The sequence below is a fragment of the Phaenicophaeus curvirostris genome, chromosome 8 (genome assembly GCF_032191515.1).
Source record: "Phaenicophaeus curvirostris isolate KB17595 chromosome 8, BPBGC_Pcur_1.0, whole genome shotgun sequence".
Taxonomy (NCBI): Eukaryota; Metazoa; Chordata; class Aves; order Cuculiformes; family Cuculidae; genus Phaenicophaeus; species Phaenicophaeus curvirostris.
In genome coordinates this window covers 9,736,633-9,880,811 of record NC_091399.1, presented here as the reverse complement: position 1 = coordinate 9,880,811, position 144,179 = coordinate 9,736,633, and positions in this window count along the sequence as shown.

Sequence of the window (144,179 nt, the reverse complement as noted above, 5' to 3'; positions counted from 1 at the left end):
CTGCAGATTCCCTCCTAACAGCAAGCTTTAGGATAGGGTACTGAATTGTAACTTACTTTCGCCTAATAATGCGATTGTGGCAAAGAGAGTATCTCCCGCAGGGAAGCTGTTACCATCAAATGTTTGCCCTCGTTATATTACCCTCTGGAAGCGCTTTCACTGAAAGCTGCAGATTGCCTCCTAACAGCAAGCTTTAGGATAGGGTACTGAATTGTAACTTACTTTCGCCTAATAATGCGATTTTGGCAAAGAGAGTATCTCCCGCAGGGAAGCTGCTACATTCAAATGTTTGCCCTCATTACACTCCCCTCTGGAAGTGCTTTCACTGCAAACTGCAGATTCCCTCCTAACAGCAAGCTTTAGGATAGGGTACTGAATTGTAACTTACTTTCGCCTAATAATGCGATTTTGGCAAAGAGAGTATCTCCCGCAGGGAAGCTGTTACCATCAAATGTTTGCACTCGTTAGACTACCCTCTGGAAGCGCTTTCACTGCAAGCTGCAGATTCCCTCCTAACAGCAAGCATTAGGATAGTGTACTGAATTGTAACTTACTTTCGCCTAATAATGCGATTTTGGCAAAGAGAGTATCTCCCGCAGGGAAGCTGCTACCATCAAATGTTTGCCCTCACTAGACTCCCCTCTGGAAGCGCTTTCACTGCAAGCTGCAGATTCCTTCCTAACAGCAAGCTGTAGGACAGTGTACTGAATTGTAAATTAACTACGTCTCATAAGGCGATATTGGCAAAGAGAATATCTCCCGCAGGGAAGCTGCTACCATCAAATGTTTGCCCTCATTAGACTCCCCTCTGGAAGCGCTTTCACTGCAAGCGGCAGATTCCCTCCTAACAGCAAGCTTTAGGATAGGGTACTGAATTGTTACTTACTTTCGCCTAATAATGTGATTTTGGCAAAGAGAGTATCTCCCGCAGGGAAGCTGCTACCACCAAATGTTTGCCCTCATTAGACTCACCTCTGGAAGCGCTTTCACTGCAAGCTGCAGATTCCCTCCTAACAGCAAGCTTTAGGATAGGGTACTGAATTGTAACTTAACTGCGGCTAATAAGGCGATTTTGGCAAAGAGAGAATCTCCCGCAGGGAAGCTGTTACCATCAAATGTTTGCCCTCATTAGACTCCCGTCTGGAAGCGCTTTCACTGCAAGCTGCAGATTCCCTCCTAACAGCAAGCTTTAGGATAGGGTACTGAATTGTAACTTACTTTCGCCTAATAATGCGATTGTGGCAAAGAGAGTATCTCCCGCAGGGAAGCTGTTACCATCAAATGTTTGCCCTCGTTATATTACCCTCTGGAAGCGCTTTCACTGCAAGCTGCAGATTGCCTCCTAACAGCAAGCTTTAGGATAGGGTACTGAATTGTAACTTACTTTCGCCTAATAATGCGATTTTGGCAAAGAGAGTATCTCCCGCAGGGAAGCTGCTACATTCAAATGTTTGCCCTCATTACACTCCCCTCTGGAAGTGCTTTCACTGCAAACTGCAGATTCCCTCCTAACAGCAAGCTTTAGGATAGGGTACTGAATTGTAACTTACTTTCGCCTAATAATGCGATTTTGGCAAAGAGACTATCTCCCGCAGGGAAGCTGTTACCATCAAATGTTTGCACTCGTTAGACTACCCTCTGGAAGCGCTTTCACTGCAAGCTGCAGATTCCCTCCTAACAGCAAGCATTAGGATAGTGTACTGAATTGTAACTTACTTTCGCCTAATAATGCGATTTTGGCAAAGAGAGTATCTCCCGCAGGGAAGGTGCTACCATCAAATGTTTGCCCTCATTAGACTCCCCTCTGGAAGCGCTTTCACTGCAAGCTGCAGATTCCCTCCTAACAGCAAGCTTTAGGATAGGGTACTGAATTGTAACTTACTTTCGCCTAATAATGCGATTTTGGCAAAGAGAGAATCTCCCGCAGGGAAGCTGCTACCATCAAATATTTGCCCTCCTTAGACTCCCCTCTGGAAGCGCTTTCACTGCAAGCTGCAGATTCCCTCCTAACAGCAAGCTTTAGGATAGGGTACTGAATTGTAACTTACTTTCGCCTAATAATGCGATTTTGGCAAAAAGAGTATTACCCGCAGGGAAGCTGCTACCATCAAATGTTTGCCCTCATTAGACTCCCCTCTGGAAGCGCTTTCACTGCAAGCTGCAGATTCCCTCCTAACAGCAAGCTTTAGGATAGTGTACTGAATTGTATCTTAACTGCGGATAATAAGGCGATTTTGGCAAAGAGAATATCTCCCGCAGGGAAGCTGCTACCATCAAATGTTTGCCCTCATTAGACTCCCCTCTGGAAGCGCTTTCACTGCAAGCTGCAGATTCCCTCCTAACAGCAAGCTTTAGGATAGGGTACTGAATTGTAACTTACTTTCGCCTAATAATGCGATTTTGGCAAAGAGAGTATCTCCTGCAGGGAAGCTGCTAACATCAAATCTTTCCCTCATTAGACTCCCCTCTGGAAGCGCTTTCACTGCAAGCTGCAGATTCCCTCCTAACAGCAAGCTTTAGGATAGGGTACTGAATTGTAACTTACTTTCGCCTAATAATGCGATTTTGGCAAAGAGAGTATCTCCCGCAGGGAAGCTGTTACCATCAAATGTTTGCCCTCGTTAGACTACCCTCTGGAAGCGCTTTCACTGCAAGCTGCAGATTCCCTCCTAACAGCAAGCTTTAGGATAGTGTACTGAATTGTAACTTACTTTCGCCTAATAATGTGATTTTGGCAAAGAGATTATCTCCCGCAGGGAAGCTGCTACATTCAAATGTTTGCCCTCATTAGACTCCCCTCTGGAAGTGCTTTCACTGCAAGCTGCAGATTCCCTCCTAACAGCAAGCTTTAGGATAGGGTACTGAATTGTAACTTACTTTCGCCTAATAATGCGATTTTGGCAAAGAGACTATCTCCCGCAGGGAAGCTGTTACCATCAAATGTTTGCCCTCGTTAGACTCCCCTCTGGAAGTGCTTTCACTGCAAGCTGCAGATTCCCTCCTAACAGCAAGCTTTAGGATAGGGTACTGAATTGTAACTTACTTTCGCCTAATAATGCGATTTTGGCAAAGAGAGTATCTCCCGCAGGGAAGCTGCTACATTCAAATGTTTGCCCTCATTACACTCCCCTCTGGAAGTGCTTTCACTGCAAACTGCAGATTCCCTCCTAACAGCAAGCTTTAGGATAGGGTACTGAATTGTAACTTACTTTCGCCTAATAATGCGATTTTGGCAAAGAGAGTATCTCCCGCAGGGAAGCTGTTACCATCAAATGTTTGCACTCGTTAGACTACCCTCTGGAAGCGCTTTCACTGCAAGCTGCAGATTCCCTCCTAACAGCAAGCATTAGGATAGTGTACTGAATTGTAACTTACTTTCGCCTAATAATGCGATTTTGGCAAAGAGAGTATCTCCCGCAGGGAAGCTGCTACCATCAAATGTTTGCCCTCATTAGACTCCCCTCTGGAAGTGCTTTCACTGCAAGCTGCAGATTCCCTCCTAACAGCAAGCTTTAGGATAGGGTACTGAATTGTAACTTACTTTCGCCTAATAATGCGATTTTGGCAAAGAGAGTATCTCCCGCAGGGAAGCTGCTACATTCAAATGTTTGCCCTCATTAGACTCCCCTCTGGAAGTGCTTTCACTGCAAGCTGCAGATTCCCTCCTAACAGCAAGCTTTAGGATAGGGTACTGAATTGTAACTTACTTTCGCCTAATAATGCGATTTTGGAAAAGAGAGTATCTCCCGCAGGGAAGCTGCTACCATCAAATGCTTGCCCTCATTAGACTCCCCTCTGGAAGCGATTTCACTGCAAGCTGCCGATTCCCTCCTAACAGCAAGCTTTAGGATAGGGTACTGAATTGTATCTCAACTGCGGCTAATAAGGCGATTTTGGCAAAGAGAGTATCTCCCGCAGGGAAGCTGCTACCATCAAATGTTTGCCCTCATTAGACTCCCCTCTGGAAGCGCTTTCACTGCAAGCTGCAGATTCCCTCCTAACAGCAAGCTTTAGGATAGGGTACTGAATTGTAACTTACTTTCGCCTAATAATGCGATTTTGGCAAAGAGACTATCTCCCGCAGGGAAGCTGCTACCATCAAATGTTTGCCCTCATTAGACTCCCCTCTGGAAGCGCTTTCACTGCAAGCTGCCGATTCTCTCCTAACAGCAAGCTTTAGGATAGGGTACTGAATTGTAACTTACTTTCGCCGAATAATGCGATTATGGAAAAGAGACTATCTCCCGCAGGGAAGCTGCTACCATCAAATGTTTGCCCTCATTAGACTCCCCTCTGGAAGCGCTTTCACTGCAAGCTGCAGATTCCCTCCTAACAGCAAGCTTTAGGATAGGGTACTAAATTGTAACTTAACTGCGGCTAATAAGGCGATTTTGGCAAAGAGAATATCTCACGCAGGGAAGCTGCTACCATCAAATGCTTGCCCTCATTAGACTCCCCTCTGGAAGCGCTTTCACTGCAAGCTGCAGATTCCCTCCTAACAGCAAGCTTTAGGATAGGGTACTGAATTGTAACTTACTTTCGCCTAATAATGCGATTTTGGCAAGGAGAGTATCTCCCGCAGGGAAGCTGCTACCATAAAATGTTTGCCCTCATTAGACTCCCCTCTGGAAGCGCTTTCACTGCAAGCTGCAGATTCCCTCCTAACAGCAAGCTTTAGGATAGGGTACTGAATTGTAACTTACTTTCGCCTAATAATGCGATTTTGGCAAAGAGACTATCTCCCGCAGGGAAGCTGCTACCATCAAATGTTTGCCCTCATTAAACTCCCCTCTGGAAGCGCTTTCACTGCAAGCTGCAGATTCCCTCCTAACAGCAAGCTTTAGGATAGGGTACTGAATTGTAACTTACTTTCGCCTAATAATGCGATTTTGGCAAAGAGAGTATCTCCCGCAGGGAAGCTGCTACCATCAAATCTTTGCCCTCCTTAGACTCCCCTCTGGAAGCGCTTTCACTGCAAGCTGCAGATTCCCTCCTAACTGCAAGCTTTAGGATAGCGTACTGAATTGTAACTTAACTGCGGTTAATAATGTGATTTTGGCAAAGAGAGTATCTCCCGCAGGGAAGCTGCTACCATCAAATATTTGCCCTCATTAGACTCCCCTCTGGAAGCGCTTTCACTGCAAGCTGCAGATTCCCTCCTAACAGCAAGCTTTAGGATAGGGTACTGAATTGTAACTTACTTTCGCCTAATAATGCGATTGTGGCAAAGAGAGTATCTCCCGCAGGGAAGCTGCTACCATCAAATGTTTGCCCTCATTAGACTCCCCTCTGGAAGCGCTTTCACTGCAAGCTGCAGATTGCCTCCTAACAGCAAGCTTTAGGATAGGGTACTGAATTGTAACTTACTTTCGCCTAATAATGCGATTTTGGCAAAGAGATTATCTCCCGCAGGGAAGCTGCTACATTCAAATGTTTGCCCTCATTAGACTCCCCTCTGGAAGTGCTTTCACTGCAAACTGCAGATTCCCTCCTAACAGCAAGCTTTAGGATAGGGTACTGAATTGTAACTTACTTTCGCCTAATAATGCGATTTTGGCAAAGAGAGTATCTCCCGCAGGGAAGCTGTTACCATCAAATATTTGCCCTCGTTAGACTACCCTCTGGAAGCGCTTTCACTGCAAGCTGCAGATTCCCTCCTAACAGCAAGCTTTAGGATAGGGTACTGAATTGTAACTTACTTTCGCCTAATAATGCGATTTTGGCAAAGAGAGTATCTCCCGCAGGGAAGCTGCTACCATCAAATGCTTGCCCTCATTAGACTCCCCTCTGGAAGCGCTTTCACTGCAAGCTGCAGATTCCCTCCTAACAGCAAGCTTTAGGATAGGGTACTGAATTGTAACTTACTTTCGCCTAATAATGCGATTTTGGCAAAGAGAGTATCTCCCGCAGGGAAGCTGCTACCATCAAATGCTTGCCCTCATTAGACTCCCCTCTGGAAGCGCTTTCACTGCAAGCTGCCGATTCTCTCCTAACAGCAAGCTTTAGGATAGGGTACTGAATTGTATCTCAACTGCGGCTAATAAGGCGATTTTGGCAAAGAGAGTATCTCCCGCAGGGAAGCTGCTACCATCAAATGTTTGCCCTCATTAGACTCCCCTCTGGAAGCGCTTTCACTGCAAGCTGCAGATTCCCTCCTAACAGCAAGCTTTAGGATAGGGTACTGAATTGTAACTTACTTTCGCCTAATAATGCGATTTTGGCAAAGAGAGAATCTCCCGCAGGGAAGCTGCTACCATCAAATATTTGCCCTCCTTAGACTCCCCTCTGGAAGCGCTTTCACTGCAAGCTGCAGATTCCCTCCTAACAGCAAGCTTTAGGATAGGGTACTGAATTGTAACTTACTTTTGCCTAATAATGCGATTTTGGCAAAGAGAGAATCTCCCGCAGGGAAGCTGCTACCATCAAATGTTTGCCCTCATTAGACTCCCCTCTGGAAGCGCTTTCACTGCAAGCTGCAGATTCCCTCCTAACAGCAAGCTTTAGGACAGTGTACTGAATTGTAACTTAACTGCGGATAATAAGGCGATTTTGGCAAAGAGAATATCTCCCGCCGGGAAGCTGCTACCATCAAATGCTTGCCCTCATTAGACTCCCCTCTGGAAGCGCTTTCACAGCAAGCTGCAGATTCCCTCCTAACAGCAAGCTTTAGGATAGGGTACTGAATTGTAACTTACTTTCGCCTAATAATGCGATTTTGGCAAAGAGAGTATCTCCCGCAGGGAAGCTGCTACCATCAAATGTTTGCCCTCATTAGACTCCCCTCTGGAAGCGCTTTCACTGCAAGCTGCAGATTCCCTCCTAACAGCAAGCTTTAGGATAGGGTACTGAATTGTAACTTAACTGCGGCTAATAAGGCGATTTTGGCAAAGAGAGTATCTCCCGCAGGGAAGCTGCTACCATCAAATGTTTGCCCTCATTAAACTCCCCTCTGGAAGCGCTTTCACTGCAAGCTGCAGATTCCCTCCTAACAGCAAGCTTTAGGATAGGGTACTGAATTGTAACTTACTTTCGCATAATAATGCGATTTTGGAAAAGAGACTATCTCCCGCAGGGAAGCTGCTACCATCAAATATTTGCCCTCATTAGACTCCCCTCTGGAAGCGCTTTCACTGCAAGCTGCAGATTCCCTCCTAACAGCAAGCTTTAGGATAGGGTACTGAATTGTAACTTACTTTCGCCTAATAATGCGATTTTAGCAAAGAGAGTATCTCCCACAGGGAAGCTGCTACCATCAAATGTTTGCCCTCATTAGACTCCACTCTGGAAGCGCTTTCACTGCAAGCTGCAGATTCCCTCCTAAGAGCAAGCTGTAGGACAGTGTACTGGTTTGTAACTTAACTGCGGCTAATAAGGCGATTTTGGCAAAGAGAGTATCTCCCGCAGGGAAGCTGCTACCATCAAATGCTTGCCCTCATTACACTCCCCTCTGGAAGCGCTTTCACTGCAAGCTGCAGATTCCCTCCTAACAGCAAGCTTTAGGATAGGGTACTGAATTGTAACTTACTTTCGCCTACTAATGCGATTTTGGCAAAGAGATTATCTCCTGCAGGGAAGCTGCTACATTCAAATGTTTGCCCTCATTAGACTGCCCTCTGGAAGTGCTTTCACTGCAAGCTGCAGATTCCCTCCTAACAGCAAGCTTTAGGATAGGGTACTGAATTGTAACTTACTTTCGCCTAATAATGCGATTTTGGAAAAGAGACTATCTCCCGCAGGGAAGCTGCTACCATCAAATGTTTGCCCTCATTAGACTCCCCTCTGGAAGCGCTTTCACTGCAAGCTGCAGATTCCCTCCTAACAGCAAGCTTTAGGATAGGGTACTAAATTGTAACTTAACTGCGGCTAATAAGGCGATTTTGGCAAGAGAATATCTCACGCAGGGAAGCTGCTACCATCAAATGCTTGCCCTCATTAGACTCCCCTCTGGAAGCGCTTTCACTGCAAGCTGCAGATTTCCCTCCTAACAGCAAGCTTTAGGATAGGGTACTGAATTGTAACTTACTTTCGCCTAATAATGCGATTTTGGCAAGGAGAGTATCTCCCGCAGGGAAGCTGCTACCATAAAATGTTTGCCCTCATTAGACTCCCTCTGGAAGCGCTTTCACTGCAAGCTGCAGATTCCCTCCTAACAGCAAGCTTTAGGATAGGGTACTGAATTGTAACTTACTTTCGCCTAATAATGCGATTTTGGCAAAGAGACTATCTCACCGCAGGGAAGCTGCTACCATCAAATGTTTGCCCTCATTAAACTCCCCTCTGGAAGCGCTTTCACTGCAAGCTGCAGATTCCCTCCTAACAGCAAGCTTTAGGATAGGGTACTGAATTGTAACTTACTTTCGCCTAATAATGCGATTTTGGCAAAGAGAGTATCTCCCGCAGGGAAGCTGCTACCATCAATCTTTGCCTCCCTTAGACTCCCCTCTGGAAGCGCTTTCACTGCAAGCTGCAGATTCCCTCCTAACTGCAAGCTTTAGGATAGCGTACTGAATTGTAACTTAACTGCGGTTAATAATGTGATTTTGGCAAAGAGAGTATCTCCCGCAGGAAGCTGCTACCATCAAATATTTGCCCTCATTAGACTCCCCTCTGGAAGCGCTTTCACTGCAAGCTGCAGATTCCCTCCTAACAGCAAGATCTTTAGGATAGGGTACTGAATTGTAACTTACTTTCGCCTAATAATGCGATTGTGGCAAAGAGAGTATCTCCCGCAGGGAAGCTGCTACATCAAATGTTTGCCCTCATTAGACTCCCCTCTGGAAGCGCTTTCACTGCAAGCTGCAGCATTGCCTCCTAACAGCAAGCTTTAGGATAGGGTACTGAATTGTAACTTACTTTCGCCTAATAATGCGATTTTGGCAAAGAGATTATCTCCCGCAGGGAAGCTGCTACATTCAAAGTGTTTGCCCTCATTAGACTCCCCTCTGGAAGTGCTTTCACTGCAAACTGCAGATTCCCCTCCTAACAGCAAGCTTTAGGATAGGGTACTGAATTGTAACTTACTTTCGCCTAATAATGCGATTTTGGCAAAGAGAGTATCTCCCGCAGGGAAGCTGTTACCATCAAATATTTGCCCTCGTTAGACTACCCTCTGGAAGCGCTTTCACTGCAAGCTGCAGATTCCCTCCTAACCAAGCTTTAGGATAGGGTACTGAATTGTAACTTACTTTCGCCTAATAATGCGATTTTGGCAAAGAGAGTATCTCCCGCAGGGAAGCTGCTACCATCAAATGCTTGCCCTCATTAGACTCCCCTCTGGAAGCGCTTTCACTGCAAGCTGCAGATTCCCTCCTAACAGCAAGCTTTAGGATAGGGTACTGAATTGTAACTTACTTTCGCCTAATAATGCGATTTTTGAAAAGAGACTATCTCCCGCAGGAAGCTGCTACCATCTAATGTTTGCCCTCATTAGACTCCCCTCTGGAAGCGCTTTCACTGCAAGCTGCAGATTCCCTCCTAACAGCAAGCTTTAGGATAGGGTACTGAATTGTAACTTACTTTCGCCTAATAATGCAATTTTGGCAAAGAGAGTATCTCCCGCACGGAAGCTGTTACCATCAAATGCTTGCCCTCATTAGACTCCCCTCTGGAAGCGCTTTCACTGCAAGCTGCAGATTCCCTCCTAACAGCAAGCTTTAGGATAGGGTACTGAATTGTAACTTAACTGCGACGAATAAGGCGATTTTGGCAAAGAGAGTATCTCCCGCAGGGAAGCTGCTACCATCAAATGTTTGCCCTCGTTAGACTCCCCTCTGGAAGCGCTTTCACTGCAAGCTGCAGATTCCCTCCTAACAGCAGGATTTAGGATAGGGTACAGAATTGTAACTTACTTTTGCCTAATAATGGAATTTTGGCAAAGAGAGTTTATCCTGCAGGGAAGCTGCTACCATCAAATGTTTGCCCTCCTTAGACTCCCCTCTGGAAGCGCTTTCACTGCAAGCTGCAGATTGACTCCTAACAGGAAGCTGTACGACAGTGTACTGAATTGTAACTTAACTGCGTCTAATAAGGCGATTTTGGCAAAGAGAATATCTCCCGCAGGGAAGCTGCTACCATCAAATGTTTGCCCTCGTTAGACTCCCCTCTGGAAGCGCTTTCACTGCAAGCTGCAGATTCCCTCCTAACAGCAAGCTTTAGGATAGGGTACTGAATTGTATCTTACTTTCGCCTAATAATGCGATTTTGGAAAAGAGACTATCTCCCGCAGGGTAGCTGCTACCATCAAATGTTTGCCCTCGTTAGACTCCCCTCTGGAAGCGCTTTCACTGCAAGCTGCAGATTCCCTCCTAACAGCAAGCTTTAGGATAGGGTACTGAATTGTAACTTACTTTCGCCTAATAATGCGATTTTGGCAAAGAGAGTATCTCCCGCAGGGAAGCTGTTACCATCAAATGTTTGCCCTCATTAGACTCCCCTCTGGAAGCGCTTTCACTGCAAGCTGCAGATTCCCTCCTAACAGCAAGCTTTAGGATAGTGTACTGAATTGTATCTTAACTGCGGCTAATAAGGCGATTTTGGCAAAGAGAGTATCTCCCGCAGGGAAGCTGCTACCATCAAATGTTTGCCCTCATTAGACTCCCCTCTGGAAGCGCTTTCACTGCAAGCTGCAGATTCCCTCCTAACAGCAAGCTTTAGGATAGGGTACTGAATTGTAACTTACTTTAGCCTAATAATGCGATATTGGCAAAGAGAGAATCTCCCGCAGGGAAGCTGCTACCATCAAATGTTTGCCCTCATTAGACTCCCCTCTGGAAGCGCTTTCACTGCAAGCTGCAGATTCCCTCCTAACAGCAAGCTTTAGGATAGGGTACTGAATTGTAACTTACTTTCGCCTAATAATGCGATTTTGGCAAAGAGAGTATCTCCCGCAGGGAAGCTGCTACCATCAAATGTTTGCCCTCATTAGACTCCCCTCTGGAAGCGCTTTCACTGCAAGCTGCAGATTCCCTCCTAACAGCAAGCTTTAGGATAGGGTACTGAATTGTAACTTACTTTCGCCTAATAATGCGATTTTGACAAAGAGAGTATATCCCGCAGGGAAGCTGCTACCATCAAATGTTTGCCCTCATTAGACTCCCCTCTGGAAACGCTTTCACTGCAAGCTGCAGATTCTCTCCTAACAGCAAGCTTTAGGATAGGGTACTGAATTGTAACTTACTTTCGCCTAATAATGCGATTTTGGCAAAGAGAGTATCTCCCGCAGGGAAGCTGCTACCATAAAATGTTTCCCCTCATTAGACTCCCCTCTGGAAGCGCTTTCACTGCAAGCTGCAGATTCCCTCCTAACAGCAAGCTTTAGGATAGGGTACTGAATTGTAACTTACTTTCGCATAATAATGCGATTTTGACAAAGAGAGTATCTCCCGCAGGGAAGCTGCTACCATCAAATATTTGCCCTCATTAGACTCCCCTCTGGAAGCGCTTTCACTGCAAGCTGCAGATTCCCTCCTAACAGCAAGCTTTATGATAGGGTACTGAATTGTAACTTACTTTCGCCTAATAATGCGATTTTGGCAATGAGAGAATCTCCCGCAGGGAAGCTGCTACCATCAAATGTTTGCCCTCGTTAGACTCCCCTCTGGAAGCGCTTTCACTGCAAGCTGCAGATTCCCTCCTAACAGCAAGCTTTAGGATAGGGTACTGAATTGTAACTTACTTTCGCCTAATAATGCGATTTTGGCAAAGAGACTATCAGCCGCAGGGAAGCTGCTACCATCAAATGTTTGCCCTCCTTAGACTCCCCTCTGGAAGCGCTTTCACTGCAAGCTGCAGATTCCCTCCTAACAGCAAGCTTTAGGATAGGGTACTGAATTGTAACTTACTTTCGCCTAATAATGCGATTTTTGAAAAGAGACTATCTCCCGCAGGAAGCTGCTACCATCTAATGTTTGCCCTCGTTAGACTCCCCTCTGGAAGCGCTTTCACTGCAAGCTGCAGATTCCCTCCTAACAGCAAGCTTTAGGATAGGGTACTGAATTGTAACTTACTTTCGCCTAATAATGCGATTTTGGCAAAGAGAGTATCTCCCGCACGGAAGCTGTTACCATCAAATGCTTGCCCTCATTAGACTCCCCTCTGGAAGCGCTTTCACTGCAAGCTGCAGATTGACTCCTAACAGGAAGCTGTACGACAGTGTACTGAATTGTAACTTAACTGCGTCGAATAAGGCGATATTGGCAAAGAGAATATCTCCCGCAGGGAAGCTGCTACCATCAAATGTTTGCCCTCGTTAGACTCCCCTCTGGAAGCGCTTTCACTGCAAGCTGCAGATTCCCACCTAACAGCAAGCTTTAGGATAGGGTACTGAACTGTAACTTACTTTCGCCTAATAATGCGATTTTGGCAAAGAGAGTATCTCCCGCAGGGAAGCTGCTACCATCAAATGTTTGCCCTCCTTAGACTCCCCTCTGGAAGCGCTTTCACTGCAAGCTGCAGATTCCCTCCTAACAGCAAGCTTTAGGATAGGGTACTGAATTGTAACTTACTTTCGCCTAATAATGCGATTTTGGAAAAGAGACTATCTCCCGCAGGGTAGCTGCTACCATCAAATGTTTGCCCTCGTTAGACTCCCCTCTGGAAGCGCTTTCACTGCAAGCTGCAGATTCCCTCCTAACAGCAAGCTTTAGGATAGGGTACTGAATTGTAACTTACTTTCGCCTAATAATGCGATTTTGGCAAAGAGAGTATCTCCCGCACGGAAGCTGTTACCATCAAATGTTTGCCCTCATTAGACTCCCCTCTGGAAGCGCTTTCACTGCAAGCTGCAGATTCCCTCCTAACAGCAAGCTTTAGGATAGTGTACTGAATTGTAACTTAACTGCGGCTAATAAGGCGATTTTGGCAAAGAGAGTATCTCCCGCAGGGAAGCTGCTACCATCAAATGTTTGCCCTCATTAGACTCCCCTCTGGAAGCGCTTTCACTGCAAGCTGCAGATTCCCTCCTAACAGCAAGCTTTAGGATAGGGTACTGAATTGTAACTTACTTTAGACTAATAATGCGATTTTGGCAAAGAGAGAATCTCCCGCAGGGAAGCTGCTACCATCAAATGTTTGCCCTCCTTAGACTCCCCTCTGGAAGCGCTTTCACTGCAAGCTGTAGATTCCCTCCTAACAGCAAGCTTTAGGATAGGGTACTGAATTGTAACTTACTTTCGCCTAATAATGCGATTTTGGCAAAGAGACTATCTCCCGCAGGGAAGCTGCTACCATCAAATGTTTGCCCTCATTAGACTCCCCTCTGGAAGCGCTTTCACTGCAAGCTGCAGATTCCCTCCTAACAGCAAGCATTAGGATAGTGTACTGAACTGTAACTTACTTTCGCCTAATAATGCGATTTTGGCAAAGAGAGTATCTCCCGCAGGGAAGCTGCTACCATCAAATGTTTGCCCTCATTAGACTCCCCTCTGGAAGTGCTTTCACTGCAAGCTGCAGATTCCCTCCTAACAGCAAGCTTTAGGATAGGGTACTGAATTGTAACTTACTTTCGCCTAATAATGCGATTTTGGCAAAGAGAGTATCTCCCGCAGGGAAGCTGTTACCATCAAATGTTTGCCCTCGTTAGACTACCCTCTGGAAGCGCTTTCACTGCAAGCTGCAGATTCCCTCCTAACAGCAAGCTTTAGGATAGGGTACTGAATTGTAACTTACTTTCGCCTAATAATGCGATTTTGGAAAAGAGAGTATCTCCCGCAGGGAAGCTGCTACCATCAAATGCTTGCCCTCATTAGACTCCCCTCTGGAAGCGCTTTCACTGCAAGCTGCCGATTCCCTCCTAACAGCAAGCTTTAGGATAGGGTACTGAATTGTATCTCAACTGCGGCTAATAAGGCGATTTTGGCAAAGAGACTATCTCCCGCAGGGAAGCTGCTACCATCAAATGTTTGCCCTCATTAGACTCCCCTCTGGAAGCGCTTTCACTGCAAGCTGCAGATTCCCTCCTAACAGCAAGCTTTAGGATAGGGTACTGAATTGTAACTTACTTTCGCCTAATAATGCGATTTTGGCAAAGAGAGAATCTCCCGCAGGGAAGCTGCTACCATCAAATATTTGCCCTCCTTAGACTCCCCTCTGGAAGCGCTTTCACTGCAAGCTGCAGGTTCCCTCCTAACAGCAAGCTTTAGGATAGGGTACTGAATTGTAACTTACTTTCGCCTAATAATGCGATTTTGGCAAAAAGATTATTACCCGCAGGGAAGCTGCTACCATCAAATGTTTGCCCTCATTAGACTCCCCTCTGGAAGCGCTTTCACTGCAAGCTGCAGATTCCCTCCTAACAGCAAGCTTTAGGACAGTGTACTGAATTGTATCTTAACTGCGGATAATAAGGCGATTTTGGCAAAGAGAATATCTCCCGCAGGGAAGCTGCTACCATCAAATGTTTGCCCTCATTAGACTCCCCTCTGGAAGCGCTTTCACTGCAAGCTGCAGATTCCCTCCTAACAGCAAGCTTTAGGATAGGGTACTGAATTGTAACTTACTTTCGCCTAATAATGCGATTTTGGCAAAGAGAGTATCTCCTGCAGGGAAGCTGCTAACATCAAATCTTTCCCTCATTAGACTCCCCTCTGGAAGCGCTTTCACTGCAAGCTGCAGATTCCCTCCTAACAGCAAGCTTTAGGATAGGGTACTGAATTGTAACTTACTTTCGCCTAATAATGCGATTTTGGCAAAGAGATTATCTCCCGCAGGGAAGCTGCTACATTCAAATGTTTGCCCTCATTAGACTCCTCTCTGGAGGTGCTTTCATTGCAAGCTGCAGATTCCCTCCTAACAGCAAGCTTTAGGATAGGGTACTGAATTGTAACTTACTTTCGCCTAATAATGCGATTTTGGCAAAGAGACTATCTCCCGCAGGGAAGCTGTTACCATCAAATGTTTGCCCTCGTTAGACTCCCCTCTGGAAGTGCTTTCACTGCAAGCTGCAGATTCCCTCCTAACAGCAAGCTTTAGGATAGGGTACTGAATTGTAACTTACTTTCGCCTAATAATGCGATTTTGGCAAAGAGACTATCTCCCGCAGGGAAGCTGCTACCATCAAATATTTGCCCTCATTAGACTCCCCTCTGGAAGCGCTTTCACTGCAAGCTGCAGATTCCCTCCTAACAGCAAGCTTTAGGATAGGCTACTGAATTGTAACTTAACTGCGGCTAATAAGGCGATTTTGGCAAAGAGAATATCTCACGCAGGGAAGCTGCTACCATCAAATGCTTGCCCTCATTAGACTCCCCTCTGGAAGCGCTTTCACTGCAAGCTGCAGATTCCCTCCTAACAGCAAGCTTTAGGATAGGGTACTGAATTGTAACTTACTTTCGCCTAATAATGCGATTTTGGCAAAGAGAGTATCTCCCGCAGGGAAGCTGCTACGATCAAATGTTTGCCCTCATTAGACTCCCCTCTGGAAGCGCTTTCACTGCAAGCTGCAGATTCCCTCCTAACAGCAAGCTTTAGGATAGGGTACTGAATTGTAACTTACTTTCGCCTAATAATGCGATTTTGGCAAAGAGAGTATCTCCCGCAGGGAAGCTGCTACCATCAAATGTTTGCCCTCATTAGACTCCCCTCTGGAAGCGCTTTCACTGCAAGCTGCAGATTCCCTCCTAACAGCAAGCTTTAGGATAGGGTACTGAATTGTAACTTACTTTCGCCTAATAATGCGATTTTGGCAAAGAGAGTATCTCCCGCAGGGAAGCTGCTACCATCAAATGTTTGCCCTCCTTAGACTCCCCTCTGGAAGCGCTTTCACTGCAAGCTGCAGATTCCCTCCTAACAGCAAGCTTTAGGATAGGGTACTGAATTGTAACTTACATTCGCCTAATAATGCGATTTTGGCAAAGAGAGTATCTCCCACAGGGAAGCTGCTACCATCAAATGTTTGCCCTCATTAGACTCCCCACTGGAAGCGCTTTCACTGCAAGCTGCAGATTCCCTCCTAACAGCAAACTGTAGGACAGTGTATTGAATTGTAACTTAACTGCGGCTAATAAGGCGATCTTGGCAAAGAGAATATCTCCCGCAGGGAAACTGCTACATTCAAATGCTTGCCCTCATTAGACTCCCCTCTGGAAGCGCTTTCACTGCAAGCTGCAGATTCCCTCCTAACAGTAAGCTTTAGGATAGGGTACTGAATTGTAACTTACTTTCGCCTAATAATGCGATTTTGGCAAAGAGACTATCTCCCGCAGGGAAGCTGCTACCATCAAATATTTGCCCTCATTAGACTCTCCTCTGCAAGCGCTTTCACTGCAAGCTGCAGATTCCCTCCTAACAGCAAGCTTTAGGATAGGGTACTGAATTGTAACTTACTTTCGCCTAATAATGCGATTATGGAAAAGAGACTATCTCCCGCAGGGAAGCTGCTACCATCAAATGTTTGCCCTCATTAGACTCCCCTCTGGAAGCGCTTTCACTGCAAGCTGCAGATTCCCTCCTAACAGCAAGATTTAGGATAGGGTACTGAATTGTAACTTACTTTCGCCTAATAATGCGATTTTGGCAAAGAGAGTATCTCCCCCAGGGAAGCTGCTACCATGAAATGTTTGCCCTCATTAGACTCCCCTCTGGAAGCGCTTTCACTGCAAGCTGCAGATTCCCTCCTAACAGCAAGCTTTAGGATAGGGTACTGAATTGTAACTTACTTTCGCCTAATAATGCGATTTTGGCAAAGAGACTATCTCCCGCAGGGAAGCTGCTACCATCAAATGCTTGCCCTCATTAGACTCCCCTCTGGAAGCGCTTTCACTGCAAGCTGCAGATTCCCTCCTAACAGCAAGCTGTAGGACAGTGTACTGAATTGTAACTTAACTGCGGCTAATAAGGCGATTTTGGCAAAGAGAATATCTCCCGCAGGGAAGCTGCTACCATCAAATGCTTGCCCTCATTAGACTCCCCTCTGGAAGCGCTTTCACTGCAAGCTGCAGATTCCCTCCTAACAGCAAGCTTTAGGATAGGGTACTGAATTGTAACTTACTTTCGCCTAATAATGCGATTTTGGCAAGGAGAGTATCTCCCGCAGGGAAGCTGCTACCATAAAATGTTTGCCCTCATTAGACTCCCCTCTGGAAGCGCTTTCACTGCAAGCTGCAGATTCCCTCCTAACAGCAAGCTTTAGGATAGGGTACTGAATTGTATCTTACTTTCGCCTAATAATGCGATTTTGGCAAAGAGACTATCTCCCGCAGGGAAGCTGCTACCATCAAATGTTTGCCCTCATTAAACTCCCCTCTGGAAGCGCTTTCACTGCAAGCTGCAGATTCCCTCCTAACAGCAAGCTTTAGGATAGGGTACTGAATTGTAACTTACTTTCGCCTAATAATGCGATTTTGGCAAAGAGAGTATCTCCCGCAGGGAAGCTGCTACCATCAAATGTTTGCCCTCATTAGACTCCCCTCTGGAAGCGCTTTCACTGCAAGCTGCAGATTCCCTCCTAACAGCAAGCTTTAGGATAGGGTACTGAATTGTAACTTACTTTCGCCTAATAATGCGATTGTGGCAAAGAGAGTATCTCCCGCAGGGAAGCTGCTACCATCAAATGTTTGCCCTCATTAGACTCCCCTCTGGAAGCGCTTTCACTGCAAGCTGCAGATTGCCTCCTAACAGCAAGCTTTAGGATAGGGTACTGAATTGTAACTTACTTTCGCATAATAATGCGATTTTGGCAAAGAGATTATCTCCCGCAGGGAAGCTGCTACATTCAAATCTTTGCCCTCATTAGACTCCCCTCTGGAAGTGCTTTCACTGCAAACTGCAGATTCCCTCCTAACAGCAAGCTTTAGGATAGGGTACTGAATTGTAACTTACTTTCGCCTAATAATGCGATTTTGGAAAAGAGAGTATCTCCCGCAGGGAAGCTGCTACCATCAAATGCTTGCCCTCATTAGACTCCCCTCTGGAAGCGCTTTCACTGCAAGCTGCCGATTCTCTCCTAACAGCAAGCTTTAGGATAGGGTACTGAATTGTATCTCAACTGCGGCTAATAAGGCGATTTTGGCAAAGAGAATATCTCCCGCAGGGAAGCTGCTACCATCAAATGCTTGCCCTCATTAGACTCCCCTCTGGAAGCGCTTTCACAGCAAGCTGCAGATTCCCTCCTAACAGCAAGCTTTAGGATAGGGTACTGAATTGTAACTTACTTTCGCCTAATAATGCGATTTTGGCAAAGAGAGTATCTCCCGCAGGGAAGCTGCTACCATCAAATGTTTGCCCTCATTAGACTCCCCTCTGGAAGCGCTTTCACTGCAAGCTGCAGATTCCCTCCTAACAGCAAGCTTTAGGATAGGGTACTGAATTGTAACTTACTTTCGCCTAATAATGCGATTTTGGCAAAGAGAGTATCTCCCGCAGGGAAGCTGCTACCATCAAATGTTTGCCCTCATTAAACTCCCCTCTGGAAGCGCTTTCACTGCAAGCTGCAGATTCCCTCCTAACAGCAAGCTTTAGGATAGGGTACTGAATTGTAACTTACTTTCGCATAATAATGCGATTTTGGAAAAGAGACTATCTCCCGCAGGGAAGCTGCTACCATCAAATATTTGCCCTCATTAGACTCCCCTCTGGAAGCGCTTTCACTGCAAGCTGCAGATTCCCTCCTAACAGCAAGCTTTAGGATAGGGTACTGAATTGTAACTTACTTTCGCCTAATAATGCGATTTTAGCAAAGAGAGTATCTCCCACAGGGAAGCTGCTACCATCAAATGTTTGCCCTCATTAGACTCCACTCTGGAAGCGCTTTCACTGCAAGCTGCAGATTCCCTCCTAACAGCAAGCTGTAGGACAGTGTACTGAATTGTAACTTAACTGCGGCTAATAAGGCGATTTTGGCAAAGAGAGTATCTCCCGCAGGGAAGCTGCTACCATCAAATGCTTGCCCTCATTACACTCCCCTCTGGAAGCGCTTTCACTGCAAGCTGCAGATTCCCTCCTAACAGCAAGCTTTAGGATAGGGTACTGAATTGTAACTTACTTTCGCCTACTAATGCGATTTTGGCAAAGAGATTATCTCCTGCAGGGAAGCTGCTACATTCAAATGTTTGCCCTCATTAGACTCCCCTCTGGAAGTGCTTTCACTGCAAGCTGCAGATTCCCTCCTAACAGCAAGCTTTAGGATAGGGTACTGAATTGTAACTTACTTTCGCCTAAAAATGCGATTTTGGCAAAGAGACTATCTCCCGCAGGGAAGCTGCTACCATCAAATGTTTGCCCTCATTAGACTCCCCTCTTGAAGCGCTTTCACTGCAAGCTGCAGATTCCCTCCTAACAGCAAGCTGTAGGACAGTGTACTGAATTGCAGCTTAACTGCGGCTAATAAGGCGATTTTGGCAAAGAGAATATCTCCCGCAGGGAAGCTGCTACCATCAAATGTTTGCCCTCATTAGACTCCCCTCTGGAAGCGCTTTCACTGCAAGCTGCAGATTCCCTCCTAACAGCAAGCTTTAGGATAGGGTACTGAATTGTAACTTACTTTCGCCTAATAATGCGATTTTGGCAAAGAGAGTATCTCCCGCAGGGAAGCTGTTACCATCAAATGTTTGCCCTCGTTAGACTCCCCTCTGGAAGCGCTTTCACTGCAAGCTGCAGATTCCCTCCTAACAGCAAGCTTTAGGATAGGGTACTGAATTGTAACTTACTTTCGCCTAATAATGCGATTTTGGCAAAGAGACTATCTCCCGCAGGGAAGCTGCTACCATCAAATGTTTGCCCTCATTAGACTCCCCTCTGGAAGTGCTTTCACTGCAAACTGCAGATTCCCTCCTAACAGCAAGCTTTAGGATAGGGTACTGAATTGTAACTTACTTTCGCATAATAATGCGATTTTGGCAAAGAGAGTATATCTTGCAGGGAAGCTGCTACCATCAAATGTTTGCCCTCATTAGAATCCCCTCTGGAAGCGCTTTCACTGCAAGCTGCAGATTCCCTCCTAACAGCAAGCTTTAGGATAGGGTACTGAATTGTAACTTACTTTCGCCTAATAATGCGATTTTGGCAAAGAGAGAATCTCCCGCAGGGAAGCTGCTACCATCAAATGTTTGCCGTCGTTAGACTCCCCTCTGGAAGCGCTTTCACTGCAAGCTGCAGATTCCCTCCTAACAGCAAGCTTTAGGATAGGGTACTGAATTGTAACTTACTTTCGCCTAATAATGCGATTTTGGCAAAGAGAGTATCTCCCGCACGGAAGCTGTTACCATCAAATGTTTGCCCTCATTAGACTCCCCTCTGGAAGCGCTTTCACTGCAAGCTGCAGATTCCCTCCTAACAGCAAGCTTTAGGACAGTGTACTGAATTGTATCTTATCTGCGGATAATAAGGCGATTTTGGCAAAGAGAATATCTCCCGCAGGGAAGCTGCTACCATCAAATGTTTGCCCTCATTAGACTCCCCTCTGGAAGCGCTTTCACTGCAAGCTGCAGATTCCCTCCTAACAGCAAGCTTTAGGATAGGGTACTGAATTGTAACTTACTTTCGCCTAATAATGCGATTTTGGCAAAGAGAGTATCTCCCGCAGGGAAGCTGTTACCATCAAATGTTTGCCCTCGTTAGACTACCCTCTGGAAGCGCTTTCACTGCAAGCTGCAGATTCCCTCCTAACAGCAAGCTTTAGGATAGTGTACTGAATTGTAACTTACTTTCGCCTAATAATGTGATTTTGGCAAAGAGATTATCTCCCGCAGGGAAGCTGCTACATTCAAATGTTTGCCCTCATTAGACTCCCCTCTGGAGGTGCTTTCACTGCAAGCTGCAGATTCCCTCCTAACAGCAAGCTTTAGGATAGGGTACTGAATTGTAACTTACTTTCGCCTAATAATGCGATTTTGGCAAAGAGACTATCTCCCGCAGGGAAGCTGTTACCATCAAATGTTTGCCCTCGTTAGACTCCCCTCTGGAAGTGCTTTCACTGCAAGCTGCAGATTCCCTCCTAACAGCAAGCTTTAGGATAGGGTACTGAATTGTAACTTACTTTCGCCTAATAATGCGATTTTGGCAAAGAGACTATCTCCCGCAGGGAAGCTGCTACCATCAAATATTTGCCCTCATTAGACTCCCCTCTGGAAGCGCTTTCACTGCAAGCTGCAGATTCCCTCCTAATAGCAAGCTTTAGGATAGGGTACTGAATTGTAACTTAACTGCGGCTAATAAGGCGATTTTGGCAAAGAGAATATCTCACGCAGGGAAGCTGCTACCATCAAATGTTTGCCCTCGTTAGACTCCCCTCTGGAAGCGCTTTCACTGCAAGCTGCAGATTCCCTCCTAACAGCAAGATTTAGGATAGGGTACAGAATTGTAACTTACTTTCGCCTAATAATGGAATTTTGGCAAAGAGAGTTTATCCTGCAGGGAAGCTGCTACCATCAAATGTTTGCCCTCCTTAGACTCCCCTCTGGAAGCGCTTTCACTGCAAGCTGCAGATTGACTCCTAACAGGAAGCTGTACGACAGTGTACTGAATTGTAACTTAACTGCGTCTATTAAGGCGATTTTGGCAAAGAGAGTATCTCCCGCAGGGAAGGTGCTACCATCAAATGTTTGCCCTCATTAGACTCCCCTCTGGAAGCGCTTTCACTGCAAGCTGCAGATTCCCTCCTAACAGCAAGCTTTAGGATAGGGTACTGAATTGTAACTTAACTGCGGCGAATAATGCGATTTTGGCAAAGAGAGTATCTCCCGCAGGGAAGCTGCTACCATCAAATGTTTGCCCTCGTTAGACTCCCCTCTGGAAATGCTTTCACTGCAAGCTGCAGATTCCCTCCTAACAGCAAGCTTTAGGATAGGGTACTGAATTGTAACTTAACTGCGGCTAATAAGCCGATTTTGGCAAAGAGAGTATCTCCCGCAGGGAAGGTGCTACCATCAAATGTTTGCCCTCATTATACTCCCCTCTGGAAGCGCTTTCACTGCAAGCTGCAGATTCCCTCCTAACAGCAAGCTTTAGGATAGGGTACTGAATTGTAACTTACTTTCGCCTAATAATGCGATTTTGGCAAAGAGAGTATCTCCCGCAGGGAAGCTGCTACCATCAAATGTTTGCCCTCCTTAGACTCCCCTCTGGAAGCGCTTTCACTGCAAGCTTCAGATTCCCTCCTAACAGCAAGCTTTAGGATAGGGTACTGAATTGTATCTTAACTGCGGCGAATAATGCGATTTTGGCAAAGAGAGTATCTCCCGCAGGGAAGCTGCTACCATCAAATGTTTGCCCTCGTTAGACTCCCCTCTGGAAGCGCTTTCACTGCAAGCTGCAGATTCCCTCCTAACAGCAAGCTTTAGGATAGGGTACTGAATTGTAACTTAACTGCGGCTAATAAGCCGATTTTGGCAAAGAGACTATCTCCCGCAGGGAAGCTGCTACCATCAAATGTTTGCCCTCATTAGACTCCCCTCTGGAAGCGCTTTCACTGCAAGCTGCAGAATCCTTCCTAACAGAAACCTTTAGGATAGGGTACTGAATTGTAACTTACTTTCGCCTAATAAAGCGATTTTGGCAAAGAGAGTATCTCCCGCAGGGAAGCTGCTACCATCAAATGTTTGCCCTCATTAGACTCCCCTCTGGAAGCGCTTTCACTGCAAGCTGCAGATTCCCTCCTAACAGCAAGCTTTAGGATAGGGTACTGAATTGTAACTTACTTTCGCCTAATAATGCGATTTTGGCAAAGAGACTATCTCCCGCAGGGAAGCTGCTACCATCAAATGTTTGCCCTCATTAGACTCCCCTCTGGAAGCGCTTTCACTGCAAGCTGCAGATTCCTTCCTAACAGCAAGCTTTAGGATAGGGTACTGAATTGTAACTTACTTTCGCCTAATAATGCGATTTTGGCAAAGAGAGTATCTCCCGCAGGGAAGCTGCTACCATCAAATGTTTGCCCTCATTAGACTCCCCTCTGGAAGCGCTTTCACTGCAAGCTGCAGATTCCTTCCTAACAGCAAGCTTTAGGATAGGGTACTGAATTGTAACTTACTTTCCCCTTAATAATGCGATTTTGGCAAAGAGACTATCTCCCGCAGGGAAGCTGCTACCATCAAATGTTTGCCCTCATTACACTCCCCTCTGGAAGCGCTTTCACTGCAAGCTACAGATTTCTTCCTAACAGCAAGCTTTAGGATAGGGTACTGAATTGTATCTTACTTTCGCCTAATAATGCGATTTTGGCAAAGAGAGTATCTCCCGCAGGGAAGGTGCTACCATCAAATGTTTGCCCTCATTAGACTCCCCTCTGGAAGCGCTTTCACTGCAAGCTGCAGATTCCCTCCTAACAGCAAGCTTTAGGATAGGGTACTGAATTGTATCTTACTTTCGCCTAATAATGCGATTTTGGCAAAGAGATTATCTCCCGCAGGGAAGCTGCTACCATCAAATGTTTGCCCTCGTTAGACTCCCCTCTGGAAGCGCTTTCACTGCAAGCTGCAGATTCCCTCCTAACAGCAAGCTTTAGGATAGGGTACTGAATTGTAACTTACTTTCCCCTTAATAATGCGATTTTGGCAAAGAGAGTATCTCCCGCAGGGAAGGTGCTACCATCAAATGTTTGCCCTCATTAGACTCCCCTCTGGAAGCGCTTTCACTGCAAGCTGCAGATTCCCTCCTAACAGCAAGCTTTAGGATAGGGTACTGAATTGTAACTTAACTGCGGCGAATAATGCGATTTTGGCAAAGAGAGTATCTCCCGCAGGGAAGCTGCTACCATCAAATGTTTGCCCTCGTTAGACTCCCCTCTGGAAATGCTTTCACTGCAAGCTGCAGATTCCCTCCTAACAGCAAGCTTTAGGATAGGGTACTGAATTGTAACTTAACTGCGGCTAATAAGCCGATTTTGGCAAAGAGACTATCTCCCGCAGGGAAGCTGCTACCATCAAATGTTTGCCCTCATTATACTCCCCTCTGGAAGCGCTTTCACTGCAAGCTGCAGATTCCCTCCTAACAGCAAGCTTTAGGATAGGGTACTGAATTGTAACTTACTTTCCCCTTAATAATGCGATTTTGGCAAAGAGAGTATCTCCCGCAGGGAAGGTGCTACCATCAAATGTTTGCCCTCATTAGACTCCCCTCTGGAAGCGCTTTCACTGCAAGCTGCAGATTCCCTCCTAACAGCAAGCTTTAGGATAGGGTACTGAATTGTAACTTACTTTCCCCTTAATAATGCGATTTTGGCAAAGAGACTATCTCCCGCAGGGAAGCTGCTACCATCAAATGTTTGCCCTCATTACACTCCCCTCTGGAAGCGCTTTCACTGCAAGCTACAGATTTCTTCCTAACAGCAAGCTTTAGGATAGGGTACTGAATTGTATCTTACTTTCGCCTAATAATGCGATTTTGGCAAAGAGACTATCTCCCACAGGGAAGCTGCTACCATCAAATATTTGCCCTCGTTAGACTCCCCTCTGGAAGCGCTTTCACTGCAAGCTGCAGATTCCCTCCTAACAGCAAGCTTTAGGATAGGGTACTGAATTGTAACTTACTTTCGCCTAATAATGCGATTTTGGCAAAGAGAGTATCTCCCGCAGGGAAGCTGCTACCATCAAATGTTTGCCCTCATTAGACTCCCCTCTGGAAGCGCTTTCACTGTAAGCTGCAGATTCCCTCCTAACAGCAAGCTTTAGGATAGGGTACTGAATTGTATCTTACTTTCGCCTAATAATGCGATTTTGGCAAAGAGACTATCTCCCGCAGGGAAGCTGCTACCATCAAATATTTGCCCTCGTTAGACTCCCCTCTGCAAGCGCTTTCACTGCAAGCTGCAGATTCCCTCCTAACAGCAAGCTTTAGGATAGGGTACTGAATTGTAATTTACTTTCCCCTTAATAATGCGATTTTGGCAAAGAGAGTATCTCCCGCAGGGAAGGTGCTACCATCAAATGTTTGCCCTCATTAGACTCCCCTCTGGAAGCGCTTTCACTGCAAGCTGCAGATTCCCTCCTAACAGCGAGCTTTAGGATAGGGTACTGAATTGTAACTTAACTGCGGCGAATAATGCGATTTTGGCAAAGAGAGTATCTCCCGCAGGGAAGCTGCTACCATCAAATGTTTGCCCTCGTTAGACTCCCCTCTGGAAATGCTTTCACTGCAAGCTGCAGATTCCCTCCTAACAGCAAGCTTTAGGATAGGGTACTGAATTGTAACTTAACTGCGGCTAATAAGCCGATTTTGGCAAAGAGAGTATCTCCCGCAGGGAAGCTGCTACCATCAAATGTTTGCCCTCATTATACTCCCCTCTGGAAGTGCTTTCACTGCAAGCTGCAGATTCCCTCCTAACAGCAAGCTTTAGGATAGGGTACTGAATTGTAACTTACTTTCCCCTTAATAATGCGATTTTGGCAAAGAGAGTATCTCCCGCAGGGAAGGTGCTACCATCAAATGTTTGCCCTCATTAGACTCCCCTCTGGAAGCGCTTTCACTGCAAGCTGCAGATTCCCTCCTAACAGCAAGCTTTAGGATAGGGTACTGAATTGTAACTTACTTTCGCCTAATAATGCGATTTTGGCAAAGAGAGTATCTCCCGCAGGGAAGCTGCTACCATCAAATGTTTGCCCTCATTACACTCCCCTCTGGAAGCGCTTTCACTGCAAGCTACAGATTTCTTCCTAACAGCAAGCTTTAGGATAGGGTACTGAATTGTATCTTACTTTCGCCTAATAATGCGATTTTGGCAAAGAGACTATCTCCCGCAGGGAAGCTGCTACCATCAAATATTTGCCCTCGTTAGACTCCCCTCTGGAAGCGCTTTCACTGCAAGCTGCAGATTCCCTCCTAACAGCAAGCTTTAGGATAGGGTACTGAATTGTATCTTACTTTCGCCTAATAATGCGACTTTGGCAAAGAGAGTATCTCCCGCAGGGAAGCTGCTACCATCAAATGTTTGCCCTCGTTAGACTCCCCTCTGGAAGCGCTTTCACTGCAAGCTGCAGATTCCCTCCTAACAGCAAGCTTTAGGATAGGGTACTGAATTGTAACTTACTTTCCCCTTAATAATGCGATTTTGGCAAAGAGACTATCTCCCGCAGGGAAGCTGCTACCATCAAATATTTGCCCTCATTAGACTCCCCTCTGGAAGCGCTTTCACTGCAAGCTGCAGATTCCCTCCTCACAGCAAGCTTTAGGATAGGGTACTGAATTGTATCTTACTTTCGCCTAATAATGCGATTTTGGCAAAGAGATTATCTCCCGCAGGGAAGCTGCTACCATCAAATGTTTGCCCTCGTTAGACTCCCCTCTGCAAGCGCTTTCACTGCAAGCTGCAGATTCCCTCCTAACAGCAAGCTTTAGGATAGGGTACTGAATTGTAACTTACTTTCCCCTTAATAATGCGATTTTGGCAAAGAGAGTATCTCCCGCAGGGAAGCTGCTACCATCAAATGTTTGCCCTCATTAGACTCCCCTCTGGAAGCGCTTTCACTGCAAGCTGCAGATTCCCTCCTCACAGCAAGCTTTAGGATAGGGTACTGAATTGTAACTTAACTGGTGCTAATAAGGCGATTATGGCAAAGAGAGTATCTCCCGCAGGGAAGCTGCTACCATCAAATATTTGCCCTCGTTAGACTACCCTCTGGAAGCGCTTTCACTGCAAGCTGCAGATTCCCTCCTAACAGCAAGCTTTAGGATAGGGTACTGAATTGTAACTTACTTTCGCCTAATAATGCGATTTTGGCAAAGAGAGTATCTCCCGCAGGGAAGCTGCTACCATCAAATGTTTGCCCTCATTAGACTCCCCTCTGGAAGCGCTTTCACTGCAAGCTGCAGATTCCCTCCTAACAGCAAGCTTTAGGATAGGGTACTGAATTGTAACTTACTTTCGCCTAATAATGCGATTTTGGCAAAGAGAGAATCTCCCGCAGGGAAGCTGCTACCATCAAATGTTTGCCATCATTAGACTCCCCTCTGGAAGCGCTTTCACTGCAAGCTGCAGATTCCCTCCTAACAGCAAGCTTTAGGATAGGGTACGGAATTGTAATTTAACTGCAGCTAACAAGGCGATTATGGCAAAGAGAGTATCTCCCGCAGGGAAGCTGCTACCATCAGATGTTTGCCCTCATTAGACTCCCCTCTGGAAGCGCTTTCACTGCAAGCTGCAGATTCCCTCCTAACAGCAAGCTTTAGGATAGGGTACTGAATTGTAACTTACTTTCGCCTAATAATGCGATTTTGGCAAAGACAGTATCTCCCGCAGGGAAGCTGCTACCATCAAATGTTTGCCCTCATTACACTCCCCTCTGGAAGCGCTTTCACTGCAAGCTGCATATTCCCTCCTAACAGCAAGCTTTAGGATAGGGTACTGAATTGTAACTTAACTGCGGCTAATAAGGCGATTTTGGCAAAGAGAGTATCTCCCACAGGGAAGCTGCTACCATCAAATGTTTGCCCTCGTTAGACTCCCCTCTGGAAGCGCTTTCACTGCAAGCTGCAGATTCCCTCCTCACAGCAAGCTTTAGGATAGGGTACTGAATTGTAACTTACTTTCGCCTAATAATGCGATTTTGGCAAAAAGAGTATCTCCCGCAGGGAAGCTGCTACCATCAAATGTTTGCCCTCGTTAGACTCCCCTCTGGAAGCGCTTTCACTGCAAGCTGCAGATTCCCTCCTAACAGCAAGCTTTAGGATAGGGTACTGAATTGTAACTTAACTGCGGCGAATAAGGCGATTTTGGCAAAGAGAGTATCTCCCGCAGGGAAGCTGCTACCATCAAATGTTTGCCCTCGTTAGACTCCCCTCTGGAAGCGCTTTCACTGCAAGCTGCAGATTCCCTCCTAACAGCAAGCTTTAGGATAGGGTACTGAATTGTAACTTAACTGCGGAGAATAATGCGATTTTGGCAAAGAGAGTATCTCCCGCAGGGAAGCTGCTACCATCAAATGTTTGCCCTCGTTAGACTCCCCTCTGGAAGCGCTTTCACTGCAAGCTGCAGATTCCCTCCTAACAGCAAGCTTTAGGATAGGGTACTGAATTGTATCTTACTTTCGCCTAATAATGCGATTTTGGCAAAGAGACTATCTCCCGCAGGGAAGCTGCTACCATCAAATGTTTGCCCTCATTAGACTCCCCTCTGGAAGCGCTTTCACTGCAAGCTGCAGATTCCCTCCTAACAGCAAGCTTTAGGATAGGGTACTGAATTCTAACTTAACTGCGGCTAATAAGGCGATTTTGGCAAAGAGAATGTATCCCGCAGGGAAGCTGCTACCATCAAATATTTGCCCTCATTAGTCTCCCCTCTGGAAGTGCTTTCACTGCAAGCTGCAGATTCCCTCCTAACAGCAAGCTTTAGGATAGGGTACTGAATTGTAACTTAACTGCGGCGAATAATGCGATTTTGGCAAAGAGAGTATCTCCCGCAGGGAAGCTGCTACCATCAAATGTTTGCCCTCGTTAGACTCCCCTCTGGAAGCGCTTTCACTGCAAGCTGCAGATTCCCTCCTAACAGCAAGCTTTAGGATAGGGTACTGAATTGTAACTTACTTTCGCCTAATAACGCGATTTTGGCAAAGAGAGTATCTCCCGCAGGGAAGCTGCTACCATCAAATGTTTGCCCTCATTAGACTCCCCTCTGGAAGCGCTTTCACTGCAAGCTGCAGATTCCCTCCTAACAGCAAGCTTTAGGATAGGGTACTGAATTGTAACTTACTTTCGCCTAATAATGCGATTTTGGCAAAGAGAGTATCTCCCGCAGGGAAGCTGCTACCATCAAATGTTTGCCCTCATTACACTCCCCTCTGGAAGCGCTTTCACTGCAAGCTACAGATTTCTTCCTAACAGCAAGCTTTAGGATAGGGTACTGAATTGTATCTTACTTTCGCCTAATAATGCGATTTTGGCAAAGAGAGTATCTCCCGCAGGGAAGCTGCTACCATCAAATATTTGCCCTCGTTAGACTCCCCTCTGGAAGCGCTTTCACTGCAAGCTGCAGATTCCCTCCTAACAGCAAGCTTTAGGATAGGGTACTGAATTGTAACTTACTTTCGCCTAATAATGCGACTTTGGCAAAGAGAGTATCTCCCGCAGGGAAGCTGCTACCATCAAATGTTTGCCCTCGTTAGACTCCCCTCTGGAAGCGCTTTCACTGCAAGCTGCAGATTCCCTCCTAACAGCAAGCTTTAGGATAGGGTACTGAATTGTAACTTACTTTCCCCTTAATAATGCGATTTTGGCAAAGAGACTATCTCCCGCAGGGAAGCTGCTACCATCAAATATTTGCCCTCATTAGACTCCCCTCTGGAAGCGCTTTCACTGCAAGCTGCAGATTCCCTCCTCACAGCAAGCTTTAGGATAGGGTACTGAATTGTATCTTACTTTCGCCTAATAATGCGATTTTGGCAAAGAGATTATCTCCCGCAGGGAAGCTGCTACCATCAAATGTTTGCCCTCGTTAGACTCCCCTCTGCAAGCGCTTTCACTGCAAGCTGCAGATTCCCTCCTAACAGCAAGCTTTAGGATAGGGTACTGAATTGTAACTTACTTTCCCCTTAATAATGCGATTTTGGCAAAGAGAGTATCTCCCGCAGGGAAGCTGCTACCATCAAATGTTTGCCCTCATTAGACTCCCCTCTGGAAGCGCTTTCACTGCAAGCTGCAGATTCCCTCCTCACAGCAAGCTTTAGGATAGGGTACTGAATTGTAACTTAACTGGTGCTAATAAGGCGATTATGGCAAAGAGAGTATCTCCCGCAGGGAAGCTGCTACCATCAAATATTTGCCCTCGTTAGACTCCCCTCTGGAAGCGCTTTCACTGCAAGCTGCAGATTCCCTCCTAACAGCAAGCTTTAGGATAGGGTACTGAATTGTAACTTACTTTCGCCTAATAATGCGATTTTGGCAAAGAGAGTATCTCCCGCAGGGAAGCTGCTACCATCAAATGTTTGCCCTCATTAGACTCCCCTCTGGAAGCGCTTTCACTGCAAGCTGCAGATTCCCTCCTAACAGCAAGCTTTAGGATAGGGTACTGAATTGTAACTTACTTTCGCCTAATAATGCGATTTTGGCAAAGAGAGAATCTCCCGCAGGGAAGCTGCTACCATCAAATGTTTGCCATCATTAGACTCCCCTCTGGAAGCGCTTTCACTGCAAGCTGCAGATTCCCTCCTAACAGCAAGCTTTAGGATAGGGTACGGAATTGTAATTTAACTGCAGCTAACAAGGCGATTATGGCAAAGAGAGTATCTCCCGCAGGGAAGCTGCTACCATCAGATGTTTGCCCTCATTAGACTCCCCTCTGGAAGCGCTTTCACTGCAAGCTGCAGATTCCCTCCTAACAGCAAGCTTTAGGATAGGGTACTGAATTGTAACTTACTTTCGCCTAATAATGCGATTTTGGCAAAGACAGTATCTCCCGCAGGGAAGCTGCTACCATCAAATGTTTGCCCTCATTACACTCCCCTCTGGAAGCGCTTTCACTGCAAGCTGCATATTCCCTCCTAACAGCAAGCTTTAGGATAGGGTACTGAATTGTAACTTAACTGCGGCTAATAAGGCGATTTTGGCAAAGAGAGTATCTCCCACAGGGAAGCTGCTACCATCAAATGTTTGCCCTCGTTAGACTCCCCTCTGGAAGCGCTTTCACTGCAAGCTGCAGATTCCCTCCTCACAGCAAGCTTTAGGATAGGGTACTGAATTGTAACTTACTTTCGCCTAATAATGCGATTTTGGCAAAAAGAGTATCTCCCGCAGGGAAGCTGCTACCATCAAATGTTTGCCCTCGTTAGACTCCCCTCTGGAAGCGCTTTCACTGCAAGCTGCAGATTCCCTCCTAACAGCAAGCTTTAGGATAGGGTACTGAATTGTAACTTAACTGCGGCGAATAAGGCGATTTTGGCAAAGAGAGTATCTCCCGCAGGGAAGCTGCTACCATCAAATGTTTGCCCTCGTTAGACTCCCCTCTGGAAGCGCTTTCACTGCAAGCTGCAGATTCCCTCCTAACAGCAAGCTTTAGGATAGGGTACTGAATTGTAACTTAACTGCGGAGAATAATGCGATTTTGGCAAAGAGAGTATCTCCCGCAGGGAAGCTGCTACCATCAAATGTTTGCCCTCGTTAGACTCCCCTCTGGAAGCGCTTTCACTGCAAGCTGCAGATTCCCTCCTAACAGCAAGCTTTAGGATAGGGTACTGAATTGTATCTTACTTTCGCCTAATAATGCGATTTTGGCAAAGAGACTATCTCCCGCAGGGAAGCTGCTACCATCAAATGTTTGCCCTCATTAGACTCCCCTCTGGAAGCGCTTTCACTGCAAGCTGCAGATTCCCTCCTAACAGCAAGCTTTAGGATAGGGTACTGAATTGTATCTTACTTTCGCCTAATAATGCGATTTTGGCAAAGAGAATATCTCCCGCAGGGAAGCTGCTACCATCAAATGTTTGCCCTCATTAGACTCCCCTCTGGAAGCGCTTTCACTGCAAGCTGCAGATTCCCTCCTAACAGCAAGCTTTAGGATAGTGTACTGAATTCTAACTTAACTGCGGCTAATAAGGCGATTTTGGCAAAGAGAATGTATCCCGCAGGGAAGCTGCTACCATCAAATATTTGCCCTCATTAGTCTCCCCTCTGGAAGTGCTTTCACTGCAAGCTGCAGATTCCCTCCTAACAGCAAGCTTTAGGATAGGGTACTGAATTGTAACTTAACTGCGGCGAATAATGCGATTTTGGCAAAGAGAGTATCTCCCGCAGGGAAGCTGCTACCATCAAATGTTTGCCCTCGTTAGACTCCCCTCTGGAAGCGCTTTCACTGCAAGCTGCAGATTCCCTCCTAACAGCAAGCTTTAGGATAGGGTACTGAATTGTAACTTACTTTCGCCTAATAACGCGATTTTGGCAAAGAGAGTATCTCCCGCAGGGAAGCTGCTACCATCAAATGTTTGCCCTCATTAGACTCCCCTCTGGAAGCGCTTTCACTGCAAGCTGCAGATTCCCTCCTAACAGCAAGCTTTAGGATAGGGTACTGAATTGTAACTTACTTTCGCCTAATAAAGCGATTTTGGCAAAGAGAGTATCTCCCGCAGGGAAGCTGCTACCATCAAATATTTGCCCTCATTAGACTCCCCTCTGGAAGCGCTTTCACTGCAAGCTGCAGATTCCCTCCTAACAGCAAGCTTTAGGATAGGGTACTGAATTGTAACTTAACTGCGGCGAATAAGGCGATTTTTGCAAAGGGAGTATCTCCCGCAGGGAAGCTGCTACCATCAAATATTTGCCCTCATTAGACTCCCCTCTGGAAGCGCTTTCACTGCAAGCTGCAGATTCCCTCCTAACAGCAAGCTTTAGGATAGGGTACTGAATTGTAACTTACTTTCGCCTAATAATGCGATTTTGGCAAAGAGAGTATCTCCCGCAGGGAAGCTTCTACCATCAAATGTTTGCCCTCATTAGACTCCCATCTGGAAGCGCTTTCACTGCAAGCTGCAGATTCCCTCCTAACAGCAAGCTTTAGGATAGGGTACTGAATTGTAACTTACTTTCGCCTAGTAATGCGATTATGGCAAAGAGAGTATCTCCCACAGGGAAGCTGCTACCATCAAATGTTTGCCCTCGTTAGACTCCCCTCTGGAAGCGCTTTCACTGCAAGCTGCAGATTCCTTCCTAACAGCAAGCTTTAGGATAGGGTACTGAATTGTAACTTACTTTCGCCTAATAATGCGATTTTGGCAAAGAGAGTATCTCCCGCAGGGAAGCTGCTACCATCAAATGTTTGCCCTCATTAGACTCCCCTCTGGAAGCGCTTTCACTGCAAGCTGCAGATTCCCTCCTAACAGCAAGCTTTAGGATAGGGTACTGAATTGTAACTTAACTGCAGCTAATAAGGCGATTATGGCAAAGAGAGTATCTCCCGCAGGGAAGCTGCTACCATCAGATGTTTGCCCTCATTAGACTCCCCTCTGGAAGCGCTTTCACTGCAAGCTGCAGATTCCCTCCTAACAGCAAGCTTTAGGATAGGGTACTGAATTGTAAGTTAACTGCGGCTCATAAGGCGATTTTGGCAAAGAGAGTATCTCCCGCAGGGAACCTGCTACCATCAAATGTTTGCCCTCATTAGACTCCCCTCTGGAAGCGCTTTCACTGCAAGCTGCAGATTCCCTCCTAACAGCAAGCTTTAGGATAGGGTACTGAATTGTATCTTAACTGCTGCTAATAAGGCGATTTTGGCAAAGAGACTATCTCCCGCAGGGAAGCTGCTACCATCAAATGTTTGCCCTCGTTATACTCCCCTCTGGAAGCGCTTTCACTGCAAGCTGCAGATTCCCTCCTAACAGCAAGCTTTAGGATAGGGTACTGAATTGTATCTTAACTGCGGCTAATAATGCGATTTTGGCAAAGAGAGTATCTCCCGCAGGGAAGCTGCTACCATCAAATGTTTGCCCTCATTAGACTCCCCTCTGGAAGCGCTTTCACTGCAAGCTGCAGATTCCCTCCTAACAGCAAGCTTTAGGATAGGGTACTGAATTGTAACTTACTTTCGCCTAATAATGCGATTTTGGCAAAGAGAGTATCTCCCGCAGGGAAGCTGCTACCATCAAATGTTTGCCCTCATTAGACTCCCCTCTGGAAGCGCTTTCACTGCAAGCTGCAGATTCCCTCCTAACAGCAAGCTTTAGGATAGGGTACTGAATTGTATCTTACTTTCGCCTAATAATGCGATTTTGGCAAAGAGAATATCTCCCGCAGGGAAGCTGCTACCATCAAATATTTGCCCTCATTAGACTCCCCTCTGGAAGCGCTTTCACTGCAAGCTGCAGATTCCCTCCTAACAGCAAGCTTTAGGATAGGGTACTGAATTGTATCTTACTTTCGCCTAATAATGCGATTTTGGCAAAGAGAGTATCTCCCGCAGGGAAGCTGCTACCATCAAATGTTTGCCCTCATTAGACTCCCCTCTGGAAGCGCTTTCACTGCAAGCTGCAGATTCCCTCCTAACAGCAAGCTTTAGGATAGGGTACTGAATTGTAACTTAACTGCTGCTAATAAGGCGATTTTGGCAAAGAGACTATCTCCCGCAGGGAAGCTGCTACCATCAAATGTTTGCCCTCATTAGACTCCCCTCTGGAAGCGCTTTCACTGCAAGCTGCAGATTCCCTCCTAACAGCAAGCTTTAGGATAGGGTACTGAATTGTATCTTACTTTCGCCTAATAATGCGATTTTGGCAAAGAGAGTATCTCCCGCAGGAAGTTACTACCATCAAATGTTTGCCATCATTAGACTCCGCTCCGGAAGCGCTTTCACTGCAAGCTGCAGATTCCCTCCTAACAGCAAGCTTTAGGATAGGGTACTGAATTGCAACTTACTTTCGCCTAATAATGCGATTTTGGCAAAGAGAGTATATCCCGCTGGGAAGCTGCTACCATCAAATATTTGCCCTCGTTAGACTCCCCTCTGGAAGCGCTTTCACTGCAAGCTGCAGATTCCCTCCTAACAGCAAGCTTTAGGATAGGGTACTGAATTGTAACTTAACTGCAGCGAATAAGGCGATTTTTGCAAAGAGAGTATCTCCCGCAGGGAAGCTGCTACCATCAAATGTTTACCCTCGTTATACTCCCCTCTGGAAGCGCTTTCACTGCAAGCTGCAGCTTCCCTCCTAACAGCAAGCTTTAGGATAGGGTACTGAATTGAACCTTACTTTCGATTAATAATGCGATTTTGGCAAAGAGACTATCTCCCGCAGGGAAGCTGCTACCATCAGATGTTTGCCCTCGTTAGACTCCCCTCTTGAAGCGCTTTCACTGCAAGCTGCAGATTCCCTCCTAACAGCAATTTTTAGGATAGGGTACTGAATTGTAACTTAACTGCAGCTAATAAGGCGATTTTGGCAAAGAGAGTATATCCTGCAGGGAAGCTGCTACCATCAAATATTTGCCCTCATTAGACTCTCCTCTGGAAGCGCTTTCACTGCAAGCTGCAGATTCCCTCCTAACAGCAAGCTTTAGGATAGGGTACCTAATTGTAACTTACTTTCGCCTAATAATGCGATTTTGGCAAAGAGACTATCTCCCGCAGGGAAGCTGCTACCATCAAATGTTTGCCCTCATTAGACTCCCCTCTGGAAGCGCTTTCACTGCAAGCTGCAGATTCCCTCCTAACAGCAAGCTTTAGGATAGGGTACTGAATTGTAACTTACTTTCGCCTAATAATGCGATTTTGGCAAAGAGAGTATCTCCCGCAGGGAAGCTGCTACCATCAAATGTTTGCCCTCATTAGACTCCCCTCTGGAAGCGCTTTCACTGCAAGCTGCAGATTCCCTCCTAACAGCAAGCTTTAGGATAGGTTACTGAATTGTAACTTACTTTCGCCTAATAATGCGACTTTGGCAAAGAGTGTATCTCCCGCAGGGAAGCTGCTACCATCAAATGTTTGCCCTCGTTAGACTCCCCTCTGGAAGCGCATTCACTGCAAGCTGCAGATTCCCTCCTAACAGCAAGCTTTAGGATAGGGTACTGAATTGTAACTTACTTTCGCCTAATAATGCGATTTTGGCAAAGAGAGTATCTCCCGCAGGGAAGCTGCTACCATCAAATCTTTGCCCTCGTTAGACTCCCCTCTGGAAGCGCTTTCACTGCAAGCTGCAGATTCCCTCCTAACAGCAAGCTTTAGGATAGGGTACTGAATTGTAACTTAACTGCTGCTAATAAGGCGATTTTGGCAAAGAGAGTATCTCCCGCAGGGAAGCTGCTACCATCAGATGTTTGCCATCATTAGACGCCCCTCTGGAAGCGCTTTCACTGCAAGCTGCAGATTCCCTCCTAACAGCAAGCTTTAGGATAGGGTACTGAATTGTAACTTACTTTCGCCTAATAATGCGATTTTGGCAAAGAGAGTATCTCCCGCAGGGAAGCTGCTACCATCAAATGTTTGCCCTCGTTAGACTCCCCTCTGGAAGCGCTTTCACTGCAAGCTGCAGATTCCCTCCTAACAGCAAGCTTTAGGATAGGGTACTGAATTGTAACTTACTTTCGCCTAATAATGCGATTGTGGCAAAGAGAGTATCTCCCGCAGGGAAGCTGCTACCATCAAATGTTTGCCCTCATTAGACTCCCGTCTGGAAGCGCTTTCACTGCAAGCTGCAGATTCCCTCCTAACAGCAAGCTTTAGGATAGGGTACTGAATTGTAACTTACTTTCGCCTAATAATGCGATTTTGGCAAAGAGAGTATCTCCCACAGGGAAGCTGCTACCATCAAATGTTTGCCCTCGTTAGACTCCCCTCTGGAAGCGCTTTCACTGCAAGCTGCAGATTCCCTCCTAACAGCAAGCTTTAGGATCGGGTACTGAATTGTAACTTACTTTCGCCTAATAATGCGATTTTCGCAAAGAGAGTATCTCCCGCAGGGAAGCTTCTACCATCAAATGTTTGCCCTCATTAGACTCCCCTCTGGAAGCGCTTTCACTGCAAGCTGCAGATTCCCTCCTAACAGCAAGCTTTAGGATAGGGTACTGAATTGTAACTTACTTTCGCCTAATAATGCGACTTTGGCAAAGAGAGTATCTCCCGCAGGGAAGCTGCTACCATCAAATATTTGCCCTCATTAGACTCCCCTCTGGAAGCGCTTTCACTGCAAGCTGCAGATTCCCTCCTAACAGCAAGCTTTAGGATAGGGTCCTGAATTGTATCTTACTTTCGCCTAATAATGCGACTTTGGCAAAGAGAGTATCTCCCGCAGGGAAGCTGCTACCATCAAATGTTTGCCATCATTAGACTCCCCTCTGGAAGCGCTTTCACTGCAAGCTGCAGATTCCCTCCTAACAGCAAGCTTTAGGATAGGGTACTGAATTGTATCTTACTTTCGCCTAATAATGCGATTTTGGCAAAGAGAATATCTTCCGCAGGGAAGCTGCTACCATCAAATGTTTGCCCTCATTAGACTCCCCTCTGGAAGCGCTTTCACTGCAAGCTGCAGATTCCCTCCTAACAGCAAGCTTTAGGATAGGGTACTGAATTGTAACTTAACTGCGGCTAATAAGGCGATTTTGGCAAAGAGAGTATCTCCCGCAGGGAAGCTGCTACCATCAGATGTTTGCCCTCATTAGACTCCCCTCTGGAAGCGCTTTCACTGCAAGCTGCAGATTCCCTCCTAACAGCAAGCTTTAGGATAGGGTACTGAATTGTAACTTACTTTCGCCTAATAATGCGATTTTGGCAAAGAGAGTATCTCCCGCAGGGAAGCTGCTACCATCAAATGATTGCCCTCGTTACACTCCCCTCTGGAAGCGCTTTCACTGCAAGCTGCAGATTCCCTCCTAACAGCAAGCTTTAGGATAGGGTACTGAATTGTAACTTACTTTCGCCTAATAATGCGATTGTGGCAAAGAGAGTATCTCCCGCAGGGAAGCTGCTACCATCAAATGTTTGCCCTCATTAGACTCCCGTCTGGAAGCGCTTTCACTGCAAGCTGCAGATTCCCTCCTAACAGCAAGCTTTAGGATAGGGTACTGAATTGTAACTTACTTTCGCCTAATAATGCGATTTTGGCAAAGAGAGTATCTCCCACAGGGAAGCTGCTACCATCAAATGTTTGCCCTCGTTAGACTCCCCTCTGGAAGCGCTTTCACTGCAAGCTGCAGATTCCCTCCTAACAGCAAGCTTTAGGATCGGGTACTGAATTGTAACTTACTTTCGCCTAATAATGCGATTTTCGCAAAGAGAGTATCTCCCGCAGGGAAGATTCTACCATCAAATGTTTGCCCTCATTAGACTCCCCTCTGTAAGCGCTTTCACTGCAAGCTGCAGATTCCCTCCTAACAGCAAGCTTTAGGATAGGGTACTGAATTGTAACTTACTTTCGCCTAATAATGCGACTTTGGCAAAGAGAGTATCTCCCGCAGGGAAGCTGCTACCATCAAATATTTGCCCTCATTACACTCCCCTCTGGAAGCGCTTTCACTGCAAGCTGCAGATTCCCTCCTAACAGCAAGCTTTAGGATAGGGTACTGAATTATAACTTAACTGCGGCGAATAATGCGATTTTAGCAAAGAGAATATCTCCCGCAGGGAAGCTGCTACCATCAAATGTTTGCCCTCATTAGACTCCCCTCTGGAAGCGCTTTCACTGCAAGCTGCAGATTCCCTCCTAACAGCAAGCTTTAGGATAGGGTACTGAATTGTAACTTAACTGCGGCTAATAAGGCGATTTTGGCAAAGAGAGTATCTCCCGCAGGGAAGCTGCTACCATCAGATGTTTGCCCTCATTAGACTCCCCTCTGGAAGCGCTTTCACTGCAAGCTGCAGATTCCCTCCTAACAGCAAGCTTTAGGATAGGGTACTGAATTGTAACTTAACTGCGGAGAATAAGGCGATTTTGGCAAAGAGAGTATCTCCCGCAGGGAAGCTGCTACCATCAAATGTTTACCCTCGTTAGACTCCCCTCTGGAATCGCTTTCACTGCAAGCAGCATATTCCCTCCTAACAGCGAGCTTTAGGATAGGGTACTGAATTGTAACTTACTTTCGCCTAATAATGCGATTATGGCAAAGAGAGTATCTCCCGCAGGGAAGCTGCTACCATCAAATGTTTGCCCTCATTAGACTCCCCTCTGGAAGCGCTTTCACTGCAAGCTGCAGATTCCCTCCTAACAGCAAGCTTTAGGATAGGGTACTCAATTGTATCTTACTTTCGCCTAATAATGCGATTTTGGCAAAGAGAGTATCTCCCGCAGGGAAGCTGCTACCATCAAATAATTGCCCTCATTAGACTCCCCTCTGGAAGCGCTTTCACTGCAAGCTGCAGATTCCCTCCTAACAGCAAGCTTTAGGATAGTGTACTGAATTGTAACTTAACTGCGGCTAATAAGGCGATTTTGGCAAAGAGAGTATCTCCCGCAGGGAAGCTGTTACCATCAAATGTTTGCCCTCGTTAGATTCCCCTCTAGAAGCGCTTTCACTGCAAGCTGCAGATTCCCTCCTATCAGCAAGCTTTAGGATAGGGTACTGAATTGTAACTTAACTGCGGCTAATAAGGCGATTTCCGAAAAGAGAGTATATCCTGCAGGGAAGCTGCTACCATCAAATGTTTGCCCTCCTTAGACTCCCCTCTGGAAGCGCTTTCACTGCAAGCTGCAGATTCCCTCCTAACAGCAAGCTTTAGGATAGGGTACTGAATTGTAACTTACTTTCGCCTAATAATGCGATTTTGGCAAAGAGAGTATCTCCCGCAGGGAAGGTGCTACCATCAAATGTTTGCCCTCATTAGACTCCCCTCTGGAAGCGCTTTCACTGCAAGCTGCAGATTCCCTCCTAACAGCAAGCTTTAGCATAGGGTACTGAATTGTAACTTAACTTCGGGGAATAATGCGATTTTGGCAAAGAGAGTATCTCCCGCAGGGAAGCTGCTACCATCAAATGTTTGCCCTCATTAGACTCCCCTCTGGAAGCGCTTTCACTGCAAGCTGCAGATTCCCTCCTAACAGCAAGCTTTAGGATAGGGTACTGAATTGTAACTTACTTTCGCCTAATAAAGCGATTTTGGCAAAGAGAGTATCTCCCGCAGGGAAGGTGCTACCATCAAATGTTTGCCCTCATTAGACTCCCCTCTGTAAGCGCTTTCACTGCAATCTGCAGATTCCCTCCTAACAGCAAGCTTTAGGATAGGGTACAGAATTGTAACTTAACTGCGACGAATAAGGCGATTTTGGCAAAGAGAGTATCTCCCGCAGGGAAGCTGCTACCATCAAATGTTTGCCCTCGTTAGACTCCCCTCTGGAAGCGCTTTCACTGCAAGCTGCAGATTCCCTCCTAACAACAATCTTTAGGATAGGGTACTGAATTGTAACTTACTTTCGCATAATAATGCGATTTTGGCAAAGAGAGTATCTCCCGCAGGGAAGCTTCTACTATCAAATGTTTGCCCTCATTAGACTCCCCTCTGGAAGCGCTTTCACTGCAAGCTGCAGATTCCCTCCTAACAGCAAGCTTTAGGATAGGGTATTGAATTGTAACTTAACTGCGGCTAATAAGGCGATTTTGGCAAAGAGAATGTATCCCGCAGGGAAGCTGCTACCATCAAATATTTGCCCTCATTAGACTCCCCTCTGGAAGCGCTTTCACTGCAAGCTGCAGATTCCCTCCTAACAGCAAGCTTTAGGATAGGGTACTGAATTGTAACTTACTTTCGCCTAGTAATGCGATTTTGGCAAAGAGAGTATCTCCCGCAGGGAAGCTGCTACCATCAAATGTCTGGCCTCATTAGACTCCCCTCTGGAAACGCTTTCACTGCAAGCTGCAGATTCCCTCCTAACAGCAAGCTTTAGGATAGGGTACTGAATTGTAACTTACTTTCGCCTAATAATGCGATTTTGGCAAAGAGAGTATCTCCCGCAGGGAAGCTGCTACCATCAAATGTTTGCCCTCATTAGACTCCCCTCTGGAAGCGCTTTCACTGCAAGCAGCATATTCCCTCCTAACAGCAAGCTTTAGGATAGGGTACTGAATTGTAACTTAACTGCGGCTAATAAGGCGATTTTGGCAAAGAGAATATCTCCCGCAGGGAAGCTGCTACCATCAAATGTTTGCCCTCATTAGACTCCCCTCTGGAAGCGCTTTCACTGCAAGCTGCAGATTCCCTCCTAACAGCAAGCTTTAGGATAGGGTACTGAATTGTAACTTACTTTCGCCTAATAATGAGATTTTGGCAAAGAGAGTATCTCCCGCAGGGAAGCTGCTACCATCAAATATTTGCCCTCCTTAGACTCCCCTCTGGAAGCGCTTTCACTGCAAGCTGCAGATTCCCTCCTAACAGCAAGCTTTAGGATAGGGTACTGAATTGTAACTTAACTGCGACGAATAAGGCGATTTTGGCAAAGAGAGTATCTCCCGCAGGGAAGCTGCTACCATCAAATGTTTGCCCTCGTTAGACTCCCCTCTGGAAGCGCTTTCACTGCAAGCTGCAGATTCCCTCCTAACAACAATCTTTAGGATAGGGTACTGAATTGTAACTTACTTTCGCATAATAATGCGATTTTGGCAAAGAGAGTATCTCCCGCAGGGAAGCTTCTACCATCAAATGTTTGCCCTCATTAGACTCCCCTCTGGAAGCGCTTTCACTGCAAGCTGCAGATTCCCTCCTAACAGCAAGCTTTAGGATAGGGTACTGAATTGTAACTTACTTTCGCCTAATAATGCAATTTTTGCAAAGAGAATATCTCCCGCAGGGATGCTGCTACCATCAAATGTTTGCCCTCATTAGACTCCCCTCTGGAAGCGCTTTCACTGCAAGCTGCAGATTCCCTCCTAACAGCAAGTTTAGGATAGGGTATTGAATTGTAACTTAACTGCGGCTAATAAGGCGATTTTGGCAAAGAGAATGTATCCCGCAGGGAAGCTGCTACCATCAAATATTTGCCCTCATTTGACTCCCCTCTGGAAGCGCTTTCACTGCAAGCTGCAGATTCCCTCCTAACAGCAAGCTTTAGGATAGGGTACTGAATTGTAACTTAACTGCTGCTAATAAGGCGATTATGGCAAAGAGACTATCTCCCGCAGGGAAGCTGCTACCATCAAATGTTTGCCCTCATTAGACTCCCCTCTGGAAGCGCTTTCACTGCAAGCTGCAGATTCCTTCCTAACAGCAAGCTTTAGGATAGGGTACTGAATTGTAACGCACTTTCGCCTAATAATGCTATTTTGGCAAAGAGAGTATCTCCGCAGGGAAGCTGCTACCATCAAATGTTTGCCCTCGTTAGACTCCCCTCTGGAAGCGCTTTCACTGCAAGCTGCAGATTCCCTCCTAACAGCAAGCTTTAGGATAGGGTACTGAATTGTATCTTACTTTCGCCTAATAATGCGATTTTGGCAAAGAGAGTATCTCCCGCAGGGAAGCTACTACCATCAAATGTTTGCCCTCCTTAGACTCCCCTCTGGAAGCGCTTTCACTGCAAGCTGCAGATTCCCTCCTAACAGCAAGCTTTAGGATAGGGTACTGAATTGTAACTTACTTTCGCCTAATAATGCGATTTTGGCAAAGAGAGTATCTCCCGCAGGGAAGCTGCTACCATCAAATGTTTGCCCTCGTTAGACTCCCCTCTGGAAGCGCTTTCACTGCAAGCTCCAGATTCCCTCCTAACAGCAAGCTTTAGGATAGGGTACTGAATTGTATCTTACTTTCGCCTAATAATGCGACTTTGGCAAAGAGAGTATCTCCCGCAGGGAAGCTGCTACCATCAAATGTTTGCCATCATTAGACTCCCCTCTGGAAGCGCTTTCACTGCAAGCTGCAGATTCCCTCCTAACAGCAAGCTTTAGGATAGGGTACTGATTTGTATCTTACTTTCGCCTAATAATGCGATTTTGGCAAAGAGAATATCTCCCGCAGGGATGCTGCTACCATCAAATGTTTGCCCTCATTAGACTCCCCTCTGGAAGCGCTTTCACTGCAAGCTGCAGATTCCCTCCTAACAGCAAGCTTTAGGATAGGGTATTGAATTGTAACTTAACTGCGGCTAATAAGGCGATTTTGGCAAAGAGAATGTATCCCGCAGGGAAGCTGCTACCATCAAATATTTGCCCTCATTAGACTCCCCTCTGGAAGCGCTTTCACTGCAAGCTGCAGATTCCCTCCTAACAGCAAGCTTTAGGATAGGGTACTGAATTGTAACTTACTTTCGCCTAGTAATGCGATTTTGGCAAAGAGAGTATCTCCCGCAGGGAAGCTGCTACCATCAAATGTCTGGCCTCATTAGACTCCCCTCTGGAAACGCTTTCACTGCAAGCTGCAGCTTCCCTCCTAACAGCAAGCTTTAGGATAGGGTACTGAATTGTAACTTAACTGCTGCTAATAAGGCGATTATGGCAAAGAGACTATCTCCCGCAGGGAAGCTGCTACCATCAAATGTTTGCCCTCATTAGACTCCCCTCTGGAAGCGCTTTCACTGAAAGCTGCATATTCCTTCCTAACAGCAAGCTTTAGGATAGGGTACTGAATTGTAACGCACTTTCGCCTAATAATGCTATTTTGGCAAAGAGAGTATCTCCCGCAGGGAAGCTGCTACCATCAAATGTTTGCCCTCGTTAGACTCCCCTCTGGAAGCGCTTTCACTGCAAGCTGCAGATTCCCTCCTAACAGCAAGCTTTAGGATAGGGTACTGAATTGTATCTTACTTTCGCCTAATAATGCGATTATGGCAAAGAGAGTATCTCCCGCAGGGAAGGTGCTACCATCAAATGTTTGCCCTCATTAGACTCCCCTCTGGAAGCGCTTTCACTGCAAGCTGCAGATTCCCTCCTAACAGCAAGCTTTAGCATAGGGTACTGAATTGTAACTTAACTTCGGGGAATAATGCGATTTTGTCAAAGAGAGTATATCCCGCAGGGAAGCTGCTACCATCAAATGTTTGCCCTCATTAGACTCCCCTCTGGAAGCGCTTTCACTGCAAGCTGCAGATTCCCTCCTAACAGCAAGCTTTAGGATAGGGTACTGAATTGTAACTTAACTGCGGCTAATAAGGCGATTTTGGCAAAGAGAGTATCTCCCGCAGGGAAGCTGCTACCATCAAATGTTTGCCCTCGTTAGACTCCCCTCTGGAAGCGCTTTCACTGCAAGCTGCAGATTCCCTCCTAACAGCAAGCTTTAGGATAGGGTACTGAATTGTAACTTACTTTCGCCTAATAATGCGATTTTGGCAAAGAGAGTATCTCCCGCAGGTAAGCTGCTACCATCAAATGTTTGCCCTCATTAGACTCCCCTCTGGAAGCGCTTTCACTGCAAGCAGCATATTCCCTCCTAACAGCAAGCTTTAGGATAGGGTACTGAATTGTAACTTAACTGCGGCTAATAAGGCGATTTTGGCAAAGAGAATATCTCCCGCAGGGAAGCTGCTACCATCGAATGTTTGCCCTCATTAGACTCCCCTCTGGAAGCGCTTTCACTGCAAGCTGCAGATTCCCTCCTAACAGCAAGCTTTAGGATAGGGTACTGAATTGTATCTTACTTTCGCCTAATAATGAGATTTTGGCAAAGAGAGTATCTCCCGCAGGGAAGCTGCTACCATCAAATGTTTGCCCTCATTAGACTCCCCTCTGGAATCGCTTTCACTGCAAGCAGCATATTCCCTCCTAACAGCAAGCTTTAGGATAGGGTACTGAATTGTAACTTAACTGCGGCTAATAAGGCGATTTTGGCAAAGAGAATATCTCCCGCAGGGAAGCTGCTACCATCAAATGTTTGCCCTCATTAGACTCCCCTCTGGAAGCGCTTTCACTGCAAGCTGCAGATTCCCTCCTAACAGCAAGCTTTAGGATAGGGTACTGAATTGTAACGCACTTTCGCCTAATAATGAGATTTTGGCAAAGAGAGTATCTCCCGCAGGGAAGCTGCTACCATCAAATGTTTGCCCTCATTAGACTCCCCTCTGGAATCGCTTTCACTGCAAGCTGCAGATTCCCTCCTAACAGCAAGATTTAGGATAGGGTACTGAATTGTAACTTAACTGCGGCTAATAAGGCGATTTTGGCAAAGAGAGTATCTCCCGCAGGGAAGCTGCTACCATCAAATGTTTGCCCTCGTTAGACTCCCCTCTGGAAGCGCTTTCACTGCAAGCTGCAGATTCCCTCCTAACAGCAAGCTTTAGGATAGGGTACTGAATTGTAACTTACTTTCGCCTAATAATGCGATTTTGGCAAAGAGAGTATCTCCCGCAGGGAAGCTGCTACCATCAAATGTTTGCCCTCATTAGACTCCCCTCTGGAAGCGCTTTCACTGCAAGCTGCAGATTCCCTCCTAACAGCAAGCTTTAGGATAGGGTACTGAATTGTAACTTACTTTCGCCTAATAATGCGATTTTGGCAAAGAGAGTATCTCCCGCAGGGAAGCTGCTACCATCAAATGTTTGCCCTCGTTAGACTCCCCTCTGGAAGCGCTTTCACTGCAAGCTGCAGATTCCCTCCTAACAGCAAGCTTTAGGATAGGGTACTGAATTGTATCTTACTTTCGCCTAATAATGCGACTTTGGCAAAGAGAGTATCTCCCGCAGGGAAGCTGCTACCATCAAATGTTTGCCATCATTAGACTCCCCTCTGGAAGCGCTTTCACTGCAAGCTGCAGATTCCCTCCTAACAGCAAGCTTTAGGATAGGGTACTGAATTGTAACTTACTTTCGCCTAATAATGCGATTTTGGCAAAGAGAGTATCTCCCGCAGGGAAGCTGCTACCATCAAATGTTTGCCCTCGTTAGACTCCCCTCTGGAAGCGCTTTCACTGCAAGCTCCAGATTCCCTCCTAACAGCAAGCTTTAGGATAGGGTACTGAATTGTATCTTACTTTCGCCTAATAATGCGACTTTGGCAAAGAGAGTATCTCCCGCAGGGAAGCTGCTACCATCAAATGTTTGCCATCATTAGACTCCCCTCTGGAAGCGCTTTCACTGCAAGCTGCAGATTCCCTCCTAACAGCAAGCTTTAGGATAGGGTACTGATTTGTATCTTACTTTCGCCTAATAATGCGATTTTGGCAAAGAGAATATCTCCCGCAGGGATGCTGCTACCATCAAATGTTTGCCCTCATTAGACTCCCCTCTGGAAGCGCTTTCACTGCAAGCTGCAGATTCCCTCCTAACAGCAAGCTTTAGGATAGGGTATTGAATTGTAACTTAACTGCGGCTAATAAGGCGATTTTGGCAAAGAGAATGTATCCCGCAGGGAAGCTGCTACCATCAAATATTTGCCCTCATTAGACTCCCCTCTGGAAGCGCTTTCACTGCAAGCTGCAGATTCCCTCCTAACAGCAAGCTTTAGGATAGGGTACTGAATTGTAACTTACTTTCGCCTAGTAATGCGATTTTGGCAAAGAGAGTATCTCCCGCAGGGAAGCTGCTACCATCAAATGTCTGGCCTCATTAGACTCCCCTCTGGAAACGCTTTCACTGCAAGCTGCAGCTTCCCTCCTAACAGCAAGCTTTAGGATAGGGTACTGAATTGTAACTTAACTGCTGCTAATAAGGCGATTATGGCAAAGAGACTATCTCCCGCAGGGAAGCTGCTACCATCAAATGTTTGCCCTCATTAGACTCCCCTCTGGAAGCGCTTTCACTGAAAGCTGCATATTCCTTCCTAACAGCAAGCTTTAGGATAGGGTACTGAATTGTAACGCACTTTCGCCTAATAATGCTATTTTGGCAAAGAGAGTATCTCCCGCAGGGAAGCTGCTACCATCAAATGTTTGCCCTCGTTAGACTCCCCTCTGGAAGCGCTTTCACTGCAAGCTGCAGATTCCCTCCTAACAGCAAGCTTTAGGATAGGGTACTGAATTGTATCTTACTTTCGCCTAATAATGCGATTATGGCAAAGAGAGTATCTCCCGCAGGGAAGGTGCTACCATCAAATGTTTGCCCTCATTAGACTCCCCTCTGGAAGCGCTTTCACTGCAAGCTGCAGATTCCCTCCTAACAGCAAGCTTTAGCATAGGGTACTGAATTGTAACTTAACTTCGGGGAATAATGCGATTTTGTCAAAGAGAGTATATCCCGCAGGGAAGCTGCTACCATCAAATGTTTGCCCTCATTAGACTCCCCTCTGGAAGCGCTTTCACTGCAAGCTGCAGATTCCCTCCTAACAGCAAGCTTTAGGATAGGGTACTGAATTGTAACTTAACTGCGGCTAATAAGGCGATTTTGGCAAAGAGAGTATCTCCCGCAGGGAAGCTGCTACCATCAAATATTTGCCCTCGTTAGACTCCCCTCTGGAAGCGCTTTCACTGCAAGCTGCAGATTCCCTCCTAACAGCAAGCTTTAGGATAGGGTACTGAATTGTAACTTACTTTCGCCTAATAATGCGATTTTGGCAAAGAGAGTATCTCCCGCAGGTAAGCTGCTACCATCAAATGTTTGCCCTCATTAGACTCCCCTCTGGAAGCGCTTTCACTGCAAGCAGCATATTCCCTCCTAACAGCAAGCTTTAGGATAGGGTACTGAATTGTAACTTAACTGCGGCTAATAAGGCGATTTTGGCAAAGAGAATATCTCCCGCAGGGAAGCTGCTACCATCAAATGTTTGCCCTCATTAGACTCCCCTCTGGAAGCGCTTTCACTGCAAGCTGCAGATTCCCTCCTAACAGCAAGCTTTAGGATAGGGTACTGAATTGTAACGCACTTTCGCCTAATAATGAGATTTTGGCAAAGAGAGTATCTCCCGCAGGGAAGCTGCTACCATCAAATGTTTGCCCTCATTAGACTCCCCTCTGGAATCGCTTTCACTGCAAGCTGCAGATTCCCTCCTAACAGCAAGCTTTAGGATAGGGTACTGAATTGTAACTTAACTGCGGCTAATAAGGCGATTTTGGCAAAGAGAGTATCTCCCGCAGGGAAGCTGCTACCATCAAATGTTTGCCCTCGTTAGACTCCCCTCTGGAAGCGCTTTCACTGCAAGCTGCAGATTCCCTCCTAACAGCAAGCTTTAGGATAGGGTACTGAATTGTAACTTACTTTCGCCTAATAATGCGATTTTGGCAAAGAGAGTATCTCCCGCAGGGAAGCTGCTACCATCAAATGTTTGCCCTCATTAGACTCCCCTCTGGAAGCGCTTTCACTGCAAGCAGCATATTCCCTCCTAACAGCAAGCTTTAGGATAGGGTACTGAATTGTAACTTAACTGCGGCTAATAAGGCGATTTTGGCAAAGAGAATATCTCCCGCAGGGAAGCTGCTACCATCAAATGTTTGCCCTCATTAGACTCCCCTCTGGAAGCGCTTTCACTGCAAGCTGCAGATTCCCTCCTAACAGCAAGCTTTAGGATAGGGTACTGAATTGTATCTTACTTTCGCCTAATAATGAGATTTTGGCAAAGAGAGTATCTCCCGCAGGGAAGCTGCTACCATCAAATGTTTGCCCTCATTAGACTCCCCTCTGGAATCGCTTTCACTGCAAGCAGCATATTCCCTCCTAACAGCAAGCTTTAGGATAGGGTACTGAATTGTAACTTAACTGCGGCTAATAAGGCGATTTTGGCAAAGAGAATATCTCCCGCAGGGAAGCTGCTACCATCAAATGTTTGCCCTCATTAGACTCCCCTCTGGAAGCGCTTTCACTGCAAGCTGCAGATTCCCTCCTAACAGCAAGCTTTAGGATAGGGTACTGAATTGTAACGCACTTTCGCCTAATAATGAGATTTTGGCAAAGAGAGTATCTCCCGCAGGGAAGCTGCTACCATCAAATGTTTGCCCTCATTAGACTCCCCTCTGGAATCGCTTTCACTGCAAGCTGCAGATTCCCTCCTAACAGCAAGCTTTAGGATAGGGTACTGAATTGTAACTTACTTTCGCCTAATAAAGCGATTTTGGCAAAGAGAGTATCTCCCGCAGGGAAGCTGCTACCATCAAATATTTGCCCTCATTAGACTCCCCTCTGGAAGCGCTTTCACTGCAAGCTGCAGATTCCCTCCTAACAGCAAGCTTTAGGATAGGGTACTGAATTGTAACTTAACTGCGACGAATAAGGCGATTTTGGCAAAGAGAGTATCTCCCTCAGGGAAGCTGCTACCATCAAATGTTTGCCCTCGTTAGACTCCCCTCTGGAAGCGCTTTCACTGCAAGCTGCAGATTCCCTCCTAACAACAATCTTTAGGATAGGGTACTGAATTGTAACTTACTTTCGCATAATAATGCGATTTTGGCAAAGAGAGTATCTCCCGCAGGGAAGCTTCTACCATCAAATGTTTGCCCTCATTAGACTCCCCTCTGGAAGCGCTTTCACTGCAAGCTGCAGATTCCCTCCTAACAGCAAGCTTTAGGATAGGGTACTGAATTGTAACTTACTTTCGCCTAATAATGCAATTTTGGCAAAGAGAATATCTCCCGCAGGGATGCTGCTACCATCAAATGTTTGCCCTCATTAGACTCCCCTCTGGAAGCGCTTTCACTGCAAGCTGCAGATTCCCTCCTAACAGCAAGTTTAGGATAGGGTATTGAATTGTAACTTAACTGCGGCTAATAAGGCGATTTTGGCAAAGAGAATGTATCCCGCAGGGAAGCTGCTACCATCAAATATTTGCCCTCATTAGACTCCCCTCTGGAAGCGCTTTCACTGCAAGCTGCAGATTCCCTCCTAACAGCAAGCTTTAGGATAGGGTACTGAATTGTAACTTAACTGCTGCTAATAAGGCGATTATGGCAAAGAGACTATCTCCCGCAGGGAAGCTGCTACCATCAAATGTTTGCCCTCATTAGACTCCCCTCTGGAAGCGCTTTCACTGCAAGCTGCAGATTCCTTCCTAACAGCAAGCTTTAGGATAGGGTACTGAATTGTAACGCACTTTCGCCTAATAATGCGATTTTGGCAAAGAGAGTATCTCCGCAGGGAAGCTGCTACCATCAAATGTTTGCCCTCGTTAGACTCCCCTCTGGAAGCGCTTTCACTGCAAGCTGCAGATTCCCTCCTAACAGCAAGCTTTAGGATAGGGTACTGAATTGTATCTTACTTTCGCCTAATAAGGCGATTTTGGCAAAGAGACTATCTCCCGCAGGGAAGCTGCTACCATCAAATGTTTGCCCTCATTAGACTCCCCTCTGGAAGCGCTTTCACTGCAAGCTGCAGATTCCCTCCTAACAGCAAGCTTTAGGATAGGGTACTGAATTGTAACTTACTTTCGCCTAATAATGCGATTTTGGCAAAGAGAGTATCTCCCGCAGGGAAGCTGCTACCATCAAATGTTTGCCCTCGTTAGACTCCCCTCTGGAAGCGCTTTCACTGCAAGCTGCAGATTCCCTCCTAACAGCAAGCTTTAGGATAGGGTACTGAATTGTATCTTACTTTCGCCTAATAATGCGACTTTGGCAAAGAGAGTATCTCCCGCAGGGAAGCTGCTACCATCAAATGTTTGCCATCATCAGACTCCCCTCTGGAAGCGCTTTCACTGCAAGCTGCAGATTCCCTCCTAACAGCAAGCTTTAGGATAGGGTACTGAATTGTATCTTACTTTCGCCTAATAATGCGATTTTGGCAAAGAGAATATCTCCCGCAGGGAAGCTGCTACCATCAAATGTTTGCCCTCATTAGACTCCCCTCTGGAAGCGCTTTCACTGCAAGCTGCAGATTCCCTCCTAACAGCAAGCTTTAGGATAGGGTATTGAATTGTAACTTAACTGCGGCGAAAAAGGCGATTTTTGCAAAGAGAGTATCTCCCGCAGGGAAGCTGCTACCATCAAATGTTTACCCTCGTTAGACTCCCCTCTGGAAGCGCTTTCACTGCAAGCTGCAGCTTCCCTCCTAACAGCAAGCTTTAGGATAGGGTACTGAATTGTAACTTACTTTTGCCTAGTAATGCGATTTTGGCAAAGAGAGTATCTCCCGCAGGGAAGCTGCTACCATCAAATGTTTGCCCTCATTAGACTCCCGTCTGGAAGCGCTTTCACTGCAAGCTGCAGATTCCCTCCTAACAGCAAGCTTTAGGATAGGGTACTGAATTGTAACTTACTTTCGCCTAATAATGCGATTTTGGCAAAGAGAGTATCTCCCACAGGGAAGCTGCTACCATCAAATGTTTGCCCTCGTTAGACTCCCCTCTGGAAGCGCTTTCACTGCAAGCTGCAGATTCCTTCCTAACAGCAATCTTTAGGATAGGGTACTGAATTGTAACGCACTTTCGCCTAATAATGCTATTTTGGCAAAGAGAGTATCTCCGCAGGGAAGCTGCTACCATCAAATGTTTGCCCTCGTTAGAATCCCCTCTGGAAGCGCTTTCACTGCAAGCTGCAGATTCCCTCCTAACAGCAAGCTTTAGGATAGGGTACTGAATTGTATCTTACTTTCGCCTAATAATGCGATTTTGGCAAAGAGAGTATCTCCCGCAGGGAAGCTGCTACCATCAAATGTTTGCCCTCATTAGACTCCCCTCTGGAAGCGCTTTCACTGCAAGCTGCAGATTCCCTCCTAACAGCAAGCTTTAGGATAGGGTACTGAATTGTAACTTACTTTCGCCTAATAATGCGATTTTGGCAAAGAGAGTATCTCCCGCAGGGAAGCTGCTACCATCAAATGTTTGCCCTCGTTAGACTCCCCTCTGGAAGCGCTTTCACTGCAAGCTGCAGATTCCCTCCTAACAGCAAGCTTTAGGATAGGGTACTGAATTGTATCTTACTTTCGCCTAATAATGCGACTTTGGCAAAGAGAGTATCTCCCGCAGGGATGCTGCTACCATCAAATGTTTGCCCTCATTAGACTCCCCTCTGGAAGCGCTTTCACTGCAAGCTGCAGATTCCCTCCTAACAGCAAGCTTTAGGATAGGGTATTGAATTGTAACTTAACTGCGGCTAATAAGGCGATTTTGGCAAAGAGAATGTATCCCGCAGGGAAGCTGCTACCATCAAATGTTTGCCCTCATTAGACTCCCCTCTGGAAGCGCTTTCACTGAAAGCTGCATATTCTTTCCTAACAGCAAGCTTTAGGATAGGGTACTGAATTGTATCTTACATTCGCCTAATAATGCGATTTTGGCAAAGAGAGTATCTCCCGCAGGGAAGCTGCTACCATCAAATGTTTGCCCTCATTAGACTCCCCTCTGGAATCGCTTTCACTGCAAGCAGCATATTCCCTCCTAACAGCAAGCTTTAGGATAGGGTACTGAATTGTAACTTAACTGCGGCTAATAAGGCGATTTTGGCAAAGAGAATATCTCCCGCAGGGAAGCTGCTACCATCAAATGTTTGCCCTCATTAGACTCCCCTCTGGAAGCGCTTTCACTGCAAGCTGCAGATTCCCTCCTAACAGCAAGCTTTAGGATAGGGTACTGAATTGTAACTTACTTTCGCCTAATAATGAGATTTTGGCAAAGAGAGTATCTCCCGCAGGGAAGCTGCTACCATCAAATGTTTGCCCTCATTAGACTCCCCTCTGGAATCGCTTTCACTGCAAGCTGCAGATTCCCTCCTAACAGCAAGCTTTAGGATAGGGTACTGAATTGTAACTTACTTTCGCCTAATAAAGCGATTTTGGAAAAGAGAGTATCTCCCGCAGGGAAGCTGCTACCATCAAATATTTGCCCTCATTAGACTCCCCTCTGGAAGCGCTTTCACTGCAAGCTGCAGATTCCCTCCTAACAGCAAGCTTTAGGATAGGGTACTGAATTGTAACTTAACTGCGACGAATAAGGCGATTTTGGCAAAGAGAGTATCTCCCGCAGGGAAGCTGCTACCATCAAATGTTTGCCCTCATTAGACTCCCCTCTGGAAGCGCTTTCACTGCAAGCTGCAGATTCCCTCCTAATAACAATCTTTAGGATAGGGTACTGAATTGTAACTTACTTTCGCATAATAATGCGATTTTGGCAAAGAGAGTATCTCCCGCAGGGAAGCTTCTACCATCAAATGTTTGCCCTCATTAGACTCCCCTCTGGAAGCGCTTTCACTGCAAGCTGCAGATTCCCTCCTAACAGCAAGCTTTAGGATAGGGTACTGAATTGTAACTTACTTTCGCCTAATAATGCAATTTTGGCAAAGAGAATATCTCCCGCAGGGATGCTGCTACCATCAAATGTTTGCCCTCATTAGACTCCCCTCTGGAAGCGCTTTCACTGCAAGCTGCAGATTCCCTCCTAACAGCAATCTTTAGGATAGGGTACTGAATTGTAACTTACTTTCGCCTAAAAATGCAATTTTGGCAAAGAGAATATCTCCCGCAGGGATGCTGCTACCATCAAATGTTTGCCCTCATTAGACTCCCCTCTGGAATCGCTTTCACTGCAAGCTGCAGATTCCCTCCTAACAGCAAGTTTAGGATAGGATATTGAATTGTAACTTAACTGCGGCTAATAAGGCGATTTTGGCAAAGAGAATGTATCCCGCAGGGAAGCTGCTACCATCAAATATTTGCCCTCATTAGACTCCCCTCTGGAAGCGCTTTCACTGCAAGCTGCAGATTCCCTCCTAACAGCAAGCTTTAGGATAGGGTACTGAATTGTAACTTAACTGCTGCTAATAAGGCGATTATGGCAAAGAGACTATCTCCCGCAGGGAAGCTGCTACCATCAAATGTTTGCCCTCATTAGACTCCCCTCTGGAAGCGCTTTCACTGCAAGCTGCAGATTCCTTCCTAACAGCAAGCTTTAGGATAGGGTACTGAATTTTAACGCACTTTCGCCTAATAATGCGATTTTGGCAAAGAGAGTATCTCCGCAGGGAAGCTGCTACCATCAAATGTTTGCCCTCGTTAGACTCCCCTCTGGAAGCGCTTTCACTGCAAGCTGCAGATTCCCTCCTAACAGCAAGCTTTAGGATAGGGTACTGAATTGTATCTTACTTTCGCCTAATAATGCGATTTTGGCAAAGAGAGTATCTCCCGCAGGGAAGCTACTACCATCAAATGTTTGCCCTCATTAGACTCCCCTCTGGAAGCGCTTTCACTGCAAGCTGCAGATTCCCTCCTAACAGCAAGCTTTAGGATAGGGTACTGAATTGTAACTTAACTGCGACGAATAAGGCGATTTTGGCAAAGAGAGTATCTCCCTCAGGGAAGCTGCTACCATCAAATGTTTGCCCTCGTTAGACTCCCCTCTGGAAGCGCTTTCACTACAAGCTGCAGATTCCCTCCTAACAACAATCTTTAGGATAGGGTACTGAATTGTAACTTACTTTCGCATAATAATGCGATTTTGGCAAAGAGAGTATCTCCCGCAGGGAAGCTTCTACCATCAAATGTTTGCCCTCATTAGACTCCCCTCTGGAAGCGCTTTCACTGCAAGCTGCAGATTCCCTCCTAACAGCAAGCTTTAGGATAGGGTACTGAATTGTAACTTACTTTCGCCTAATAATGCAATTTTGGCAAAGAGAATATCTCCCGCAGGGATGCTGCTACCATCAAATGTTTGCCCTCATTAGACTCCCCTCTGGAAGCGCTTTCACTGCAAGCTGCAGATTCCCTCCTAACAGCAAGTTTAGGATAGGGTATTGAATTGTAACTTAACTGCGGCTAATAAGGCGATTTTGGCAAAGAGAATGTATCCCGCAGGGAAGCTGCTACCATCAAATATTTGCCCTCATTAGTCTCCCCTCTGGAAGTGCTTTCACTGCAAGCTGCAGATTCCCTCCTAACAGCAAGCTTTAGGATAGGGTACTGAATTGTAACTTACTTTCGCCTAATAATGAGATTTTGGCAAAGAGAGTATCTCCCGCAGGGAAGCTGCTACCATCAAATGTTTGCCCTCATTAGACTCCCCTCTGGAATCGCTTTCACTGCAAGCTGCAGATTCCCTCCTAACAGCAAGCTTTAGGATAGGGTACTGAATTGTAACTTACTTTCGCCTAATAAAGCGATTTTGGCAAAGAGAGTATCTCCCGCAGGGAAGCTGCTACCATCAAATATTTGCCCTCATTAGACTCCCCTCTGGAAGCGCTTTCACTGCAAGCTGCAGATTCCCTCCTAACAGCAAGCTTTAGGATAGGGTACTGAATTGTAACTTAACTGCGACGAATAAGGCGATTTTGGCAAAGAGAGTATCTCCCTCAGGGAAGCTGCTACCATCAAATGTTTGCCCTCGTTAGACTCCCCTCTGGAAGCGCTTTCACTGCAAGCTGCAGATTCCCTCCTAACAACAATCTTTAGGATAGGGTACTGAATTGTAACTTACTTTCGCCTAATAATGCGATTTTGGCAAAGAGAGTATCTCCCGCAGGGAAGCTTCTACCATCAAATGTTTGCCCTCATTAGACTCCCCTCTGGAAGCGCTTTCACTGCAAGCTGCAGATTCCCTCCTAACAGCAAGCTTTAGGATAGGGTACTGAATTGTAACTTACTTTCGCCTAATAATGCAATTTTGGCAAAGAGAATATCTCCCGCAGGGATGCTGCTACCATCAAATGTTTGCCCTCATTAGACTCCCCTCTGGAAGCGCTTTCACTGCAAGCTGCAGATTCCCTCCTAACAGCAAGTTTAGGATAGGGTATTGAATTGTAACTTAACTGCGGCTAATAAGGCGATTTTGGCAAAGAGAATGTATCCCGCAGGGAAGCTGCTACCATCAAATATTTGCCCTCATTAGACTCCCCTCTGGAAGCGCTTTCACTGCAAGCTGCAGATTCCCTCCTAACAGCAAGCTTTAGGATAGGGTACTGAATTGTAACTTAACTGCTGCTAATAAGGCGATTATGGCAAAGAGACTATCTCCCGCAGGGAAGCTGCTACCATCAAATGTTTGCCCTCATTAGACTCCCCTCTGGAAGCGCTTTCACTGCAAGCTGCAGATTCCTTCCTAACAGCAAGCTTTAGGATAGGGTACTGAATTGTAACGCACTTTCGCCTAATAATGCGATTTTGGCAAAGAGAGTATCTCCGCAGGGAAGCTGCTACCATCAAATGTTTGCCCTCGTTAGACTCCCCTCTGGAAGCGCTTTCACTGCAAGCTGCAGATTCCCTCCTAACAGCAAGCTTTAGGATAGGGTACTGAATTGTAACTTACTTTCGCCTAATAATGCGATTTTGGCAAAGAGAGTATCTCCCGCAGGGAAGCTGCTACCATCAAATGTTTGCCCTCGTTAGACTCCCCTCTGGAAGCGCTTTCACTGCAAGCTGCAGATTCCCTCCTAACAGCAAGCTTTAGGATAGGGTACTGAATTGTATCTTACTTTCGCCTAATAATGCGACTTTGGCAAAGAGAGTATCTCCCGCAGGGAAGCTGCTACCATCAAATGTTTGCCATCATCAGACTCCCCTCTGGAAGCGCTTTCACTGCAAGCTGCAGATTCCCTCCTAACAGCAAGCTTTAGGATAGGGTACTGAATTGTATCTTACTTTCGCCTAATAATGCGATTTTGGCAAAGAGAATATCTCCCGCAGGGAAGCTGCTACCATCAAATGTTTGCCCTCATTAGACTCCCCTCTGGAAGCGCTTTCACTGCAAGCTGCAGATTCCCTCCTAACAGCAAGCTTTAGGATAGTGTACTGAATTGTAACTTAACTGCGGCGAAAAAGGCGATTTTTGCAAAGAGAGTATCTCCCGCAGGGAAGCTGCTACCATCAAATGTTTACCCTCGTTAGACTCCCCTCTGGAAGCGCTTTCACTGCAAGCTGCAGCTTCCCTCCTAACAGCAAGCTTTAGGATAGGGTACTGAATTGTAACTTACTTTTGCCTAGTAATGCGATTTTGGCAAAGAGAGTATCTCCCGCAGGGAAGCTGCTACCATCAAATGTTTGCCCTCATTAGACTCCCGTCTGGAAGCGCTTTCACTGCAAGCTGCAGATTCCCTCCTAACAGCAAGCTTTAGGATAGGGTACAGAATTGTAACTTACTTTCGCCTAATAATGCGATTTTGGCAAAGAGAGTATCTCCCACAGGGAAGCTGCTACCATCAAATGTTTGCCCTCGTTAGACTCCCCGCTGGAAGCGCTTTCACTGCAAGCTGCAGATTCCTTCCTAACAGCAAGCTTTAGGATAGGGTACTGAATTGTAACGCACTTTCGCCTAATAATGCTATTTTGGCAAAGAGAGTATCTCCGCAGGGAAGCTGCTACCATCAAATGTTTGCCCTCGTTAGACTCCCCTCTGGAAGCGCTTTCACTGCAAGCTGCAGATTCCCTCCTAACAGCAAGCTTTAGGATAGGGTACTGAATTGTATCTTACTTTCGCCTAATAATGCGATTTTGGCAAAGAGAGTATCTCCCGCAGGGAAGCTGCTACCATAAAATGTTTGCCCTCATTAGACTCCCCTCTGGAAGCGCTTTCACTGCAAGCTGCAGATTCCCTCCTAACAGCAAGCTTTAGGATAGGGTACTGAATTGTAACTTACTTTCGCCTAATAATGCGATTTTGGCAAAGAGAGTATCTCCCGCAGGGAAGCTGCTACCATCAAATGTTTGCCCTCGTTAGACTCCCCTCTGGAAGCGCTTTCACTGCAAGCTGCAGATTCCCTCCTAACAGCAAGCTTTAGGATAGGGTACTGAATTGTATCTTACTTTCGCCTAATAATGCGACTTTGGCAAAGAGAGTATCTCCCGCAGGGATGCTGCTACCATCAAATGTTTGCCCTCATTAGACTCCCCTCTGGAAGCGCTTTCACTGCAAGCTGCAGATTCCCTCCTAGCAGCAAGCTTTAGGATAGGGTGTTGAATTGTAACTTAACTGCGGCTAATAAGGCGATTTTGGCAAAGAGAATGTATCCCGCAGGGAAGCTGCTACCATCAAATGTTTGCCCTCATTAGACTCCCCTCTGGAAGCGCTTTCACTGAAAGCTGCATATTCTTTCCTAACAGCAAGCTTTAGGATAGGGTACTGAATTGTATCTTACATTCGCCTAATAATGCGATTTTGGCAAAGAGAGTATCTCCCGCAGGGAAGCTGCTACCATCAAATGTTTGCCCTCGTTAGACTCCCCTCTGGAAGCGCTTTCACTGCAAGCTGCAGATTCCCTCCTAACAGCAAGCTTTAGGATAGGGTACTGAATTGTATCTTACTTTCGCCTAATAATGCGATTTTGGCAAAGAGAGTATCTCCCGCAGGGAAGGTGCTACCATCAAATGTTTGCCCTCATTAGACTCCCCTCTGGAAGCGCTTTCACTGCAAGCTGCAGATTCCCTCCTAACAGCAAGCTTTAGCATAGGGTACTGAATTGTAACTTAACTTCGGGGAATAATGCGATTTTGGCAAAGAGAGTATATCCCGCAGGGAAGCTGCTACCATCAAATGTTTACCCTCGTTAGACTCCCCTCTGGAAGCGCTTTCACTGCAAGCTGCAGCTTCCCTCCTAACAGCAAGCTTTAGGATAGGGTACTGAATTGTAACTTACTTTTGCCTAGTAATGCGATTTTGGCAAAGAGAGTATCTCCCGCAGGGAAGCTGCTACCATCAAATGTTTGCCCACATTAGACTCCCCTCTGGAAGCGCTTTCACTGCAAGCTGCAGATTCCCTCCTAACAGCAAGCTTTAGGATAGGGTACTGAATTGTAACTTACTTTCGCCTAGTAATGCGATTTTGGCAAAGAGAGTATCTCCCGCAGGGAAGCTGCTACCATCAAATATTTGCCCTCATTAGACTCCCCTCTGGAAGCGCTTTCGCTGCAAGCTGCAGATTCCCTCCTAACAGCAAGCTTTAGGATAGGGTACTGAATTGTAACTTAACTGCGACGAATAAGGCGATTTTGGCAAAGAGAGTATCTCCCGCAGGGAAGCTGCTACCATCAAATGTTTGCCCTCGTTAGACTCCCCTCTGGAAGCGCTTTCACTGCAAGCTGCAGATTCCCTCCTAACAACAATCTTTAGGATAGGGTACTGAATTGTAACTACTTTCGCATAATAATGCGATTTTGGCAAAGAGAGTATCTCCCGCAGGGAAGCTTCTACCATCAAATGTTTGCCCTCATTAGACTCCCCTCTGGAAGCGCTTTCACTGCAAGCTGCAGATTCCCTCCTAACAGCAAGCTTTAGGATGGGGTACTGAATTGTAACTTACTTTCGCCTAATAATGCAATTTTGGCAAAGAGAATATCTCCCGCAGGGATGCTGCTACCATCAAATGTTTGCCCTCATTAGACTCCCCTCTGGAAGCGCTTTCACTGCAAGCTGCAGATTCCCTCCTAACAGCAAGTTTAGGATAGGGTATTGAATTGTAACTTAACTGCGGCTAATAAGGCGATTTTGGCAAAGAGAATGTATCCCGCAGGGAAGCTGCTACCATCAAATATTTGCCCTCATTAGACTCCCCTCTGGAAGCGCTTTCACTGCAAGCTGCAGATTCCCTCCTAACAGCAAGCTTTAGGATAGGGTACTGAATTGTAACTTAACTGCTGCTAATAAGGCGATTATGGCAAAGAGACTATCTCCCGCAGGGAAGCTGCTACCATCAAATGTTTGCCCTCATTAGACTCCCCTCTGGAAGCGCTTTCACTGCAAGCTGCAGATTCCTTCCTAACAGCAAGCTTTAGGATAGGGTACTGAATTGTAACGCACTTTCGCCTAATAATGCTATTTTGGCAAAGAGAGTATCTCCCGCAGGGAAGCTGCTACCATCAAATATTTGCCCTCGTTAGACTCCCCTCTGGAAGCGCTTTCACTGCAAGCTGCAGATTCCCTCCTAACAGCAAGCTTTAGGATAGGGTACTGAATTGTATCTTACTTTCGCCTAATAATGCGATTTTGGCAAAGAGAGTATCTCCCGCAGGGAAGCTACTACCATCAAATGTTTGCCCTCATTAGACTCCCCTCTGGAAGCGCTTTCACTGCAAGCTGCAGATTCCCTCCTAACAGCAAGCTTTAGGATAGGGTACTGAATTGTAACTTACTTTCGCCTAATAATGCGATTTTGGCAAAGAGAGTATCTCCCGCAGGGAAGCTGCTACCATCAAATGTTTGCCCTCGTTAGACTCCCCTCTGGAAGCGCTTTCACTGCAAGCTGCAGATTCCCTCCTAACAGCAAGCTTTAGGATAGGGTACTGAATTGTATCTTACTTTCGCCTAATAATGCGACTTTGGCAAAGAGAGTATCTCCCGCAGGGAAGCTGCTACCATCAAATGTTTGCCATCATTAGACTCCCCTCTGGAAGCGCTTTCACTGCAAGCTGCAGATTCCCTCCTAACAGCAAGCTTTAGGATAGGGTATTGAATTGTAACTTAACTGCGGCTAATAAGGCGATTTTGGCAAAGAGAATGTATCCCGCAGGGAAACTGCTACCATCAAATGTTTGCCCTCATTAGACTCCCCTCTGGAAGCGCTTTCACTGCAAGCTGCAGATTCCCTCCTAACAGCAATCTTTAGGATAGGGTACTGAATTGTAACTTAACTGCAGCTAATAAGGCGATTTTGGCAAAGAGAGTATCTCCCGCAGGGAAGCTGCTACCATCAGATGTTTGCCCTCATTAGACTCCCCTCTGGAAACGCTTTCACTGCAAGCTGCAGATTCCCTCCTAACAGCAAGCTTTAGGATAGTGTACTGAATTGTAACTTAACTGCGGCGAAAAAGGCGATTTTTGCAAAGAGAGTATCTCCCGCAGGGAAGCTGCTACCATCAAATGTTTACCCTCGTTAGACTCCCCTCTGGAAGCGCTTTCACTGCAAGCTGCAGATTCCCTCCTAACAGCAAGCTTTAGGATAGGGTACTGAATTGTAACTTACTTTCGCCTAATAATGCGATTTTGGCAAAGAGAGTATCTCCCGCAGGGAAGCTGCTACCATCAAATGTTTGCCCTCATTAGACTCCCGTCTGGAAGCGCTTTCACTGCAAGCTGCAGATTCCCTCCTAACAGCAAGCTTTAGGATAGGGTACTGAATTGTAACTTACTTTCGCCTAATAATGCGATTTTGGCAAAGAGAGTATCTCCCACAGGGAAGCTGCTACCATCAAATGTTTGCCCTCGTTAGACTCCCCTCTGGAAGCGCTTTCACTGCAAGCTGCAGATTCCCTCCTAACAGCAAGCTTTAGGATCGGGTACTGAATTGTAACTTACTTTCGCCTAATAATGCGATTTTGGCAAAGAGAGTATCTCACGCAGGGAAGATTCTACCATCAAATGTTTGCCCTCATTAGACTCCCCTCTGGAAGCGCTTTCACTGCAAGCTGCAGATTCCCTCCTAACAGCAAGCTTTAGGATAGGGTACTGAATTGTAACTTACTTTCGCCTAATAATGCGATTTTGGCAAAGAGAGTATCTCCCGCAGGGAAGCTGCTACCATCAGATGTTTGACCTCATTAGACTCCCCTCTGGAAGCGCTTTCACTGCAAGCTGCAGATTCCCTCCTAACAGCAAGCTTTAGGATAGGGTACCTAATTGTAACTTACTTTCGCCTAATAATGCGATTTTGGCAAAGAGAGTATCTCCCGCAGGGAAGCTGCTACCATCAAATGTTTGCCCTCGTTAGACTCCCCTCTGGAAGCGCTTTCACTGCAAGCTGCAGATTCCCTCCTAACAGCAAGCTGTAGGATAGGGTACTGAATTGTATCTTACTTTCGACTAATAATGCGATTTTGGGAAAGAGAGTATCTCCCGCAGGGAAGCTGCTACCATCAAATGTTTGCCCTCATTAGACTCCCCTCTGGAAGCGCTTTCACTGCAAGCTGCAGATTCCCTCCTAACAGCAAGCTTTAGGATAGGGTACTGAATTGTAACCTACTTTCGCCTAATAATGCGATTTTGGTAAAGAGAGTATCTCCCGCAGGGAAGCTGCTACCATCAAATGTTTGCCCTCATTAGACTCCCCTCTGGAAGCGCTTTCACTGCAAGCTGCAGATTCCCTCCTAACAGCAAGCTTTAGGATAGTGTACTGAATTGTAAGTTAACTGCGGCTCATAAGGCGATTTTGGCAAAGAGAGTATCTCCCGCAGGGAACCTGCTACCATCAAATGTTTGCCCACATTAGACTCCCCTCTGGAAGCGCTTTCACTGCAAGCTGCAGATTCCCTCCTAACAGCAAGCTTTAGGATAGGGTACTGAATTGTAACTTACTTTCGCCTAATAATGCGATTTTGGCAAAGAGAGTATCTCCTACAGGGAAGCTGCTACCATCAAATGTTTGCCCTCATTAGACTCCCCTCTGGAAGCGCTTTCACTGCAAGCTGCAGATTCCCTCCTAACAGCAAGCTTTAGGATAGGGTACTGAATTGTATCTTACTTTCGCCTAATAATGCGATTTTGGCAAAGAGAGTATCTCCCGCAGGGAAGCTGCTACCATCAAATGTTTGCCCTCATTAGACTCCCCTCTGGAAGCGCTTTCACTGCAAGCTGCAGATTCCCTCCTAACAGCAAGCTTTAGGATAGGGTACTGAATTGTAACTTACTTTCGCCTAATAATGCGATTTTGGCAAAGAGAGTATCTCCCGCAGGGAAGCTGCTACCATCAAATGTTTGCCCTCGTTAGACTCCCCTCTGGAAGCGCTTTCACTGCAAGCTGCAGATTCCCTCCTAACAGCAAGCTTTAGGATAGTGTACTGAATTGTAACTTAACTGCGGCTAATAAGGCGATTTTGGCAAAGAGAATGTATCCCGCAGGGAAGCTGCTACCATCAAATATTTGCCCTCATTAGACTCCCCTCTGGAAGCGCTTTCACTGCAAGCTGCAGATTCCCTCCTAACAGCAAGCTTTAGGATAGGGTACTGAATTGTAACTTACTTTCGCGTAGTAATGCGATTTTGGCAAAGAGAGTATCTCCCGCAGGGAAGCTGCTACCATCAAATATTTGCCCTCATTAGACTCCCCTCTGGAAGCGCTTTCACTGAAAGCTGCAGATTCCCTCCTAACAGCAAGCTTTAGGATAGGGTACCTAATTGTAACTTACTTTCGCCTAATAATGCGATTTTGGCAAAGAGACTATCTCCCGCAGGGAAGCTGCTACCATCAAATGTTTGCCCTCATTAGACTCCCCTCTGGAAGCGCTTTCACTGCAAGCTGCAGATTCCCTCCTAACAGCAAGCTTTAGGATAGGGTACTGAATTGTAACTTAACTGCTGCTAATAAGGCGATTTTGGCAAAGAGACTATCTCCAGCAGGGAAGCTGCTACCATCAAATGTTTGCCCTCATTAGACTCCCCTCCCCAAGCGCTTTCACTGCAAGCTGCAGATTCCCTCCTAACAGCAATCTTTAGGATAGGGTACTGAATTGTAACTTAACTGCAGCTAATAAGGCGATTTTGGCAAAGAGACTATCTCCCGCAGGGAAGCTGCTACCATCAAATGTTTGCCCTCGTTATACTCCCCTCTGGAAGCGCTTTCACTGCAAGCTGCAGATTCCCTCCTAACAGCAAGCTTTAGGATAGGGTACTGAATTGTAACTTACTTTCGCCTAATAATGCGATTTTGGCAAAGAGAGTATCTCCCGCAGGGAAGCTGCTACCATCAAATGTTTGCCCTCGTTAGACTCCCCTCTGGAAGCGCTTTCACTGCAAGCTGCAGATTCCCTCCTAACAGCAAGCTTTAGGATAGGGTACTGAATTGTAACTTACTTTCGCCTAATAATGCGATTTTGGCAAAGAGAGTATCTCCCGCAGGGAAGCTGCTACCATCAAATGTTTGCCCTCATTAGACTCCCCTCTGGAAGCGCTTTCACTGCAAGCTGCAGATTCCCTCCTAACAGCAAGCTTTAGGATAGGGTCCTGAATTGTATCTTACTTTCTCCTAATAATGCGACTTTGGCAAAGAGAGTATCTCCCGCAGGGAAGCTGCTACCATCAAATGTTTGCCCTCATTAGACTCCCCTCTGGAAGCTCTTTCACTGCAAGCTGCAGATTCCCTCCTAACAGCAAGCTTTAGGATAGGGTACTGAATTGTATCTTACTTTCGCCTAATAATGCGATTTTGGCAAAGAGAATATCTTCCGCAGGGAAGCTGCTACCATCAAATGTTTGCCCTCATTAGACTCCCCTCTGGAAGCGCTTTCACTGCAAGCTGCAGATTCCCTCCTAACAGCAATCTTTAGGATAGGGTACTGAATTGTAACTTAACTGCTGCTAATAAGGCGATTTTGGCAAAGAGAGTATCTCCCGCAGGGAAGCTGCTACCATCAGATGTTTGCCCTCATTAGACGCCCCTCTGGAAGCGCTTTCACTGCAAGCTGCAGATTCCCTCCTAACAGCAAGCTTTAGGATAGGGTACTGAATTGTAACTTACTTTCGCCTAATAATGCGATTTTGGCAAAGAGAGTATCTCCCGCAGGGAAGCTGCTACCATCAAATGTTTGCCCTCGTTAGACTCCCATCTGGAAGCGCTTTCACTGCAAGCTGCAGATTCCCTCCTAACAGCAAGCTTTAGGATAGGGTACTGAATTGTATCTTACTTTCGACAAATTATGCGATTTTGGCAAAGAGAGTATCTCCCGCAGGGAAGCTGCTACCATCAAATATTTGCCCTCATTAGACTCCCCTCTGGAAGCGCTTTCACTGCAAGCTGCAGATTCCCTCCTAACAGCAAGCTTTAGGATAGTGTACTGAATTGTAACTTAACTGCGGCGAAAAAGGCGATTTTTGCGAAGAGAGTATCTCCCGCAGGGAAGCTGCTACCATCAAATGTTTGCCCTCATTATACTCCCCTCTGGAAGCGCTTTCACTGCAAGCTGCAGCTTCCCTCCTAACAGCAAGCTTTAGGATAGGGTACTGAATTGTAACTTACTTTCGCCTAATAATGCGATTTTGGCAAAGAGAGTATCTCCCGCAGGGAAGCTGCTACCATCAAATGTTTGCCCTCATTAGACTCCCGTCTGGAAGCGCTTTCACTGCAAGCTGCAGATTCCCTCCTAACAGCAAGCTTTAGGATAGGGTACTGAATTGTAACTTACTTTCGCCTAATAATGCGATTTTGGCAAAGAGAGTATCTCCCACAGGGAAGCTGCTACCATCAAATGTTTGCCCTCGTTAGACTCCCCTCTGGAAGCGCTTTCACTGCAAGCTGCAGATTCCCTCCTAACAGCAAGCTTTAGGATCGGGTACTGAATTGTAACTTACTTTCGCCTAATAATGCGATTTTGGCAAAGAGAGTATCTCCTGCAGGGAAGCTGCTACCATCAGATGTTTGACCTCATTAGACTCCCCTCTGGAAGCGCTTTCACTGCAAGCTGCAGATTCCCTCCTAACAGCAAGCTTTAGGATAGGGTACTGAATTGTAACTTAACAGCGGAGAATAAGGCGATTTTTGCAAAGAGAGTATCTCCCGCAGGGATGCTGCTACCATCAAATGTTTGCCCTCGTTAGACTCCCCTCTGGAAGTGCTTTCACTGCAAGCTGCAGATTCCCTCCTAACAGCAAGCTTTAGGATAGTGTACTGAATTGTAACTTACTTTCGCCTAATAATGCGATTTTGGCAAAGAGAGTATCTCCCGCAGGGAAGCTGCTACCATCAAATGTTTGCCCTCATTAGACTCCCCTCTGGAAGCGCTTTCACTGCAAGCTGCAGCTTCCCTCCTAACAGCAAGCTTTAGGATAGTGTACTGAATTGTAACTTACTTTCGCCTAATAATGCGATTTTGGCAAAGAGAGTATCTCCCGCAGGGAAGCTGCTACCATCAAATGTTTGCCCTCGTTAGACTCCCCTCTGGAAGCGCTTTCACTGCAAGCTGCAGATTCCCTCCTAACAGCAAGCTTTAGGATAGGGTACTGAATTGTAACTTACTTTCGCCTAATAATGCGATTTTGCCAAAGAGAGTATCTCCCACAGGGAAGCTGCTACCATCAAATGTTTGCCCTCATTAGACTCCCCTCTGGAAGCGCTTTCACTGCAAGCTGCAGATTCCCTCCTAACAGCAAGCTTTAGGATAGGGTACTGAATTGTAACTTACTTTCGCCTAATAATGCGATTTTGGCAAAGAGAGTATCTCCCGCAGGGAAGCGGCTACCATCAAATGTTTGCCCTCATTAGACTCCCCTCTGGAAGTGCTTTCACTGCAAGCTGCACATTCCCTCCTAACAGCAAGCTTTAGGATAGGGTACTGAATTGTAACTTACTTTCTCCTAATAAAGCGATTTTGGCAAAGAGAGTATCTCCCGCAGGGAAGCTGCTACCATCAAATATTTGCCCTCATTAGACTCCCCTATGGAAGCGCTTTCACTGCAACTGCAGATTCCCTCCTAACAGCAAGCTTTAGGATAGGGTACTGAATTGTAACTTACTTTGGCCTAGTAATGCGATTTTGGCAAAGAGAGTATCTCCCGCAGGGAAGCTGCTACCATCAAATGTTTGCCCTCGTTAGACTCACCTCTGGAAGCGCTTTCACTGCAAGGTGCAGATTCCCTCCTAACAGCAAGCTTTAGGATAGGGTACTGAATTGAACCTTACTTTCGATTAATAATGCGATTTTGGCAAAGAGACTATCTCCCGCAGGGAAGCTGCTACCATCAAATCTTTGCCCTCGTTAGACTCCCCTCTGGAAGCGCTTTCACTGCAAGCTGCAGATTTCTTCCTAACAGAAAGCTTTAGGATAGGGTACTGAATTGTAACTTACTTTCGCCTAATAATGCGATTTTGGCAAAGAGACTATCTCCCGCAGGGAAGCTGCTACCATCAAATATTTTCCCTCCTTATACTCCCCTCTGGAAGCGCTTTCACTGCAAGCTGCAGATTCCCTCCTAACAGCAAGCTTTAGGATAGGGTACTGAATTGTAACTTACTTTCGCCTAATAATGTGTCTATGGCAAAGAGAATATCTCCCGCAGGGAAGCTGCTACCATCAAATGTTTGCCCTCATTAGACTCCCCTCTGGAAGCGCTTTCACTGCAAGCTGCAGATTCCCTCCTAACAGCAATCTTTAGGATAGGGTACTGAATTGTAACTTAACTGCAGCTAATAAGGCGATTTTGGCAAAGAGACTATCTCCCGCAGGGAAGCTGCTACCATCAAATGTTTGCCCTCATTACACTCCCCTCTGGAAGCGCTTTCACTGCAAGCTGCAGATTCCCTCCTAACAGCAAGCTTTAGGATAGGGTACTGAATTGTAACTTAACTGCGGCTAATAAGGCGATTTTGGCAAAGAGAGTATCTCCCGCAGGGAAGCTGCTACCATCAAATGTTTGCCCTCATTAGACTCCCCTCTGGAAGCGCTTTCACTGCAAGCTGCAGATTCCCTCCTAACAGCAAGCTTTAGGATAGGGTACTGAATTGTATCTTACTGTCGCCTAATAAGGCGATTTTGGCAAAGAGAGTATCTCCCGCAGGGAAGCTGCTACCATCAAATATTTGCCCTCATTAGACTCCCCTCTGGAAGCGCTTTCACTGCAAGCTGCAGATTCCCTCCTAACAGCAAGCTTTAGGATAGGGTACTGAATTGTAACTTAACTGCGGCTAATAAGGCGATTATGGCAAAGAGAGTATCTCCCGCAGGGAAGCTGCTACCATCAAATGTTTGCCCTCGTTAGACTCCCCTCTGGAAGCGCTTTCACTGCAAGGTGCAGATTCCCTCCTAACAGCAAGCTTTAGGATAGGGTACTGAATTGTAACTTACTTTCGCCTAATAATGCGATTTTGGCAAAGAGAGTATCTCCCGCAGGGAAGATTCTACAATCAAATGTTTGCCCTCATTACACTCCCCTCTGGAAGCTCTTTCTCTGCAAGCTGCAGATTCCCTCCTAACAGCAAGCTTTAGGATAGGGTACTGAATTGTAACTTAACTGCGGATAATAAGGCGATTTTGGCAAAGAGAGTATCTCCCGCAGGGAAGCTGCTACCATCAAATGTTTGCCCTCATTAGACTCCCCTCTGGAAGCGCTTTCACTGCAAGCTGCAGATTCCCTCCTAACAGCAAGCTTTAGGATAGGGTACTCAATTGTATCTTACTTTCGCCTAATAATGCGATTTTGGCAAAGAGAGTATCTCCCGCAAGGAAGCTGCTACCATCAAATAATTGCCCTCATTAGACTCCCCTCTGGAAGCGCTTTCACTGCAAGCTGCAGATTCCCTCCTAACAGCAAGCTTTAGGATAGTGTACTGAATTGTAACTTAACTGCGGCTAATAAGGCGATTTTGGGAAAGAGAGTATCTCCCGCAGGGAAGCTGCTACCATCAAATGTTTGCCCTCGTTAGACTCCCCTCTGGAAGCGCTTTCACTGCAAGCTGCAGATTCCCTTCTAACAGCAAGCTTTAGGATAGGGTACTGAATTGTAACTTACTTTCGCCTAATAATGCGATTTTGGCAAAGAGAGTATCTCCCGCAGGGAAGCTGCTACCATCAAATGTTTGCCCTCATTAGATTCCCCTCTAGAAGCGCTTTCACTGCAAGCTGCAGATTCCCTCCTAACAGCAATCTTTAGGATAGGGTACTGAATTGTAACTTAACTGCGGCTAATAAGGCGATTTCGGAAAAGAGAGTATATCCTGCAGGGAAGCTGCTACCATCAAATGTTTGCCCTCCTTAGACTCCCCTCTGGAAGCGCTTTCACTGCAAGCTGCAGATTCCCTCCTAACAGCAAGCTTTAGGATAGGGTACTGAATTGTAACTTACTTTCGCCTAATAATGCGATTTTGGCAAAGAGATTATCTCCCGCAGGGAAGGTGCTACCATCAAATGTTTGCCCTCATTAGACTCCCCTCTGGAAGCGCTTTCACTGCAAGCTGCAGATTCCCTCCTAACAGCAAGCTTTAGCATAGGGTACTGAATTGTAACTTAACTTCGGGGAATAATGCGATTTTGGCAAAGAGAGTATATCCCACAGGGAAGCTGCTACCATCAAATGTTTGCCCTCATTAGACTCCCCTCTGGAAGCGCTTTCACTGCAAGCTGCAGATTCCCTCCTAACAGCAAGCTTTAGCATAGGGTACTGAATTGTAACTTACTTTCGCCTAATAATGCGATTTTGGCAAAGAGAGTATCTCCCGCAGGGAAGCTGCTACCATCAAATGTTTGCCCACATTAGACTCCCCTCTGGAAGCGCTTTCACTGCAAGCTGCAGATTCCCTCCTAACAGCAAGCTTTAGGATAGGGTACTGAATTGTAACTTACTTTCGCCTAATAATGCGATTTTGGCAAAGAGAGTATCTCCCGCAGGGAAGCGGCTACCATCAAATGTTTGCCCTCATTAGACGCCCCTCTGGAAGCGCTTTCACTGCAAGCAGCATATTCCCTCCTAACAGCAAGCTTTAGGATAGGGTACTGAATTGTAACTTAACTGCGGCTAATAAGGCGATTTTGTCAAAGAGAATATCTCCCGCAGGGAAGCTGCTACCATCAAATGTTTGCCCTCATTAGACTCCCCTCTGGAAGCGCTTTCACTGCAAGCTGCAGATTCCCTCCTAACAGCAAGCTTTAGGATAGGGTACAAATTGTAACTTACATTCGCCTAATAATGAGATTTTGGCAAAGAGAGTATCTCCCGCAGGGAAGCTGCTACCATCAAATGTTTGCCCTCATTAGACTCCCCTCTGGAAGCGCTTTCACTGCAAGCTGCAGATTCCCTCCTAACAGCAAGCTTTAGGATAGGGTACTGAATTGTAACTTAACTGCGACGAATAAGGCGATTTTGGCAAAGAGAGTATCTCCCGCAGGGAAGCTGCTACCATCAAATGTTTGCCCTCGTTAGACTCCCCTCTGGAAGCGCTTTCACTGCAAGCTGCAGATTCCCTCCTAACAACAACCTTTAGGATAGGGTACTGAATTGTAACTTACTTTCGCATAATAATGCGATTTTGGCAAAGAGAGTATCTCCCGCAGGGAAGCTGCTACCATCAAATGTTTGCCCTCATTAGACTCCCCTCTGGAAGCGCTTTCACTGCAAGCTGCAGATTCCCTCCTAACAGCAAGCTTTAGGATAGGGTACTGAATTGTATCTTTCGCCTAATAATGCAATTTTGGCAAAGAGAATATCTCCCGCAGGGATGCTGCTACCATCAAATGTTTGCCCTCATTAGACTCCCCTCTGTAAGCGCTTTCACTGCAAGCTGCAGATTCCCTCCTAACAGCAAGCTTTAGGATAGTGTATTGAATTGTAACTTAACTGCGGCTAATAAGGCGATTTTGGCAAAGAGAATGTATCCCGCAGGGAAGCTGCTACCATCAAATATTTGCCCTCATTAGACTCCCCTCTGGAAGCGCTTTCACTGCAAGCTGCAGATTCCCTCCTAACAGCAAGCTTTAGGATAGGGTACTGAATTGTAACTTACTTTCGCCTAGTAATGCGATTTTGGCAAAGAGAGTATCTCCCGCAGGGAAGCTGCTACCATCAAATTTCTGGCCTCATTAGACTCCCCTCTGGAAACGCTTTCACTGCAAGCTGCAGATTCCCTCCTAACAGCAAGCTTTAGGATAGGGTACTGAATTGTAACTTAACTGCTTCTAATAAGGCGATTATGGCAAAGAGACTATCTCCCACAGGGAAGCTGCTACCATCAAATGTTTGCCCTCATTAGACTCCCCTCTGGAAGCGCTTTCACTGAAAGCTGCATATTCCTTCCTAACAGCAAGCTTTAGGATAGGGTACTGAATTGTAACGCACTTTCGCCTAATAATGCTATTTTGGCAAAGAGAGTATCTCCGCAGGGAAGCTGCTACCATCAAATGTTTGCCCTCGTTAGACTCCCCTCTGGAAGCGCTTTCACTGCAAGCTGCAGATTCCCTCCTAACAGCAAGCTTTAGCATAGGGTACTGAATTGTATCTTACTTTCGCCTAATAATGCGATTTTGGCAAAGAGAGTATCTCCCGCAGGGAAGGTGCTACCATCAAATGTTTGCCCTCATTAGACTCCCCTCTGGAAGCGCTTTCACTGCAAGCTGCAGATTCCCTCCTAACAGCAAGCTTTAGGATAGGGTACTGAATTGTAACTTAACTGCGGCTAATAAGGCGATTTTGGCAAAGAGAGTATCTCCCGCAGGGAAGCTGCTACCATCAAATGTTTGCCCACATTAGACTCCCCTCTGGAAGCGCTTTCACTGCAAGCTGCAGATTCCCTCCTAACAGCAAGCTTTAGGATAGGGTACTGAATTGTAACTTACTTTCGCCTAATAATGCGATTTTGGCAAAGAGAGTATCTCCCGCAGGGAAGCTGCTACCATCAAATGTTTGCCCTCATTAGACTCCCCTCTGGAAGCGCTTTCACTGCAAGCAGCATATTCCCTCCTAACAGCAAGCTTTAGGATAGGGTACTGAATTGTAACTTAACTGCGGCTAATAAGGCGATTTTGGCAAAGAGAGTATCTCCCTCAGGGAAGCTGCTACCATCAAATGTTTGCCCTCGTTAGACTCCCCTCTGGAAGCGCTTTCACTGCAAGCTGCAGATTCCCTCCTAACAACAATCTTTAGGATAGGGTACTGAATTGTAACTTACTTTCGCATAATAATGCGATTTTGGCAAAGAGAGTATCTCCCGCAGGGAAGCTTCTACCATCAAATGTTTGCCCTCATTAGACTCCCCTCTGGAAGCGCTTTCACTGAAAGCTGCATATTCCTTCCTAACAGCAAGCTTTAGGATAGGGTACTGAATTGTAAGGCACTTTCGCCTAATAATGCTATTTTGGCAAAGAGAGTATCTCCGCAGGGAAGCTGCTACCATCAAATGTTTGCCCTCGTTAGACTCCCCTCTGGAAGCGCTTTCACTGCAAGCTGCAGATTCCCTCCTAACAGCAAGCTTTAGGATAGGGTACTGAATTGTAACTTACTTTCGCCTAATAATGTGACTATGGCAAAGAGAATATCTCCCGCAGGGAAGCTGCTACCATCAAATGTTTGCCCTCATTAGACTCCCCTCTGGAAGCGCTTTCACTGCAAGCTGCAGATTCCCTCCTAACAGCAATCTTTAGGATAGGGTACTGAATTGTAACTTAACTGCAGCTAATAAGGCGATTTTGGCAAAGAGACTATCTCCCGCAGGGAAGCTGCTACCATCAAATGTTTGCCCTCATTACACTCCCCTCTGGAAGCGCTTTCACTGCAAGCTGCAGATTCCCTCCTAACAGCAAGCTTTAGGATAGGGTACTGAATTGTAACTTAACTGCGGCTAATAAGGCGATTTTGGCAAAGAGAGTATCTCCCGCAGGGAAGCTGCTACCATCAAATGTTTGCCCTCATTAGACTCCCCTCTGGAAGCGCTTTCACTGCAAGCTGCAGATTCCCTCCTAACAGCAAGCTTTAGGATAGGGTACTGAATTGTATCTTACTGTCGCCTAATAAGGCGATTTTGGCAAAGAGAGTATCTCCCGCAGGGAAGCTGCTACCATCAAATATTTGCCCTCATTAGACTCCCCTCTGGAAGCGCTTTCACTGCAAGCTGCAGATTCCCTCCTAACAGCAAGCTTTAGGATAGGGTACTGAATTGTAACTTAACTGCGGCTAATAAGGCGATTATGGCAAAGAGAGTATCTCCCGCAGGGAAGCTGCTACCATCAAATGTTTGCCCTCGTTAGACTCCCCTCTGGAAGCGCTTTCACTGCAAGGTGCAGATTCCCTCCTAACAGCAAGCTTTAGGATAGGGTACTGAATTGTAACTTACTTTCGCCTAATAATGCGATTTTGGCAAAGAGAGTATCTCCCGCAGGGAAGATTCTACAATCAAATGTTTGCCCTCATTACACTCCCCTCTGGAAGCTCTTTCTCTGCAAGCTGCAGATTCCCTCCTAACAGCAAGCTTTAGGATAGGGTACTGAATTGTAACTTAACTGCGGATAATAAGGCGATTTTGGCAAAGAGAGTATCTCCCGCAGGGAAGCTGCTACCATCAAATGTTTGCCCTCATTAGACTCCCCTCTGGAAGCGCTTTCACTGCAAGCTGCAGATTCCCTCCTAACAGCAAGCTTTAGGATAGGGTACTGAATTGTAACTTACTTTCGCCTAATAATGCGATTTTGGCAAAGAGAGTATCTCCCGCAGGGAAGCTGTTACCATCAAATGTTTGCCCTCATTAGATTCCCCTCTAGAAGCGCTTTCACTGCAAGCTGCAGATTCCCTCCTAACAGCAAGCTTTAGGATAGGGTACTGAATTGTAACTTAACTGCGGCTAATAAGGCGATTTCGGAAAAGAGAGTATATCCTGCAGGGAAGCTGCTACCATCAAATGTTTGCCCTCCTTAGACTCCCCTCTGGAAGCGCTTTCACTGCAAGCTGCAGATTCCCTCCTAACAGCAAGCTTTAGGATAGGGTACTGAATTGTAACTTACTTTCGCCTAATAATGCGATTTTGGCAAAGAGAGTATCTCCCGCAGGGAAGGTGCTACCATCAAATGTTTGCCCTCATTAGACTCCCCTCTGGAAGCGCTTTCACTGCAAGCTGCAGATTCCCTCCTAACAGCAAGCTTTAGCATAGTGTACTGAATTGTAACTAAACTTTGGGGAATAATGCGATTTTGGCAAAGAGAGTATATCCCGCAGGGAAGCTGCTACCATCAAATGTTTGCCCTCATTAGACTCCCCTCTGGAAGCGCTTTCACTGCAAGCTGCAGATTCCCTCCTAACAGCAAGCTTTAGGATAGGGTACTGAATTGTAACTTAACTGCGGCTAATAAGGCGATTTTGGCAAAGAGAGTATCTCCCGCAGGGAAGCTGCTACCATCAAATGTTTGCCCACATTAGACTCCCCTCTGGAAGCGCTTTCACTGCAAGCTGCAGATTCCCTCCTAACAGCAAGCTTTAGGATAGGGTACTGAATTGTAACTTACTTTCGCCTAATAATGCGATTTTGGCAAAGAGAGTATCTCCCGCAGGGAAGCTGCTACCATCAAATGTTTGCCCTCATTAGACTCCCCTCTGGAATCGCTTTCACTGCAAGCTGCATATTCCCTCCTAACAGCAAGATTTAGGATAGGGTACTGAATTGTAACTTACTTTCGCCTAATAAAGCGATTTTGGCAAAGAGAGTATCTCCCGCAGGGAAGCTGCTACCATCAAATATTTGCCCTCATTAGACTCCCCTCTGTAAGCGCTTTCACTGCAAGCTGCAGATTCCCTCCTAACAGCAAGCTTTAGGATAGGGTACTGAATTGTAACTTAACTGCGACGAATAAGGCGATTATGGCAAAGAGAGTATCTCCCGCAGGAAAGCTGCTACCATCAAATGTTTGCCCTCGTTAGACTCCCCTCTGGAAGCGCTTTCACTGCAAGCTGCAGATTCCCTCCTAACAACAATCTTTAGGATAGGGTACTGAATTGTAACTTACTTTCGCATAATAATGCGATTTTGGCAAAGAGAGTATCTCCCGCAGGGAAGCTGCTACCATCAAATGTTTGCCCTCATTAGACTCCCCTCTGGAAGCGCTTTCACTGCAAGCTGCAGATTCCCTCCTAACAGCAAGCTTTAGGATAGGGTACTGAATTGTAACTTAACTGCGGCTAATAAGGCGATTTTGGCAAAGAGAGTATCTCCCGCAGGGAAGCTGCTACCATCAAATGTTTGCCCTCATTAGACTCCCCTCTGGAAGCGCTTTCACTGCAAGCTGCAGATTCCCTCCTAACAGCAAGCTTTAGGATAGGGTACTGAATTGTAACTTACTTTCGCCTAATAATGAGATTATGGCAAAGAGAGTATCTCCCGCAGGGAAGCTGCTACCATCAAATGTTTGCCCTCATTAGACTCCCCTCTGGAATCGCTTTCACTGCAAGCTGCAGATTCCCTCCTAACAGCAAGCTTTAGGATAGGGTACTGAATTGTAACTTACTTTCGCCTAATAAAGCGATTTTGGCAAAGAGAGTATCTCCCGCAGGGAAGCTGCTACCATCAAATATTTGCCCTCATTAGACTCCCCTCTGGAAGCGCTTTCACTGCAAGCTGCAGATTCCCTCCTAACAGCAAGCTGTAGGATAGGGTACTGAATTGTAACTTAACTGCGACGAATAAGGCGATTTTGGCAAAGAGAGTATCTCCCTCAGAGAAGCTGCTACCATCAAATGTTTGCCCTCGTTAGACTCCCCTCTGGAAGCGCTTTCACTGCAAGCTGCAGATTCCCTCCTAACAACAATCTTTAGGATAGGGTACTGAATTGTAACTTACTTTCGCATAATAATGCGATTTTGGCAAAGAGAGTATCTCCCGCAGGGAAGCTTCTACCATCAAATGTTTGCCCTCATTAGACTCCCCTCTGGAAGCGCTTTCACTGCAAGCTGCAGATTCCCTCCTAACAGCAAGCTTTAGGATAGGGTACTGAATTGTAACTTACTTTCGCCTAATAATGTGACTATGGCAAAGAGAATATCTCCCGCAGGGAAGCTGCTACCATCAAATGTTTGCCCTCATTAGACTCCCCTCTGGAAGCGCTTTCACTGCAAGCTGCAGATTCCCTCCTAACAGCAATCTTTAGGATAGGGTACTGAATTGTAACTTAACTGCAGCTAATAAGGCGATTTTGGCAAAGAGACTATCTCCCGCAGGGAAGCTGCTACCATCAAATGTTTGCCCTCATTACAATCCCCTCTGGAAGCGCTTTCACTGCAAGCTGCAGATTCCCTCCTAACAGCAAGCTTTAGGATAGGGTACTGAATTGTAACTTAACTGCGGCTAATAAGGCGATTTTGGCAAAGAGAGTATCTCCCGCAGGGAAGGTGCTACCATCAAATGTTTGCCCTCATTAGACTCCCCTCTGGAAGCGCTTTCACTGCAAGCTGCAGATTCCCTCCTAACAGCAAGCTTTAGGATAGGGTACTGAATTGTATCTTACTTTCGCCTAATAAGGCGATTTTGGCAAAGAGAGTATCTCCCGCAGGGAAGCTGCTACCATCAAATATTTGCCCTCATTAGACTCCCCTCTGGAAGCGCTTTCACTGCAAGCTGCAGATTCCCTCCTAACAGCAAGCTTTAGGATAGGGTACTGAATTGTAACTTAACTGCGGCTAATAAGGCGATTATGGCAAAGAGAGTATCTCCCGCAGGGAAGCTGCTACCATCAAATGTTTGCCCTCGTTAGACTCCCCTCTGGAAGCGCTTTCACTGCAAGGTGCAGATTCCCTCCTAACAGCAAGCTTTAGGATAGGGTACTGAATTGTAACTTACTTTCGCCTAATAATGCGATTTTGGCAAAGAGAGTATCTCCCGCAGGGAAGATTCTACAATCAAATAATTGCCCTCATTAGACTCCCCTCTGGAAGCGCTTTCACTGCAAGCTGCAGATTCCCTCCTAACAGCAAGCTTTAGGATAGTGTACTGAATTGTAACTTAACTGCGGCTAATAAGGCGATTTTGGGAAAGAGAGTATCTCCCGCAGGGAAGCTGCTACCATCAAATGTTTGCCCTCGTTAGACTCCCCTCTGGAAGCGCTTTCACTGCAAGCTGCAGATTCCCTTCTAACAGCAAGCTTTAGGATAGGGTACTGAATTGTAACTTACTTTCGCCTAATAATGCGATTTTGGCAAAGAGAGTATCTCCCGCAGGGAAGCTGTTACCATCAAATGTTTGCCCTCATTAGATTCCCCTCTAGAAGCGCTTTCACTGCAAGCTGCAGATTCCCTCCTAACAGCAAGCTTTAGGATAGGGTACTGAATTGTAACTTAACTGCGGCTAGTAAGGCGATTTCGGAAAAGAGAGTATATCCTGCAGGGAAGCTGCTACCATCAAATGTTTGCCCTCCTTAGACTCCCCTCTGGAAGCGCTTTCACTGCAAGCTGCAGATTCCCTCCTAACAGCAAGCTTTAGGATAGGGTACTGAATTGTAACTTACTTTCGCCTAATAATGCGATTTTGGCAAAGAGAGTATCTCCCGCAGGGAAGGTGCTACCATCAAATGTTGGCCCTCATTAGACTCCCCTCTGGAAGCGCTTTCACTGCAAGCTGCAGATTCCCTCCTAACAGCAAGCTTTAGCATAGGGTACTGAATTGTAACTTAACTTCGGGGAATAAAGCGATTTTGGCAAAGAGAGTATCTCCCGCAGGGAAGCTGCTACCATCAAATGTTTGCCCTCGTTAGACTCCCCTCTGGAAGCGCTTTCACTGCAAGCTGCAGATTCCCTCCTAACAACAATCTTTAGGATAGGGTACTGAATTGTAACTTACTTTCGCATAATAATGCGATTTTGGCAAAGAGAGTATCTCCCGCAGGGAAGCTGCTACCATCAAATGTTTGCCCTCATTAGACTCCCCTCTGGAAGCGCTTTCACTGCAAGCTGCAGATTCCCTCCTAACAGCAAGCTTTAGGATAGGGTACTGAATTGTAACTTAACTGCGACGAATAAGGCGATTTTGGCAAAGAGAATATCTCCCGCAGGGAAGCTGCTACCATCAAATGTTTGCCCTCGTTAGACTCCCCTCTGGAAGCGCTTTCACTGCAAGCTGCAGATTCCCTCCTAACAACAATCTTTAGGATAGGGTACTGAATTGTAACTTACTTTCGCATAATAATGCGATTTTGGCAAAGAGAGTATCTCCCGCAGGGAAGCTTCTACCATCAAATGTTTGCCCTCATTAGACTCCCCTCTGGAAGCGCTTTCACTGCAAGCTGCAGATTCCCTCCTAACAGCAAGCTTTAGGATAGGGTACTGAATTGTAACTTACTTTCGCCTAATAATGTGACTATGGCAAAGAGAATATCTCCCGCAGGGAAGCTGCTACCATCAAATGTTTGCCCTCATTAGACTCCCCTCTGGAAGCGCTTTCACTGCAAGCTGCAGATTCCCTCCTAACAGCAATCTTTAGGATAGGGTACTGAATTGTAACTTAACTGCAGCTAATAAGGCGATTTTGGCAAAGAGACTATCTCCTGCAGGGAAGCTGCTACCATCAAATGTTTGCCCTCATTACACTCCCCTCTGGAAGCGCTTTCACTGCAAGCTGCAGATTCCCTCCTAACAGCAAGCTTTAGGATAGGGTACTGAATTGTAACTTAACTGCGGCTAATAAGGCGATTTTGGGAAAGAGAGTATCTCCCGCAGGGAAGCTGCTACCATCAAATGTTTGCCCTCATTAGACTCCCCTCTGGAAGCGCTTTCACTGCAAGCTGCAGATTCCCTCCTAACAGCAAGCTTTAGGATAGGGTACTGAATTGTATCTTACTTTCGCCTAATAAGGCTATTTTGGCAAAGAGAGTATCTCCCGCAGGGAAGCTGCTACCATCAAATATTTGCCCTCATTAGACTCCCCTCTGGAAGCGCTTTCACTGCAAGCTGCAGATTCCCTCCTAACAGCAAGCTTTAGGATAGGGTACTGAATTGTAACTTAACTGCGGCTAATAAGGCGATTATGGCAAAGAGAGTATCTCCCGCAGGGAAGCTGCTACCATCAAATGTTTGCCCTCGTTAGACTCCCCTCTGGAAGCGCTTTCACTGCAAGGTGCAGATTCCCTCCTAACAGCAAGCTTTAGGATAGGGTACTGAATTGTAACTTACTTTCGCCTAATAATGCGATTTTGGCAAAGAGAGTATCTCCCGCAGGGAAGATTCTACAATCAAATGTTTGCCCTCATTACACTCCCCTCTGGAAGCTCTTTCTCTGCAAGCTGCAGATTCCCTCCTAACAGCAAGCTTTAGGATAGTGTACTGAATTGTAACTTAACTGCGGCTAATAAGGCGATTTTGGGAAAGAGAGTATCTCCCGCAGGGAAGCTGCTACCATCAAATGTTTGCCCTCGTTAGACTCCCCTCTGGAAGCGCTTTCACTGCAAGCTGCAGATTCCCTTCTAACAGCAAGCTTTAGGATAGGGTACTGAATTGTAACTTACTTTCGCCTAATAATGCGATTTTGGCAAAGAGAGTATCTCCCGCAGGGAAGCTGTTACCATCAAATGTTTGCCCTCATTAGATTCCCCTCTAGAAGCGCTTTCACTGCAAGCTGCAGATTCCCTCCTAACAGCAAGCTTTAGGATAGGGTACTGAATTGTAACTTAACTGCGGCTAATAAGGCGATTTCGGAAAAGAGAGTATATCCTGCAGGGAAGCTGCTACCATCAAATGTTTGCCCTCCTTAGACTCCCCTCTGGAAGCGCTTTCACTGCAAGCTGCAGATTCCCTCCTAACAGCAAGCTTTAGGATAGGGTACTGAATTGTAACTTACTTTCGCCTAATAATGCGATTTTGGCAAAGAGAGTATCTCCCGCAGGGAAGGTGCTACCATCAAATGTTTGCCCTCATTAGACTCCCCTCTGGAAGCGCTTTCACTGCAAGCTGCAGATTCCCTCCTAACAGCAAGCTTTAGCATAGGGTACTGAATTGTAACTTAACTTCGGGGAATAATGCGATTTTGGCAAAGAGAGTATATCCCGCAGGGAAGCTGCTACCATCAAATGTTTGCCCTCATTAGACTCCCCTCTGGAAGCGCTTTCACTGCAAGCTGCAGATTCCCTCCTAACAGCAAGCTTTAGGATAGGGTACTGAATTGTAACTTAACTGCGGCTAATAAGGCGATTTTGGCAAAGAGAGTATCTCCCGCAGGGAAGCTGCTACCATCAAATGTTTGCCCACATTAGACTCCCCTCTGGAAGCGCTTTCACTGCAAGCTGCAGATTCCCTCCTAACAGCAAGCTTTAGGATAGGGTACTGAATTGTAACTTACTTTCGCCTAATAATGCGATTTTGGCAAAGAGAGTATCTCCCGCAGGGAAGCGGCTACCATCAAATGTTTGCCCTCATTAGACTCCCCTCTGGAAGCGCTTTCACTGCAAGCAGCATATTCCCTCCTAACAGCAAGCTTTAGGATAGGGTACTGAATTGTAACTTAACTGCGGCTAATAAGGCGATTTTGTCAAAGAGAATATCTCCCGCAGGGAAGCTGCTACCATCAAATGTTTGCCCTCATTAGACTCCCCTCTGGAAGCGCTTTCACTGCAAGCTGCAGATTCCCTCCTAACAGCAAGCTTTAGGATAGGGTACTGAATTGTAACTTACTTTCGCCTAATAATGAGATTTTGGCAAAGAGAGTATCTCCCGCAGGGAAGCTGCTACCATCAAATGTTTGCCCTCATTAGACTCCCCTCTGGAATCGCTTTCACTGCAAGCTGCAGATTCCCTCCTAACAGCAAGCTTTAGGATAGGGTACTGAATTGTAACTTACTTTCGCCTAATAAAGCGATTTTGGCAAAGAGAGTATCTCCCGCAGGGAAGCTGCTACCATCAAATATTTGCCCTCATTAGACTCCCCTCTGGAAGCGCTTTCACTGCAAGCTGCAGATTCCCTCCTAACAGCAAGCTTTAGGATAGTGTACTGAATTGTAACTTAACTGCGGCTAATAAGGCGATTTTGGGAAAGAGAGTATCTCCCGCAGGGAAGCTGCTACCATCAAATGTTTGCCCTCGTTAGACTCCCCTCTGGAAGCGCTTTCACTGCAAGCTGCAGATTCCCTTCTAACAGCAAGCTTTAGGATAGGGTACTGAATTGTAACTTAACTGCGGCTAATAAGGCGATTTCGGAAAAGAGAGTATATCCTGCAGGGAAGCTGCTACCATCAAATGTTTGCCCTCCTTAGACTCCCCTCTGGAAGCGCTTTCACTGCAAGCTGCAGATTCCCTCCTAACAGCAAGCTTTAGGATAGGGTACTGAATTGTAACTTACTTTCGCCTAATAATGCGATTTTGGCAAAGAGAGTATCTCCCGCAGGGAAGGTGCTACCATCAAATGTTTGCCCTCATTAGACTCCCCTCTGGAAGCGCTTTCACTGCAAGCTGCAGATTCCCTCCTAACAGCAAGCTTTAGGATAGGGTACTGAATTGTAACTTAACTTCGGGGAATAATGCGATTTTGGCAAAGAGAGTATATCCCGCAGGGAAGCTGCTACCATCAAATGTTTGCCCTCATTAGACTCCCCTCTGGAAGCGCTTTCACTGCAAGCTGCAGATTCCCTCCTAACAGCAAGCTTTAGGATAGGGTACTGAATTGTAACTTAACTGCGGCTAATAAGGCGATTTTGGCAAAGAGAGTATCTCCCGCAGGGAAGCTGCTACCATCAAATGTTTGCCCACATTAGACTCCCCTCTGGAAGCGCTTTCACTGCAAGCTGCAGATTCCCTCCTAACAGCAAGCTTTAGGATAGGGTACTGAATTGTAACTTACTTTCGCCTAATAATGCGATTTTGGCAAAGAGAGTATCTCCCGCAGGGAAGCGGCTACCATCAAATGTTTGCCCTCATTAGACTCCCCTCTGGAAGCGCTTTCACTGCAAGCAGCATATTCCCTCCTAACAGCAAGCTTTAGGATAGGGTACTGAATTGTAACTTAACTGCGGCTAATAAGGCGATTTTGTCAAAGAGAATATCTCCCGCAGGGAAGCTGCTACCATCAAATGTTTGCCCTCATTAGACTCCCCTCTGGAAGCGCTTTCACTGCAAGCTGCAGATTCCCTCCTAACAGCAAGCTTTAGGATAGGGTACTGAATTGTAACTTACTTTCGCCTAATAATGAGATTTTGGCAAAGAGAGTATCTCCCGCAGGGAAGCTGCTACCATCAAATGTTTGCCCTCATTAGACTCCCCTCTGGAATCGCTTTCACTGCAAGCTGCAGATTCCCTCCTAACAGCAAGCTTTAGGATAGGGTACTGAATTGTAACTTACTTTCGCCTAATAAAGCGATTTTGGCAAAGAGAGTATCTCCCGCAGGGAAGCTGCTACCATCAAATATTTGCCCTCATTAGACTCCCCTCTGTAAGCGCTTTCACTGCAAGCTGCAGATTCCCTCCTAACAGCAAGCTTTAGGATAGGGTACTGAATTGTAACTTAACTGCGACGAATAAGGCGATTTTGGCAAAGAGAGTATCTCCCGCAGGGATGCTGCTACCATCAAATGTTTGCCCTCGTTAGACTCCCCTCTGGAAGCGCTTTCACTGCAAGCTGCAGATTCCCTCCTAACAACAATCTTTAGGATAGGGTACTGAATTGTAACTTACTTTCGCATAATAATGCGATTTTGGCAAAGAGAGTATCTCCCGCAGGGAAGCTGCTACCATCAAATGTTTGCCCTCATTAGACTCCCCTCTGGAAGCGCTTTCACTGCAAGCTGCAGATTCCCTCCTAACAGCAAGCTTTAGGATAGGGTACTGAATTGTAACTTTCGCCTAATAATGCAATTTTGGCAAAGAGAATATCTCCCGCAGGGATGCTGCTACCATCAAATGTTTGCCCTCATTAGACTCCCCTCTGGAAGCGCTTTCACTGCAAGCTGCAGATTCCCTCCTAACAGCAAGCTTTAGCATAGGGTACTGAATTGTAACTTAACTTCGGGGAATAATGCGATTTTGGCAAAGAGAGTATCTCCCGCAGGGAAGCTGCTACCATCAAATGTTTGCCCTCATTAGACTCCCCTCTGGAAGCGCTTTCACTGCAAGCTGCAGATTCCCTCCTAACAGCAAGCTTTAGGATAGGGTACTGAATTGTAACTTAACTGCGGCTAATAAGGCGATTTTGGCAAAGAGAGTATCTCCCGCAGGGAAGCTGCTACCATCAAATGTTTGCCCACATTAGACTCCCCTCTGGAAGCGCTTTCACTGCAAGCTGCAGATTCCCTCCTAACAGCAAGCTTTAGGATAGGGTACTGAATTGTATCTTACTTTCGCCTAATAATGCGATTTTGGCAAAGAGAGTATCTCCCGCAGGGAAGCTGCTACCATCAAATGTTTGCCCTCATTAGACTCCCCTCTGGAAGCGCTTTCACTGCAAGCAGCATATTCCCTCCTAACAGCAAGCTTTAGGATAGGGTACTGAATTGTAACTTAACTGCGGCTAATAAGGCGATTTTGGCAAAGAGAATATCTCCCGCAGGGAAGCTGCTACCATCAAATGTTTGCCCTCATTAGACTCCCCTCTGGAAGCGCTTTCACTGCAAGCTGCAGATTCCCTCCTAACAGCAAGCTTTAGGATAGGGTACTGAATTGTAACTTACTTTCGCCTAATAATGCGATTTTGGCAAAGAGAGTATCTCCCGCAGGGAAGCTGCTACCATCAAATGTTTGCCCTCATTAGACTCCCCTCTGGAATCGCTTTCACTGCAAGCTGCAGATTCCCTCCTAACAGCAAGCTTTAGGATAGGGTACTGAATTGTAACTTACTTTCGCCTAATAAAGCGATTTTGGCAAAGAGAGTATCTCCCGCAGGGAAGCTGCTACCATCAAATATTTGCCCTCATTAGACTCCCCTCTGGAAGCGCTTTCACTGCAAGCTGCAGATTCCCTCCTAACAGCAAGCTTTAGGATAGGGTACTGAATTGTAACTTAACTGCGACGAATAAGGCGATTTTGGCAAAGAGAGTATCTCCCTCAGGGAAGCTGCTACCATCAAATGTTTGCCCTCGTTAGACTCCCCTCTGGAAGCGCTTTCACTGCAAGCTGCAGATTCCCTCCTAACAGCAAGCTTTAGGATAGGGTACTGAATTGTAACTTACTTTCGCCTAATAATGCAATTTTGGCAAAGAGAATATCTCCCGCAGGGATGCTGCTACCATCAAATGTTTGCCCTCATTAGACTCCCCTCTGGAAGCGCTTTCACTGCAAGCTGCAGATTCCCTCCTAACAGCAAGTTTAGGATAGGGTATTGAATTGTAACTTAACTGCGGCTAATAAGGCGATTTTGTCAAAGAGAATGTATCCCGCAGGGAAGCTGCTACCATCAAATATTTGCCCTCATTAGACTCCCCTCTGGAAGCGCTTTCACTGCAAGCTGCAGATTCCCTCCTAACAGCAAGCTTTAGGATAGGGTACTGAATTGTAACTTAACTGCTGCTAATAAGGCGATTATGGCAAAGAGACTATCTCCCGCAGGGAAGCTGCTACCATCAAATGTTTGCCCTCATTAGACTCCCCTCTGGAAGCGCTTTCACTGCAAGCTGCAGATTCCTTCCTAACAGCAAGCTTTAGGATAGGGTACTGAATTGTAACGCACTTTCGCCTAATAATGCTATATTGGCAAAGAGAGTATCTCCGCAGGGAAGCTGCTACCATCAAATGTTTGCCCTCGTTAGACTCCCCTCTGGAAGCGCTTTCACTGCAAGCTGCAGATTCCCTCCTAACAGCAAGCTTTAGGATAGGGTACTGAATTGTATCTTACTTTCGCCTAATAATGCGATTTTGGCAAAGAGAGTATCTCCCGCAGGGAAGCTACTACCATCAAATGTTTGCCCTCATTAGACTCCCCTCTGGAAGCGCTTTCACTGCAAGCTGCAGATTCCCTCCTAACAGCAAGCTTTAGGATAGGGTACTGAATTGTAACTTACTTTCGCCTAATAATGCGATTTTGGCAAAGAGAGTATCTCCCGCAGGGAAGCTGCTACCATCAAATGTTTGCCCTCGTTAGACTCCCCTCTGGAAGCGCTTTCACTGCAAGCTGCAGATTCCCTCCTAACAGCAAGCTTTAGGATAGGGTACTGAATTGTATCTTACTTTCGCCTAATAATGCGACTTTGGCAAAGAGAGTATCTCCCGCAGGGAAGCTGCTACCATCAAATGTTTGCCATCATTAGACTCCCCTCTGGAAGCGCTTTCACTGCAAGCTGCAGATTCCCTCCTAACAGCAAGCTTTAGGATAGGGTACTGAATTGTATCTTACTTTCGCCTAATAATGCGATTTTGGCAAAGAGAATATCTCCCGCAGGGAAGCTGCTACCATCAAATGTTTGCCCTCATTAGACTCCCCTCTGGAAGCGCTTTCACTGCAAGCTGCAGATTCCCTCCTAACAGCAATCTTTAGGATAGGGTACTGAATTGTAACTTAACTGCAGCTAATAAGGCGATTTTGGCAAAGAGAGTATCTCCCGCAGGGAAGCTGCTACCATCAGATGTTTGCCCTCATTAGACGCCCCTCTGGAAGCGCTTTCACTGCAAGCTGCAGATTCCCTCCTAACAGCAAGCTTTAGGATAGTGTACTGAATTGTAACTTAACTGCGGCGAAAAAGGCGATTTTTGCAAAGAGAGTATCTCCCGCAGGGAAGCTGCTACCATCAAATGTTTACCCTCGTTAGACTCCCCTCTGGAAGCGCTTTCACTGCAAGCTGCAGCTTCCCTCCTAACAGCAAGCTTTAGGATAGGGTACTGAATTGTAACTTAACTGCGACGAATAAGGCGATTTTGGCAAAGAGAGTATCTCCCGCAGGGATGCTGCTACCATCAAATGTTTGCCCTCGTTAGACTCCCCTCTGGAAGCGCTTTCACTGCAAGCTGCAGATTCCCTCCTAACAACAATCTTTAGGATAGGGTACTGAATTGTAACTTACTTTCGCATAATAATGCGATTTTGGCAAAGAGAGTATCTCCCGCAGGGAAGCTGCTACCATCAAATGTTTGCCCTCATTAGACTCCCCTCTGGAAGCGCTTTCACTGCAAGCTGCAGATTCCCTCCTAACAGCAAGCTTTAGGATAGGGTACTGAATTGTAACTTTCGCCTAATAATGCAATTTTGGCAAAGAGAATATCTCCCGCAGGGATGCTGCTACCATCAAATGTTTGCCCTCATTAGACTCCCCTCTGGAAGCGCTTTCACTGCAAGCTGCAGATTCCCTCCTAACAGCAAGCTTTAGCATAGGGTACTGAATTGTAACTTAACTTCGGGGAATAATGCGATTTTGGCAAAGAGAGTATCTCCCGCAGGGAAGCTGCTACCATCAAATGTTTGCCCTCATTAGACTCCCCTCTGGAAGCGCTTTCACTGCAAGCTGCAGATTCCCTCCTAACAGCAAGCTTTAGGATAGGGTACTGAATTGTAACTTAACTGCGGCTAATAAGGCGATTTTGGCAAAGAGAGTATCTCCCGCAGGGAAGCTGCTACCATCAAATGTTTGCCCACATTAGACTCCCCTCTGGAAGCGCTTTCACTGCAAGCTGCAGATTCCCTCCTAACAGCAAGCTTTAGGATAGGGTACTGAATTGTATCTTACTTTCGCCTAATAATGCGATTTTGGCAAAGAGAGTATCTCCCGCAGGGAAGCTGCTACCATCAAATGTTTGCCCTCATTAGACTCCCCTCTGGAAGCGCTTTCACTGCAAGCAGCATATTCCCTCCTAACAGCAAGCTTTAGGATAGGGTACTGAATTGTAACTTAACTGCGGCTAATAAGGCGATTTTGGCAAAGAGAATATCTCCCGCAGGGAAGCTGCTACCATCAAATGTTTGCCCTCATTAGACTCCCCTCTGGAAGCGCTTTCACTGCAAGCTGCAGATTCCCTCCTAACAGCAAGCTTTAGGATAGGGTACTGAATTGTAACTTACTTTCGCCTAATAATGCGATTTTGGCAAAGAGAGTATCTCCCGCAGGGAAGCTGCTACCATCAAATGTTTGCCCTCATTAGACTCCCCTCTGGAATCGCTTTCACTGCAAGCTGCAGATTCCCTCCTAACAGCAAGCTTTAGGATAGGGTACTGAATTGTAACTTACTTTCGCCTAATAAAGCGATTTTGGCAAAGAGAGTATCTCCCGCAGGGAAGCTGCTACCATCAAATATTTGCCCTCATTAGACTCCCCTCTGGAAGCGCTTTCACTGCAAGCTGCAGATTCCCTCCTAACAGCAAGCTTTAGGATAGGGTACTGAATTGTAACTTAACTGCGACGAATAAGGCGATTTTGGCAAAGAGAGTATCTCCCTCAGGGAAGCTGCTACCATCAAATGTTTGCCCTCGTTAGACTCCCCTCTGGAAGCGCTTTCACTGCAAGCTGCAGATTCCCTCCTAACAGCAAGCTTTAGGATAGGGTACTGAATTGTAACTTACTTTCGCCTAATAATGCAATTTTGGCAAAGAGAATATCTCCCGCAGGGATGCTGCTACCATCAAATGTTTGCCCTCATTAGACTCCCCTCTGGAAGCGCTTTCACTGCAAGCTGCAGATTCCCTCCTAACAGCAAGTTTAGGATAGGGTATTGAATTGTAACTTAACTGCGGCTAATAAGGCGATTTTGTCAAAGAGAATGTATCCCGCAGGGAAGCTGCTACCATCAAATATTTGCCCTCATTAGACTCCCCTCTGGAAGCGCTTTCACTGCAAGCTGCAGATTCCCTCCTAACAGCAAGCTTTAGGATAGGGTACTGAATTGTAACTTAACTGCTGCTAATAAGGCGATTATGGCAAAGAGACTATCTCCCGCAGGGAAGCTGCTACCATCAAATGTTTGCCCTCATTAGACTCCCCTCTGGAAGCGCTTTCACTGCAAGCTGCAGATTCCTTCCTAACAGCAAGCTTTAGGATAGGGTACTGAATTGTAACGCACTTTCGCCTAATAATGCTATATTGGCAAAGAGAGTATCTCCGCAGGGAAGCTGCTACCATCAAATGTTTGCCCTCGTTAGACTCCCCTCTGGAAGCGCTTTCACTGCAAGCTGCAGATTCCCTCCTAACAGCAAGCTTTAGGATAGGGTACTGAATTGTATCTTACTTTCGCCTAATAATGCGATTTTGGCAAAGAGAGTATCTCCCGCAGGGAAGCTACTACCATCAAATGTTTGCCCTCATTAGACTCCCCTCTGGAAGCGCTTTCACTGCAAGCTGCAGATTCCCTCCTAACAGCAAGCTTTAGGATAGGGTACTGAATTGTAACTTACTTTCGCCTAATAATGCGATTTTGGCAAAGAGAGTATCTCCCGCAGGGAAGCTGCTACCATCAAATGTTTGCCCTCGTTAGACTCCCCTCTGGAAGCGCTTTCACTGCAAGCTGCAGATTCCCTCCTAACAGCAAGCTTTAGGATAGGGTACTGAATTGTATCTTACTTTCGCCTAATAATGCGACTTTGGCAAAGAGAGTATCTCCCGCAGGGAAGCTGCTACCATCAAATGTTTGCCATCATTAGACTCCCCTCTGGAAGCGCTTTCACTGCAAGCTGCAGATTCCCTCCTAACAGCAAGCTTTAGGATAGGGTACTGAATTGTATCTTACTTTCGCCTAATAATGCGATTTTGGCAAAGAGAATATCTCCCGCAGGGAAGCTGCTACCATCAAATGTTTGCCCTCATTAGACTCCCCTCTGGAAGCGCTTTCACTGCAAGCTGCAGATTCCCTCCTAACAGCAATCTTTAGGATAGGGTACTGAATTGTAACTTAACTGCAGCTAATAAGGCGATTTTGGCAAAGAGAGTATCTCCCGCAGGGAAGCTGCTACCATCAGATGTTTGCCCTCATTAGACGCCCCTCTGGAAGCGCTTTCACTGCAAGCTGCAGATTCCCTCCTAACAGCAAGCTTTAGGATAGTGTACTGAATTGTAACTTAACTGCGGCGAAAAAGGCGATTTTTGCAAAGAGAGTATCTCCCGCAGGGAAGCTGCTACCATCAAATGTTTACCCTCGTTAGACTCCCCTCTGGAAGCGCTTTCACTGCAAGCTGCAGCTTCCCTCCTAACAGCAAGCTTTAGGATAGGGTACTGAATTGTAACTTACTTTCGCCTAATAATGCGATTTTGGCAAAGAGAGTATCTCCCGCAGGGAAGCTGCTACCATCAAATGTTTGCCCTCATTAGACTCCCGTCTGGAAGCGCTTTCACTGCAAGCTGCAGATTCCCTCCTAACAGCAAGCTTTAGGATAGGGTACTGAATTGTAACTTCCTTTCGCCTAATAATGCGATTTTGGCAAAGAGAGTATCTCCCACAGGGAAGCTGCTACCATCAAATGTTTGCCCTCGTTAGACTCCCCTCTGGAAGCGCTTTCACTGCAAGCTGCAGATTCCCTCCTAACAGCAAGCTTTAGGATCGGGTACTGAATTGTAACTTACTTTCGCCTAATAATGCGATTTTGGCAAAGAGAGTATCTCCCGCAGGGAAGATTCTACCATCAAATGTTTGCCCTCATTAGACTCCCCTCTGGAAGCGCTTTCACTGCAAGCTGCAGATTCCCTCCTAACAGCAAGCTTTAGGATAGGGTACTGAATTGTAACTTACTTTCGCCTAATAATGCGATTTTGGCAAAGAGAGTATCTCCCGCAGGGAAGCTGCTACCATCAGATGTTTGACCTCATTAGACTCCCCTCTGGAAGCGCTTTCACTGCAAGCTGCAGATTCCCTCCTAACAGCAAGCTTTAGGATAGGGTACTGAATTGTAACTTACTTTCGCCTAATAATGCGATTTTGGCAAAGAGAGTATCTCCCGCAGGGAAGCTGCTACCGTCAGATGTTTGACCTCATTAGACTCCCCTCTGGAAGCGCTTTCACTGCAAGCTGCAGATTCCCTCCTAACAGCAAGCTTTAGGATAGGGTACTGAATTGTAACTTACTTTCGCCTAATAATGCGATTTTGGCAAAGAGAGTATCTCCCGCAGGGAAGCTGCTACCATCAAATGTTTGCCCTCGTTAGACTCCCCTCTGGAAGCGCTTTCACTGCAAGCTGCAGATTCCCTCCTAACAGCAAGCTGTAGGATAGGGTACTGTATTGTATCTTACTTTCGACTAATAATGCGATTTTGGCAAAGAGAGTATCTCCCGCAGGGAAGCTGCTACCATCAAATATTTGCCCTCATTAGACTCCCCTCTGGAAGCGCTTTCACTGCAAGCTGCAGATTCCCTCCTAACAGCAAGCTTTAGGATAGGGTACTGAATTGTAACTTAACTGCGGCGAATAAGGCGATTTTTGCAAAGAGAGTATCTCCCGCAGGGATGCTGCTACCATCAAATGTTTGCCCTCGTTAGACTCCCCTCTGGAAGTGCTTTCACTGCAAGCTGCAGATTCCCTTCTAACAGCAAGCTTTAGGATAGTGTACTGAATTGTAACTTACTTTCGCCTAATAATGCGATTTTGGCAAAGAGAGTATATCCCGCAGGGAAGCTGCTACCATCAAATGTTTGCCCTCATTAGACTCCCCTCTGGAAGCGCTTTCACTGCAAGCTGCAGATTCCCTCCTAACAGCAAGCTTTAGGATAGGGTACTGAATTGTAACTTACTTTCGCCTAATAAGGCGATTTTGGCAAAGAGAGTATCTCCCGCAGGGAAGCTGCTACCATCAAATGTTTGCCCTCGTTAGACTCCCCTCTGGAAGCGCTTTCACTGCAAGCTGCAGATTCCCTCCTAACAGCAAGCTTTAGGATAGGGTACTGAATTGTATCTTAACTGCGGCTAATAAGGCGATTTTGGCAAAGAGAGTATCTCCCGCAGGGAAGCTGCTACCATCAAATGTTTGCCCTCATTAGACTCCCCTCTGGAAGCGCTTTCACTGCAAGCTGCAGATTCCCTCCTAACAGCAAGCTTTAGGATAGGGTACTGAATTGTAACTTACTTTCGCCTAATAATGCGATTTTGGTAAAGAGAGTGTCTCCCGCAGGGAAGCTGCTACCATCAAATGTTTGCCCTCATTAGACTCCCCTCTGGAAGCGCTTTCACTGCAAGCTGCAGATTCCCTCCTAACAGCAAGCTTTAGGATAGGGTACTGAATTGTAACTTACTTTCGCCTAATAATGCGATTTTGGCAAAGAGAGTATCTCCTACAGGGAAGCTGCTACCATCAAATGTTTGCCCTCATTAGACTCCCCTCTGGAAGCGCTTTCACTGCAAGCTGCAGATTCCCTCCTAACAGCAAGCTTTAGGATAGGGTACTGAATTGTAACTTACTTTCGCCTAATAATGCGATTTTGGTAAAGAGAGTGTCTCCCGCAGGGAAGCTGCTACCATCAAATGTTTGCCCTCATTAGACTCCCCTCTGGAAGCGCTTTCACTGCAAGCTGCAGATTCCCTCCTAACAGCAAGCTTTAGGATAGGGTACTGAATTGTAACTTACTTTCGCCTAATAATGCGATTATGGCAAAGAGAGTATCTCCTACAGGGAAGCTGCTACCATCAAATGTTTGCCCTCATTAGACTCCCCTCTGGAAGCGCTTTCACTGCAAGCTGCAGATTCCCTCCTAACAGCAAGCTTTAGGATAGGGTACTGAATTGTAAGTTAACTGCGGCTCATAAGGCGATTTTAGCAAAGAGAGTATCTCCCGCAGGGAAGCTGCTACCATCAAATGTTTGCCCTCATTAGACTCCCCTCTGGAAGCGCTTTCACTGCAAGCTGCAGATTCCCTCCTAACAGCAAGCTTTAGGATAGGGTACTGAATTGTAACTTACTTTCGCCTAATAATGCGATTATGGCAAAGAGACCATCTCCCGCAGGGAAGCTGCTACCATCAAATGTTTGCCCTCGTTAGACTCCCCTCTGGAAGTGCTTTCACTGCAAGTGGCAGATTCCCTCCTATCAGCAAGCTTTAGGATAGGGTACTGAATTGTAACTTACTTTCGCCTAATAATGCGATTTTGGCAAAGAGAGTATCTCCCGCAGGGAAGCTGCTACCATCAAATATTTGCCCTCGTTAGACTCCCCTCTGGAAGCGCTTTCACTGCAAGCTGCAGATTCCCTCCTAACAGCAAGCTTTAGGATAGGGTACTGAATTGTAACTTACTTTCGCCTAATAATGCGATTTTGGCAAAGAGAGTATCTCCCGCAGGGAAGCTGCTACCATCAAATGTTTGCCCTCATTTGACTCCCCTCTGGAAGCGCTTTCACTGCAAGCTGCAGATTCCCTCCTAACAGCAAGATTTAGGATAGGGTACTGAATTGTAACTTACTTTCGCCTAATAATTTGACTTTGGCAAAGAGAGTATCTCCCGCTGGGAAGCTGCTACCATCAAATGTTTGCTCTCATTAGACTCCCCTCTGGATGCGCTTTCACTGCAAGCTGCAGATTCCCTCCTAACAGCAAGCTTTAGGATAGGGTACTGAATTGTAACTTACTTTCGCCTAATAATGAGATTTTGGCAAAGAGAGTATCTCCCGCAGGGAAGCTGCTACCATCAAATGTTTGCCCTCATTAGACTCCCCTCTGGAATCGCTTTCACTGCAAGCTGCAGATTCCCTCCTAACAGCAAGCTTTAGGATAGGGTACTGAATTGTAACTTACTTTCGCCTAATAAAGCGATTTTGGCAAAGAGAGTATCTCCCGCAGGGAAGCTGCTACCATCAAATATTTGCCCTCATTAGACTCCCCTCTGGAAGCGCTTTCACTGCAAGCTGCAGATTCCCTCCTAACAGCAAGCTTTAGGATAGGGTACTGAATTGTAACTTAACTGCGACGAATAAGGCGATTTTGGCAAAGAGAGTATCTCCCTCAGGGAAGCTGCTACCATCAAATGTTTGCCCTCGTTAGACTCCCCTCTGGAAGCGCTTTCACTGCAAGCTGCAGATTCCCTCCTAACAGCAAGCTTTAGGATAGGGTACTGAATTGTAACTTACTTTCGCCTAATAATGCAATTTTGGCAAAGAGAATATCTCCCGCAGGGATGCTGCTACCATCAAATGTTTGCCCTCATTAGACTCCCCTCTGGAAGCGCTTTCACTGCAAGCTGCAGATTCCCTCCTAACAGCAAGTTTAGGATAGGGTATTGAATTGTAACTTAACTGCGGCTAATAAGGCGATTTTGTCAAAGAGAATGTATCCCGCAGGGAAGCTGCTACCATCAAATATTTGCCCTCATTAGACTCCCCTCTGGAAGCGCTTTCACTGCAAGCTGCAGATTCCCTCCTAACAGCAAGCTTTAGGATAGGGTACTGAATTGTAACTTAACTGCTGCTAATAAGGCGATTATGGCAAAGAGACTATCTCCCGCAGGGAAGCTGCTACCATCAAATGTTTGCCCTCATTAGACTCCCCTCTGGAAGCGCTTTCACTGCAAGCTGCAGATTCCTTCCTAACAGCAAGCTTTAGGATAGGGTACTGAATTGTAACGCACTTTCGCCTAATAATGCTATATTGGCAAAGAGAGTATCTCCGCAGGGAAGCTGCTACCATCAAATGTTTGCCCTCGTTAGACTCCCCTCTGGAAGCGCTTTCACTGCAAGCTGCAGATTCCCTCCTAACAGCAAGCTTTAGGATAGGGTACTGAATTGTATCTTACTTTCGCCTAATAATGCGATTTTGGCAAAGAGAGTATCTCCCGCAGGGAAGCTACTACCATCAAATGTTTGCCCTCATTAGACTCCCCTCTGGAAGCGCTTTCACTGCAAGCTGCAGATTCCCTCCTAACAGCAAGCTTTAGGATAGGGTACTGAATTGTAACTTACTTTCGCCTAATAATGCGATTTTGGCAAAGAGAGTATCTCCCGCAGGGAAGCTGCTACCATCAAATGTTTGCCCTCGTTAGACTCCCCTCTGGAAGCGCTTTCACTGCAAGCTGCAGATTCCCTCCTAACAGCAAGCTTTAGGATAGGGTACTGAATTGTATCTTACTTTCGCCTAATAATGCGACTTTGGCAAAGAGAGTATCTCCCGCAGGGAAGCTGCTACCATCAAATGTTTGCCATCATTAGACTCCCCTCTGGAAGCGCTTTCACTGCAAGCTGCAGATTCCCTCCTAACAGCAAGCTTTAGGATAGGGTACTGAATTGTATCTTACTTTCGCCTAATAATGCGATTTTGGCAAAGAGAATATCTCCCGCAGGGAAGCTGCTACCATCAAATGTTTGCCCTCATTAGACTCCCCTCTGGAAGCGCTTTCACTGCAAGCTGCAGATTCCCTCCTAACAGCAATCTTTAGGATAGGGTACTGAATTGTAACTTAACTGCAGCTAATAAGGCGATTTTGGCAAAGAGAGTATCTCCCGCAGGGAAGCTGCTACCATCAGATGTTTGCCCTCATTAGACGCCCCTCTGGAAGCGCTTTCACTGCAAGCTGCAGATTCCCTCCTAACAGCAAGCTTTAGGATAGGGTACTGAATTGTAACTTAACTGCGGCGAAAAAGGCGATTTTTGCAAAGAGAGTATCTCCCGCAGGGAAGCTGCTACCATCAAATGTTTACCCTCGTTAGACTCCCCTCTGGAAGCGCTTTCACTGCAAGCTGCAGCTTCCCTCCTAACAGCAAGCTTTAGGATAGGGTACTGAATTGTAACTTACTTTCGCCTAATAATGCGATTTTGGCAAAGAGAGTATCTCCCGCAGGGAAGCTGCTACCATCAAATGTTTGCCCTCATTAGACTCCCGTCTGGAAGCGCTTTCACTGCAAGCTGCAGATTCCCTCCTAACAGCAAGCTTTAGGATAGGGTACTGAATTGTAACTTCCTTTCGCCTAATAATGCGATTTTGGCAAAGAGAGTATCTCCCACAGGGAAGCTGCTACCATCAAATGTTTGCCCTCGTTAGACTCCCCTCTGGAAGCGCTTTCACTGCAAGCTGCAGATTCCCTCCTAACAGCAAGCTTTAGGATCGGGTACTGAATTGTAACTTACTTTCGCCTAATAATGCGATTTTGGCAAAGAGAGTATCTCCCGCAGGGAAGATTCTACCATCAAATGTTTGCCCTCATTAGACTCCCCTCTGGAAGCGCTTTCACTGCAAGCTGCAGATTCCCTCCTAACAGCAAGCTTTAGGATAGGGTACTGAATTGTAACTTACTTTCGCCTAATAATGCGATTTTGGCAAAGAGAGTATCTCCCGCAGGGAAGCTGCTACCATCAGATGTTTGACCTCATTAGACTCCCCTCTGGAAGCGCTTTCACTGCAAGCTGCAGATTCCCTCCTAACAGCAAGCTTTAGGATAGGGTACTGAATTGTAACTTACTTTCGCCTAATAATGCGATTTTGGCAAAGAGAGTATCTCCCGCAGGGAAGCTGCTACCGTCAGATGTTTGACCTCATTAGACTCCCCTCTGGAAGCGCTTTCACTGCAAGCTGCAGATTCCCTCCTAACAGCAAGCTTTAGGATAGGGTACTGAATTGTAACTTAACTGCGGCGAATAAGGCGATTTTTGCAAAGAGAGTATCTCCCGCAGGGATGCTGCTACCATCAAATGTTTGCCCTCGTTAGACTCCCCTCTGGAAGTGCTTTCACTGCAAGCTGCAGATTCCCTCCTAACAGCAAGCTTTAGGATAGTGTACTGAATTGTAACTTACTTTCGCCTAATAATGCGATTTTGGCAAAGAGAGTATATCCCGCAGGGAAGCTGCTACCATCAAATGTTTGCCCTCATTAGACTCCCCTCTGGAAGCGCTTTCACTGCAAGCTGCAGATTCCCTCCTAACAGCAAGCTTTAGGATAGGGTACTGAATTGTAACTTACTTTCGCCTAATAATGCGATTTTGGCAAAGAGAGTATCTCCCGCAGGGAAGCTGCTACCATCAAATGTTTGCCCTCGTTAGACTCCCCTCTGGAAGCGCTTTCACTGCAAGCTGCAGATTCCCTCCTAACAGCAAGCTTTAGGATAGGGTATTGAATTGTATCTTAACTGCGGCTAATAAGGCGATTTTGGCAAAGAGAGTATCTCCCGCAGGGAAGCTGCTACCATCAAATGTTTGCCCTCATTAGACTCCCCTCTGGAAGCGCTTTCACTGTAAGCTGCAGATTCCCTCCTAACAGCAAGCTTTAGGATAGGGTACTGAATTGTAACTTACTTTCGCCTAATAATGCGATTTTGGTAAAGAGAGTGTCTCCCGCAGGGAAGCTGCTACCATCAAATGTTTGCCCTCATTAGACTCCCCTCTGGAAGCGCTTTCACTGCAAGCTGCAGATTCCCTCCTAACAGCAAGCTTTAGGATAGGGTACTGAATTGTAACTTACTTTCGCCTAATAATGCGATTTTGGCAAAGAGAGTATCTCCTACAGGGAAGCTGCTACCATCAAATGTTTGCCCTCATTAGACTCCCCTCTGGAAGCGCTTTCACTGCAAGCTGCAGATTCCCTCCTAACAGCAAGCTTTAGGATAGGGTACTGAATTGTAACTTAACTGCGGCTAATAATGCGATTTTGGTAAAGAGAGTGTCTCCCGCAGGGAAGCTGCTACCATCAAATGTTTGCCCTCATTAGACTCCCCTCTGGAAGCGCTTTCACTGCAAGCTGCAGATTCCCTCCTAACAGCAAGCTTTAGGATAGGGTACTGAATTGTAACTTACTTTCGCCTAATAATGCGATTATGGCAAAGAGAGTATCTCCTACAGGGAAGCTGCTACCATCAAATGTTTGCCCTCATTAGACTCCCCTCTGGAAGCGCTTTCACTGCAAGCTGCAGATTCCCTCCTAACAGCAAGCTTTAGGATAGGGTACTGAATTGTAAGTTAACTGCGGCTCATAAGGCGATTTTAGCAAAGAGAGTATCTCCCGCAGGGAAGCTGCTACCATCAAATGTTTGCCCTCATTAGACTCCCCTCTGGAAGCGCTTTCACTGCAAGCTGCAGATTCCCTCCTAACAGCAAGCTTTAGGATAGGGTACTGAATTGTAACTTACTTTCGCCTAATAATGCGATTATGGCAAAGAGACCATCTCCCGCAGGGAAGCTGCTACCATCAAATGTTTGCCCTCGTTAGACTCCCCTCTGGAAGTGCTTTCACTGCAAGTGGCAGATTCCCTCCTAACAGCAAGCTTTAGGATAGGGTACTGAATTGTAACTTACTTTCGCCTAATAATGCGATTTTGGAAAAGAGAGTATCTCCCGCAGGGAAGCTGCTACCATCAAATATTTGCCCTCGTTAGACTCCCCTCTGGAAGCGCTTTCACTGCAAGCTGCAGATTCCCTCCTAACAGCAAGCTTTAGGATAGGGTATTGAATTGTAACTTACTTTCGCCTAATAATGCGATTTTGGCAAAGAGAGTATCTCCCGCAGGGAAGCTGCTACCATCAAATGTTTGCCCTCATTTGACTCCCCTCTGGAAGCGCTTTCACTGCAAGCTGCAGATTCCCTCCTAACAGCAAGCTTTAGGATAGGGTACTGAATTGTAACTTACTTTCGCCTAATAATTTGACTTAGGCAAAGAGAGTATCTCCCGCTGGGAAGCTGCTACCATCAAATGTTTGCTCTCATTAGACTCCCCTCTGGATGCGCTTTCACTGCAAGCTGCAGATTCCCTCCTAACAGCAATCTTTAGTATAGGGTACTGAATTGTAACTTAACTGCAGCTAATAAGGCGATTTTGGCAAAGAGACTATCTCCCGCAGGTAAGCTGCTACCATCAAATGTTTGCCCTCATTACACTCCCCTCTGGAAGCTCTTTCACTGCAAGCTGCAGATTCCCTCCTAACAGCAAGCTTTAGGATAGGGTACTGAATTGTAACTTAACTGCGGCTAATAAGGCGATTTTGGCAAAGAGACTATCTCCCGCAGGGAAGCTGCTACCATCAAATGTTTGCCCTCATTAGACTCCCCTCTGGAAGCGCTTTCACTGCAAGCTGCAGATTCCCTCCTAACAGCAAGCTTTAGGATAGGGTACTGAATTGTAACTTACTTTCGCCTAATAATGCGATTTGGCAAAGAGAGTATCTCCCACAGGGAAGCTGCTACCATCAAATGTTTGCCCTCATTAGACTCCCCTCTGGAAGCGCTTTCACTGCAAGCTGCAGATTCCCTCCTAACAGCAAGTTTAGGATAGGGTATTGAATTGTAACTTAACTGCGGCTAATAAGGCGATTTTGGCAAAGAGAGTATCTCCCACAGGGAAGCTGCTACCATCAAATATTTGCCCTCATTAGACTCCCCTCTGGAAGCGCTTTCACTGCAAGCTGCAGATTCCCTCCTAACAGCAAGCTTTAGGATAGTGTACTGAATTGTAACTTAACTGCGGCTAATAAGGAAATTTTGACAAAGAGAATATCTCCCGCAGGGAAGCTGCTACCATCAAATGTTTGCCCTCATTAGACTCCCCTCTGGAAGCGCTTTCACTGCAAGCTGCAGATTCCCTCCTAACAGCAAGCTTTAGGATAGGGTACTGAATTGTAACTTACTTTCGCCTAATAATGCGATTTTGGCAAAGAGAGTATCTCCCGCAGGGAAGCTGTTACCATCAAATGTTTGCCCTCATTAGATTCCCCTCTAGAAGCGCTTTCACTGCAAGCTGCAGATTCCCTCCTAACAGCAAGCTTTAGGATAGGGTACTGAATTGTAACTTAACTGCGGCTAATAAGGCGATTTCGGTAAAGAGAGTATATCCTGCAGGGAAGCTGCTACCATCAAATGTTTGCCCTCATTAGACTCCCCTCTGGAAGCGCTTTCACTGCAAGCTGCAGATTCCCTCCTAACAGCAAGCTTTAGGATAGGGTACTGAATTGTAACTTACTTTTGCCTAATAATGCGATTTTGGCAAAGAGAATATCTCCCGCAGGGAAGCTGCTACCATCAAATGTTTGCCCTCATTAGACTCCCCTCTGGAAGCGCTTTCACTGCAAGCTGCAGATTCCCTCCTAACAGCAAGCTTTAGGATAGGGTACTGAATTGTAACTTACTTTCGCCTAATATTGAGATTTTGGCAAAGAGAGTATCTCCCGCAGGGAAGCTGCTACCATCAAATGTTTGCCCTCATTAGACTCCCCTCTGGAAGCGCTTTCACTGCAAGCTGCAGATTCCCTCCTAACAGCAAGCTTTAGGATAGCGTACTGAATTGTAACTTAACTGCGGCTAATAAGGCGATTTTGGCAAAGAGAGTATCTCCCGCAGGGAAGCTGCTACAATCAAATGTTTGCCCTCATTAGACTCCCCTCTGGAAGCTCTTTCACTGCAAGCTGCAGATTCCCTCCTAACAGCAAGCTTTAGGATAGGGTACTGAATTGTAACTTAACTGCGGCTAATAATGCGATTTTGGCAAAGAGAGTATCTCCCGTAGGGAAGCTGCTACCATCAAATGTTTGCCCTCATTAGACTCCCCTCTGGAAGCGCTTTCACTGCAAGCTGCAGATTCCCTCCTAACAGCAAGCTTTAGGATAGGGTACTGAATTGTAACTTACTTTCGCCTAATAATGCGATTTTGGCAAAGAGAGTATCTCCTACAGGGAAGCTGCTACCATCAAATGTTTGCCCTCATTAGACTCCCCTCTGGAAGCGCTTTCACTGCAAGCTGCAGATTCCCTCCTAACAGCAAGCTTTAGGATAGGGTACTGAATTGTAACTTAACTGCGGCTAATAATGCGATTTTGGTAAAGAGAGTGTCTCCCGCAGGGAAGCTGCTACCATCAAATGTTTGCCCTCATTAGACTCCCCTCTGGAAGCGCTTTCACTGCAAGCTGCAGATTCCCTCCTAACAGCAAGCTTTAGGATAGGGTACTGAATTGTAACTTACTTTCGCCTAATAATGCGATTATGGCAAAGAGAGTATCTCCTACAGGGAAGCTGCTACCATCAAATGTTTGCCCTCATTAGACTCCCCTCTGGAAGCGCTTTCACTGCAAGCTGCAGATTCCCTCCTAACAGCAAGCTTTAGGATAGGGTACTGAATTGTAAGTTAACTGCTGCTCATAAGGCGATTTTAGCAAAGAGAGTATCTCCCGCAGGGAAGCTGCTACCATCAAATGTTTGCCCTCATTAGACTCCCCTCTGGAAGCGCTTTCACTGCAAGCTGCAGATTCCCTCCTAACAGCAAGCTTTAGGATAGGGTACTGAATTGTAACTTACTTTCGCCTAATAATGCGATTATGGCAAAGAGACCATCTCCCGCAGGGAAGCTGCTACCATCAAATGTTTGCCCTCGTTAGACTCCCCTCTGGAAGTGCTTTCACTGCAAGTGGCAGATTCCCTCCTAACAGCAAGCTTTAGGATAGGGTACTGAATTGTAACTTACTTTCGCCTAATAATGCGATTTTGGAAAAGAGAGTATCTCCCGCAGGGAAGCTGCTACCATCAAATATTTGCCCTCGTTAGACTCCCCTCTGGAAGCGCTTTCACTGCAAGCTGCAGATTCCCTCCTAACAGCAAGCTTTAGGATAGGGTATTGAATTGTAACTTACTTTCGCCTAATAATGCGATTTTGGCAAAGAGAGTATCTCCCGCAGGGAAGCTGCTACCATCAAATGTTTGCCCTCATTTGACTCCCCTCTGGAAGCGCTTTCACTGCAAGCTGCAGATTCCCTCCTAACAGCAAGCTTTAGGATAGGGTACTGAATTGTAACTTACTTTCGCCTAATAATTTGACTTTGGCAAAGAGAGTATCTCCCGCTGGGAAGCTGCTACCATCAAATGTTTGCTCTCATTAGACTCCCCTCTGGATGCGCTTTCACTGCAAGCTGCAGATTCCCTCCTAACAGCAATCTTTAATATAGGGTACTGAATTGTAACTTAACTGCAGCTAATAAGGCGATTTTGGCAAAGAGACTATCTCCCGCAGGTAAGCTGCTACCATCAAATGTTTGCCCTCATTACACTCCCCTCTGGAAGCTCTTTCACTGCAAGCTGCAGATTCCCTCCTAACAGCAAGCTTTAGGATAGGGTACTGAATTGTAACTTAACTGCGGCTAATAAGGCGATTTTGGCAAAGAGAGTATCTCCCGCAGGGAAGCTGCTACCATCAAATGTTTGCCCTCATTAGACTCCCCTCTGGAAGCGCTTTCACTGCAAGCTGCAGATTCCCTCCTAACAGCAAGCTTTAGGATAGGGTACTGAATTGTAACTTACTTTCGCCTAATAATGCGATTATGGCAAAGAGAGTATCTCCCGCAGGGAAGATTATACCATCAAATGTTTGCCCTCATTAGACTCCCCTCTGGAAGCGCATTCACTGCAAGCTGCAGATTCCCTCCTAACAGCAAGCTTTAGGATAGGGTACTGAATTGTAACTTACTTTCGCCTAATAATGCGATTTTGGCAAAGAGAGTATCTCCCGCAGGGAAGCTGCTACCATCAAATGTTTGCACTCATTAGACTCCCCTCTGGAAGCGCTTTCACTGCAAGCTGCAGATTCCCTCCTAACAGCAAGCTTTAGGATAGGGTACTGAATTGTAACTTACTTTCGCCTAATAATGCGATTTGGCAAAGAGAGTATCTCCCACAGGGAAGCTGCTACCATCAAATGTTTGCCCTCATTAGACTCCCCTCTGGAAGCGCTTTCACTGCAAGCTGCAGATTCCCTCCTAACAGCAAGTTTAGGATAGGGTATTGAATTGTAACTTAACTGCGGCTAATAAGGTGATTTTGGCAAAGAGAGTATCTCCCACAGGGAAGCTGCTACCATCAAATATTTGCCCTCATTAGACTCCCCTCTGGAAGCGCTTTCACTGCAAGCTGCAGATTCCCTCCTAACAGCAAGCTTTAGGATAGTGTACTGAATTGTAACTTAACTGCGGCTAATAAGGAAATTTTGACAAAGAGAATATCTCCCGCAGGGAAGCTGCTACCATCAAATGTTTGCCCTCATTAGACTCCCCTCTGGAAGCGCTTTCACTGCAAGCTGCAGATTCCCTCCTAACAGCAAGCTTTAGGATAGGGTCCTGAATTGTAACTTACTTTCGCCTAATAATGCGATTATGGCAAAGAGACCATCTCCCGCAGGGAAGCTGCTACCATCAAATGTTTCCCCTCGTTAGACTCCCCTCTGGAAGCGCTTTCACTGCAAGCTGCAGATTCCCTCCTAACAGCAAGCTTTAGGATAGGGTACTGAATTGTAAGTTAACTGCGGCTCATAAGGCGATTTTAGCAAAGAGAGTATCTCCCGCAGGGAAGCTGCTACCATCAAATGTTTGCCCTCATTAGACTCCCCTCTGGAAGCGCTTTCACTGCAAGCTGCAGATTCCCTCCTAACAGCAAGCTTTAGGATAGTGTACTGAATTGTAACTTAACTGCGGCTAATAAGGAAATTTTGACAAAGAGAATATCTCCCGCAGGGAAGCTGCTACCATCAAATGTTTGCCCTCGTTAGATTCCCCTCTGGAAGTGCTTTCACTGCAAGTGGCAGATTCCCTCCAAACAGCAAGCTTTAGGATAGGGTACTGAATTGTAACTTACTTTCGCCTAATAATGCGATTTTGGCAAAGAGAGTATCTCCTACAGGGAAGCTGCTACCATCAAATGTTTGCCCTCATTAGACTCCCCTCTGGAAGCGCTTTCACTGCAAGCTGCAGATTCCCTCCTAACAGCAAGCTTTAGGATAGGGTACTGAATTGTATCTTACTTTCGCCTAATAATGCAATTTTGGCAAAGAGAGTATCTCCCGCAGGGAAGCTGCTACCATCAAATGTTTGCCCTCATTAGACTCCCCTCTGGAAGCGCTTTCACTGCAAGCTGCAGATTCCCTCCTAACAGCAAGCTTTAGGATAGGGTACTGAATTGTAACTTACTTTCGCCTAATAATGCGATTTTGGCAAAGAGAGTATCTCCCGCAGGGAAGCTGCTACCATCAAATGTTTGCCCTCATTAGACTCCCCTCTGGAAGCGCTTTCACTGCAAGCTGCAGATTCCCTCCTAACAGCAAGCTTTAGGATAGGGTACTGAATTGTAACTTATCTGCGGCTAATAAGGAAATTTTGACAAAGAGAATATCTCCCGCAGGGAAGCTGCTACCATCAAATGTTTGCCCTCGTTAGATTCCCCTCTGGAAGTGCTTTCACTGCAAGTGGCAGATTCCCTCCAAACAGCAAGCTTTAGGATAGGGTACTGAATTGTAACTTACTTTCGCCTAATAATGCGATTTTGGGAAAGAGAGTATCTCCCGCAGGGAAGCTGCTACCATCTAATGTTTGCCCTCATTAGACTCCCCTCTGGAAGCGCTTTCACTGCAAGCGGCAGATTCCCACCTAACAGCAAGCTTTAGGATAGGGTACTGAATTGTAACTTAACTGCGGCTAATAAGGCGATTTTGGCAAAGAGAATATCTCCCGTAGGGAAGCTGCTACCATCAAATGTTTGCCCTCATTAGACTCCCCTCTGGAAGCGCTTTCACTGCAAGCTGCAGATTCCCTCCTAACAGCAAGCTTTAGGATAGGGTACTGAATTGTAACTTAACTGCGGCTAATAAGGAGATTTTGGCAAAGAGAATATCTCCCGCAGGGAAGCTGCTACCATCAAATGTTTGCCCTCATTAGACTCCCCTCTGGAAGCGCTTTCACTGCAAGCGGCAGATTCCCACCTAACAGCAAGCTGTAGGAAGGTGTACTGAATTGTAACTTAACTGCGTCTAATGAGGCGATTTTGGCAAAGAGAATATCTCCCGCAGGGAAGCTGCTACCATCAAATGTTTGCCCTCATTAGACTCCCCTCTGGAAGCGCTTTCACTGCAAGCTGCAGATTCCCTCCTAACAGCAAGCTTTAGGATAGGGTACTGAATTGTAACTTACTTTCGCCTAATAATGCGATTTTGGCAAAGAGAGTATCTCCTACAGGGAAGCTGCTACCATCAAATGTTTGCCCTCATTAGACTCCCCTCTGGAAGCGCTTTCACTGCAAGCTGCAGATTCCCTCCTAACAGCAAGCTTTAGGATAGGGTACTGAATTGTATCTTACTTTCGCCTAATAATGCGATTTTGGCAAAGAGAGTATCTCCCGCAGGGAAGCTGCTACCATCAAATGTTTGCCCTCATTAGACTCCCCTCTGGAAGCGCTTTCACTGCAAGCTGCAGATTCCCTCCTAACAGCAAGCTTTAGGATAGGGTACTGAATTGTAACTTACTTTCGCCTAATAATGCGATTTTGGCAAAGAGAGTATCTCCCGCAGGGAAGCTGCTACCATCAAATGTTTGCCCTCATTAGACTCCCCTCTGGAAGCGCTTTCACTGCAAGCTGCAGATTCCCTCCTAACAGCAAGCTTTAGGATAGGGTACTGAATTGTAACTTAACTGCGGCTAATAAGGCGATTTTGGCAAAGAGAGTATCTCCCGCAGGGAAGCTGCTACCATCAAATGTTTGCCCTCATTAGACTCCCCTCTGGAAGCGCTTTCACTGCAAGCTGCAGATTCCCTCCTAACAGCAAGCTTTAGGATAGGGTCCTGAATTGTAACTTACTTTCGCCTAATAATGCGATTATGGCAAAGAGACCATCTCCCGCAGGGAAGCTGCTACCATCAAATGTTTGCCCTCGTTAGACTCCCCTCTGGAAGCGCTTTCACTGCAAGCTGCAGATTCCCTCCTAACAGCAAGCTTTAGGATAGGGTACTGAATTGTAAGTTAACTGCGGCTCATAAGGCGATTTTAGCAAAGAGAGTATCTCCCGCAGGGAAGCTGCTACCATCAAATGTTTGCCCTCATTAGACTCCCCTCTGGAAGCGCTTTCACTGCAAGCTGCAGATTCCCTCCTAACAGCAAGCTTTAGCATAGGGTACTGAATTGTAACTTACTTTCGCCTAATAATGCGATTTTGGCAAAGAGAGTATCTCCCGCAGGGAAGCTGCTACCATCAAATATTTGCCCTCGTTAGACTCCCCTCTGGAAGCGCTTTCACTGCAAGCTGCAGATTCCCTCCTAACAGCAAGCTTTAGGATAGGGTATTGAATTGTAACTTACTTTCGCCTAATAATGCGATTTTGGCAAAGAGAGTATCTCCCGCAGGGAAGCTACTACCATCAAATGTTTGCCCTCATTTGACTCCCCTCTGGATGCGCTTTCACTGCAAGCTGCAGATTCCCTCCTAACAGCAAGCTTTAGGATAGGGTACTGAATTGTAACTTACTTTCGCCTAATAATGTGACATTGGCAAAGAGAGTATCTCCCGCAGGGAAGCTGCTACCATCAAATGTTTGCCCTCATTAGACTCCCCTCTGGAAGCGCTTTCACTGCAAGCTGCAGATTCCCTCCTAACAGCAATCTTTAGGATAGGGTACTGAATTGTAACTTAACTGCAGCTAATAAGGCGATTTTGGCAAAGAGACTATCTCCCGCAGGTAAGCTGCTACCATCAAATGTTTGCCCTCATTACACTCCCCTCTGGAAGCTCTTTCACTGCAAGCTGCAGATTCCCTCCTAACAGCAAGCTTTAGGATAGGGTACTGAATTGTAACTTAACTGCGGCTAATAAGGCGATTTTGGCAAAGAGAGTATCTCCCGCAGGGAAGCTGCTACCATCAAATGTTTGCCCTCATTAGACTCCCCTCTGGAAGCGCTTTCACTGCAAGCGGCAGATTCCCACCTAACAGCAAGCTGTAGGAAGGTGTACTGAATTGTAACTTAACTGCGTCTAATGAGGCGATTTTGGCAAAGAGAATATCTCCCGCAGGGAAGCTGCTACCATCAAATGTTTGCCCTCATTAGACTCCCCTCTGGAAGCGCTTTCACTGCAAGCTGCAGATTCCCTCCTAACAGCAAGCTTTAGGATAGGGTACTGAATTGTAACTTACTTTCGCCTAATAATGCGATTTTGGCAAAGACAGTATCTCCTACAGGGAAGCTGCTACCATCAAATGTTTGCCCTCATTAGACTCCCCTCTGGAAGCGCTTTCACTGCAAGCTGCAGATTCCCTCCTAACAGCAAGCTTTAGGATAGGGTACTGAATTGTATCTTACTTTCGCCTAATAATGCGATTTTGGCAAAGAGAGTATCTCCCGCAGGGAAGCTGCTACCATCAAATGTTTGCCCTCATTAGACTCCCCTCTGGAAGCGCTTTCACTGCAAGCTGCAGATTCCCTCCTAACAGCAAGCTTTAGGATAGGGTACTGAATTGTAACTTACTTTCGCCTAATAATGCGATTTTGGCAAAGAGAGTATCTCCCGCAGGGAAGCTGCTACCATCAAATGTTTGCCCTCATTAGACTCCCCTCTGGAAGCGCTTTCACTGCAAGCTGCAGATTCCCTCCTAACAGCAAGCTTTAGGATAGGGTACTGAATTGTAACTTAACTGCGGCTAATAAGGCGATTTTGGCAAAGAGAGTATCTCCCGCAGGGAAGCTGCTACCATCAAATGTTTGCCCTCATTAGACTCCCCTCTGGAAGCGCTTTCACTGCAAGCTGCAGATTCCCTCCTAACAGCAAGCTTTAGGATAGGGTCCTGAATTGTAACTTACTTTCGCCTAATAATGCGATTATGGCAAAGAGACCATCTCCCGCAGGGAAGCTGCTACCATCAAATGTTTCCCCTCGTTAGACTCCCCTCTGGAAGCGCTTTCACTGCAAGCTGCAGATTCCCTCCTAACAGCAAGCTTTAGGATAGGGTACTGAATTGTAAGTTAACTGCGGCTCATAAGGCGATTTTAGCAAAGAGAGTATCTCCCGCAGGGAAGCTGCTACCATCAAATGTTTGCCCTCATTAGACTCCCCTCTGGAAGCGCTTTCACTGCAAGCTGCAGATTCCCTCCTAACAGCAAGCTTTAGGATAGTGTACTGAATTGTAACTTAACTGCGGCTAATAAGGAAATTTTGACAAAGAGAATATCTCCCGCAGGGAAGCTGCTACCATCAAATGTTTGCCCTCGTTAGATTCCCCTCTGGAAGTGCTTTCACTGCAAGTGGCAGATTCCCTCCAAACAGCAAGCTTTAGGATAGGGTACTGAATTGTAACTTACTTTCGCCTAATAATGCGATTTTGGCAAAGAGAGTATCTCCTACAGGGAAGCTGCTACCATCAAATGTTTGCCCTCATTAGACTCCCCTCTGGAAGCGCTTTCACTGCAAGCTGCAGATTCCCTCCTAACAGCAAGCTTTAGGATAGGGTACTGAATTGTATCTTACTTTCGCCTAATAATGCGATTTTGGCAAAGAGAGTATCTCCCGCAGGGAAGCTGCTACCATCAAATGTTTGCCCTCATTAGACTCCCCTCTGGAAGCGCTTTCACTGCAAGCTGCAGATTCCCTCCTAACAGCAAGCTTTAGGATAGGGTACTGAATTGTAACTTACTTTCGCCTAATAATGCGATTTTGTCAAAGAGAGTATCTCCCGCAGGGAAGCTGCTACCATCAAATGTTTGCCCTCATTAGACTCCCCTCTGGAAGCGCTTTCACTGCAAGCTGCAGATTCCCTCCTAACAGCAAGCTTTAGGATAGGGTACTGAATTGTAACTTAACTGCGGCTAATAAGGCGATTATGGCAAAGAGAGTATCTCCCGCAGGGAAGCTACTACCATCAAATGTTTGCCCTCATTAGACTCCCCTCTGGAAGCGCTTTCACTGCAAGCTGCAGATTCCCTCCTAACAGCAAGCTTTAGGATAGGGTACTGAATTGTAACTTACTTTCGCCTAATAATGCGATTATGGCAAAGAGACCATCTCCCGCAGGGAAGCTGCTACCATCAAATGTTTGCCCTCGTTAGACTCCCCTCTGGAAGCGCTTTCACTGCAAGCTGCAGATTCCCTCCTAACAGCAAGCTTTAGGATAGGGTACTGAATTGTAAGTTAACTGCGGCTCATAAGGCGATTTTAGCAAAGAGAGTATCTCCCGCAGGGAAGCTGCTACCATCAAATGTTTGCCCTCATTAGACTCCCCTCTGGAAGCGCTTTCACTGCAAGCTGCAGATTCCCTCCTAACAGCAAGCTTTAGGATAGTGTACTGAATTGTAACTTAACTGCGGCTAATAAGGAAATTTTGACAAAGAGAATATCTCCCGCAGGGAAGCTGCTACCATCAAATGTTTGCCCTCGTTAGATTCCCCTCTGGAAGTGCTTTCACTGCAAGTGGCAGATTCCCTCCAAACAGCAAGCTTTAGGATAGGGTACTGAATTGTAACTTACTTTCGCCTAATAATGCGATTTTGGGAAAGAGAGTATCTCCCGCAGGGAAGCTGCTACCATCTAATGTTTGCCCTCATTAGACTCCCCTCTGGAAGCGCTTTCACTGCAAGCGGCAGATTCCCACCTATCAGCAAGCTTTAGGATAGGGTACTGAATTGTAACTTAACTGCGGCTAATAAGGCGATTTTGGCAAAGAGAATATCTCCCGTAGGGAAGCTGCTACCATCAAATGTTTGCCCTCATTAGACTCCCCTCTGGAAGCGCTTTCACTGCAAGCTGCAGATTCCCTCCTAACAGCAAGCTTTAGGATAGGGTACTGAATTGTAACTTAACTGCGGCTAATAAGGAGATTTTGGCAAAGAGAATATCTCCCGCAGGGAAGCTGCTACCATCAAATGTTTGCCCTCATTAGACTCCCCTCTGGAAGCGCTTTCACTGCAAGCGGCAGATTCCCACCTAACAGCAAGCTGTAGGAAGGTGTACTGAATTGTAACTTAACTGCGTCTAATGAGGCGATTTTGGCAAAGAGAATATCTCCCGCAGGGAAGCTGCTACCATCAAATGTTTGCCCTCATTAGACTCCCCTCTGGAAGCGCTTTCACTGCAAGCTGCAGATTCCCTCCTAACAGCAAGCTTTAGGATAGGGTACTGAATTGTAACTTACTTTCGCCTAATAATGCGATTTTGGCAAAGAGAGTATCTCCTACAGGGAAGCTGCTACCATCAAATGTTTGCCCTCATTAGACTCCCCTCTGGAAGCGCTTTCACTGCAAGCTGCAGATTCCCTCCTAACAGCAAGCTTTAGGATAGGGTACTGAATTGTATCTTACTTTCGCCTAATAATGCGATTTTGGCAAAGAGAGTATCTCCCGCAGGGAAGCTGCTACCATCAAATGTTTGCCCTCATTAGACTCCCCTCTGGAAGCGCTTTCACTGCAAGCTGCAGATTCCCTCCTAACAGCAAGCTTTAGGATAGGGTACTGAATTGTAACTTAACTGCGGCTAATAAGGCGATTTTGGCAAAGAGAGTATCTCCCGCAGGGAAGCTGCTACCATCAAATGTTTGCCCTCATTAGACTCCCCTCTGGAAGCGCTTTCACTGCAAGCTGCAGATTCCCTCCTAACAGCAAGCTTTAGCATAGGGTACTGAATTGTAACTTACTTTCGCCTAATAATGCGATTTTGGCAAAGAGAGTATCTCCCGCAGGGAAGCTGCTACCATCAAATATTTGCCCTCGTTAGACTCCCCTCTGGAAGCGCTTTCACTGCAAGCTGCAGATTCCCTCCTAACAGCAAGCTTTAGGATAGGGTACTGAATTGTAACTTACTTTCGCCTAATAATGCGATTTTGGAAAAGAGAGTATCTCCCGCAGGGAAGCTACTACCATCAAATGTTTGCCCTCATTTGACTCCCCTCTGGATGCGCTTTCACTGCAAGCTGCAGATTTCCTCCTAACAGCAAGCTTTAGGATAGGGTACTGAATTGTAACTTACTTTCGCCTAATAATGTGACATTGGCAAAGAGAGTATCTCCCGCAGGGAAGCTGCTACCATCAAATGTTTGCCCTCATTAGACTCCCCTCTGGATGCGCTTTCACTGCAAGCTGCAGATTCCCTCCTAACAGCAATCTTTAGGATAGGGTACTGAATTGTAACTTAACTGCAGATAATAAGGCGATTTTGGCAAAGAGACTATCTCCCGCAGGTAAGCTGCTACCATCAAATGTTTGCCCTCATTACACTCCCCTCTGGAAGCTCTTTCACTGCAAGCTGCAGATTCCCTCCTAACAGCAAGCTTTAGGATAGGGTACTGAATTGTAACTTAACTGCGGCTAATAAGGCGATTTTGGCAAAGAGAGTATCTCCCGCAGGGAAGCTGCTACCATCAAATGTTTGCCCTCATTAGACTCCCCTCTGGAAGCGCTTTCACTGCAAGCTGCAGATTCCCTCCTAACAGCAAGCTTTAGGATAGGGTACTGAATTGTAACTTACTTTCGCCTAATAATGCGATTTTGGCAAAGAGAGTATCTCCCACAGGGAAGCTGCTACCATCAAATGTTTGCCCTCATTAGACTCCCCTCTGGAAGCGCTTTCACTGCAAGCTGCAGATTCCCTCCTAACAGCAAGTTTAGGATAGGGTATTGAATTGTAACTTAACTGCGGCTAATAAGGCGATTTTGGCAAAGAGAATGTATCCCGCAGGGAAGCTGCTACCATCAAATATTTGCCCTCATTAGACTCCCCTCTGGAAGCGCTTTCACTGCAAGCTGCAGATTCCCTCCTAACAGCAAGCTTTAGGATAGTGTACTGAATTGTAACTTAACTGCGGCTAATAAGGAAATTTTGACAAAGAGAATATCTCCCGCAGGGAAGCTGCTACCATCAAATGTTTGCCCTCATTAGACTCCCCTCTGGAAGCGCTTTCACTGCAAGCTGCAGATTCCCTCCTAACAGCAAGCTTTAGGATAGGGTACTGAATTGTAACTTACTTTCGCCTAATAATGCGATTTTGGCAAAGAGAGTATCTCCCGCAGGGAAGCTGTTACCATCAAATGTTTGCCCTCATTAGATTCCCCTCTAGAAGCGCATTCACTGCAAGCTGCAGATTCCCTCCTAACAGCAAGCTTTAGGATAGGGTACTGAATTGTAACTTAACTGCGGCTAATAAGGCGATTTCGGTAAAGAGAGTATATCCTGCAGGGAAGCTGCTATCATCAAATGTTTGCCCTCATTAGACTCCCCTCTGTAAGCGCTTTCACTGCAAGCTGCAGATTCCCTCCTAACAGCAAGCTTTAGGATAGGGTACTGAATTGTAACTTACTTTCGCCTAATAATGCGATTTTGGCAAAGAGAATGTATCCCGCAGGGAAGGTGCTACCATCAAATGTTTGCCCTCATTAGACTCCCCTCTGGAAGCGCTTTCACTGCAAGCAGCATATTCCCTCCTAACAGCAAGCTTTAGGATAGGGTACTGAATTGTAACTTACTTTTGCCTAATAATGCGATTTTGGCAAAGAGAGTATCTCCCGCAGGGAAGCTGCTACCATCAAATGTTTGCCCTCATTAGACTCCCCTCTGGAAGCGCTTTCACTGCAAGCTGCAGATTCCCTCCTAACAGCAAGCTTTAGGATAGGGTACTGAATTGTAACTTACTTTCGCCTAATAATGCGATTTTGGCAAAGAGAGTATCTCCCGCAGGGAAGCTGCTACCATCAAATGTTTGCCCTCATTAGACTCCCCTCTGGAAGCGCTTTCACTGCAAGCTGCAGATTCCCTCCTAACAGCAAGCTTTAGGATAGGGTACTGAATTGTAACTTAACTGCGGCTAATAAGGCGATTTTGGCAAAGAGAGTATCTCCCGCAGGGAAGCTGCTACCATCAAATGTTTGCCCTCATTAGACTCCCCTCTGGAAGCGCTTTCACTGCAAGCTGCAGATTCCCTCCTAACAGCAAGCTTTAGGATAGGGTACTGAATTGTAACTTACTTTCGCCTAATAATGCGATTTTGGCAAAGAGAACATCTCCCGCAGGGAAGCTGCTACCATCAAATGTTTGCCCTCGTTAGATTCCCCTCTGGAAGTGCTTTCACTGCAAGTGGCAGATTCCCTCCAAACAGCAAGCTTTAGGATAGGGTACTGAATTGTAACTTACTTTCGCCTAATAATGCGATTTTGGGAAAGAGAGTATCTCCCGCAGGGAAGCTGCTACCATCTAATGTTTGCCCTCATTAGACTCCCCTCTGGAAGCGCTTTCACTGCAAGCTGCAGATTCCCTCCTAACAGCAAGCTTTAGGATAGGGTACTGAATTGTAACTTAACTGCGGCTAATAAGGAGATTTTGGCAAAGAGAGTATCTCCCGCAGGGAAGCTGCTACCATCAAATGTTTGCCCTCATTAGACTCCCCTCTGGAAGCGCTTTCACTGCAAGCTGCAGATTCCCTCCTAACAGCAAGCTTTAGGATAGGGTACTGAATTGTATCTTACTTTCGCCTAATAATGCGATTTTGGCAAAGAGAGTATCTCCCGCAGGGAAGCTGCTACCATCAAATATTTGCCCTCATTAGTCTCCCCTCTGGAAGCGCTTTCACTGCAAGCTGCAGATTCCCTCCTAACAGCAAGCTTTAGGATAGGGTACTGAATTGTAACTTAACTGCGGCTAATAAGGCGATTTTGGCAAAGAGAGTATCTCCCGCAGGGAAGGTGCTACCATCAAATGTTTGCCCTCGTTAGACTCCCCTCTGGAAGCGCTTTCACTGCAAGCTGCAGATTCCCTCCTAACAGCAAGCTTTAGGATAGGGTACTGAATTGTAACTTACTTTCGCCTAATAATGCGATTATGGCAAAGAGAGTATCTCCCGCAGGGAAGATTATACCATCAAATGTTTGCCCTCATTAGACTCCCCTCTGGAAGCGCATTCACTGCAAGCTGCAGATTCCCTCCTAACAGCAAGCTTTAGGATAGGGTACTGAATTGTAACTTACTTTCGCCTAATAATGCGATTTTGGCAAAGAGAGTATCTCCCGCAGGGAAGCTGCTACCATCAAATGTTTGCACTCATTAGACTCCCCTCTGGAAGCGCTTTCACTGCAAGCTGCAGATTCCCTCCTAACAGCAAGCTTTAGGATAGGGTACTGAATTGTAACTTACTTTCGCCTAATAATGCGATTTTGGCAAAGAGAACATCTCCCGCAGGGAAGCTGCTACCATCAAATGTTTGCCCTCGTTAGATTCCCCTCTGGAAGTGCTTTCACTGCAAGTGGCAGATTCCCTCCAAACAGCAAGCTTTAGGATAGGGTACTGAATTGTAACTTACTTTCGCCTAATAATGCGATTTTGGGAAAGAGAGTATCTCCCGCAGGGAAGCTGCTACCATCTAATGTTTGCCCTCATTAGACTCCCCTCTGGAAGCGCTTTCACTGCAAGCGGCAGATTCCCACCTAACAGCAAGCTTTAGGATAGGGTACTGAATTGTAACTTAACTGCGGCTAAAAAGGCGATTTTGGCAAAGAGAATATCTCCCGTAGGGAAGCTGCTACCATCAAATGTTTGCCCTCATTAGACTCCCCTCTGGAAGCGCTTTCACTGCAAGCTGCAGATTCCCTCCTAACAGCAAGCTTTAGGATAGGGTACTGAATTGTATCTTACTTTCGCCTAATAATGCGATTTTGGCAAAGAGAGTATCTCCCGCAGGGAAGCTGCTACCATCAAATATTTGCCCTCATTAGACTCCCCTCTGGAAGCGCTTTCACTGCAAGCTGCAGATTCCCTCCTAACAGCAAGCTTTAGGATAGGGTACTGAATTGTAACTTACTTTCGCCTAATAATGCGATTATGGCAAAGAGAGTATCTCCTACAGGGAAGCTGCTACCATCAAATGTTTGCCCTCATTAGACTCCCCTCTGGAAGCGCTTTCACTGCAAGCTGCAGATTCCCTCCTAACAGCAAGCTTTAGGATAGGGTACTGAATTGTAAGTTAACTGCGGCTCATAAGGCGATTTTAGCAAAGAGAGTATCTCCCGCAGGGAAGCTGCTACCATCAAATGTTTGCCCTCATTAGACTCCCCTCTGGAAGCGCTTTCACTGCAAGCTGCAGATTCCCTCCTAACAGCAAGCTTTAGGATAGGGTACTGAATTGTAACTTACTTTCGCCTAATAATGCGATTATGGCAAAGAGACCATCTCCCGCAGGGAAGCTGCTACCATCAAATGTTTGCCCTCGTTAGACTCCCCTCTGGAAGTGCTTTCACTGCAAGTGGCAGATTCCCTCCTAACAGCAAGCTTTAGGATAGGGTACTGAATTGTAACTTACTTTCGCCTAATAATGCGATTTTGGAAAAGAGAGTATCTCCCGCAGGGAAGCTGCTACCATCAAATATTTGCCCTCGTTAGACTCCCCTCTGGAAGCGCTTTCACTGCAAGCTGCAGATTCCCTCCTAACAGCAAGCTTTAGGATAGGGTATTGAATTGTAACTTACTTTCGCCTAATAATGCGATTTTGGCAAAGAGAGTATCTCCCGCAGGGAAGCTGCTACCATCAAATGTTTGCCCTCATTTGACTCCCCTCTGGAAGCGCTTTCACTGCAAGCTGCAGATTCCCTCCTAACAGCAAGCTTTAGGATAGGGTACTGAATTGTAACTTACTTTCGCCTAATAATTTGACTTAGGCAAAGAGAGTATCTCCCGCTGGGAAGCTGCTACCATCAAATGTTTGCTCTCATTAGACTCCCCTCTGGATGCGCTTTCACTGCAAGCTGCAGATTCCCTCCTAACAGCAATCTTTAGTATAGGGTACTGAATTGTAACTTAACTGCAGCTAATAAGGCGATTTTGGCAAAGAGACTATCTCCCGCAGGTAAGCTGCTACCATCAAATGTTTGCCCTCATTACACTCCCCTCTGGAAGCTCTTTCACTGCAAGCTGCAGATTCCCTCCTAACAGCAAGCTTTAGGATAGGGTACTGAATTGTAACTTAACTGCGGCTAATAAGGCGATTTTGGCAAAGAGACTATCTCCCGCAGGGAAGCTGCTACCATCAAATGTTTGCCCTCATTAGACTCCCCTCTGGAAGCGCTTTCACTGCAAGCTGCAGATTCCCTCCTAACAGCAAGCTTTAGGATAGGGTACTGAATTGTAACTTACTTTCGCCTAATAATGCGATTTGGCAAAGAGAGTATCTCCCACAGGGAAGCTGCTACCATCAAATGTTTGCCCTCATTAGACTCCCCTCTGGAAGCGCTTTCACTGCAAGCTGCAGATTCCCTCCTAACAGCAAGTTTAGGATAGGGTATTGAATTGTAACTTAACTGCGGCTAATAAGGCGATTTTGGCAAAGAGAGTATCTCCCACAGGGAAGCTGCTACCATCAAATATTTGCCCTCATTAGACTCCCCTCTGGAAGCGCTTTCACTGCAAGCTGCAGATTCCCTCCTAACAGCAAGCTTTAGGATAGTGTACTGAATTGTAACTTAACTGCGGCTAATAAGGAAATTTTGACAAAGAGAATATCTCCCGCAGGGAAGCTGCTACCATCAAATGTTTGCCCTCATTAGACTCCCCTCTGGAAGCGCTTTCACTGCAAGCTGCAGATTCCCTCCTAACAGCAAGCTTTAGGATAGGGTACTGAATTGTAACTTACTTTCGCCTAATAATGCGATTTTGGCAAAGAGAGTATCTCCCGCAGGGAAGCTGTTACCATCAAATGTTTGCCCTCATTAGATTCCCCTCTAGAAGCGCTTTCACTGCAAGCTGCAGATTCCCTCCTAACAGCAAGCTTTAGGATAGGGTACTGAATTGTAACTTAACTGCGGCTAATAAGGCGATTTCGGTAAAGAGAGTATATCCTGCAGGGAAGCTGCTACCATCAAATGTTTGCCCTCATTAGACTCCCCTCTGGAAGCGCTTTCACTGCAAGCTGCAGATTCCCTCCTAACAGCAAGCTTTAGGATAGGGTACTGAATTGTAACTTACTTTTGCCTAATAATGCGATTTTGGCAAAGAGAATATCTCCCGCAGGGAAGCTGCTACCATCAAATGTTTGCCCTCATTAGACTCCCCTCTGGAAGCGCTTTCACTGCAAGCTGCAGATTCCCTCCTAACAGCAAGCTTTAGGATAGGGTACTGAATTGTAACTTACTTTCGCCTAATATTGAGATTTTGGCAAAGAGAGTATCTCCCGCAGGGAAGCTGCTACCATCAAATGTTTGCCCTCATTAGACTCCCCTCTGGAAGCGCTTTCACTGCAAGCTGCAGATTCCCTCCTAACAGCAAGCTTTAGGATAGCGTACTGAATTGTAACTTAACTGCGGCTAATAAGGCGATTTTGGCAAAGAGAGTATCTCCCGCAGGGAAGCTGCTACAATCAAATGTTTGCCCTCATTAGACTCCCCTCTGGAAGCTCTTTCACTGCAAGCTGCAGATTCCCTCCTAACAGCAAGCTTTAGGATAGGGTACTGAATTGTAACTTAACTGCGGCTAATAAGGCGATTTTGGCAAAGAGAATATCTCCCGTAGGGAAGCTGCTACCATCAAATGTTTGCCCTCATTAGACTCCCCTCTGGAAGCGCTTTCACTGCAAGCTGCAGATTCCCTCCTAACAGCAAGCTTTAGGATAGGGTACTGAATTGTAACTTACTTTCGCCTAATAATGCGATTTTGGCAAAGAGAGTATCTCCTACAGGGAAGCTGCTACCATCAAATGTTTGCCCTCATTAGACTCCCCTCTGGAAGCGCTTTCACTGCAAGCTGCAGATTCCCTCCTAACAGCAAGCTTTAGGATAGGGTACTGAATTGTAACTTAACTGCGGCTAATAATGCGATTTTGGTAAAGAGAGTGTCTCCCGCAGGGAAGCTGCTACCATCAAATGTTTGCCCTCATTAGACTCCCCTCTGGAAGCGCTTTCACTGCAAGCTGCAGATTCCCTCCTAACAGCAAGCTTTAGGATAGGGTACTGAATTGTAACTTACTTTCGCCTAATAATGCGATTATGGCAAAGAGAGTATCTCCTACAGGGAAGCTGCTACCATCAAATGTTTGCCCTCATTAGACTCCCCTCTGGAAGCGCTTTCACTGCAAGCTGCAGATTCCCTCCTAACAGCAAGCTTTAGGATAGGGTACTGAATTGTAAGTTAACTGCGGCTCATAAGGCGATTTTAGCAAAGAGAGTATCTCCCGCAGGGAAGCTGCTACCATCAAATGTTTGCCCTCATTAGACTCCCCTCTGGAAGCGCTTTCACTGCAAGCTGCAGATTCCCTCCTAACAGCAAGCTTTAGGATAGGGTACTGAATTGTAACTTACTTTCGCCTAATAATGCGATTATGGCAAAGAGACCATCTCCCGCAGGGAAGCTGCTACCATCAAATGTTTGCCCTCGTTAGACTCCCCTCTGGAAGTGCTTTCACTGCAAGTGGCAGATTCCCTCCTAACAGCAAGCTTTAGGATAGGGTACTGAATTGTAACTTACTTTCGCCTAATAATGCGATTTTGGAAAAGAGAGTATCTCCCGCAGGGAAGCTGCTACCATCAAATATTTGCCCTCGTTAGACTCCCCTCTGGAAGCGCTTTCACTGCAAGCTGCAGATTCCCTCCTAACAGCAAGCTTTAGGATAGGGTATTGAATTGTAACTTACTTTCGCCTAATAATGCGATTTTGGCAAAGAGAGTATCTCCCGCAGGGAAGCTGCTACCATCAAATGTTTGCCCTCATTTGACTCCCCTCTGGAAGCGCTTTCACTGCAAGCTGCAGATTCCCTCCTAACAGCAAGCTTTAGGATAGGGTACTGAATTGTAACTTACTTTCGCCTAATAATTTGACTTTGGCAAAGAGAGTATCTCCCGCTGGGAAGCTGCTACCATCAAATGTTTGCTCTCATTAGACTCCCCTCTGGATGCGCTTTCACTGCAAGCTGCAGATTCCCTCCTAACAGCAATCTTTAATATAGGGTACTGAATTGTAACTTAACTGCAGCTAATAAGGCGATTTTGGCAAAGAGACTATCTCCCGCAGGTAAGCTGCTACCATCAAATGTTTGCCCTCATTACACTCCCCTCTGGAAGCTCTTTCACTGCAAGCTGCAGATTCCCTCCTAACAGCAAGCTTTAGGATAGGGTACTGAATTGTAACTTAACTGCGGCTAATAAGGCGATTTTGGCAAAGAGAGTATCTCCCGCAGGGAAGCTGCTACCATCAAATGTTTGCCCTCATTAGACTCCCCTCTGGAAGCGCTTTCACTGCAAGCTGCAGATTCCCTCCTAACAGCAAGCTTTAGGATAGGGTACTGAATTGTAACTTACTTTCGCCTAATAATGCGATTATGGCAAAGAGAGTATCTCCCGCAGGGAAGATTATACCATCAAATGTTTGCCCTCATTAGACTCCCCTCTGGAAGCGCATTCACTGCAAGCTGCAGATTCCCTCCTAACAGCAAGCTTTAGGATAGGGTACTGAATTGTAACTTACTTTCGCCTAATAATGCGATTTTGGCAAAGAGAGTATCTCCCGCAGGGAAGCTGCTACCATCAAATGTTTGCACTCATTAGACTCCCCTCTGGAAGCGCTTTCACTGCAAGCTGCAGATTCCCTCCTAACAGCAAGCTTTAGGATAGGGTACTGAATTGTAACTTACTTTCGCCTAATAATGCGATTTGGCAAAGAGAGTATCTCCCACAGGGAAGCTGCTACCATCAAATGTTTGCCCTCATTAGACTCCCCTCTGGAAGCGCTTTCACTGCAAGCTGCAGATTCCCTCCTAACAGCAAGTTTAGGATAGGGTATTGAATTGTAACTTAACTGCGGCTAATAAGGCGATTTTGGCAAAGAGAGTATCTCCCACAGGGAAGCTGCTACCATCAAATATTTGCCCTCATTAGACTCCCCTCTGGAAGCGCTTTCACTGCAAGCTGCAGATTCCCTCCTAACAGCAAGCTTTAGGATAGTGTACTGAATTGTAACTTAACTGCGGCTAATAAGGAAATTTTGACAAAGAGAATATCTCCCGCAGGGAAGCTGCTACCATCAAATGTTTGCCCTCATTAGACTCCCCTCTGGAAGCGCTTTCACTGCAAGCTGCAGATTCCCTCCTAACAGCAAGCTTTAGGATAGGGTCCTGAATTGTAACTTACTTTCGCCTAATAATGCGATTATGGCAAAGAGACCATCTCCCGCAGGGAAGCTGCTACCATCAAATGTTTCCCCTCGTTAGACTCCCCTCTGGAAGCGCTTTCACTGCAAGCTGCAGATTCCCTCCTAACAGCAAGCTTTAGGATAGGGTACTGAATTGTAAGTTATCTGCGGCTCATAAGGCGATTTTAGCAAAGAGAGTATCTCCCGCAGGGAAGCTGCTACCATCAAATGTTTGCCCTCATTAGACTCCCCTCTGGAAGCGCTTTCACTGCAAGCTGCAGATTCCCTCCTAACAGCAAGCTTTAGGATAGTGTACTGAATTGTAACTTAACTGCGGCTAATAAGGAAATTTTGACAAAGAGAATATCTCCCGCAGGGAAGCTGCTACCATCAAATGTTTGCCCTCGTTAGATTCCCCTCTGGAAGTGCTTTCACTGCAAGTGGCAGATTCCCTCCAAACAGCAAGCTTTAGGATAGGGTACTGAATTGTAACTTACTTTCGCCTAATAATGCGATTTTGGCAAAGAGAGTATCTCCTACAGGGAAGCTGCTACCATCAAATGTTTGCCCTCATTAGACTCCCCTCTGGAAGCGCTTTCACTGCAAGCTGCAGATTCCCTCCTAACAGCAAGCTTTAGGATAGGGTACTGAATTGTATCTTACTTTCGCCTAATAATGCAATTTTGGCAAAGAGAGTATCTCCCGCAGGGAAGCTGCTACCATCAAATGTTTGCCCTCATTAGACTCCCCTCTGGAAGCGCTTTCACTGCAAGCTGCAGATTCCCTCCTAACAGCAAGCTTTAGGATAGGGTACTGAATTGTAACTTACTTTCGCCTAATAATGCGATTTTGGCAAAGAGAGTATCTCCCGCAGGGAAGCTGCTACCATCAAATGTTTGCCCTCATTAGACTCCCCTCTGGAAGCGCTTTCACTGCAAGCTGCAGATTCCCTCCTAACAGCAAGCTTTAGGATAGGGTACTGAATTGTAACTTATCTGCGGCTAATAAGGAAATTTTGACAAAGAGAATATCTCCCGCAGGGAAGCTGCTACCATCAAATGTTTGCCCTCGTTAGATTCCCCTCTGGAAGTGCTTTCACTGCAAGTGGCAGATTCCCTCCAAACAGCAAGCTTTAGGATAGGGTACTGAATTGTAACTTACTTTCGCCTAATAATGCGATTTTGGGAAAGAGAGTATCTCCCGCAGGGAAGCTGCTACCATCTAATGTTTGCCCTCATTAGACTCCCCTCTGGAAGCGCTTTCACTGCAAGCGGCAGATTCCCACCTAACAGCAAGCTTTAGGATAGGGTACTGAATTGTAACTTAACTGCGGCTAATAAGGCGATTTTGGCAAAGAGAATATCTCCCGTAGGGAAGCTGCTACCATCAAATGTTTGCCCTCATTAGACTCCCCTCTGGAAGCGCTTTCACTGCAAGCTGCAGATTCCCTCCTAACAGCAAGCTTTAGGATAGGGTACTGAATTGTAACTTAACTGCGGCTAATAAGGAGATTTTGGCAAAGAGAATATCTCCCGCAGGGAAGCTGCTACCATCAAATGTTTGCCCTCATTAGACTCCCCTCTGGAAGCGCTTTCACTGCAAGCGGCAGATTCCCACCTAACAGCAAGCTGTAGGAAGGTGTACTGAATTGTAACTTAACTGCGTCTAATGAGGCGATTTTGGCAAAGAGAATATCTCCCGCAGGGAAGCTGCTACCATCAAATGTTTGCCCTCATTAGACTCCCCTCTGGAAGCGCTTTCACTGCAAGCTGCAGATTCCCTCCTAACAGCAAGCTTTAGGATAGGGTACTGAATTGTAACTTACTTTCGCCTAATAATGCGATTTTGGGAAAGAGAGTATCTCCTACAGGGAAGCTGCTACCATCAAATGTTTGCCCTCATTAGACTCCCCTCTGGAAGCGCTTTCACTGCAAGCTGCAGATTCCCTCCTAACAGCAAGCTTTAGGATAGGGTACTGAATTGTATCTTACTTTCGCCTAATAATGCGATTTTGGCAAAGAGAGTATCTCCCGCAGGGAAGCTGCTACCATCAAATGTTTGCCCTCATTAGACTCCCCTCTGGAAGCGCTTTCACTGCAAGCTGCAGATTCCCTCCTAACAGCAAGCTTTAGGATAGGGTACTGAATTGTAACTTACTTTCGCCTAATAATGCGATTTTGGCAAAGAGAGTATCTCCCGCAGGGAAGCTGCTACCATCAAATGTTTGCCCTCATTAGACTCCCCTCTGGAAGCGCTTTCACTGCAAGCTGCAGATTCCCTCCTAACAGCAAGCTTTAGGATAGGGTACTGAATTGTAACTTAACTGCGGCTAATAAGGCGATTTTGGCAAAGAGAGTATCTCCCGCAGGGAAGCTGCTACCATCAAATGTTTGCCCTCATTAGACTCCCCTCTGGAAGCGCTTTCACTGCAAGCTGCAGATTCCCTCCTAACAGCAAGCTTTAGGATAGGGTCCTGAATTGTAACTTACTTTCGCCTAATAATGCGATTATGGCAAAGAGACCATCTCCCGCAGGGAAGCTGCTACCATCAAATGTTTGCCCTCGTTAGACTCCCCTCTGGAAGCGCTTTCACTGCAAGCTGCAGATTCCCTCCTAACAGCAAGCTTTAGGATAGGGTACTGAATTGTAAGTTAACTGCGGCTCATAAGGCGATTTTAGCAAAGAGAGTATCACCCGCAGGGAAGCTGCTACCATCAAATGTTTGCCCTCATTAGACTCCCCTCTGGAAGCGCTTTCACTGCAAGCTGCAGATTCCCTCCTAACAGCAAGCTTTAGCATAGGGTACTGAATTGTAACTTACTTTCGCCTAATAATGCGATTTTGGCAAAGAGAGTATCTCCCGCAGGGAAGCTGCTACCATCAAATATTTGCCCTCGTTAGACTCCCCTCTGGAAGCGCTTTCACTGCAAGCTGCAGATTCCCTCCTAACAGCAAGCTTTAGGATAGGGTATTGAATTGTAACTTACTTTCGCCTAATAATGCGATTTTGGAAAAGAGAGTATCTCCCGCAGGGAAGCTACTACCATCAAATGTTTGCCCTCATTTGACTCCCCTCTGGATGCGCTTTCACTGCAAGCTGCAGATTCCCTCCTAACAGCAAGCTTTAGGATAGGGTACTGAATTGTAACTTACTTTCGCCTAATAATGTGACATTGGCAAAGAGAGTATCTCCCGCAGGGAAGCTGCTACCATCAAATGTTTGCCCTCATTAGACTCCCCTCTGGAAGCGCTTTCACTGCAAGCTGCAGATTCCCTCCTAACAGCAATCTTTAGGATAGGGTACTGAATTGTAACTTAACTGCAGCTAATAAGGCGATTTTGGCAAAGAGACTATCTCCCGCAGGTAAGCTGCTACCATCAAATGTTTGCCCTCATTACACTCCCCTCTGGAAGCTCTTTCACTGCAAGCTGCAGATTCCCTCCTAACAGCAAGCTTTAGGATAGGGTACTGAATTGTAACTTAACTGCGGCTAATAAGGCGATTTTGGCAAAGAGAGTATCTCCCGCAGGGAAGCTGCTACCATCAAATGTTTGCCCTCATTAGACTCCCCTCTGGAAGCGCTTTCACTGCAAGCGGCAGATTCCCACCTAACAGCAAGCTGTAGGAAGGTGTACTGAATTGTAACTTAACTGCGTCTAATGAGGCGATTTTGGCAAAGAGAATATCTCCCGCAGGGAAGCTGCTACCATCAAATGTTTGCCCTCATTAGACTCCCCTCTGGAAGCGCTTTCACTGCAAGCTGCAGATTCCCTCCTAACAGCAAGCTTTAGGATAGGGTACTGAATTGTAACTTACTTTCGCCTAATAATGCGATTTTGGCAAAGACAGTATCTCCTACAGGGAAGCTGCTACCATCAAATGTTTGCCCTCATTAGACTCCCCTCTGGAAGCGCTTTCACTGCAAGCTGCAGATTCCCTCCTAACAGCAAGCTTTAGGATAGGGTACTGAATTGTATCTTACTTTCGCCTAATAATGCGATTTTGGCAAAGAGAGTATCTCCCGCAGGGAAGCTGCTACCATCAAATGTTTGCCCTCATTAGACTCCCCTCTGGAAGCGCTTTCACTGCAAGCTGCAGATTCCCTCCTAACAGCAAGCTTTAGGATAGGGTACTGAATTGTAACTTACTTTCGCCTAATAATGCGATTTTGGCAAAGAGAGTATCTCCCGCAAGGAAGCTGCTACCATCAAATGTTTGCCCTCATTAGACTCCCCTCTGGAAGCGCTTTCACTGCAAGCTGCAGATTCCCTCCTAACAGCAAGCTTTAGGATAGGGTACTGAATTGTAACTTAACTGCGGCTAATAAGGCGATTTTGGCAAAGAGAGTATCTCCCGCAGGGAAGCTGCTACCATCAAATGTTTGCCCTCATTAGACTCCCCTCTGGAAGCGCTTTCACTGCAAGCTGCAGATTCCCTCCTAACAGCAAGCTTTAGGATAGGGTCCTGAATTGTAACTTACTTTCGCCTAATAATGCGATTATGGCAAAGAGACCATCTCCCGCAGGGAAGCTGCTACCATCAAATGTTTCCCCTCGTTAGACTCCCCTCTGGAAGCGCTTTCACTGCAAGCTGCAGATTCCCTCCTAACAGCAAGCTTTAGGATAGGGTACTGAATTGTAAGTTAACTGCGGCTCATAAGGCGATTTTAGCAAAGAGAGTATCTCCCGCAGGGAAGCTGCTACCATCAAATGTTTGCCCTCATTAGACTCCCCTCTGGAAGCGCTTTCACTGCAAGCTGCAGATTCCCTCCTAACAGCAAGCTTTAGGATAGTGTACTGAATTGTAACTTAACTGCGGCTAATAAGGAAATTTTGACAAAGAGAATATCTCCCGCAGGGAAGCTGCTACCATCAAATGTTTGCCCTCGTTAGATTCCCCTCTGGAAGTGCTTTCACTGCAAGTGGTAGATTCCCTCCAAACAGCAAGCTTTAGGATAGGGTACTGAATTGTAACTTACTTTCGCCTGATAATGCGATTTTGGCAAAGAGAGTATCTCCTACAGGGAAGCTGCTACCATCAAATGTTTGCCCTCATTAGACTCCCCTCTGGAAGCGCTTTCACTGCAAGCTGCAGATTCCCTCCTAACAGCAAGCTTTAGGATAGGGTACTGAATTGTATCTTACTTTCGCCTAATAATGCGATTTTGGCAAAGAGAGTATCTCCCGCAGGGAAGCTGCTACCATCAAATGTTTGCCCTCATTAGACTCCCCTCTGGAAGCGCTTTCACTGCAAGCTGCAGATTCCCTCCTAACAGCAAGCTTTAGGATAGGGTACTGAATTGTAACTTACTTTCGCCTAATAATGCGATTTTGGCAAAGAGAGTATCTCCCGCAGGGAAGCTGCTACCATCAAATGTTTGCCCTCATTAGACTCCCCTCTGGAAGCGCTTTCACTGCAAGCTGCAGATTCCCTCCTAACAGCAAGCTTTAGGATAGGGTACTGAATTGTAACTTAACTGCGGCTAATAAGGCGATTATGGCAAAGAGAGTATCTCCCGCAGGGAAGCTGCTACCATCAAATGTTTGCCCTCATTAGACTCCCCTCTGGAAGCGCTTTCACTGCAAGCTGCAGATTCCCTCCTAACAGCAAGCTTTAGGATAGGGTACTGAATTGTAACTTACTTTCGCCTAATAATGCGATTATGGCAAAGAGACCATCTCCCGCAGGGAAGCTGCTACCATCAAATGTTTGCCCTCGTTAGACTCCCCTCTGGAAGCGCTTTCACTGCAAGCTGCAGATTCCCTCCTAACAGCAAGCTTTAGGATAGGGTACTGAATTGTAAGTTAACTGCGGCTCATAAGGCGATTTTAGCAAAGAGAGTATCTCCCGCAGGGAAGCTGCTACCATCAAATGTTTGCCCTCATTAGACTCCCCTCTGGAAGCGCTTTCACTGCAAGCTGCAGATTCCCTCCTAACAGCAAGCTTTAGGATAGTGTACTGAATTGTAACTTAACTGCGGCTAATAAGGAAATTTTGACAAAGAGAATATCTCCCGCAGGGAAGCTGCTACCATCAAATGTTTGCCCTCGTTAGATTCCCCTCTGGAAGTGCTTTCACTGCAAGTGGCAGATTCCCTCCAAACAGCAAGCTTTAGGATAGGGTACTGAATTGTAACTTACTTTCGCCTAATAATGCGATTTTGGGAAAGAGAGTATCTCCCGCAGGGAAGCTGCTACCATCTAATGTTTGCCCTCATTAGACTCCCCTCTGGAAGCGCTTTCACTGCAAGCGGCAGATTCCCACCTAACAGCAAGCTTTAGGATAGGGTACTGAATTGTAACTTAACTGCGGCTAATAAAGCGATTTTGGCAAAGAGAATATCTCCCGTAGGGAAGCTGCTACCATCAAATGTTTGCCCTCATTAGACTCCCCTCTGGAAGCGCTTTCACTGCAAGCTGCAGATTCCCTCCTAACAGCAAGCTTTAGGATAGGGTACTGAATTGTAACTTAACTGCGGCTAATAAGGAGATTTTGGCAAAGAGAATATCTCCCGCAGGGAAGCTGCTACCATCAAATGTTTGCCCTCATTAGACTCCCCTCTGGAAGCGCTTTCACTGCAAGCGGCAGATTCCCACCTAACAGCAAGCTGTAGGAAGGTGTACTGAATTGTAACTTAACTGCGTCTAATGAGGCGATTTTGGCAAAGAGAATATCTCCCGCAGGGAAGCTGCTACCATCAAATGTTTGCCCTCATTAGACTCCCCTCTGGAAGCGCTTTCACTGCAAGCTGCAGATTCCCTCCTAACAGCAAGCTTTAGGATAGGGTACTGAATTGTAACTTACTTTCGCCTAATAATGCGATTTTGGCAAAGAGAGTATCTCCTACAGGGAAGCTGCTACCATCAAATGTTTGCCCTCATTAGACTCCCCTCTGGAAGCGCTTTCACTGCAAGCTGCAGATTCCCTCCTAACAGCAAGCTTTAGGATAGGGTACTGAATTGTATCTTACTTTCGCCTAATAATGCGATTTTGGCAAAGAGAGTATCTCCCGCAGGGAAGCTGCTACCATCAAATGTTTGCCCTCATTAGACTCCCCTCTGGAAGCGCTTTCACTGCAAGCTGCAGATTCCCTCCTAACAGCAAGCTTTAGGATAGGGTACTGAATTGTAACTTAACTGCGGCTAATAAGGCGATTTTGGCAAAGAGAGTATCTCCCGCAGGGAAGCTGCTACCATCAAATGTTTGCCCTCATTAGACTCCCCTCTGGAAGCGCTTTCACTGCAAGCTGCAGATTCCCTCCTAACAGCAAGCTTTAGCATAGGGTACTGAATTGTAACTTACTTTCGCCTAATAATGCGATTTTGGCAAAGAGAGTATCTCCCGCAGGGAAGCTGCTACCATCAAATATTTGCCCTCGTTAGACTCCCCTCTGGAAGCGCTTTCACTGCAAGCTGCAGATTCCCTCCTAACAGCAAGCTTTAGGATAGGGTACTGAATTGTAACTTACTTTCGCCTAATAATGCGATTTTGGAAAAGAGAGTATCTCCCGCAGGGAAGCTACTACCATCAAATGTTTGCCCTCATTTGACTCCCCTCTGGATGCGCTTTCACTGCAAGCTGCAGATTTCCTCCTAACAGCAAGCTTTAGGATAGGGTACTGAATTGTAACTTACTTTCGCCTAATAATGTGACATTGGCAAAGAGAGTATCTCCCGCAGGGAAGCTGCTACCATCAAATGTTTGCCCTCATTAGACTCCCCTCTGGATGCGCTTTCACTGCAAGCTGCAGATTCCCTCCTAACAGCAATCTTTAGGATAGGGTACTGAATTGTAACTTAACTGCAGCTAATAAGGCGATTTTGGCAAAGAGACTATCTCCCGCAGGTAAGCTGCTACCATCAAATGTTTGCCCTCATTACACTCCCCTCTGGAAGCTCTTTCACTGCAAGCTGCAGATTCCCTCCTAACAGCAAGCTTTAGGATAGGGTACTGAATTGTAACTTAACTGCGGCTAATAAGGCGATTTTGGCAAAGAGAGTATCTCCCGCAGGGAAGCTGCTACCATCAAATGTTTGCCCTCATTAGACTCCCCTCTGGAAGCGCTTTCACTGCAAGCTGCAGATTCCCTCCTAACAGCAAGCTTTAGGATAGGGTACTGAATTGTATCTTACTTTCGCCTAATAATGCGATTTTGGCAAAGAGAGTATCTCCCGCAGGGAAGCTGCTACCATCAAATATTTGCCCTCATTAGACTCCCCTCTGGAAGCGCTTTCACTGCAAGCTGCAGATTCCCTCCTAACAGCAAGCTTTAGGATAGGGTACTGAATTGTAACTTAACTGCGGCTAATAAGGCGATTTTGGGAAAGAGAGTATCTCCCGCAGGGAAGCTGCTACCATCAAATGTTTGCCCTCGTTAGACTCCCCTCTGGAAGCGCTTTCACTGCAAGCTGCAGATTCCCTCCTAACAGCAAGCTTTAGGATAGGGTACTGAATTGTAACTTACTTTCGCCTAATAATGCGATTTTGGCAAAGAGAGTATCTCCCACAGGGAAGCTGCTACCATCAAATGTTTGCCCTCATTAGACTCCCCTCTGGAAGCGCTTTCACTGCAAGCTGCAGATTCCCTCCTAACAGCAAGTTTAGGATAGGGTATTGAATTGTAACTTAACTGCGGCTAATAAGGCGATTTTGGCAAAGAGAATGTATCCCGCAGGGAAGCTGCTACCATCAAATATTTGCCCTCATTAGACTCCCCTCTGGAAGCGCTTTCACTGCAAGCTGCAGATTCCCTCCTAACAGCAAGCTTTAGGATAGTGTACTGAATTGTAACTTAACTGCGGCTAATAAGGAAATTTTGACAAAGAGAATATCTCCCGCAGGGAAGCTGCTACCATCAAATGTTTGCCCTCATTAGACTCCCCTCTGGAAGCGCTTTCACTGCAAGCTGCAGATTCCCTCCTAACAGCAAGCTTTAGGATAGGGTACTGAATTGTAACTTACTTTCGCCTAATAATGCGATTTTGGCAAAGAGAGTATCTCCCGCAGGGAAGCTGTTACCATCAAATGTTTGCCCTCATTAGATTCCCCTCTAGAAGCGCATTCACTGCAAGCTGCAGATTCCCTCCTAACAGCAAGCTTTAGGATAGGGTACTGAATTGTAACTTAACTGCGGCTAATAAGGCGATTTCGGTAAAGAGAGTATATCCTGCAGGGAAGCTGCTATCATCAAATGTTTGCCCTCATTAGACTCCCCTCTGTAAGCGCTTTCACTGCAAGCTGCAGATTCCCTCCTAACAGCAAGCTTTAGGATAGGGTACTGAATTGTAACTTACTTTCGCCTAATAATGCGATTTTGGCAAAGAGAATGTATCCCGCAGGGAAGGTGCTACCATCAAATGTTTGCCCTCATTAGACTCCCCTCTGGAAGCGCTTTCACTGCAAGCAGCATATTCCCTCCTAACAGCAAGCTTTAGGATAGGGTACTGAATTGTAACTTACTTTTGCCTAATAATGCGATTTTGGCAAAGAGAGTATCTCCCGCAGGGAAGCTGCTACCATCAAATGTTTGCCCTCATTAGACTCCCCTCTGGAAGCGCTTTCACTGCAAGCTGCAGATTCCCTCCTAACAGCAAGCTTTAGGATAGGGTACTGAATTGTAACTTACTTTCGCCTAATAATGCGATTTTGGCAAAGAGAGTATCTCCCGCAGGGAAGCTGCTACCATCAAATGTTTGCCCTCATTAGACTCCCCTCTGGAAGCGCTTTCACTGCAAGCTGCAGATTCCCTCCTAACAGCAAGCTTTAGGATAGGGTACTGAATTGTAACTTAACTGCGGCTAATAAGGCGATTTTGGCAAAGAGAGTATCTCCCGCAGGGAAGCTGCTACCATCAAATGTTTGCCCTCATTAGACTCCCCTCTGGAAGCGCTTTCACTGCAAGCTGCAGATTCCCTCCTAACAGCAAGCTTTAGGATAGGGTACTGAATTGTAACTTACTTTCGCCTAATAATGCGATTTTGGCAAAGAGAACATCTCCCGCAGGGAAGCTGCTACCATCAAATGTTTGCCCTCGTTAGATTCCCCTCTGGAAGTGCTTTCACTGCAAGTGGCAGATTCCCTCCAAACAGCAAGCTTTAGGATAGGGTACTGAATTGTAACTTACTTTCGCCTAATAATGCGATTTTGGGAAAGAGAGTATCTCCCTCAGGGAAGCTGCTACCATCTAATGTTTGCCCTCATTAGACTCCCCTCTGGAAGCGCTTTCACTGCAAGCGGCAGATTCCCACCTAACAGCAAGCTTTAGGATAGGGTACTGAATTGTAACTTAACTGCGGCTAAAAAGGCGATTTTGGCAAAGAGAATATCTCCCGTAGGGAAGCTGCTACCATCAAATGTTTGCCCTCATTAGACTCCCCTCTGGAAGCGCTTTCACTGCAAGCTGCAGATTCCCTACTAACAGCAAGCTTTAGGATAGGGTACTGAATTGTAACTTAACTGCGGCTAATAAGGAGATTTTGGCAAAGAGAGTATCTCCCGCAGGGAAGCTGCTACCATCAAATGTTTGCCCTCATTAGACTCCCCTCTGGAAGCGCTTTCACTGCAAGCTGCAGATTCCCTCCTAACAGCAAGCTTTAGGATAGGGTACTGAATTGTATCTTACTTTCGCCTAATAATGCGATTTTGGCAAAGAGAGTATCTCCCGCAGGGAAGCTGCTACCATCAAATATTTGCCCTCATTAGTCTCCCCTCTGGAAGCGCTTTCACTGCAAGCTGCAGATTCCCTCCTAACAGCAAGCTTTAGGATAGGGTACTGAATTGTAACTTAACTGCGGCTAATAAGGCGATTTTGGCAAAGAGAGTATCTCCCGCAGGGAAGGTGCTACCATCAAATGTTTGCCCTCGTTAGACTCCCCTCTGGAAGCGCTTTCACTGCAAGCTGCAGATTCCCTCCTAACAGCAAGCTTTAGGATAGGGTACTGAATTGTAACTTACTTTCGCCTAATAATGCGATTATGGCAAAGAGAGTATCTCCCGCAGGGAAGATTATACCATCAAATGTTTGCCCTCATTAGACTCCCCTCTGGAAGCGCATTCACTGCAAGCTGCAGATTCCCTCCTAACAGCAAGCTTTAGGATAGGGTACTGAATTGTAACTTACTTTCGCCTAATAATGCGATTTTGGCAAAGAGAGTATCTCCCGCAGGGAAGCTGCTACCATCAAATGTTTGCACTCATTAGACTCCCCTCTGGAAGCGCTTTCACTGCAAGCTGCAGATTCCCTCCTAACAGCAAGCTTTAGGATAGGGTACTGAATTGTAACTTACTTTCGCCTAATAATGCGATTTTGGCAAAGAGAACATCTCCCGCAGGGAAGCTGCTACCATCAAATGTTTGCCCTCGTTAGATTCCCCTCTGGAAGTGCTTTCACTGCAAGTGGCAGATTCCCTCCAAACAGCAAGCTTTAGGATAGGGTACTGAATTGTAACTTACTTTCGCCTAATAATGCGATTTTGGGAAAGAGAGTATCTCCCGCAGGGAAGCTGCTACCATCTAATGTTTGCCCTCATTAGACTCCCCTCTGGAAGCGCTTTCACTGCAAGCGGCAGATTCCCACCTAACAGCAAGCTTTAGGATAGGGTACTGAATTGTAACTTAACTGCGGCTAAAAAGGCGATTTTGGCAAAGAGAATATCTCCCGTAGGGAAGCTGCTACCATCAAATGTTTGCCCTCATTAGACTCCCCTCTGGAAGCGCTTTCACTGCAAGCTGCAGATTCCCTCCTAACAGCAAGCTTTAGGATAGGGTACTGAATTGTATCTTACTTTCGCCTAATAATGCGATTTTGGCAAAGAGAGTATCTCCCGCAGGGAAGCTGCTACCATCAAATATTTGCCCTCATTAGACTCCCCTCTGGAAGCGCTTTCACTGCAAGCTGCAGATTCCCTCCTAACAGCAAGCTTTAGGATAGGGTACTGAATTGTAACTTAACTGCGGCTAATAAGGCGATTTTGGCAAAGAGAGTATCTCCCGCAGGGAAGCTGCTACCATCAAATGTTTGCCCTCGTTAGACTCCCCTCTGGAAGCGCTTTCACTGCAAGCTGCAGATTCCCTCCTAACAGCAAGCTTTAGGATAGGGTACTGAATTGTAACTTACTTTCGCCTAATAATGCGATTATGGCAAAGAGAATGTATCCCGCAGGGAAGCTGCTACCATCAAATATTTGCCCTCATTAGACTCCCCTCTGGAAGCGCTTTCACTGCAAGCGGCAGATTCCCACCTAACAGCAAGCTTTAGGATAGGGTACTGAATTGTAACTTAACTGCGGCTAAAAAGGCGATTTTGGCAAAGAGAATATCTCCCGTAGGGAAGCTGCTACCATCAAATGTTTGCCCTCATTAGACTCCCCTCTGGAAGCGCTTTCACTGCAAGCTGCAGATTCCCTCCTAACAGCAAGCTTTAGGATAGGGTACTGAATTGTAACTTAACTGCGGCTAATAAGGAGATTTTGGCAAAGAGAGTATCTCCCGCAGGGAAGCTGCTACCATCAAATGTTTGCCCTCATTAGACTCCCCTCTGGAAGCGCTTTCACTGCAAGCTGCAGATTCCCTCCTAACAGCAAGCTTTAGGATAGGGTACTGAATTGTATCTTACTTTCGCCTAATAATGCGATTTTGGCAAAGAGAGTATCTCCCGCAGGGAAGCTGCTACCATCAAATATTTGCCCTCATTAGTCTCCCCTCTGGAAGCGCTTTCACTGCAAGCTGCAGATTCCCTCCTAACAGCAAGCTTTAGGATAGGGTACTGAATTGTAACTTAACTGCGGCTAATAAGGCGATTTTGGCAAAGAGAGTATCTCCCGCAGGGAAGGTGCTACCATCAAATGTTTGCCCTCGTTAGACTCCCCTCTGGAAGCGCTTTCACTGCAAGCTGCAGATTCCCTCCTAACAGCAAGCTTTAGGATAGGGTACTGAATTGTAACTTACTTTCGCCTAATAATGCGATTATGGCAAAGAGAGTATCTCCCGCAGGGAAGATTATACCATCAAATGTTTGCCCTCATTAGACTCCCCTCTGGAAGCGCATTCACTGCAAGCTGCAGATTCCCTCCTAACAGCAAGCTTTAGGATAGGGTACTGAATTGTAACTTACTTTCGCCTAATAATGCGATTTTGGCAAAGAGAGTATCTCCCGCAGGGAAGCTGCTACCATCAAATGTTTGCACTCATTAGACTCCCCTCTGGAAGCGCTTTCACTGCAAGCTGCAGATTCCCTCCTAACAGCAAGCTTTAGGATAGGGTACTGAATTGTAACTTACTTTCGCCTAATAATGCGATTTTGGCAAAGAGAACATCTCCCGCAGGGAAGCTGCTACCATCAAATGTTTGCCCTCGTTAGATTCCCCTCTGGAAGTGCTTTCACTGCAAGTGGCAGATTCCCTCCAAACAGCAAGCTTTAGGATAGGGTACTGAATTGTAACTTACTTTCGCCTAATAATGCGATTTTGGGAAAGAGAGTATCTCCCGCAGGGAAGCTGCTACCATCTAATGTTTGCCCTCATTAGACTCCCCTCTGGAAGCGCTTTCACTGCAAGCGGCAGATTCCCACCTAACAGCAAGCTTTAGGATAGGGTACTGAATTGTAACTTAACTGCGGCTAAAAAGGCGATTTTGGCAAAGAGAATATCTCCCGTAGGGAAGCTGCTACCATCAAATGTTTGCCCTCATTAGACTCCCCTCTGGAAGCGCTTTCACTGCAAGCTGCAGATTCCCTCCTAACAGCAAGCTTTAGGATAGGGTACTGAATTGTATCTTACTTTCGCCTAATAATGCGATTTTGGCAAAGAGAGTATCTCCCGCAGGGAAGCTGCTACCATCAAATATTTGCCCTCATTAGACTCCCCTCTGGAAGCGCTTTCACTGCAAGCTGCAGATTCCCTCCTAACAGCAAGCTTTAGGATAGGGTACTGAATTGTAACTTAACTGCGGCTAATAAGGCGATTTTGGCAAAGAGAGTATCTCCCGCAGGGAAGCTGCTACCATCAAATGTTTGCCCTCGTTAGACTCCCCTCTGGAAGCGCTTTCACTGCAAGCTGCAGATTCCCTCCTAACAGCAAGCTTTAGGATAGGGTACTGAATTGTAACTTACTTTCGCCTAATAATGCGATTATGGCAAAGAGAATGTATCCCGCAGGGAAGCTGCTACCATCAAATATTTGCCCTCATTAGACTCCCCTCTGGAAGCGCTTTCACTGCAAGCGGCAGATTCCCACCTAACAGCAAGCTTTAGGATAGGGTACTGAATTGTAACTTAACTGCGGCTAAAAAGGCGATTTTGGCAAAGAGAATATCTCCCGTAGGGAAGCTGCTACCATCAAATGTTTGCCCTCATTAGACTCCCCTCTGGAAGCGCTTTCACTGCAAGCTGCAGATTCCCTCCTAACAGCAAGCTTTAGGATAGGGTACTGAATTGTAACTTAACTGCGGCTAATAAGGAGATTTTGGCAAAGAGAGTATCTCCCGCAGGGAAGCTGCTACCATCAAATGTTTGCCCTCATTAGACTCCCCTCTGGAAGCGCTTTCACTGCAAGCTGCAGATTCCCTCCTAACAGCAAGCTTTAGGATAGGGTACTGAATTGTATCTTACTTTCGCCTAATAATGCGATTTTGGCAAAGAGAGTATCTCCCGCAGGGAAGCTGCTACCATCAAATATTTGCCCTCATTAGTCTCCCCTCTGGAAGCGCTTTCACTGCAAGCTGCAGATTCCCTCCTAACAGCAAGCTTTAGGATAGGGTACTGAATTGTAACTTAACTGCGGCTAATAAGGCGATTTTGGCAAAGAGAGTATCTCCCGCAGGGAAGGTGCTACCATCAAATGTTTGCCCTCGTTAGACTCCCCTCTGGAAGCGCTTTCACTGCAAGCTGCAGATTCCCTCCTAACAGCAAGCTTTAGGATAGGGTACTGAATTGTAACTTACTTTCGCCTAATAATGCGATTATGGCAAAGAGAGTATCTCCCGCAGGGAAGATTATACCATCAAATGTTTGCCCTCATTAGACTCCCCTCTGGAAGCGCATTCACTGCAAGCTGCAGATTCCCTCCTAACAGCAAGCTTTAGGATAGGGTACTGAATTGTAACTTACTTTCGCCTAATAATGCGATTTTGGCAAAGAGAGTATCTCCCGCAGGGAAGCTGCTACCATCAAATGTTTGCACTCATTAGACTCCCCTCTGGAAGCGCTTTCACTGCAAGCTGCAGATTCCCTCCTAACAGCAAGCTTTAGGATAGGGTACTGAATTGTAACTTAACTGCGGCTAATAAGGCGATTTTGGCAAAGAGAGTATCTCCCGCAGGGAAGGTGCTACCATCAAATGTTTGCCCTCGTTAGACTCCCCTCTGGAAGCGCTTTCACTGCAAGCTGCAGATTCCCTCCTAACAGCAAGCTTTAGGATAGGGTACTGAATTGTAACTTACTTTCGCCTAATAATGCGATTATGGCAAAGAGAGTATCTCCCGCAGGGAAGATTATACCATCAAATGTTTGCCCTCATTAGACTCCCCTCTGGAAGCGCATTCACTGCAAGCTGCAGATTCCCTCCTAACAGCAAGCTTTAGGATAGGGTACTGAATTGTAACTTACTTTCGCCTAATAATGCGATTTTGGCAAAGAGAGTATCTCCCGCAGGGAAGCTGCTACCATCAAATGTTTGCACTCATTAGACTCCCCTCTGGAAGCGCTTTCACTGCAAGCTGCAGATTCCCTCCTAACAGCAAGCTTTAGGATAGGGTACTGAATTGTAACTTACTTTCGCCTAATAATGCGATTTTGGCAAAGAGAACATCTCCCGCAGGGAAGCTGCTACCATCAAATGTTTGCCCTCGTTAGATTCCCCTCTGGAAGTGCTTTCACTGCAAGTGGCAGATTCCCTCCAAACAGCAAGCTTTAGGATAGGGTACTGAATTGTAACTTACTTTCGCCTAATAATGCGATTTTGGGAAAGAGAGTATCTCCCGCAGGGAAGCTGCTACCATCTAATGTTTGCCCTCATTAGACTCCCCTCTGGAAGCGCTTTCACTGCAAGCGGCAGATTCCCACCTAACAGCAAGCTTTAGGATAGGGTACTGAATTGTAACTTAACTGCGGCTAAAAAGGCGATTTTGGCAAAGAGAATATCTCCCGTAGGGAAGCTGCTACCATCAAATGTTTGCCCTCATTAGACTCCCCTCTGGAAGCGCTTTCACTGCAAGCTGCAGATTCCCTCCTAACAGCAAGCTTTAGGATAGGGTACTGAATTGTATCTTACTTTCGCCTAATAATGCGATTTTGGCAAAGAGAGTATCTCCCGCAGGGAAGCTGCTACCATCAAATATTTGCCCTCATTAGACTCCCCTCTGGAAGCGCTTTCACTGCAAGCTGCAGATTCCCTCCTAACAGCAAGCTTTAGGATAGGGTACTGAATTGTAACTTAACTGCGGCTAATAAGGCGATTTTGGCAAAGAGAGTATCTCCCGCAGGGAAGCTGCTACCATCAAATGTTTGCCCTCGTTAGACTCCCCTCTGGAAGCGCTTTCACTGCAAGCTGCAGATTCCCTCCTAACAGCAAGCTTTAGGATAGGGTACTGAATTGTAACTTACTTTCGCCTAATAATGCGATTATGGCAAAGAGAGTTTCTCCCGCAGGGAAGATTATACCATCAAATGTTTGCCCTCATTAGACTCCCCTCTGGAAGCGCATTCACTGCAAGCTGCAGATTCCCTCCTAACAGCAAGCTTTAGGATAGGGTACTGAATTGTAACTTACTTTCGCCTAATAATGCGATTTTGGCAAAGAGAATGTATCCCGCAGGGAAGCTGCTACCATCAAATATTTGCCCTCATTAGACTCCCCTCTGGAAGCGCTTTCACTGCAAGCTGCAGATTCCCTCCTAACAGCAAGCTTTAGGATAGGGTACTGAATTGTAACTTACTTTCGCCTAATAATGCGATTTTGGCAAAGAGAATGTATCCCGCAGGGAAGCTGCTACCATCAAATATTTGCCCTCATTAGACTCCCCTCTGGAAGCGCTTTCACTGCAAGCTGCAGATTCCCTCCTAACAGCAAGCTTTAGGATAGTGTACTGAATTGTAACTTAACTGCGGCTAATAAGGAAATTTTGACAAAGAGAATATCTCCCGCAGGGAAGCTGCTACCATCAAATGTTTGCCCTCATTAGACTCCCCTCTGGAAGCGCTTTCACTGCAAGCTGCAGATTCCCTCCTAACAGCAAGCTTTAGGATAGGGTACTGAATTGTAACTTACTTTCGCCTAGTAATGCGATTTTGGCAAAGAGAGTATCTCCCGCAGGGAAGCTGTTACCATCAAATGTTTGCCCTCATTAGATTCCCCTCTGGAAGCGCTTTCACTGCAAGCTGCAGATTCCCTCCTAACAGCAAGCTTTAGGATAGGGTACTGAATTGTAACTTACTTTCGCCTAATAATGCGATTTTGGCAAAGAGAGTATCTCCCGCAGGGAAGGTGCTACCATCAAATGTTTGCCCTCATTAGACTCCCCTCTGGAAGCGCTTTCACTGCAAGCAGCATATTCCCTCCTAACAGAAATCTTTAGGATAGGGTACTGAATTGTAACTTACTTTTGCCTAATAATGCGATTTTGGCAAAGAGAGTATCTCCCGCAGGGAAGCTGCTACCATCAAATGTTTGCCCTCATTAGACTCCCCTCTGGAAGCGCTTTCACTGCAAGCTGCAGATTCCCTCCTAACAGCAAGCTTTAGGATAGGGTACTGAATTGTAACTTACTTTCGCCTAATAATGAGATTTTGGCAAAGAGAGTATCTCCCGCAGGGAAGCTGCTACCATCAAATGTTTGCCCTCATTAGACTCCCCTCTGGAAGCGCTTTCACTGCAAGCTGCAGATTCCCTCCTAACAGCAAGCTTTAGGATAGGGTACTGAATTGTAACTTAACTGCAGCTAATAAGGCGATTTTGGCAAAGAGAGTATCTCCCGCAGGGAAGCTGCTACCATCAAATGTTTGCCCTCATTAGACTCCCCTCTGGAAGCTCTTTCACTGCAAGCTGCAGATTCCCTCCTAACAGCAAGCTTTAGGATAGGGTACTGAATTGTAACTTACTTTCGCCTAATAATGCGATTTTGGCAAAGAGACCATCTCCCGCAGGGAAGCTGCTACCATCAAATGTTTGCCCTCGTTAGACTCCCCTCTGGAAGCGCTTTCACTGCAAGCTGCAGATTCCCTCCTAACAGCAAGCTTTAGCATAGGGTACTGAATTGTAACTTAACTTCGGGGAATAATGCGATTTTGTCAAAGAGAGTATATCCCGCAGGGAAGCTGCTACCATCAAATGTTTGCCCTCATTAGACTCCCCTCTGGAAGCGCTTTCACTGCAAGCTGCAGATTCCCTCCTAACAGCAAGCTTTAGGATAGGGTACTGAATTGTAACTTAACTGCGGCTAATAAGGCGATTTTGGCAAAGAGAGTATCTCCCGCAGGGAAGCTGCTACCATCAAATGTTTGCCCACATTAGACTCCCCTCTGGAAGCGCTTTCACTGCAAGCTGCAGATTCCCTCCTAACAGCAAGCTTTAGGATAGGGTACTGAATTGTAACTTACTTTCGCCTAATAATGCGATTTTGGCAAAGAGAGTATCTCCCGCAGGGAAGCTGCTACCATCAAATGTTTGCCCTCGTTAGACTCCCCTCTGGAAGCGCTTTCACTGCAAGCAGCATATTCCCTCCTAACAGCAAGCTTTAGGATAGGGTACTGAATTGTAACTTAACTGCGGCTAATAAGGCGATTTTGGCAAAGAGAATATCTCCCGCAGGGAAGCTGCTACCATCAAATGTTTGCCCTCATTAGACTCCCCTCTGGAAGCGCTTTCACTGCAAGCTGCAGATTCCCTCCTAACAGCAAGCTTTAGGATAGGGTACTGAATTGTATCTTACTTTCGCCTAATAATGAGATTTTGGCAAAGAGAGTATCTCCCGCAGGGAAGCTGCTACCATCAAATGTTTGCCCTCATTAGACTCCCCTCTGGAATCGTTTTCACTGCAAGCAGCATATTCCCTCCTAACAGCAAGCTTTAGGATAGGGTACTGAATTGTAACTTAACTGCGGCTAATAAGGCGATTTTGGCAAAGAGAATATCTCCCGCAGGGAAGCTGCTACCATCAAATGTTTGCCCTCATTAGACTCCCCTCTGGAAGCGCTTTCACTGCAAGCTGCAGATTCCCTCCTAACAGCAAGCTTTAGGATAGGGTACTGAATTGTAACTTACTTTCGCCTAATAATGAGATTTTGGCAAAGAGAGTATCTCCCGCAGGGAAGCTGCTACCATCAAATGTTTGCCCTCATTAGACTCCCCTCTGGAATCGCTTTCACTGCAAGCTGCAGATTCCCTCCTAACAGCAAGCTTTAGGATAGGGTACTGAATTGTAACTTACTTTCGCCTAATAAAGCGATTTTGGCAAAGAGAGTATCTCCCGCAGGGAAGCTGCTACCATCAAATATTTGCCCTCATTAGACTCCCCTCTGGAAGCGCTTTCACTGCAAGCTGCAGATTCCCTCCTAACAGCAAGCTTTAGGATAGTGTACTGAATTGTAACTTAACTGCGGCGAAAAAGGCGATTTTTGCAAAGAGAGTATCTCCCGCAGGGAAGCTGCTACCATCAAATGTTTACCCTCGTTAGACTCCCCTCTGGAAGCGCTTTCACTGCAAGCTGCAGCTTCCCTCCTAACAGCAAGCTTTAGGATAGGGTACTGAATTGTAACTTACTTTCGCCTAGTAATGCGATTTTGGCAAAGAGAGTATCTCCCGCAGGGAAGCTGCTACCATCAAATGTTTGCCCTCATTAGACTCCCCTCTGGAAGCGCTTTCACTGCAAGCTGCAGATTCCCTCCTAACAGCAAGCTTTAGGATAGGGTACTGAATTGTAACTTACTTTCGCCTAATAATGCGATTTTGGCAAAGAGAGTATCTCCCACAGGGAAGCTGCTACCATCAAATGTTTGCCCTCGTTAGACTCCCCTCTGGAAGCGCTTTCACTGCAAGCTGCAGATTCCTTCCTAACAGCAAGCTTTAGGATAGGGTACTGAATTGTAACGCACTTTCGCCTAATAATGCTATTTTGGCAAAGAGAGTATCTCCGCAGGGAAGCTGCTACCATCAAATGTTTGCCCTCGTTAGACTCCCCTCTGGAAGCGCTTTCACTGCAAGCTGCAGATTCCCTCCTAACAGCAAGCTTTAGGATAGGGTACTGAATTGTATCTTACTTTCGCCTAATAATGCGATTTTGGCAAAGAGAGTATCTCCCGCAGGGAAGCTACTACCATCAAATGTTTGCCCTCATTAGACTCCCCTCTGGAAGCGCTTTCACTGCAAGCTGCAGATTCCCTCCTAACAGCAAGCTTTAGGATAGGGTACTGAATTGTAACTTACTTTCGCCTAATAATGCGATTTTGGCAAAGAGAGTATCTCCCGCAGGGAAGCTGCTACCATCAAATGTTTGCTCTCGTTAGACTCCCCTCTGGAAGCGCTTTCACTGCAAGCTGCAGATTCCCTCCTAACAGCAAGCTTTAGGATAGGGTACTGAATTGTATCTTACTTTCGCCTAATAATGCGACTTTGGCAAAGAGAGTATCTCCCGCAGGGATGCTGCTACCATCAAATGTTTGCCCTCATTAGACTCCCCTCTGGAAGCGCTTTCACTGCAAGCTGCAGATTCCCTCCTAACAGCAAGCTTTAGGATAGGGTATTGAATTGTAACTTAACTGCGGCTAATAAGGCGATTTTGGCAAAGAGAATGTATCCCGCAGGGAAGCTGCTACCATCAAATATTTGCCCTCATTAGACTCCCCTCTGGAAGCGCTTTCACTGCAAGCTGCAGATTCCCTCCTAACAGCAAGCTTTAGGATAGGGTACTGAATTGTAACTTACTTTCGCCTAGTAATGCGATTTTGGCAAAGAGAGTATCTCCCGCAGGGAAGCTGCTACCATCAAATGTCTGGCCTCATTAGACTCCCCTCTGGAAACGCTTTCACTGCAAGCTGCAGATTCCCTCCTAACAGCAAGCTTTAGGATAGGGTACTGAATTGTAACTTAACTGCTGCTATTAAGGCGATTATGGCAAAGAGACTATCTCCCGCAGGGAAGCTGCTACCATCAAATGTTTGCCCTCATTAGACTCCCCTCTGGAAGCGCTTTCACTGCAAGCTGCAGATTCCCTCCTAACAGCAAGCTTTAGGATAGGGTACTGAATTGTAACGCACTTTCGCCTAATAATGCTATTTTGGCAAAGAGAGTATCTCCGCAGGGAAGCTGCTACCATCAAATGTTTGCCCTCGTTAGACTCCCCTCTGGAAGCGCTTTCACTGCAAGCTGCAGATTCCCTCCTAACAGCAAGCTTTAGGATAGGGTACTGAATTGTATCTTACTTTCGCCTAATAATGCGATTTTGGCAAAGAGAGTATCTCCCGCAGGGAAGGTGCTACCATCAAATGTTTGCCCTCATTAGACTCCCCTCTGGAAGCGCTTTCACTGCAAGCTGCAGATTCCCTCCTAACAGCAATCTTTAGGATAGGGTACTGAATTGCAACTTAACTGCAGCTAATAAGGCGATTTTGGCAAAGAGAGTATCTCCCGCAGGGAAGCTGCTACCATCAAATGTTTGCCCTCATTACACTCCCCTCTGGAAGCGCTTTCACTGCAAGCTGCAGATTCCCTCCTAACAGCAAGCTTTAGGATAGGGTACTGAATTGTAACTTACTTTCGCCTAATAATGCGATTTTGGCAAAGAGAGTATCTCCCGCAGGGAAGCGGCTACCATCAAATGTTTGCCCTCATTAGACTCCCCTCTGGAAGCGCTTTCACTGCAAGCAGCATATTCCCTCCTAACAGCAAGCTTTAGGATAGGGTACTGAATTGTAACTTAACTGCGGCTAATAAGGCGATTTTGGCAAAGAGAATATCTCCCGCAGGGAAGCTGCTACCATCAAATGTTTGCCCTCATTAGACTCCCCTCTGGAAGCGCTTTCACTGCAAGCTGCAGATTCCCTCCTAACAGCAAGCTTTAGGATAGGGTACTGAATTGTAACTTACTTTCGCCTAATAATGCGATTTTGGCAAAGAGAGTATCTCCCGCAGGGAAGCTGCTACCATCAAATGTTTGCCCTCATTAGACTCCCCTCTGGAATCGCTTTCACTGCAAGCTGCAGATTCCCTCCTAACAGCAAGCTTTAGGATAGGGTACTGAATTGTAACTTACTTTCGCCTAATAAAGCGATTTTGGCAAAGAGAGTATCTCCCGCAGGGAAGCTGCTACCATCAAATATTTGCCCTCATTAGACTCCCCTCTGGAAGCGCTTTCACTGCAAGCTGCAGATTCCCTCCTAACAGCAAGCTTTAGGATAGGGTACTGAATTGTAACTTAACTGCGACGAATAAGGCGATTTTGGCAAAGAGAGTATCTCCCTCAGGGAAGCTGCTACCATCAAATGTTTGCCCTCGTTAGACTCCCCTCTAGAAGCGCTTTCACTGCAAGCTGCAGATTCCCTCCTAACAACAATCTTTAGGATAGGGTACTGAATTGTAACTTACTTTCGCATAATAATGCGATTTTGGCAAAGAGAGTATCTCCCGCAGGGAAGGTTCTACCATCAAATGTTTGCCCTCATTAGACTCCCCTCTGGAAGCGCTTTCACTGCAAGCTGCAGATTCCCTCCTAACAGCAAGCTTTAGGATAGGGTACTGAATTGTAACTTACTTTCGCCTAATAATGCAATTTTGGCAAAGAGAATATCTCCCGCAGGGATGCTGCTACCATCAAATGTTTGCCCTCATTAGACTCCCCTCTGGAAGCGCTTTCACTGCAAGCTGCAGATTCCCTCCTAACAGCAAGTTTAGGATAGGGTATTGAATTGTAACTTAACTGCGGCTAATAAGGCGATTTTGTCAAAGAGAATGTATCCCGCAGGGAAGCTGCTACCATCAAATATTTGCCCTCATTAGACTCCCCTCTGGAAGCGCTTTCACTGCAAGCTGCAGATTCCCTCCTAACAGCAAGCTTTAGGATAGGGTACTGAATTGTAACTTAACTGCTGCTAATAAGGCGATTATGGCAAAGAGACTATCTCCCGCAGGGAAGCTGCTACCATCAAATGTTTGCCCTCATTAGACTCCCCTCTGGAAGCGCTTTCACTGCAAGCTGCAGATTCCCTCCTAACAGCAAGCTTTAGGATAGGGTACTGAATTGTATCTTACTTTCGCCTAATAATGCGATTTTGGCAAAGAGAGTATCTCCCGCAGGGAAGCTACTACAATCAAATGTTTGCCCTCATTAGACTCCCCTCTGGAAGCGCTTTCACTGCAAGCTGCAGATTCCCTCCTAACAGCAAGCTTTAGGATAGGGTACTGAATTGTAACTTACTTTCGCCTAATAATGCGATTTTGGCAAAGAGAGTATCTCCCGCAGGGAAGCTGCTACCATCAAATGTTTGCCCTCGTTAGACTCCCCTCTGGAAGCGCTTTCACTGCAAGCTGCAGATTCCCTCCTAACAGCAAGCTTTAGGATAGGGTACTGAATTGTATCTTACTTTCGCCTAATAATGCGACTTTGGCAAAGAGAGTATCTCCCGCAGGGAAGCTGCTACCATCAAATGTTTGCCATCATTAGACTCCCCTCTGGAAGCGCTTTCACTGCAAGCTGCAGATTCCCTCCTAACAGCAAGCTTTAGGATAGGGTACTGAATTGTATCTTACTTTCGCCTAATAATGCGATTTTGGCAAAGAGAATATCTCCCGCAGGGAAGCTGCTACCATCAAATGTTTGCCCTCATTAGACTCCCCTCTGGAAGCGCTTTCACTGCAAGCTGCAGATTCCCTCCTAACAGCAATCTTTAGGATAGGGTACTGAATTGTAACTTAACTGCAGCTAATAAGGCGATTTTGGCAAAGAGAGTATCTCCCGCAGGGAAGCTGCTACCATCAGATGTTTGCCCTCATTAGACGCCCCTCTGGAAGCGCTTTCACTGCAAGCTGCAGATTCCCTCCTAACAGCAAGCTTTAGGATAGTGTACTGAATTGTAACTTAACTGCGGCGAAAAAGGCGATTTTTGCAAAGAGAGTATCTCCCGCAGGGAAGCTGCTACCATCAAATGTTTACCCTCGTTAGACTCCCCTCTGGAAGCGCTTTCACTGCAAGCTGCAGCTTCCCTCCTAACAGCAAGCTTTAGGATAGGGTACTGAATTGTAACTTACTTTCGCCTAATAATGCGATTTTGGCAAAGAGAGTATCTCCCGCAGGGAAGCTGCTACCATCAAATGTTTGCCCTCATTAGACTCCCGTCTGGAAGCGCTTTCACTGCAAGCTGCAGATTCCCTCCTAACAGCAAGCTTTAGGATAGGGTACTGAATTGTAACTTACTTTCGCCTAATAATGCGATTTTGGCAAAGAGAGTATCTCCCACAGGGAAGCTGCTACCATCAAATGTTTGCCCTCGTTAGACTCCCCTCTGGAAGCGCTTTCACTGCAAGCTGCAGATTCCCTCCTAACAGCAAGCTTTAGGATCGGGTACTGAATTGTAACTTACTTTCGCCTAATAATGCGATTTTGGCAAAGAGAGTATCTCCCGCAGGGAAGATTCTACCATCAAATGTTTGCCCTCATTAGACTCCCCTCTGGAAGCGCTTTCACTGCAAGCTGCAGATTCCCTCCTAACAGCAAGCTTTAGGATAGGGTACTGAATTGTAACTTACTTTCGCCTAATAATGCGATTTTGGCAAAGAGAGTATCTCCCGCAGGGAAGCTGCTACCATCAGATGTTTGACCTCATTAGACTCCCCTCTGGAAGCGCTTTCACTGCAAGCTGCAGATTCCCTCCTAACAGCAAGCTTTAGGATAGGGTACTGAATTGTAACTTACTTTCGCCCAATAATGCGATTTTGGCAAAGAGAGTATCTCCCGCAGGGAAGCTGCTACCGTCAGATGTTTGACCTCATTAGACTCCCCTCTGGAAGCGCTTTCACTGCAAGCTGCAGATTCCCTCCTAACAGCAAGCTTTAGGATAGGGTACTGAATTGTATCTTAACTGCGGCTAATAAGGCGATTTTGGCAAAGAGAGTATCTCCCGCAGGGAAGCTGCTACCATCAAATGTTTGCCCTCATTAGACTCCCCTCTGGAAGCGCTTTCACTGCAAGCTGCAGATTCCCTCCTAACAGCAAGCTTTAGGATAGGGTACTGAATTGTAACTTACTTTCGCCTAATAATGCGATTTTGGTAAAGAGAGTATCTCCCGCAGGGAAGCTGCTACCGTCAGATGTTTGACCTCATTAGACTCCCCTCTGGAAGCGCTTTCACTGCAAGCTGCAGATTCCCTCCTAACAGCAAGCTTTAGGATAGGGTACTGAATTGTATGTTAACTGCGGCTCATAAGGCGATTTTGGCAAAGAGAGTATCTCCCGCAGGGAACCTGCTACCATCAAATGTTTGCCCACATTAGACTCCCCTCTGGAAGCGCTTTCACTGCAAGCTGCAGATTCCCTCCTAACAGCAAGCTTTAGGATAGGGTACTGAATTGTATCTTACTTTCGCCTAATAATGCGATTTTGGCAAAGAGAGTATCTCCTACAGGGAAGCTGCTACCATCAAATGTTTGCCCTCATTAGACTCCCCTCTGGAATCGCTTTCACTGCAAGCTGCAGATTCCCTCCTAACAGCAAGCTTTAGGATAGGGTACTGAATTGTAAGTTAACTGCGGCTCATAAGGCGATTTTAGCAAAGAGAGTATCTCCCGCAGGGAAGCTGCTACCATCAAATGTTTGCCCTCATTAGACTCCCCTCTGGAAGCGCTTTCACTGCAAGCTGCAGATTCCCTCCTAACAGCAAGCTTTAGGATAGGGTACTGAATTGTAACTTACTTTCGCCTAATAATGAGATTTTGGAAAAGAGAGTATCTCCCGCAGGGAAGCTGCTACCATCAAATGTTTGCCCTCATTAGACTCCCCTCTGGAATCGCTTTCACTGCAAGCTGCAGATTCCCTCCTAACAGCAAGCTTTAGGATAAGGTACTGAATTGTAACTTACTTTCGCCTAATAAAGCGATTTTGGCAAAGAGAGTATCTCCCGCAGGGAAGCTGCTACCATCAAATATTTGCCCTCATTAGACTCCCCTCTGGAAGCGCTTTCACTGCAAGCTGCAGATTCCCTCCTAACAGCAAGCTTTAGGATAGTGTATTGAATTGTAACTTAACTGCGGCTAATAAGGCGATTTTGGCAAAGAGAATGTATCAGTACCTAGTAAAAATGCCTAATAATGCGATTTTGGCAAAGAGAGTATCTCCCGCAGGGAAGCTGCTACCATCAAATGTTTGCCCTCATTAGACTCCCCTCTGGAAGCGCTTTCACTGCAAGCTGCAGATTCCCTCCTAACAGCAAGCTTTAGGATAGGGTACTGAATTGTAACTTAACTGCGGCTCATAAGGCGATTTTGGCAAAGAGAGTATCTCCCGCAGGGAAGCTGCTACCATCAAATGTTTGCCCTCATTAGACTCCCCTCTGGAAGCGCTTTCACTGCAAGCTGCAGATTCCCTCCTAACAGCAAGCTTTAGGATAGGGTACTGAATTGTAACTTACTTTCGCCTAATAATGCGATTATGGCAAAGAGACCATCTCCCGCAGGGAAGCTGCTACCATCAAATGTTTGCCCTCGTTAGACTCCCCTCTGGAAGCGCTTTCACTGCAAGCTGCAGATTCCCTCCTAACAGCAAGCTTTAGGATAGGGTACTGAATTGTAACTTAACTGCGGCTCATAAGGCGATTTTAGCAAAGAGAGTATCTCCCGCAGGGAAGCTGCTACCATCAAATGTTTGCCCTCATTAGACTCCCCTCTGGAAGCGCTTTCACTGCAAGCTGCAGATTCCCTCCTAACAGCAAGCTTTAGGATAGGGTACTGAATTGTAACTTACTTTCGCCTAATAATGCGATTATGGCAAAGAGAGTATCTCCCGCAGGGAAGCTGCTACCATCAAATGTTTGCCCTCGTTAGACTCCCCTCTGGAAGTGCTTTCACTGCAAGCTGCAGATTCCCTCCTAACAGCAAGCTTTAGGATAGGGTACTGAATTGTAACTTACTTTCGCCTAATAATGCGATTTTGGCAA